Source organism: Pseudorasbora parva, chromosome 8 (genome assembly GCF_024679245.1).
Source record: "Pseudorasbora parva isolate DD20220531a chromosome 8, ASM2467924v1, whole genome shotgun sequence".
Classification (NCBI taxonomy): Eukaryota; Metazoa; Chordata; class Actinopteri; order Cypriniformes; family Gobionidae; genus Pseudorasbora; species Pseudorasbora parva.
In genome coordinates, this window is record NC_090179.1 from 10,126,903 (window position 1) to 10,271,081 (window position 144,179).

The following is a 144,179-nucleotide window of genomic DNA, read 5'->3' on the forward strand; positions in this document are numbered from 1 at the left end:
CATTCTAAAATGACTAAATATAGGCTACTACAGAGCATTTTACATCCAGTATTGGCGATATGATGTAGCATAATGACTGGGCTATCCAGGCTACTGACAAGGATATAATTGGCAAAGTGAAGGCACAAAACAATGCAAGAAAGGATGGCAGAGAGAATCACGAACAATCCAAGTCTGTTAAAAGCATGGTAGAGCTAAAGTGATTATCTGGCAATATTTGGGAATGTTACAAAATGGGTGTGTAGGTCAAACTCACGAAGGCAACGGCGAACTTGGAACAGGAAACACCACAGGAACATCCAGATACACCACTTTACATGAACGTCGGACCAACACTGAGGGAAAACTGAGAACTAAATACACAGGGTATTTAGCTAAACGAGGTATTTAACAGGACACAGGTGATAGATATAACTCATTAGGAAGACTGGGGAGAAACTAGGTCACGGGGGCTGAACTCAAAACACAAAGAACACAGCAGACAGGTTATACATGTAACATTACGCCCCCTCCGAATAGGTGCGTCCTCGCGCCGTAACAGTTACATCAGAGGAGGGTGGGAGGGGGCTCAGGAGGAGGGTGTGATCACGAACGGGCAGACACAGAAAGTCCAAAACAAACACCAGTCTAACTGAACAGGAAAGTCCATGGGGGCATGGAAGGAGGGAGGAGCCAATGGGGAGCCTGGAGCAGGAGCCAGATGGTCCAGAGACCAGCCAAGATGAGGCCCCAGGGCGGAGGAGGAGGGACGAACCCTGGGGTCGACGACATGGTGGCAGATACCCTGGGGACGACTGACGAGGAAGCAGCCACTGACGGAGACCCCGGAGGAGCAGCTGGGTCAATGAGCCCACACGAGACCGGAGGCCCAGGAGACCGAGGTGGAGCCACGGCGACGAGCATCTGAGGTGGAGCCGGAAAACCGCAGGACAGAGGCTGAGCTGGTGGGACCGAGGATGAAGGCGGAGCAGAAGGGAAGGAGGAGCCAGATGAAGCTGAAGGTGGAGGAAGGACAACGACTGACCAAGGCGGAGCTGGAGAGACGAGGGAGCCTGGAGAAGCAGTTTGGCTGAGGGTGTCCGGTGGAGCCGAGGGAGGGAGGAGCCAGGGCGTAGCCAATGTGTCGACGGGCCACAGTGGAGTGTAGGGGGAAGAGACCAGCATTAACGACAGGGGATCCTCTGGGCGAGACGGTACTCCTGGACAGACATCTCGAGGCGACTCCACGCTGCTTGTGGGAGGAGCAGAGGGGATGACAGACAGCAGTGTGGTCAAGGCAGAGGGGCTGGTAGACAGTGACGGAGGAAGAGGGAGGGTGGGTGGGAACTCTGAGTGCACAGGAGAACCTTTGCACACTGGAGAAACAGGGGTTACTGGAGAGATAGGGGTTGTGAGAGAAATGTCTGAGTACCAGTCAATTAAGTCCGCCTCGAAGATGTTACACAGTTCCTTGAGATGGCCGCCAGAGGTCCTCATCACATCCACCGCGGCGGGCTGATGGGTGGGGCTCCTGTCCGTTTAAAGGGGGGGGGGGGTGAAACACTCAGTTTCAGTCAATCTCATGTCAATCTTGAGTACCTATAGAGTAGTATTGTATCCTTCATATCTCCGAAAAGTCTTTAGTTTTATTATATTTATAAAAGAAATATGGGCTGTACCGAGTCTTTCCGGAAAAAAATATGTGGGCGGAGCTAAAGAATGACGAGCGCGCAAAGCAGTGACGTCCTCAAGCGTGGACAAACCCATGGCTATCCATCTCAGCTAATAGATATATGATCCAGAATCATTCGGAGGCTGAAATAAATTGAACAGGAGAAACAGCAACAGCAGGACGTCCTCTGTGGTATGTACTGTATTTAGTAGCCTGTCAACATTTGTGTGTCTTTACTCGCAGTTTATGAGGACATGATTCGGTTTATGGACTATTGTATGCGATAAACCTTAGCAGTAGCAAGCAAAACGGTTTTGCACGTCAGACTAGTGTAACGTTATACATAGAACAACAATGGAGTAACGTTAGCGCATTTGAATGACAAAGCACGCGATCGTGTCGTTTACTGATGTTTACTCACGTGACGGTAGCCAACAGCACAGACATTTGAAGCAGTTTTACTCACCGGCTGCTTCCAAAGCAGGACCGAACCTTTATTGCTGTGACCGCTGCGTCAAAAACACACTTCTTTGGTATGATTTGCTGAAGTCCTGTAACAGCAGTGACCGTGGAAATCCGCGATGTTGTGAAGCTTCCCGTCATTTCTGCGTTCAAATCCGTTCAAGTCGCTAGAAGTCGTTGAAGTCACTTGATGTCACCCATAGGAATAAAGTGGAGCGTGGCGCGTCATAAGTGTTCACGGACGACTGGATCTGCAGCTGAGCGAGTGTTTATGGGGCGTGCATTTCCTCTCTCGCTCTAGTCACGCGCGCACACCCTTCAGGGAGAAGAGCCCGTACGGCCCATACAAGGACCTTCCGCTCTAGTAACTTCAAGCCGACCCATACTCGAAAAAAACTCTCCAAAACTTGTGAGAAACCGAAAGGAGTATTTTTGACAAAGAAATACTCCATCAAACGCCCAACATTAGTTTTTGAAACTTTGTCTATGTTTAGGATGGGAATCCAAGTCTTTAACAGTGTAAAAAGCTCAGTATGCATGAAACAGCATTTCACCCCCCCTTTAAATAAATCGCTATACAAATATATCAGAAGCTGTAATTTACAAACTTGGACAACAAACTTGGCTTTTGACTGACCACGAACAGGTAACTTATTTGCATTTTTCATTTGTTAATGTCTTGTGGTCTTACTGTTTTTTTGTTTTATTTTACAATTATATTTTGGGCTAAATGTGTTGTAACGCAAGCATTACTGAAAATGTACAGAGGAAAATATTACTGAAAATTGATTAGTAATGCCTTACACTACTGGGTTACAGCAAAAAGTAATACGTTACTGTAATGCAGGTGGCCCTCACCAGTACCAGCATCTTCAAATATAAATATTAACTTTAGGGTCGACAAGCACTCTGCAATAAATGAATTATACAGTAAGGAAATCCGGATGTTATGTGTCGGCATTTGGGGTTGTACAGTATGTGATCTGTGCATGCATTTTATTAACAGCTGTTTGCTAACCCCTCAGGTCTGCACATGTGTGTGTTTTCAGCACATGTACCTGATTTTTGTACGGGGCAGCTGTTGGACAAACTCTTCTTCTCACCAGTCCCCTTCCTCCTCAAACTCTTATAAAACACTAAAGAATTATCTATTATAGCATTTACTTTTTATTATAGTTTTCACTCTTACAAAATATTGATGACCAATAGTAGCTAATAGTTTAACAATATACACACAGATGCCCTCATTGGCAACATAAATAATGTTGTATAAACACACAGTATAAACTCACTGTGTTGTTGCTGGTGGATGTGTGGCAGTATATATTTGCCAGAAGATGGAACAGGCTGTCCAGCAGGTGCAGTGTCAAAACACAGGTCCTGTTCCTCATTCATTGTGGGATCAAGAGAAATGCTGCACACAGAGAAAACACCTTACTAAATACACCAGACTTGTATGACTGATAGCTAAAAATCTTTTTTTGTTGGTGTTGTTGTTGTAAAAATTGTTGTGCAGCAAGTACCCAAGATGTTCCACTCATCACAACCTTGTTTTTGTTCTGTGTGAGCTTCAGTCCTTTGCCTTGTCCTGCCTGAGGTTTTTCCTGCATGCTGGTGTAGCTCACCTTCAGCCTGGTGCTTTTGGCACCTTCTGTTGGCCTTTGCCTATAGTCTCTTAAAGGGTTAGTTCACCCAAGAATGAAAATTATGTCATAATGACTCACCCTAATTAGTTAAAATCTCTTGAAGCATCGAAAATAAAATTTGGTCCAAAATAGCAAAAACTACGACTTTATTCAGCATTGTCTTCTCTTCTGTGTTTGTTTTCAATCCTCAAATAAAGATTCAAACGGTTATGGATCAGTGAATTGATTCATGATTCGGATCACGTGTCGAACTGCCAAACTGCTGAAATCATGTGACAATAGCTGTGTCTCATTTCAGAAGGCTGCGTCCTCCGGAGGTCGCATTCGAAGGGTGCATACGTCATAAGGCCGTCTCATTTCAAAAAAGTGAGTAGAACTCTCCAAATGCGACCTTCGAATGCGTCCTTGTTTCACAGGAATTCGGACTGTGCACGAGGAGTATCCTTCACGGCTGGAGATAACCCACAATTATTTGCGTCTCTGTTAACAACTGTCATATTTTTTTTATATTATATTAAAAAACACCACCGCCAGATATACATGTGAGCGTAGGTGTGGTGTTTAAATTAAGTAGTTCAAGCTTTTTTGTTGTTTTTTTAAGCTCTATTACCTAAAACAGATAGTTGTGGTAAACAGGATTACTGTTTAGTGCATTTTAAACGTTTAGAACAGTACATTGCTGTCAAGAAAAGAAACATTTCATAGTCATTTTCAAGTTATAAATAATTTTCATTCATATAAACTGGCGTGAAAGCGCAACGAGGCTGAACTTGTTGGCATAGCAACGTGATACTTCCTGCCTGTGTATCCTACGAAGGACGTCTCGTTTAATTCTGATTGAGGACACTCCGTATACTGCATCCTACACATGATGGGTCCTCCGGAGGACGCAGCCTTCGAAATTTAACGAAATGAGACACAGCTATAGGCGATCCGAATCATTGATCAATCCGCTGATTCACAACCATTTGAATCTTTATTTGAGGATTGAAAACAAACACGGAGTCGTATTTTTTGCTATTTTTGGACCAAAATGTATTTTCGACGCTTCAAGAAATTCTTATTAACCAACTGATGTTACATATGGACTACTTTGATGATGTTTTTATTCCCTTTCTGGACATGGACAGTATAGTGTTCATACACTTGCATTCGGCTAAATCTAAAATATCTTAAACTGTGTTCTGAAGATGAACAGAGGTCTTACGGGTGTGGAACGACATTAGGGTGACCCTAATGTCCCTAACTAACCCTTTGAGCTCCTTGATTCTGGATGCTGGCCCAAACTGACTCCTGGTTTCTGACCTTCTGCCTGGCTCTGACTTTCCTTTGTAGTTGCCCTCCTGACTGTCTGCTTCCTTGATCTGACCATCTGGCTCTGACCCTCCCCCTGCTTGACTCTGACTTTGCCCTTGTGTTTGCCCTCCAGTCTGTGTTCTGACTAGCTGGCTCTGATCTCTGGTTGGAGTTCGTCCTGGGATTATGTGACCATTCAGCTATTTATCTTAATTTGTCTTAAGTTTCTGTTCTGCAGATTAGCACTCAGTCCTCAGTACCTTAGTGTGTGAGTAGGATAAAAAGTGCATTTACAACACCCCTAGGTCTATATAAATTCAACCAGCATCCATAGAGGTTATGAAATATAGCCAAGAATCTTCTGACAGTTTGGATGTATATATTTGGTCACCAAACTGTAGTTGTAGCTCCAAATTAACCGAAGAGGATGGATCAGGTATATTTTGCAGGTTGCGTGTCCATGGTCTGACAGCAGCTCAAAAATAGTGACCATTCCTGGGGTGGTAACCAATCCTGACAAAATGAAGGCTGTCACCACCATTACGGAAGAGTTCATGCCGGTCATTTGTTATCAGTGATTTATCCCAAACTGTTCTAGTAATGTCAAATGCTTTTCACATTGACTGCTGTGGGAAGGAGCTGATCAAGAGGTGGTGCTGTGTTCCAGAAACCTAGAGCCAATGTCTGGACAGATATATGCTGAATCTCGTTTACTCTGTGTTTGTGTTTGCTTGAGTTGGACACTGAGTTGGTTTTCACTGTTTCTAGATCAGTTTCCTTTGTATGTGTTCATTGGTTATCAATCGTCATTCTCATTAGTTCATTGGTTAAGTCACACCTGTCCTGCTTTACCCCTCATTAGTTTGTGTATGTAGCTGTGCTTGAGTTTTTTCTGATATTGTCATTGGTAATGCTGTTGTTCTGCTCGTGTTTCCTAAAATTGCTGAGTAGCCTGTGAGTTTTTATTTTATTTTATTATTATTGTTTTTTTTTTAGTTTAGTTACAATTAAAAACTGCTGCACCTAGATCCTTCCTTTTTCATCCCTGCTGCAGCTAATGCTTTGACAGAATGACAGAATAGCTGTGATAGTCCCCACGGGACTTCAGCGCGAGATACAGCTAGCCGGCTTAAATAGGTGAATTTAAACAATGGCTAAGTGACTAACGCATCTCCTTGTCATATAAGGGACCTGTTCATGTTGGACAGACATTGTAATTGCATTTTGTGTCTGTTAAGAGGCACAAAGACACCCTTTACATCTATGACCCCAAAGCTGCCGTTTTAGCTGAGGGGGGCTCTGGGCATTAACTGTAATAACTCCGTGTTGCAAGCACCAATCCGGTTTTCGTTTTTTTTCTTCTATAGACTGTACTCACAAATATATAACGATCAAGATAAACTTATAAATTCACCAGAGTTGTCCTTTAAGAGGGCTGTTCCTGAGATATTTGCCTGTCCTATATCAGCCAACGAGGCCCCTTTTAGACTTTTTTGTGTGTCCAGACAATTTTGTAACCCTCTACTCACACTGTATGGTCATCCAGCCTCGCCCTCACTGTCTCACATCAGCCCTTTGTATACACTTTGGCTACGCTGCCTGTTTAACACATTGTGGATTCGCTTTTGACTGATAGTTTGCCAGCTTAACCCTGGACTGTTTACTCATTTGCTCCACCTATAACCTTCAAGCTCATAACTCCTCTTCAGCCCTGTCGACCTGACGGCTTCACTGTGGCTCCTCTACCCCTCAGCTCCACCGGGCTTCCTCGTCCCTCCGGCTTTGTCTTGGCTAGTCATTGCTCTGCATTTGCCATGGACTTATGGGTTTGTTTGTGACTCATTCCTCCACCCCTTTGGCTCTGTCAAGCTTCCATTCGGCTTCACCTCTGTCCTCAGGTTCACCTACTTTGCCTCAATCCTCTGACACCTTGGCTGCTTGTCCCCATGGCTCTGCCTTTGTTTCCAAATCCCCCTGTATCCACACCACTATCAGTTCCATCTCAGTAAGTTGTCCACCTGGTGCTTGCTTGCTTATTTGAACCCTTGCCACCAGCCTCGCTCCGTTCCCACAGCTTTCGGCCCACCTAGATCCAGCCTTTTTTCATTCCTGCTGCAACCGAAGCTGTGACAACACATATAGTCTGTAATTTTTGGCACCCACTAAAGAAGTTATCCAGTAATGGTGCAAATTTGCCCATGCATTTAGTGCTAAAATCAACCTGCATCCCTCCTTCCTTGGATATACCATCATTAAGTATTATGAGGAAACTTCTAAAAAAAAAAGACAAATGACGGTCTATTTTGCTTCAGATCTAAAGATTTTCATACAATGTGACAGTCACACTATATCACTAATTATTGGGAAAAGTAGCCTGCCACTGAAAAAAAAACCCTGTTTTGGAGACAACTGAAATACTTTCACATTATTGAAAGACGAAGTCAAGTTAGCAACGTCTTAATATGCTATAAGTTGACATGTCAGTCTGTTCAAACAAACAGAGCAATGTTTGGAAAGAACCACAGAGCCAATGTGTTTATGCTCTTCAGGAGGTCAGCCTATAAATAGTTTACTTAAACTGGGATAGAAGAAAATTTTCTACCATAAAAATTGCACTCTTTACCTTCCATGTGATCCAAATGATGAGTCTACTGTAAACACTGAGAATAAAAAGAGACAGCTTAGCTGTACAAAAGATGCATTTCTCTCTTGCGACCTGATTATAAATGCAGTCAGGATACATTGCTGCAAACTTTAAATGAACAGCAATAAATGTCAGAGTCTGATGTCTGTCGTCATGGAAAGTTTTCTCTTAAGGCTTGTCACCAAATTAGTTCAACAATAAATCTGTACATAGATAACTCTGGAATATTTCAACGGTGCAATAAGATGATAATCATAACAACAGATGAAGTTTAAAACCACTAGTTTGGCTTTATGGATGAATACTTTGTGTGCATGTTGTGTGTCATGTAATTATTATTTCTGTCCAATATAGGTATTACACGTTTTTGTTATATTCGTATTAAAATCGAATTAAATCTAAAGTTGAGCTTTTGCAATTGATTGCAGATCACACAACATTAATTTGTGAACAAAATGTAAATCTACAGTCAAACTAGATTTACATATTGTGAGGAAAATCTGAGTAGTGCTCTCCTGTACAAATCTCACTGCTACAATGCTATTGTGTTGATGGTGGGCCAATGCCATGCACTGCTATGGTTTGCGTGGATGCTAGGGTGTTGCAAGGATGTCTTGGACATTTCTAGGTGGTATTCCTAATTTCTAGGTGGTACCTAATTATGGCTTCCTCGTTTTTTTGTTGTTGTTGTTGTTGTTGTTTTCTTTACAATACTCCAGGTAAAAATACCCCAAATGCTTGAGGAAATTTTGACACTATACAACAGTACAAAATAGCTGTTTAAACAAAAAAGTCCTGTTCGCTGTAGCTTTGTGTCAGTGTTCATTGGATAGATTTCCAAGTATGAATGATGTGACAGGTGAACAGAAAAGCTCCTGGGCTATGCTCACATAGGACATGTTGCCCTTGTCTCGACTGTTGTCAGTCCTCCTGACAGAATGACTTCAATGGGAAAGGATTACAGCTGACGGTCAACATATGGTGGGTCACTCTGAGTTAAATACAGTCAAGGCCATGCATCATCTCTTACATAAAGATTTTTTTTTATAAAGACAAGATAATTTTTTTATTCAGCCATCAAGTATTAGACAGTATTATTACGTGCAGAGGTTTTTGGTCCAATAATCAGAATATAGTTTTGTTATTTTTTTCTTTTCTTTTTTTACTAGTTTCTTTTTAAAATTACTAGTCATCCATTTTTATATCAACTATGCATTCTGTTAATTCTGTGAATTTGGTGAGTTTAGTCAAGGCGAGTATTATCAGCCTAACAGTAAAAAGCTAAAGCCACGCTTCCTAATGATATCTACTAGTGGTAGCATGTACAGGGTGAAAAGCAATTATGGTCCTAGTACTGAACCTTGAAGTACTCCATACTGAACTTGTGATCAAAATATCTCTTAATTTACTGCTACAAAAACTAATGCCGGTGGAATGAGTGTCAGCTGGCGGCGATTAATACTCTGGTGATTGAGATCGTTTTGGCAGTGGAGGCTCTCCATGGACCACTCCTGAGGCCCTGCGACTACAACGATGATAAGATGGATGATCCTTGTTGCGCGAAGCAGGTCTTTCTGAATGGATACTGTGAAAAGCAGTGAGTAATTCAGGGTCCAGTATGTCACTGCTGGGAACCCAAAATCGTTCCTCTGGGCCGTAGCCCTCCCAGTCCACCAAATATTCTGCATGTTGTTTCTGTCTCCGTATGGCTCCTTGAAGATGATGATGAGCTGAGTCCCAGACCCCTCCAGATCCCAGTCACTCTCCTGTAACCAGTGATTGACCGATGGTACATCCAATGGTTCACCGACCAGGGGAACATGGGTGGTTGGCAGCTGAGTGCGCACTGAAATGGACTAAGACCTGTGGCTCATTGACGAAGACAGATTTGTACGTAACTGGCCAAAGATAAATTCTGACTCCAGGAGTTCTGGTGGTTATGGCAGAAGGTTCGGAGGAAATGGACAACCTCTTGCACCTTCCATTCTGTTTGCCCATTGGTTTGGGGGTGTTTTCCAGAGGATAGGCTTACAGTCACATCTAGGCATGTCATGAATGCCCTCCACACTCAGGTAATGAACTGAGGTCCCCTGTTGGACACGATGTCTTCAGGAATCCCAAAGTATCTGAAGATATGGTTGAAAATGAGCTCTGCAGTCTCCATAGAAGTGTGTAGTGGGCAGCACATTCCAGGACCCATGGCCGCGCCCCTCTCTGCCCATAACAGTGGACAAAGGTTTGCTACATTTTTATTGGATTGAAAGAATTGAAAATAATCAAACATGTTAATCAAGACATTTGCTGTACAGTTTTCAACCCCCTCTCTCTTATCAGTAGGGCCATTTGGAATTCCTAAAGACAATGAGATTCTGAAGGCCAAATGTGTGCCACACCTTTAATACAGTGGGTAAGTTTTGTCTGATTGGTCAGTTTGAATGGTCTCACATTAGGGTTTCAGTCACATGGTCAAGGTCTCCTTTTCTCTTTGTCTTTTTGTCTCTCTACCTCTCCCTCTCTTTCTATCTCTCAGGTAAACTAAACATGCTGTCGCCTTTGGCTTGTCTTGCTCAGTTGGGGACACTAATTATGATCAAAGTTATTCAACCAAATATACAAATTAAATGTATTAATTAGGTCATATTTAATTCTTTTGTTGCAATATTGTCCTGTTTAACACTGTGAAGCTGCTTTGAAACCATCATCATTGTAAAAGCGCTATATAAATAAAGTTGATTGATTGATTGATTGATTGATTGATTGATTGATTGATTGATTGATTGATTGATTGATTGATTGACATGCTGGGTATGATTAATGGTATAAGTTTTTATCATCTCATACATCTGTTTTGTAACAATTTTAAGTGTAACCATAACCAGGTTTTGTCATTAAATTATTTTTAATTACAAATGATTTGCTAACTAGTTTTGATTTTGTATTGACTTTGAATATATTGTTACCTACTGCAATACAATATAGTCACATTAAAGCTCAGCTCTCCCACATATTTTGCAATTGTAGCTGCGCTTATCTCCGTCGTTGGTATAAGTATCAGTGGGTGATAAAGACGAGAAATGTACAGTTTTCTACAATCTTGCTGATAACGTTTCTTTAGTCTTTCGGCAACCCTGCAGCATGAACCACAATAGGCGATCCAACCTTACAGGATCTTATGGACTAACACAAATAAACTGTAAAGCTCCATCAGATAAAGATGCTAGGACAACAGCCAGACACATCTTAGAGGGCAAGAAGAAGACCTGGTACCTTCTCATTGGTCAACATCCAGTTTCTACAGCGTCCTGTTTGAAGTGTTCTCATACAGCCAAGGTAAAAGACCTTGACTAGTGTCCCATACTAAGAGAGGGGGAAGGTGGCCATCTGATGTACTCATAACCACACATGAAGTGACGGGTGATCCAAAAATCACAACGTCAGCAGTGAGATGAATACCAATGAAAGTAAAATCACTACAAGTGGGCAATCACTTGAGGGGAACAAGGCAATATGATTTAGAAAAATGATCCACAATTTCCAGGATGCAATTGTTATCGTGGGATGAAGGGACAATAGTGATGAAATCCACCCCTATGTGACCAAGGGCGATTTGAAACGGGCAGAATAAAGAGCTTGCAAGATGGGAGATGGCGAGGAGTCTTCGACAATGTAAGTAAATACTGTCAGAAGAACACAGAATACTGAACCAAGCCAGGAGTCAAGACCGGCTTAAAAAGTGCAGGCTGCATGTGGCAGGATTACATAACTGTGTGTGTGTGTGTGTGTTAGACTGGGAGGGATACACTTGTCAGAAGAGCCTGTGTGTCCTCTCTGCTACGGCTGTCACTGTGACTATATTGAGGGCTCAGGGCTTTGCTTTGTAGATTGTGACGTGGATGTGACCCAGGTCTTGGCGTGCCCACTGCACACTGTGGTCCGCTCTGCATGTGTGGGCAGGGTTGCAGGCCAAACATGGCCATAGCGCAGTGTCGTGTGACAGTGTAGCTGCCAAGCTGCCAGAGTCGGGGGCGTGTTTGTGTGTGTGTGTGTGTGTGTATGAGGCACGGGTGGCACGATACACTATTGTTTGATTGGCTTGTGTGGTACCAGTTTACTAGTGCTTTTTTTCACTAATTTCCCTTAGAATTTGAAGGTATTACAGCTGTAATCTTAACAGGAGAACTGCTCCAAAAAGTTCAAAGGAACATTGTTGTGGCCAACTAGTGGCAGCTCACTAGTTTTATAACAGAAACAAAATAAGTCATAAGCAAAAACTATGACACAGGTACGTTTTTCCAATGAGACGGCTGAAGTTTTCTGCAATATCTTCTAGTTTTGAAGTTTTTTCCTTTTAAATTAATTTCTCTCTCAGCGTCTTTCTAAATGTCTTAGAATCTTATTGTTTATACCATCTTATCACTGTTTATAATTCCCTTCTAATGAGACATTGTCTGCCCTCAAACGTCATTTTACTAAAGACTGCTTCTGAAATCTCAGAGTTCAACACAGGATTCGCAACATGCTTGCTCATGAAACATGGGTCATTTCCCAGATTATTTGGGCCAGCTTACTCCTCAGAATTACAGCCTAGGTATGAATAATTACTGATGTATATACACTCACCTAAAGGATTATTAGGAACACCATACTAACACTGTGTTTGACCTAGGGATGGCGAAAACTAAACATTTTCTTGACCGACCACCGAGCCTCATTAGGCGGTTGAAACCGTTTACCCGCTTAGTTTAAAATATGCTGCGCTTTTTGAAATAATAGCCACAAGCCGCAGCTGCAATTTTGCAACTCTGTCGCATCTCTCTATGATCTCTCTGCTGCTCTTTCTCCCGCTCTCACACACACACTGTCCCGGCGCCGCCGCCTCCCTTCCACTCACATCACTTTTTTAAAATCCCCTACAGCGCGAAACATGAGTCTCGTAAACGTGCCGCAGAGGAGCTTGTTTGTAATCGACAAACAAATGGCTCCTTACTTTTGAAATCGTTTGGGTACAAGGTGATCGCGTCGAAAATAAAGGCATTTGTCTAGCGTAAGAAGCTCATTTGAAACATTGGCTCATTTAAGAAAATGACAGCTCTGAAGAGACGGCGCTTCAGTTCGAGGTAGTGCTAACAATAATAAAGAAAGACGATCAACACCTTATGTGTCACCACTGAAATGTAGATGTAATATATTTCCAAATGTAAGCCCATCTTATGCGGAATGCACGCTTCATACTGTCATCTGCCCCGGCTCTAACCTCGAGTGTTTTTGCCTGTTTACTTTTTGCAAACCTTGTGGGGGCGCTAGAGGATGGATACCCGACCCGAGCCCGACGGGTTCCGACGGGTCGGGCCGGGTTCGGACAGATATTTAGAAATGACGTTCGGGTTCGGGTCGGGCTCGGTCACGTCAGCGCGATAAGGCATTGAACCTTTTAAATTTAAAACTGCTTATTATGCAAGTAGCCAATGGGCCTGTTTAACTTTATGCAATGGTTTGTTTTTGTGATTAAAATACATGCATAATATTACCCTAACATCCGTCTTCCTGCATGCAGAAATTTGTTTATGTCGCCGTGACAACAACGCGCAACACGTGCGTGCATATTGCCCGCGGCATCCTTGTCTTTCCAGTGAGCGCAACTTCAGCGCTGCTGGCAGCAGGACAGCCTTGAAGCCATCCACAGTTGATGCAATTATTTTTCTGCATAAAACCTCGATTAGCCTAAACTTTGATGGATAGATTTTGTAAATAGATCCCATGTTGCAGTTTAGGAAACATACAGTTTGAGAAAATTGGTAAGATGACTTTCATTTCAATAAGCATTTCAATTGTTACGTTATTGTTCTGCTCTGTTAGCTTGGGCCATTTTAGCAGACCTTTGTTCATTTAATTTCAGTTGGCTATTTGATTGGGCTCTGTGTAACGTTTGATGCCCCATGTGCGTGCTGATGCGCTCGTCTGTAAACATTTCAGAATGCCTTCCTACAGTTGCTTAATAAAAGCGGGCTTTCCACACAAACAAATGTACGTGTCATTAGTATATGAGGAAAAAAATAGATTTTAACTGTCGGGCTCGGGTCGGGCTCGGACATAATATTTGAATGCCTGTCGGGCTCGGGTCGGGTTCGGTTACTGCTCTGTCGGACGCGGGCCGGGCTCGGACAGAAAAATGCGGCCCGATCTGCACTCTAGGGGGCGCAAACCCAAATGCTGTGACCTCATGCCAGATGTTTTTATTGGTTTATTAAGTACAAACAGGTGAGTTATGAAAAATTTAATGTGAGGGATTTGTTCACTTCACACAAAAAGATTTTGGAATGAGATGGCTAACTGTAGTAGCGTTTAGTCCACTGTCTATAGTAGCCTAATTTAGAGATCACTTATTTTTTAACAACTTTGATCGGTTAATCGGTAGTTTGACCCCCTTTTGCGTCAGAACTGCCTTAATTCTGCGTGGCATTGATTCAACTAGGTGCTGAAAGCGTTCTATTGAAATGTTGGCCCATATTGATAGGATAGCATCTTGCATCTTGATGGAGATTTGTGGGATGCACATCCAGGGCATGAAGCTCCCGGTTCACCACATCCCAAAGATGCTCTATTGGGTTGAGATCTTTGAAATTATTCCAGCTTTGTGACATGGTGCATTATCCTGCTGGAAGTAGCTATCAGAGGATGGATACATGGTGGTCATAAAGGGATGGACATGGTCAGAAACAATGCTCAGGTAGGCCATGACATTTAAACGATGCCCAATTGGCACTAAGCGGCCTAAAGCGTGCCAAGAAAACATCCCCCACACCATTACACCACCACCACCAGCCCTCATAGTGGTAACAAAGCATGATGGATCCATGTTCTCATTCTGTTTACGCCAAATTCTGACTCTACCATCTGAATGACTCAACAGAAATCGAGACTCATCAGACCAGGCAACATTTTTCCAGTCTTCAAATGTCCAATTTTGGTGAGCTTGTGCAAATTGTAGCCTCTTGTTCCTATTTGTAGTGGAGATGAGTGGTACCTGGGGGGGTCTTCTGCTGTTGTAGCCCATCCGCCTCAAAGGTTGTGCGTGTTGTGGCTTCACAAATGCTTTGCTGCATACCTCGGTTGTAACGAGTTGTTATTTCAGTCAAAGTTGCTCTTCTATCAGCTTGAGTCGTCCAATTCTCCTCTGACCTCTAGCATCAACAAGGCATTTTCGCCCACAGGAATGCCGCATACTGGATGTTTTTCCCTTTTCACACCATTCTTTGTAAACCCTTGAAATGGTTGTGCGTGTAAATCCCAGTAACTGAGCAGATTGTGAAATTCTCAGACCGGCCCGTCTGGCACCAACAACCATGCCACGCTCAAAATTGCTTAAATCACCTTTCTTTCCCATTCTGACATTCAATTTAGAGTTCAGGAGATTGTCTTGACCAGGACCACACCCCTAAATGCATTGAAGCAACTGCCATGTGATTGGTTGATTAGATAATTGCATTAATGAGAAATTGAACAGGTGTTCCTAATAAGTGTATGAATGGCAATTCAAAGTGCTTTACATATAAATTAATTAAAATAGTGATAACATGCATAAGAAATAAGTGTGTAAGAATTAAAATAGAAACAACGACAATTAAAATAGTTGTAAAGATAAATTTATATATATATATATATATATATATATATATATATATCAGACAGGTCCACTTGAGTCAATAAAAACCATAGACAACACTGCATGAAAAGTGGGATTTTCGTCCCCGTAAACGGCCGGAAATCTCCCTGATTTTCGACAATTAACGTCAGTTTACAGCCTGTGAACGTCGCGTTCGTCTGTGCCACATATTGACGGAAAAGAACCATGACGTATGTGGAGCTTGCGGAGGCATGCTGTCGCCGGCGCTAATGGCTCTAATTAGCATATGAATAGCAGCTCTGGGCGGCGCCTTGCCGGAATGGCTTGAATTTCCTCACTCAGTATTGGTTGAAACTACTACATTGAAACAAGAAATATCACTCGTGATTGGTTGGCAGATCTGTTACTATTGGTCAACCTGGGTAATAAATTAAAACCCCCAAATTATAATAATTTTACAGACATATATATATAAAATTATGATTTGCAATTTTGCATATTAATTTTTTATTGTATATATTCATATTCATGTGATATGCTATTATGTTTTATATTCATGTCATTGTTATCCTATGGACTACGCTATTATAACCATCAAGGACATTCATTTATTGAGGAAAGGAAAATATGCCAGGGACGTGCAGTTTATTCAAAGAAAGAGCTTTATTAGAACAAACACAAACACACAACCAAATGCAAAACGTGTGAGATCTGCCCACACAACAATAGGAAGCTCACGAGAAGCCCAAAATCCTACAGCACCATGAAGTCTCTGTTTTCCGCTTCAGAGCTGTAGGTAACTAGCGCCATTCTGTCTGATTTCAGTCCATTTTTTAGACGTCTGTCGTGCGTTGCCCTGTTCTTTGGAATCGCCTCTAATCTCGATTGCAGCGTGGCACAGAGCTCGGCGAGCTCCTGGCTGGTCAAACAGTCCATCCAGACACCGCGCGAACGATGCCGTCTTCCTCATCAGACATCAGGTCTATGGTAGCGCACTTCCAAAGGCCCACCTCATATCCTCAGCTAACACACTCTTTCTTGCTTGTAGCAGCTGTAAAAACAAACAATAAAGACAATCAGTATTGCGCGATGTACTGCGTAAAATGCACCTGAAAAATAGTCACACTGACCAAAAACGGATCTAATCTAATAAATCTTACCCTCTTTCTTCTCAATCGACTCCGAGCTGAACTCTTCACAGCTTCTGCGTGCGATGCAAGAACTGGATGTTTGTACCTCCTGCGTACTGTCTCTATACTTACATGCAGCTGGAAAACAATTAAATGAGTGTTATGACGAAGTTGTGAAGACGGCGTACTGCTTTCTGTAAAATGACCAGAAAAAGAAAACACTTTTATAAAGCAACTTACATTTGTTCTTTTACAAGGCTAATTTCAGCTTGTGCTACTTAAAAAGCTTTGCTTTAGGTTACTTTAGCTTAGATAACAGTCTTACCGCAATCTTAGGACTGGTCTTCTCTTAGGCACTCGTCTTCTCTTCTTAAAGTTAGTATCTTCCACACAGTTTTTCGACTCCAAAGCAAGCAACCTATCGTCTATGGACAGCAACCTGGAGATTACTAAAGTTAACTGCTCGTTAAAATCGGCAGCAAACTGAGCAAGCTGACGAGATAGCCCACTGATTGCATTCAGCTGTTTCTTCCCGCCGGTGTTACGGATCAACTGGGGATCATGTTATCTGGGGACGGGCGCGTGCACGCAGCTAGTTTTACCTAGATTTACAGCAGATGTTAGACGAGGACAGATTCGTCACAGCGGATTTTCCACTGAACAGATTTAAAACGCTTTCCACATTATTGGTAAATGTTTGCATAATATCAGGCTCTGTGTTTTCCTCTGTCGCTGCTTTGCTGTATGTTTCAAACGCAGTTTAAGGGAATTTTTTAATGTGGTTTCATTTCACAACACAGACCACGCCCACATTTTGTTACATTCTTTTCGATGAAAGTCGTATCCAATGACAATTACATTCAATAAATTACATTGTGTCGTATTAGTATCGGAATTTTTATTTTATTTTTAATAACTATTGTTTTTGTAATTTGCTTAGGGTATTTTTTAAATTATATATATATATATATATATATATATATATATATATATATATATATATATATATATATATATATATATATATATATATATATATATATATCCTAACTAAAATAACTCATAGCCTGTCATATTACCTTTCTCATATTAGCCTATTATATTCTATTATAATCTATTATATTGCCCACCCCTTGCCCACCTGCACATCCCAGCTGATATACAAGATTTGGGGGGTCATTCTGCATTTGAAAGTTTGAAAGGGTTTTAAATCTTGTAAATAAAGTAAAAGGATTCAAAATCAAGTAATTTATATATGCCAAAGTCAACTTTAAACATATACAATGTAATTTCCAAACAGCAAAATTGTGGCCAGTGAAAATGCTGAGTGGCTAGTAACTTTGGAAAACCACTAGCCACGGTGGCCGGTGAGCAAAAAAGTCAATGTCAACCCCTGTATGTATATATATATATATATATATATATATATATATATATATATATATATATATATATATATATATATATATATATATATATATATATATATATATATATATAATATACACACACACACACACACACACACACACACACACACATACATACATACATATATATATATATATATATATATATATATATATATATATATATATATATATATATATATATATATATATAGTGCCGTTAAAATTAATTTGCGTTAACACGTTAATTTTGACAGGCAATGATATATGATATATAAAGTTTGCTGATGTATGACGCCGCTTATTAGCAGGAGACCGCAATGATTGGTAAAAGTTGCGGTGATTGGTCAAAATTGCGAGTCGCACTGAATTCACGGGGACTGATTGCAAATGACACACAATAAATAATCTAGAATACTTTCATCAAATATATAAATTCAAGCTTAAGTTTAAGATTTTACAATTAGGCTATACTGAGCCTGATCTATCTAAGAGATTTTCTTAGAAGGAAGTTAATACCTTTTAAATGTCACATGGGTTAAAACTCCTGCTACCCTGATTTGCATTTGTATAGCTCACAGCATGTTCATTTACATGTTAAAGCCTCCCCTGGAGTTAAGGGAAGGGGGGTCTTGGGGGGGACAACTGCCAAGCAAGGCCCACGTCAATTTCTGACAATTCACGGCAGTTTTCGGTGTCGCCTGCAAACTGCCGTGTACAGTCGTAAACCTGATCTTCCACGACAATCTACAGGATTTTACTGACGAAAATCCCACTTTTCATGCAGTGCAAACTTTTATTTAACTTTTTATTGCGTATTTTGCATAAATTTGGCTCTGTTCTAAATTCCCCATCCTTTTCATGAGCTACATGAAAAGCCAAGACAGGGAACTGCAGCTTCTGGGGACAACCTCCCAAATTTCCAAACTAGGAAGGCATCTAAAATCCTTAGCTTGACTACATGGCCTGCCTGAACTAATGCAGATGCTTGATATAATGGTGAGAAATAGATCACTATCTGCCTGATTATAAATTCGGGTACCCCAATCTTAGATGGGAGAGATGGAGCAGGTTCGCATTGTCTCCTGGATCTTACAAGCGGGCTCCTGTAGGGGACGTTACCTTTGACCTGCAGGACCTCCCCTTTTCTTAGTCTGCTTCTTTACCCTGTCTGCTACACAAGCAGAATGAAGCGACGCACACTGCTCTCCTTTTTTCAATCTCTTCCAGTCACAGCCCTAACCAAAAATAATAATCAACAGATGCATACAAAATAGAAATATACAGTTGTAAAGAGAATTTAAAAAAGAATGAAATGATGATATATAGATAAAATAACAATAACCAAAGATAAGAACAAATGTAAACTAAAACAGTTATAAAAATAATTAAAAGATGATGCATAGACAAGATAAGGTGTACTCAGTCGGACGTACAGGGGCACAGTGCTCATTCAGTAAATGCACAGCTAAACAGAATCTACTTACAGTTTCAGTCAATCAATCAACTTTATTTATACAGCGCTTTAACAATCACGATCGTGTCAAAGCAGCTTCACAGTGTCAAACAGGATAATATTGCAACAAAATTAGATTTGGCTGTACAGTCGTTCTGGAGAAAACAGTGATGTTATCAGCTTATTTTAATTTAATTTAATTTTAATTTTAACTTTCTAAATTATTTAATGAACCAATGACAACTTCTAATTAACTGGTTTATAAATAATGTAATACATAATCTAGAAAAGATAAATGTATCAATACAGTATAAAATACAATTATTAAGCACATTATGGCTATTGCTATAAATCAAGAATAAAGCATTTATGCTGTATTTATAAACTGCTTATTAGTGTCTATTAATGCTTTATAAATTATTAATAAACTATGTACTAATGCTTAACTAAAACTTCATTGCATACAGTTATTATAAAGTGTTACCCATTATTGAGATATCCCAGCAAGCAATTTTGCATTTAAAAGACGTCTAATAGCGGTCCAAACAGAGCCCTGATGCCTATAGGCTAAAACAAGTCAAAATCTGGGCTGTCACTGAAAATATAATATAGATGTCTACCCAATGCCCAAGCATAGACTAGTCATCTAGAACATGAACATGTCAAAGAAATGAAACCAAACACCTTGTAATCACTGTTGACTTTGCTTACATGATGGAATTTCATGCGTCTCTCAAGTTATTTTGGCAAAAACGACATGTAACCAAATTCAACATTATTTTGGCTAGATGTGGTTTACTCATAGCCGGACTATATCGAGTCTATAGTAAACCGAGGTGGAGAAATGATGGCTATTGCTTGCTAGGATGGAGTGACAACGGATATTTATATACATTTTATGTAAATAATCTGTTGGACTTTTGTAAAGATCTCACTGATTTCTATTATTGGCTAAATAAATATCAGTAACTGTACCAAATAGCATTTTTTTGCCTCTTCAAGCATGGGCTCCATATTCTCATATATCATATTATGAGCCTGATAAATATAATAAATAAATAAATAAAAAACATGTAAACATTTAAAAATATATATTTTGTCTAAAGTAAAAAGAAAATCCTGTTATTGGTTCACTGACTATTATTTCATATGTAAGGCTCTTTATGGTTAAAATGACTGCATTTAAAACTGGGATAAGAGAAAGTACTGTAACATTGAACAAAATACACACATCATGCACTTCTTATGCATTAAGCAGTTTAGCATTGTTTTTTTTCAGTCTTGAGTAGAGTGCAAACCCCTCTTCTCTTCATCTGTTAGTCCTGAAGACAGGAGCAGTCAGGCAGATCAGTCCACCTCGACCCCAACACGAGAGCTGAGATGAACGGATTGAAGCCATTTCCCCTGCTCGCGGGTTTGTCAAAGAGAGGTCATTAATATCTGAAGGCAGAGTGCATGTACATGCCATTACTGAACTTATAATAATTTAACTGCTCCCCATGCACCATTTATTGATTGCTGTGTCATGCTATTAATGAAAAAGAGGAGCATGCATTAAATAGCAAATCAGTGCTAATGCTGCCTATTATCTGAATCTCTAGTGGCGCATGGATATGTTACCAGAACGAGTCTGCTTTTGCAGTATTTTAAATGTATGATTACGTTGATCAAAGGTGATTATAGTGACATTTACTTTCACTGTGGGAGATCAGTCATGTAACTGCAGGTGGTGATGCTAACGATTATGACATATAGCGTCTGGGCGGAGCCTGCCGTGATCTCTGCTCGTCTCTTAGGAAGTGACGCTCTCTCACCCATCTGTCCGCACAATAATCCCTGTAGCGCTTAGTGATATTACTGCCTGGCTTATTGCCGTGGCAACAGGCCCTCAATCCCAACTCGCAACCACGTGACTGCGGGCAGTAGAAGGGGGTTGACATGACACACACACACACACACACACACACACACACACACACACACACACACACACACACACACACACACACACACACACACACACACAGATGTGTACAATAAAAGAAAATAGACAAGCTATCTAATGTCACATATGTACAAATCCATGACTCAAACAAAGTGCTGCATGATGCTTCAGATAAAAGACTATATTTAGAAGGAAATGTTCCTGTAGTGTTAATACTTAGTTCATGACAGTTCATTAGTCTTTCCATTATAATTACCATATTCCTGCTATGACCACCACTATTTAGAAGCTGTTGTGTGTTTTGTTGATCTAGGAACTGCATGAACTCATTATTGCAGCCATTAAGCACTTGGAAACGACGTCTTTCCAGCTAATTCAGTAGTTAGAATTACTAATATATGATCAGGTTACTGTGCAATTTAGCGCAGGGCTGTTTGTGTATGAACAACACAAAGTCTGATTCAAAAGTCTGAAAAAACTAGTGAAAATCCTTCTATTTTGCATTTTATTTAGTGTGTTGCGCTTTTATGAGAGCAGCACTGGAACTGGCATGGACTTTACACATTTGTGCTAAACCCACTGTTGAAAAATCAGCATATGCTGGTATGTCTTGAATCAGGCAGCTGGTTTGAGCTGGTTTAAGCTAGTCCTCAGCTGGAGCTAGTTTCTTAGGACCAGCACTTGACTAGCTTAAGCCAGCTCAAACCAGCTGCCATGCTTAAAGACAGACCTAACCTGCATATGCTGTTTTTTTTTTCTTTCTTTTAACAGGGCCTTAATAATAATCCGTAATCCAAATATGATTTAAGGATATTTCAAAGGGCATCTTCTGTGAAATATGACCCTTTTGTACAAACAGTTTAAAAAACAAAACAAAAAACAAACAAAAATGAGCTTATTTGATTAGTGACCTGGAATGGGTCCAGAAAGTCTTCAGAGTGTGCAGCTATGCTGTGTGTGTGGGCACTGGGCAGCACACACATCGGCGGCAGATATAGATTTAGTTTCTGTTGCAACATCGAGTTTCTCTAGGCTATCTGGGATCCTGAGGAGATGAAACTGATGAGGAAGATTATTTACAAAGCAATCTTTAGTCACAGCGGTGATAGTCCTGCGTTATTTGAAGCGAGGGGATGGCTTTGCAGCCTTGGCTTAATTAAGTATACATAGTGCTGGGCGGTATGAACAAAAATATTCCTGTATTTTTCTCAATTATATTGGTTTCACGGTATACGACTGTTTTTTTTCCCACAGTCGTATTCCCACTTTTTTTTTTAACCACATTTTCTACTGATTGAGAGAGGAAATCCTGCTGTAGATTGACTAGAATGCCCTATTTTACTGTCATGATGGGTGAATATTGTAGAAAAATTCCAAACTAGAGTTAATACAAGTTTGCAAAGCCCCACAAAATGATACTGTGGGGAGACAACCACCAATAAAACACTAATTTCAGACACATGAAAATATGTATTTTAAAATATGACCACACATTTAAGCATTTTTAAAAATATTACCCTATATAACAAAAAACTGCCAAAGCAAGGGAGAAACATTGAAAAAATCTAAGGATATTTTCAATACATTTAAGAACACTACAGTCTTCAAACAAACGACATACAAGCTTAACTGAAATATAGCAGTTACTTTTTTGCCCAATCTACTTTGAATAATTAGTCTATTTATTAACCAACTGCCTTCCCTGTGTAGCAGAATAATCTATGCTTTCATAGCTGTCATGATCAGACAGTTGTGTCGTACATATTTTTTTGAAGATGTGATGAAATATGTGCTCATACACGCAGCTAGTTCATGTATAGAACACTGGAGTATATGAAATATGTCCATAAAAACTTACACGCACTAACTCCGCTTTGAATCTGATCTATATGGCCCATGCGGTAAGCATTGTTAATCTCATCACGGCGCTCCGCGCTGAAACCGCTCTCATGCGTGAGACGCATGAAGTTTGAATTCTCTGCTGTAATCAAGGGCTGAATCCGAAATCGCCCCCTATAACCATTATTTGAAGAGACAGCCCTTAGTGGTGTCCAAACCCATAGTGGATACTATTGAGTGCACTCATTCAATCCCATATTGCACCGCAATAACGAGTGTACAGCCGATGGACACAAAACGACTGTCCGACGTCACTCGTTTTCACTCACTCCTTCAAGTGAACAATGTAAGTGGAAAACAGAGAATAGTGAATGATGGTTCAGTGGGCGATTTCAGGTTTAGCCTTGCGATCTTAGCTGTGGTTTTGCTGTATCATCAAAATTCATATCATAGCAAAACTAAATACTAGTATTCGGTGTGAATCAATTAGTATACTGCCCAGCACTAAGTATTCGTGATACTAGATAATGATCTGAGATGTCATCGCTCTGCTGCAGAATTTCAACAGCATCAACATTTATTCCATGTGACAGTGTTAGGTCTAAAGTATGATTACGGCGATGAGTGGGTCCTGATGTGTGTTGTCTAACTCCAATAGAGTTCTAAATGCCAATCCCAATGTGTCTTTTTCATTGTCTACATGTATATTAAAATCACCAACAATTAGTACTGTCAAACACATGGGAAAGTGATCAAATATTCAGCAACCCGAGCTTTATCATTTGTTCATCTGTATTATATCTGTTGTTTATTTGTTGGACATCAGTAAAAATTTTACAGTTGAATGATTTAGATTTTTTGTGTTAGATGATTTAATAATTCGGGAAACGGAAACAGTCTCTGTGTGATAATATCTAGGTGAAAGAGTCTCTATGTGCTGGGATTTAGCTGACTTCCATGACGTGAGACAGCTAGCAGGTGGTTGGTTAAGCCGGTCTGTCTGCTTCCAGACCTAGGACCTAGTTAGTCAAGGTTTACCTCTAAGACTATGTGCCAAATTACAAGAGAGAAGAGCGGCACCCAAGAGGGATGGATACCATCCCTTTTCATTTGGTCAGGTCTGCCCTAACAGCTTTTTCAATCATCTATGAACCCTATGTTATTTTGCGGACACCAGACAACCAGCCATTGAGTGATGATAGTCTGCTAAGTATCTCATCCCTGCTTTTTACAGGGAGGGGACCAGAACAAAAAACTTTAAGTGACATTGTACTTGCGAGTTGAGCAATTCTGACTCTAATTCTGAAATCTTCTCCGTCAGCCTGAGTATGTGAAGCCCTGTGAAGCCAATGGAGAAGGATAAAGAATAAAGATGGCCACCTTAGGTGTGGTGGCCATCTTGGCTGAGGGCTCTGGACTGGCATTCCTGACAGTTGGGGATTCTGATGTGGCGGCCATATGATGTCTGGAGATTCTGCCGTGGCGGCCAGAGACTGGACAAGACTATGGAATGGCAGCCATGTTGTTAAGAGGCTGAGGCGTGGCGGTCATGTCATGAAAAAGCTCTTGTGTGGCTGGTACAGCAAGAGTGTCATGTTCCTCTTCTGCGACCGGCCGCCACAGTATATGCAGAGCCGCTCAGTTGCAGTGCCAGTATAAAATTCTGAAGTCCAAGAAGGACCGTGCAGTGGTATAACTGACCTGAGTGGCTCAGATATCCCTCCTCTAAAAAAAATATTAGACATACTGTGTTCAACATAGAGAGATGTGCCAGCTCAGTAAAGTCTCAAACATAGTCCTCGATTGGGTGGTCTCCCTAACAGAGAGCATTATTTGTGCTACTGGATTCATGAGGCAGAGTGAGAATCCAAATGCAAGAACAAACATCAATTAAAAACATAAAAACAGATCCAAGAACCAGAGGATCCACAGAGAACAAGCAGAAGAGCAACAACCAACCAACAACAACTGAAGCACAGAGGTTTAAATAGACAGGTTAACAAGGGTGTTGGTGATTTGATGTAATGGGAACTAATGAGGGGTATCTATTGTGACATACAAGGTACGAGGCAAAACAGAAACCAACCACAGGAAGTGAACACAGAAACAATGGAAACAAAGACTACACTTCAACATAAAAGTCCTTACAAAACACAAGACAGTACAGGGACCTTGACACCCACAGTGTATGGGCCCATTGAATTCCCTAGTATTTTTTTCCTAGTGTATTTTTAGTGTAAATCAATGGAGGCCATCAACTGTTTATTTACCCATATTTAAATATCTTCTTTTGTGTTCCTCAGAAAATATATACAAGTTTGGAACAACTTAAGGGTGAGTAAATGAGGACAAAATTTAAGTTTTTGGGTTAACTATTCCTTTAAGCTTGCAATTCTTTTCTGGGAATACTGGAGATATTTTCCACATTCCACAAGACTAATTCTCTTTAACGAATCAATACATTTTTAATTCCATGTCGGTAACAATCCTACTGTTTAAACAAGCAATATTTAATCTGCATCAAATATCCATGAAAAAAATCTGCATTTAGTATACAGTATACACAAACGCACATACACACAAAATTTAGTTCATTCAAGGTGTTTAATTAAGTCATTGTACACAATCCACAATTCAGAAACATATAGAAAGAAAACCTTCAAATAAGGTCAATTACAAAACTGAAATCTGTGTTCCAAACAACAGATTTCCTTGTGTAAATTAGAAACAAGTAAGAATTGTTCATTTGGATTACTTTCAGCAACAACTATGAACGAGATTAAAACAGGGCTGAGAGATATGGTGCAAATTGTAGACTTTTTGTAGCAATTGATGCAGATGTCAGTAATATTACTTTTTAGCAGCACCCATTTGATATTTCAGGAGCATCACATTTTGCACATTGAGTTGAACACAATTGTGCGTTGACCTATCATTTCCACACACAAAAGAAAAAAAAACGTATTTAATGAAAGATAAATTAATAAATCCTTTTCAGTGCACACAATCTAAGCCTATTTTAATTAGATAAAGTAATCAGACTGTTTATTTCATGGTGGATTAAAGGGTTGCACGTTGTAATCTCTGAAGGACGTTCAGCTACAGGTAGCTGTTATGCTTTACCATATGGCGTGGGGTATTACAAGTCTAACATCTGCATTTCTGAATCTTTTAATAACTGAAAACAATATTTTTTTTAGGAGTTAGGATAATACCTCTGAATTAATGAGCAACTGTTGCCATCCCACATATCAGACAAGCATTCACTCTTATAAGTCTAAAGAAGTAATTTGTTTTAATATTTTACAGAAATTATAGAGCAAAATATTGTTGATGGGGGAATTATTATAGTGACACAATTGTAATCACTATGTAATTAAGCTTTTCTCGTTTCGTTTGACATAATCGCTTGATTGTGATTCACTTATTCTACAGTTTTTAATCATATGTATAAATTCATTCAGTATTCAAAATAAGTAATGGGATGCGCTGTAAGCTTGTCTAACCAAGCAACAGCTTAGCAAACAACCGTCGAAAAATGTTAATTTGTCAACTATTGAATCAACATAACATTTGCACCCTCAATGTGTACTTTTTTTTCATTCAAAATCACTTGTAATGGCACTGAATCAATGTTGCAATGTGATGTTGGTTTAACATCATGCTTGCACTCTCAGAAAATGAAACACAACAACTACAACTGACAAACCACACAGCCTGAAATCTACTTAAGAAAAAAGACGACAATACATCTATCAATAATTCAGCTGAAGTTACTTGTGAAAATTAACCGAGGTTTAGATGTTGATACTTAAATTATTATTAAAAATGTTTGGTCACCATTATGGTGATCAGTGTTTTCTTTTGTTGGGCAGTTTGACTCTTGGCTTGTTATGTGAGCTTGTGGTCTTTATAACAGTGTTATAAACACATAATTTGTTGCACAGAAAGTCAGAAACCAAGAACATTGTAACATTGGTTCAATGTCATTACCCTTGATTTTTGGATGAAATGTAAAAAAAAAAGTAATTAATTAATTGCGGGTGCATACATGATGTTGATTCAATGCACACACTAACATTGATGTAACATTGTTTTGATGGTGGCTTGGTATCTGAGAAGTCACTTGTCTACCCGTCACTTGTTTCATATGGCTAATTACATCGATGGAACTGAAAAGTTGTCCTGTAATGTTTTCCTGGTTAGCAGAACAGGCCCTGATTTTCTCTGTTGCTCTCTTTTCTCGTTGTTGTTTTTTAGGACTGGCGCCTTTGCACAGATCCTGAGTAATAGCGACATGTGTTGATGTGATTCGTCCTGTGATGGTGCAGGTACGAGGGATAGATGACTCGCTTGCCCTTTTGCCTTTGCCAAATGCTAATCGTGTATTTATACGACCATGTAAGCAGCTAGCAGTGATTAGGAGCAGCGACTCTTCTTATTCCTGAGAGATTAGTACGGTTTGTGCGGCGGGTGTCAAACAGTCCTGGCACCACACGTGGAGTTGTAATAGGTTGAAGCTTCCCTTAACTATCATCCTAGTCAAGTTGTGTACTTAAAGAGAAAGGAAAAGCTAATACTATATGAGGGTTAAAACTAAAGGATGGCTTTTTGGATCTACAGTGATTATTAGGAGAAGGACAACAGATTAAAAATACATAATCTCATTTAACGGTCTATGCCGAAATGAGGGATTCATCATGAGCCAGAGATTTAGAGCAAAACCTAGGTTGGTAAAAATGTGGTTAGGACACGGGCTCTGGTGACTGTAGATGGCGTGATTTCTGGCAGACACTCAGAGAGCATTCTGGGACATGTGATGATCATTCAAAAGGGATTAGAATGAGATTAGAATTATTCTTTTTTCCTGAGCTAAGCAGGAATGAACTTCACTCTGTTGTATATGTTTATCTTGGAAGGGTGGATATTATTTCACCAAGTACAACATCAGATTGGATGGACACGTTTACAGTTTATGTCAAGTTTAGGCCTACAACCAGGCTTAGGTTCGTTCATCGTGATCTTGCCAAGCAAGACATGTTCCTGGATCAGCATATTATATCATGATCAGCATATTATCAGGATCCTGGAACAGCATTTCTGTCTGAAAATGTAATCCTACCCCTAAAGCTAACCCTCCACATAACTTATCCCTAAAATCAGAGGGAAATGATAAGTGAATAACACTGATGTAGAAGCACCTAACCCTGGTTGTAAACCTAAACTTGACATAAACTGTAAAAACTTGCTTGTCCCCTTAAATCTGCTTGGTTGATTTCATTATTGTTCCAGAAACATGTTGTACTTGGTGAAATAATGTTAAAACTAAATTTACAGACAGGAATGTTGTTCCAGGAACAACAAAATATGTCTGTTACAAACTAAATAAATATGCCTATATCTTGGCCAAATCACAGTGGCCACCTGGGTAGCCTGATTGCTGTAAAAATGGTTCTGCGCTGCCAGGACAGACCAGACTAGATATTTGAGCATAACTCTGATTTTCCTGAAAAACATGTTCATAAAAGATTCACTGGTATCAAATAATTCACAATTTATCAATAGTGTTTGTTTTAGAAGTCTGTAAAACATGGGCAAACTTTCAACTGGCTTTTGCAAAGACACTGTACACCAAACAATACTTGTAGAAACACTTAAAACGTCATTTGAAAAAAATCTGACACCTGAGACCTTTTTCCCCCACATGCACTGGTCCACTATGTTTTCTGGGTGTTTAATTGCCATTATGACTGTATGACTGAAATATCAGCAGTTAATATCTTCATCTCACATTAGAGATGACGAGCAGTGGCAGTAGATTAACGTCATATTGTCAATTCAACAGCAGGCTGGTTTCTTACACCTCAATTATGTCTCCACTTTTTGTAGGTGAAAACGGTTATTTTCAACAAAATCATCTGGCAGTGACTACAGTATGCATGTAACCGTAAAAATACTTCCCTCATGTCAAAGGTTTGTGCTGAAAATTAAGTGTTGCATACGTTTGTAACAAGATTGCAGTGTAAAAACCTGCTACAGTCTTACAATTCAATTTGGGCCCATTAAAGCCTCAAGAATTTGCCACTTTACCCAGTTTTAAATCTAACCATGTTTTTTTTTACATGTCCCTGCTTTTATGTTTCAGTAAAAAAGAGAGGGAAAAGAAGCACAAAAACATGCTTTCCATATCAGTCACACATGCTTTACAGTAAACAACCCATTCACTGAAACCCAGTTAGTTATGAAGTTGCATATAACTTTGGCAAGTAAAGCCACATTTTTACTTCATATCCTAATTCTGGTCTTTAAATACCCCTTGCGGATAACCCTCATATTACATCAAGGTATAAAAGAGTAACACACAAACATAATTCACAAGCTGGAATAAATAAAAAGAAGAAACAAAATTTGACATTGTTCTTTTTTGTCTAGTATTTAAACCTTGATATAGGATTTATATTAAAAAAAGACTGAGGAGAAGAGTGGATTAATGCAAGCACATGAAGAAGTTCTCACTTGGGGAATCAATCTTCATAACTGTTTCTGAACTGCTCTTGAAAATAATACGCTTGTAAAAGATGCTCTTTAACGCTGCATAGTGACAGAGGTTATGATTTTGCTAGGGTAACTATTTTCTTAGATCAGAATAAAAGAGCGGGAATTCTCAGGAGAAGGTACAGTGTACAAAAAGAGACAGATATTGGCTATGCTTGGTCCCAAGCGAAGGGGCGCATTTCCTTTTTACCCCACACAATAATGGCTATAGTCCCTTATAATGTACATGTTAAACTGGTCCCGATTACTAGATACAACCGAACATAGCACAGTGTTATTTTGTTTGTTCTGATTAAACTGAGTTGCTTCCTAGATAAATGCACTACAAAAATAATTTATTTAAATAGTATTTTTGTCTTGTTTTCCATCCTAGCCTCTTTAAAACAAGATTAATTTACCTGTGGACCAAATCTGGTTACAACAAACAGACTTTCTTTAGTTAAGACTTCAGAGAATACATCTTTTTTATATTCCATTGGCTTTTTTTATTTTATTTTTTCAAACCTCCTAAATTCATGTTAGATAGTTGTATGCTACAAAAATACTGTTTAATAAAAAAAAATTTAAGAGTGCATGTACAGCATCCAAAATTAACTTTTCGTCATGCTGGCAAATGGAGGGTGAAAAAGGTACAAGTCCTAAATATTTGGTAATGGCCATGGAACTGTGTGTGTGTGTGTGTGTGTGTGTGTGTGTGTGTGTGTGTGTGTGTGTGTGTGTGTGTGTGTGTGTGTGTGTGTGTGTGTGTGTGTGTGTGTGTGTGTGTGTGTGTGTGTGTGTGTGTGTGTGTGTGTGTGTGCGTGCGTGTGGTTTTGTTTATGTCTTTAAATTGCATCACTTCATCAAGGTTCAGATTATTGCAGTCAGTTGCAGTTCTTAATAAACTGGCAAGAGGCTTCATTTATGTACTTGCCAATTGCATTTGCCGCTTGATGAAAGATAATTTTGGACCCTGGGTGTAAATGTGAGCATAGAAATCCTGGTTCTCATCTCGGAGGCAACATGGTTGTACAGAAAAGTTTGCTTCTAAAAGTTTTACGGATCATTTACGAGCTGTTTACATTTGCAGTGAAACAAATGTGAGGCCTCACAAACGTGACTTATTTTATACCTCTCGTTCGATTTACATGTGGACGACAATATCCATCCTCACACTGACTTCTGGCCTGAATCAGATTTGTGGCTGAACTACATTTCATGTCCAGCTAAACATAAACACACGCTTTCCTGTGAAAGACTTTTCTATAAGACATGCCTAAGTCAGGACACATTGTGTTGCTATTAAAGGTCCTCTGTAGTTTCCTCTCTTTCTCTCTGCATCTTCTCCGTCAGCGTTTTCTGCCTCTGCCGTATGTCAGTGATCTGGCCCGTGTTAGTTGCACTGTGTTCTGTCTGCACTGGGTTGTTTCATGTGCACGTGCAGAGGTCAGTCAGGGTAGGCACAAGTACTCTCTTAAGTGGGCCTAAGCTAGAGCTAATATTGGCTGAATGACAACTCAATGTAATTTGTGTGTCTTTGTTATAGACTTTACACCCTGCTTTATCCCACGCTGTGTAAACAAAGGCACACAGGGGATCACAGCTACATACACGCACATACGCCTATACTCGTCATTGATCTTATTAAGGATGGACCAATTCAAAAGGCTCACTTTGCCTCCGCTAATGTCCTTCCCAGAGTGAGTTTCTCCTTTTATCCACTCTTCCCATCCCACAAAGTGCAATGCAAACATATTTTTTTTCTAAGTGTCTTCTTTTCTTAGTAATAAAGGCATGCCGATAAACACATGACAAGAAGAAAAAGCTAATAAAAACACTGTAAATTGTTCCTTTTTCCTATAATAACACACACTGAACATCAATTTTCATTTCAAAAGTCATTTGACGGATAAAGCTTTGTAAACATGCCTTTAAAAGATACCTTTCTGCAAAAAAATGTTGATAATAAATTCATCTGATAGAAACATCTGGAAACATTTTAGCATCTACATGATCATAACAAACAAGATTTTCTTTGTTAATCACATTCACCAGAAAGACCCTGCTGGTTACCTTACATATTTTTTTCTGGTGCGTCTGAAATCGCATACTGTATGTAGGTAATGTGTTTTAATTAGAATTTACTTTGCGACCGTTAAAAAGTACGTACTATATAGTATGAATGTGGGTAGTATGAATGAAATTTTGCATCCACCATATTCTTACTGTCACGTGACCTATAGTCACTTCACTGCCATTCACAAATCCTCTCCTGTGGCCTCATGGGATAGTAAAGTGTCCATCGTATGCACACTTCAGAATCTCATCAGAAGTAGTTGGTCATCCAGGAAATTGCCTACTTTTTTTCCAAAATACTATGTATTCTGACATACTAGTCAGACAGCAACATAGTATCGCCCATATCTGGCAAACCAATCCATATGTACTAGATTTGGCCCGGATCTGGCCCAACACAATGTTGCTGTCTGGGTTTTGGCGTACTGTTATTCACATACTATATAGTAGGGAAGTATTCGGTTTCAGACACAGATCTATGTCCAGCAGCTAAACCAGCAAGAATCAACATAAACCAGCCTTGGGCCAGCATTCAAATTCTTTTCAGCAGGATTGGCTCCTTTTCCCAATAAAGATAAATAATCTAACTTTGTAATAATCTTTTAACTATACGTTTTAAATAAAAATCTGAATGAAAAAAACAGTCATTTAGTTGATGGCACCAACCTTTTCAAAAGAACATAAATGCACAAAAAGGAATCTGCAGTCTCTAAATTCTTTCAACTTTGGTCACAAACATACATATAAACACACATTCATGCACCACAAGAGGGAGGAATACTTGACTGGAACACGTAAGAGTGGGTGTCGTTGTGGAAGGGCACAGTTTGCGCGGAGGTAATAATCATCTCCCAGTCTTGTACGACAACCAGAGAGAGATTACAAAAACGATGCTAATGTTTGTTCAATCATACGTCAAAGTGGAGGTGCCACTGCTGTAACAATGTTTACATCTCACCCGTTGTTTGTTTTAGGCCGATTCACTGCCAGGAGTGCAAACCTAAACAGTATTTCTCTTCTGGCACCATCTCAGAGACAACGGTTGAGAAAAGTGGGAGGTTATAGATGTGCTACGCTGTCCTGCTAAATATTCTTCTTCATTCTTCCTCTATCCTCAAGATCTAAGAGTGAGAAAAGTGAGAGAAAAAAAACAATCCCAGATTCTTTTGTTTCCATTGCACTGATGTCCATCAGCTCCCAGCAGAATACCTCACGCTCTTCACCCTTACAACGATGCTTGTGCACAGTTTGAGACTTCCCAAAAATTCCTCCTCCATGCCTAGTCTTCACGTGCTGTTCCAGAAGCCTTACATTGTGCAAACTTCCTCAAACATTGTCATATGCATTAAAGAGGGAGGGAGTGGCTTGTGGGAAAGAGACAGAGCCACTCCCTCTTCGCCCTTATAAACATTTGCACAAGTAATTTCTGAATCCCACTCCCCGCTCCTTGTGACACCATATTTGGATGAATGGAGATTAGACATAAGCAGACTCACTGGACTGGGTCCTGCCCAGGTTTGGCGGTTGTGACAGGTGGGCCATGTCCTTTTTACGGATCTCACAGATGGACTTCCTGCGGGCTTGCACACCTCGAATGGCAGCCTTAATTTTCCTCCAGCCCAGGTGGTTGAGCTCTGCAAGGTTGAGCACGACGCAGATGCCACTCACTGCGAACATGAACACCAGGAAGACCGTCTTCTCAGTGGGCCGTGATACGTAGCACTCCACCTCCTTCAGGCAGGGGTAGCGGTCACACTCGAAGATGCCGGGAACACTGAAGCCATATAAAAAGTACTGCCCCGCCAAGAAGCCTATCTCCAGTGCATTGCGAAACACTACCTGGATTATGTAAAAGCGAGAGATGCCCTCTTGTCGCCGTACCTTGAGTTCCTGCCATGCAGGAGGCCTCTTGGAGCATTTGGGATCTCCTTTACCTCTAAGCAATCAGGTTCGTCCTTTCCGCCACCACTGTCAGAATGCTGCACCAAAATACCGTTAATGTTGCGTAGTTTGCGGGCACCTTCACGACTGTAGTCCTTCTCCATAATTGGGTAGAGGAAGGAGTAGCGACGGTCACGCTGTTTGGCCGACTGGTGTACTGAATAGGTGATGAAGCACAGGCTGGGTGTGCAAACAAGGATGATCTGGAAGACCCAGTATCGGATGTGGGAGATGGGGAAGGCCTTGTCGTAGCAGGCCTGGTTGCACCCAGGTTGGAGGGTGTTGCAGATGAACATGGTCTGCTCATCCTCATACACGGTTTCACCAACAATGGCCACAATCAGGATACGGAATATCACCACAACTGTCAGTAGAATCCTGGAGGAGAGAAAAAGAGGGAAAATGTCATGTGTGACGTGAAAAGGGCACACAAAAAAACCTTCCACTGACGTAATTTGTGCCTTATTTAGGCTACCAGCTAATTAGCATTGCAGATGTTCGCATTTGCTATTCAAATGTGTGTTTTTCACTTTCAAGAGCAAACTTTGCACATTTAATCAAGAGCTCTAAATTTGAAACAATTCTGCTCTCTCAAGCTCTAATTATAGCTCCTTCTGTGCTATTAAATTCTGTTAACATGGTAACCTGTACCGCTGATACAGTAACCTGTGGCAATGCTAGTCTCTGTAATGCTCATTAATTTGCTAGCATGATGGCAGTAAAACCTGTTCTCTTCTCTTTTCCATAGCAACAGTTTAGATTTTACACCTCAATTGTCACTACCGTTAGGGCTATTTCTGTACCAGTGTTTGATTGAGGGGGGGAGAGAGAGAGAGAGAGAGAGAGAGAGAGAGAGAGAGAGAGAGAGAGAGAGAGAGAGAGAGAGAGAGAGAGAGAGAGAGAGAGAGAGAGAGAGAGAGAGAGAGAGAGAGAGAGAGAGAGAGAGAGAGATTACATATGTTTGTAAGAGGAGGCAAGAGTAAAACAGTGCATTTGTGGATCACTGGGTTTGGACACATTATATGCAAGATGGTTGGCTCTTTAATATTGGGTAGCTCTTTTATATTTGCATATTCCTTTTTAGCTTCTGTAATATAGCACCTTTGGATAGTTTTGTAAAAAGTGGAAGGTGGATATGGTGTGCTTTATTTAGATCCATCCTCTTTAACCACAAATGTAAAGGCAGACACACACTATATTCAATGTAAGTCCTGGTTTTGCCAAGAAATCTTCCTGGGTCAATATATTTTGTTGATGCTGGAATAACATTCCTGTCCGAACAATAAAATCCTCTCCTACCCCTAAACCCTTACTCTAACCATAAGTTAAATCCTAAAATCAAAGGGACATGACAGGTGAATAGCACAAATGTAGAGGCACCTAAACCCTGGTTGTAAGCCTAAACTTACATAAACTGTTAACTCTTTGTCTACCAACATTTGCTAGCCACATGGTTTAAAAAAATTTTTTTTGAAAAAATTCACAAAAGTTCATGGACCCCTATTATCATATTGTTGTATGAATATCGGAACATGCAATATATCATATAATGACCTTTTTATTTTTATTTTTTATTTTTTATTCTTATTATTGTCTTTACAACTGTTTTTAACTATGCTTGTTTTAAATTTCTATTCGTCCATATGGTACTCTTTTTTTCTCATGCATTTGTTACCACTGTTTTAATTAATTTCTATTAAAGCACTTTGAATTGCCATTGGGTATGAAATGTGCTATACAAATAAACTTGCCTTGCCTATATCAGAAGAAAGAACAGATCCTCTGCTTTTAAACAAACAAACAAATCAGTTTTATTCTAGCTTTATGAATTGCTTTTTTAAAATCAACACTTGAATGTGGTTGTTTCATAAAAAAGCAACATTTTGAACAAAAAGCTGAGAAAAATGCATTTTGTCATCAAAGACAATGATCAAAACATAGATAAAGCAGATCAAGTTCATCAACACCCCCAAAGTTTGCACTATATCTTTTTGGTCGACATTTGATTCAGCAATCTTAGACAGTTTTGATTTATATGCTGTTTAATGTTGGCGATCACATTATTTTGCATCTGCTATATGATATGGCTTGCCTGCATCCCAATGTGCAATACTATCCATCCTAAAATGTATGTCACATTTTCAATATTATTTAGGGAGGATAGGGTGGATAGTGTGCACATTGGGATGCAGGGCTTGTTTCTGCTTCTTCTTCGTCTGTGTTTTAATCAGGAGATTCAGTATTCTTTAAGATGTCACATAAAATGTCATATAACAGTGAAAACACAGAAAGCCAGAAAATTCCATCAATGACGAGGAAACAGCTAACTTGTCCCTCAAATCTGATTGGGTGATAGGGATGTTGCTCCAGGATCAACAACAGGATTGATTCAGGAACATGTTGCATTTGGTGAAATCCGGTTCTTTAATAATGATTTGGTTTTCAAGCCTGATCCACTCTGTCCTTCTAACTAATCAAATCAGGGGTGCGTTCGCAGATCAGCTGTTTAGAGAGAATATCTCAATATCCCGTATATATAAAAATATTATCATAGCAATGATTTAAGCATCAACACAACCTCCAAAGTAGATAAAAGAGCAGCTGTCAGTGTGAACAGAAGAAATAAACTGGAAATTTTGACATCTTGCCACTGTGCTAAACTCATGACGCACATCAGACACCAGAGGCATTACTGTATTATTCACATATGTCTAAATCCCCAAAATTATCCCCATTTATTTCAGACAAAAATGAAAATAACCCCAAGATTTATTCGCCCTCAAGCCATCCTAGGTGTCTATGACTTTCTTCTTTCAGACAAATACAATCTTCCAAGCTTTATAATGGCAGTGAATAGAGGATTTGATTTTGAAGCCCAAAAAAGTGCACCCATCCATCATAAAAGATACCCACACAGCTCTGGGGGGTTAATAAAAGACTTCTGAAGCAAAGTCATGCGTTTTTGTGAGAAAAATACTGTTTTGGATGGCTTAAGGGGGAGTAAATCATGGGGTAATTTTCATTTTTGGGTTAACTATCCCTTTGACGGTCATGCCGTGTCCTGAAAGACGGAAAAAAAAAAAGCTTGCAATAAAATCTGAGTGACCGAAACACATTTCCCAAACTCTATTAGGCATTTTGTTCTGATTGCAAACTACATAGATCAAGTTTGTGGAAAGTGTACCTTTTTGCTTTCCAGACTTCAGAAAACCAGAAGTTGTATGCCTCCCTGAACAAAGCTACAAAACTACAGTAACAGTAGGCACAAAGCAGTAACAACATTTATATAAAATAAAATACATGTTTGTTTACAGTTCCAGAACTCATGGCAGCATTACTTCATCAAATAATTGTACATCAGTTTAATGTAGCCTACATCTTGATGACATACTGTACTTTCTGCTTTGCTGTAAATGTCGTCATTTCCTTATTCTTACTCACAGTAGGCTTGTGTAATGCCTGTCACCTTAGTTAGGCATTACATAATCATATAAAATATCAGAACTTTGCATTTTATGCTTTTTTAATCCCTTTTTTTAAACCCCTTCAGACAATTGTTTCTGTCCCCTTCGGGTTTTCTTTCTACCCATATTATCAGTAATTTGCCAACTCTAAAGAGCTTGACAGCTCATAACTTTGGCAAATGACAGACAAGAACAACCTGCAAAGTGTGGCCTCCAGCCAAACATATGACAATGATGTGTGACAGTCAGCTGTAGTTCCGTTCATACAGCACATTTCAACCTCAAACTCACACAAACTCAATTCATTTGTGATTCCAGAAAATTTAAAGGAATCACACAAACAATGTTGTTGTCATTCTTTTTATAAATGAATGAATGAACACTACACTAAAAAACAACCCAATATTGGGTCAAATAAGGACTAACCCAGCAGTTGGGTTGTTTTAACCCAGCGATTGGGTTGTCTTAAGCAAATATTTAACCCAACCGGAGGACTAAAACAACCCAATTGCTGGGTTAGTCCATATTTGACCCAACATTGGGTTAAAACAACCCAGCATTTTTTAGAGTGTACCATATGTAGCCTTCTGACTACCCTTTTTTGCTACTGTATAGGCTAAATCGAGTCAAATTCACTTGTATAGTGTTCAAAGGCAATCAAGATATATATACACTCTAAAAAAATGCTGGGTTGTTTTAACACAATGTTGGGTCAAATATGGACTAACCCAGCGATTGGTTTGTTTTAATCCTGCGGTTGGGTTAAATATTTGCTTAAGACAACCCAACTGCTGGGTTAGTCCACATTTGACCCAACACTGGGTTGTTTTTTACTCAGAATTTTTTAGAGTGTATATAAATCTTTTTTTTTTTTTCAAAGCAAGAGTAATACATTCTCAAAGAGTATTATTGAAAATATTATAAAATGTTGCAGATGAAATGTCTGTTGGCCAGTCAACTGGTGGGAGAAAGTAACAAAGGGATTTAGATAATGGCTGTTATTGTTGTAAGCAAGAGTAAACAATTTTCAGAGAAAAAAAAATAGCCATTTGCCAAAGAGTCTGATGTGATTTCACATTTTCCAGATGTAATTAGCAGTCATTTAAGCAACAATGTTGAGAAAGCTAGGGTATGGCTTAATCAGCATCTCTAATTTCAGCCAGAATTACTTTAAAGTGATGGTGTTCCTTACTGCGCATGAATTATAAGGATTGTATGTCATATTGCCAACCTCTGAGAAATTTGATTAAAACAAATTATATTGTTCTTAATCCTGTATGTGCATAAAGCCAGCTAGTGGCACTGGTTCATTGTTGTTATGGCATGCCCCATGACTTGGAAATACATCACTTTTTCAAATGAAATGAGGTTGTGAATCCTCTTTCATATATTAAACGGTAATTTGAAACATGTTCTTCAAAAAGGCTTTTATATATATGCCTTGATCTCTTCATCTCATTCATTTTTAAATCAGAGTCAGCACTTGAGCATGCCAGACCTCAGCAGACACAGACACGCCATCCGAAAGACTCCAAACGCTTGTTTAGACAAAAGTGCTATAGTGCATGAACTGCAATGAACTGCATGTTTAACGTAGGAACACATAATCAACCATCTGTAGACAGCATATGCTTATCTATCTATTCAAGCAAGTGATATAATGATACATCATATGTCATATGAAATATACAGTATGTCTTAAAGGGATAGTTCACCCAAAAATGAACATTTTGTCATCATTTCCAAACAGTTTCTTTGTTCTGCTGAACACAAAAGAAGATATTTTGAAGAATGTCTGTAACAAAGCAGATAGAGCAACCATTGGCTAGCATAGTAGGGAAAAATACTATAGCCAATGGTTGCTCTATCTGCTTTGTTACAGACATTCTTCAAAATATCTTCTTTTGTGTTCAGCAGAACAAAGAAACCGTTTGGAAATGATGACAAAATGTTTATTTTTGGGTGAACTATCCCTTTAAGGCCCATTCACACCAATAACTATAACTATAACGATAACTATTAGTGCCCACACCAGTAGAGAACATCAGTCTGTTTATAACCATAACTATAACGATAACTATATTAATGTCCATAACAGTGGAAAATATACTTCTGCTTATTATAAGTTTTGTCATCTGCTGCTTTAAATGCTCGAGCGCTCAAACAGAATGGACTCTGAGGCTACGTCTTGTTACATTCTGCCTATATGCCAGGCTATGTAAACCGAGAGGGAAGACCACGCGGAGTGTTCATTTAAAGAAATATATTTATTAAAGATAAATAATGAACAACGCAAGTTAAATTAAGTCAGTGTATATGTTAGGTTGAGAAATAAAACATGTATGCAATAAGTGATATGAAGTGTCATGCACACAACACACCACGCCTGTGCTCCATCACCTGTGGGGGAGACGTAATGAACAGGAAAGAGCAAAGAGGACGAGCCCAGCAGATCCGTGACAGTCTACACTAATCCGGATAAATTTCGTCTAAAAACTATCATTTTCAATCGTTTTCCAAAAAATGTTCATCTACACTGAAACGTCTGAAAACGCTTACATCCCCATACTGCGCATGAGCAAATCCAAGACGCTTCGTCTTGCGTCATTTCCGCTACTCGTTTATTTACTGTTTGAAATTTTGCGGCGATGTCAAGAAAAGGCACTAAGTTTTTAAAATGGGCCGACAGTGAGGTGGAGTTGTTGCTGCGAGTAACATGAATATAAAGTGTGAATTGGTCATATGACTGCATCACATGGCTAAAAATGCGTCATCATATTAAAAAGCCTCCGTTTTCACAGTCCACACTACGACACGAAGACGACGTTTTCAGATTTATCCGCTTTGGAGAGCGTTTTCAAAACAATACGTTTTCATTGACTTAAAACGCTGTCTCAGTGTGGACGGAAGGCCAAAACGGAGAGAGAAATATACGTTTTCAAATGAAAACGTATTAGTGTGGACATGGCCTGATTGACTGTCAATCTTTTTATTGTTCATCATCAGCTGGAAAAAAAAATCTATATTGTTTCTCTATGCCGTCATTGTTATAGTTGAGGTGTGAATTCTGTTGTTCTTTTATATTTTGAATGATTTTTATCATCAACTTATCATTGTAGTTATCATCCTTAAATGTGTCTTTGTCTGGGGTTGAATTAAAGCTGGACTGATTAATCAAGCCAATTTTAGTATGTGTCAAATAAACATATGTATTTGTCAGATGTGTCTCAAGACTCTACATTAAATCCTAGTCTGACGAAGGCTGACCTTAAAAACATTTTCTCGGACATTATTTCCACTAATCATTCCAGAAATATATGTCCCATATTTTCTGTCAACCAGAACCAGCAATGCCAGATTCATGAATATCTCGCTCTCGTTTTTTTTAAACAAATCAGTCAAACTGGCTGGAAAAATGGTTTGAATCATTCAGATTTCATTCATATAATGATACATGATGCAATTACCATTATATACATTAGAACAGAGAAAACAAGCACTGAAGTAGGGGGTCTTTATATTTGAAATCATTTCATTATACCTGCATGTGGAGTGTCTCTAATGAACTATCAGAAGACTAACAGTACACAATAAAAGCCAAAAAAATCATTGACTCCAAATCTGAAAGGAGGTTATCGCTCCATAGAAAGTAAACAATATGTTCAGAATACTCCCTCTGTAGTATTATTTTAGGTTTTAAATCTATGAATGCTTTACTTCTAAATTTGACTTTATGTTTTTGCATTTTTCGTTTCTTTATACACTGTAAAAAAATGTGTTGGTTTTTGTTGTTTAACTTAAAAAAGTAAGTAACCTGGTTGCCTTAAAATTTTTAGTTTATTGAAATTAAAAATTTGAGTTGATACAATGAAGGAAATTTGTTTAATAAATAGAAACTCAAAATATTATTGTATCTGAACCACATAAAACATATGATAAATCATGTTTCACTGCGTCATCAGAAATAAATCACACACAATTACCCAATACAGGGAGTGCAGAATTATTAGGCAAATGAGTATTTTGACCACATCATCCTCGTTATGCATGTTGTCTTACTCCAAGCTGTATAGGCTGGAAAGCCTACTACCAATTAAGCATATTAGGTGATGTGCATCTCTGTAATGAGAAGGGGTGTGGTCTAATGACATCAACACCCTATATCAGGTGTGCATAATTATTAGGCAACTTCCTTTCCTTTGGCAAAATGGGTCAAAAGAAGGACTTGACAGGCTCAGAAAAGTCAAAAATAGTGAGATATATTGCAGAGGGATGCAGCAGTCTTAAAATAGCCAAGCTTCTGAAGCGTGATCATCGAACAATCAAGCGTTTCATTCAAAATAGTCAACAGGGTCGCAAGAAGCGTGTGGAAAAACCAAGGCGCAAAATAACTGCCCGTGAACTGAGAAAAGTCAAGCGTGCAGCTGCCAAGATGCCACTTGCCACCAGTTTGGCCATATTTCAGAGCGGCAACATCACTGGAGTGCCCAAAAGCACAAGGTGTGCAATACTCAGAGACATGGCCAAGGTAAGAAAGGCAGAAAGTCGACCACCACTGAACAAGACACACAAGCTGAAACGTCAAGACTGGGCCAAGAAATATCTCAAGACTGATTTTTCTAAGGTTTTATGGACTGATGAAATGAGAGTGAGTCTTGATGGGCCAGATGGATGGGCCCGTGGCTGGATTGGTAAAGGGCAGAGAGCTCCAGTCCGACTCAGACGCCAGCAAGGTGGAGGTGGAGTACTGGTTTGGACTGGTATCATCAAAGATGAGCTTGTGGGGCCTTTTTGGGTTGAGGATGGAGTCAAGCTCAACTCCCAGTCCTACTGCCAGTTTCTGGAAGACACCTTCTTCAAGCAGTGGTACAGGAAGAAGTCTGCATCCTTCAAGAAAAACATGATTTTCATGCAGGACAATGCTCCATCACACGCGTCCAAGTACTCCACAGCGTGGCTGGCAAGAAAGGGTATAAAAGAAGAAAATCTGATGATATGGCCTCCTTGTTCACCTGATCTGAACCCCATTGAGAACCTGTGGTCCATCATCAAATGTGTGATTTACGAGGAGGGAAAACAGTACACCTCTCTGAACAGTGTCTGGGAGGCTGTGGTTGCTGCTGCACGCAATGTTGATGGTGAACAGATCAAAACACTGACAGAATCCATGGATGGCAGGCTTTTGAGTGTCCTTGCAAAGAAAGGTGGCTATATTGGTCACTGATTTGTTTTTGTTTGGTTTTTGAATGTCAGAAATGTATATTTGTGAATGTTGAGATGTTATATTGGTTTCACTGGTAAAAATAAATAATTGAAATGGGTATAAATTTGTTTTTTGTTAAGTTGCCTAATAATTATGCACAGTAATAGTCACCTGCACACACAGATATCCCCCTAAAATAGCTCAAACTAAAACTTCCAAAAATATTCAGCTTTGATATTAATGAGTTTTTTGTGTTCATTGAGAACATGGTTGTTGTTCAATAATAAAATTAATCCTCAAAAATACAACTTGCCTAATAATTCTGCACTCCCTGTATGCTTACAAAATCTTTTAATAATATTTTAATAAAGGTTGTCGAATCTCAAAAAAATGTTCATTGTATTAACTCAAAATTTTAATTTCAATGAACTCAAAATTTTAAGGCAACCAGGTAACTTTTTTTCTAAATATTTTTTTACAGAGTAGGTGTTTTCTATCTCTGTAGAAGGTGTCACATCAGGTAAGTGAACTGTGTGATTGGAGGCCTCCATTATGGTGGCGTTATGCTCTGTGTTCCTGTTGTCCAGCTGTGAGGTCAGAGAGGCAGCTTTAATCGGCAGCAGCGTCTCTGTTTCTCCAGCTCAGTCTGAGGTCAGGGCTGGACAACAGCCGGCACCCAGTTCAAAGAGGTGAGATTATCAACAAGGGATTGCTCATACAATTGATTTTAATTCTGTCATATTTTACTCATCTTGTGTCTTTCCAAACTTGTATGTATTTAATATTATTTTAAAAGTTTCCTATTATGTTTCTCTCCCCCCCCCCCCAGATATTTTATGTAGTGTAAAAGGTCTGCAAAGTTTCAAAGATCAAAGTGCAGATAAATGGAGTTATTATCTCCCAGAAAAAAACGGACTGAAATAAGTCGTCAGTAATTCCAGTCTCACTTCCTGCTCCAACGCAAAAAGACTGGGCCATCTGACCAATCGGAGCAGAGTAGACCAATCACAACAGACTGGGCCATCTGACCAATCGGAGCAGAGTAGACCAATCACAACAGACTGGGCCATCTGACCAATCGGAGCAGAGTAGACCAATCACAACAGACTGGGCCATCTGACCAATCAGAGCAGAGTAGACCAATCACAACAGACTGGGCCATCTGACCAATTAGAGCAGAGTAGACCAATCACAACAGACTGGGCCAGCTGACCAATCAGAGCAGAGTAGACCAATCACAACAGACTGGGCCATCTGACCAATCAGAGCAGAGTAGACCAATCACAACAGACTGGGCCATCTGACCAATCAGAGCAGAGTAGACCAATCACAACAGACTGGGCCATCTGACCAATCAGAGCAGAGTAGACCAATCACAACAGACTGGGCCATCTGACCAATCATCTGACCAAGTAACCTTTAAAATAGCATTATATGGGCCTTAAGAAATTTCTGTCCCTCCATTGAAAGTTAATTCCCAAAACTTTCACACTTCCAAAAATGTATGAAGACATTAAGAAAGCAATCAAAATACGTCAATCGAGTGGTTTAATCAAGGAAGTCTGACGAGATCAATCGCTTCATGAGAAAGGATTTTCATTGGACAGCAATCTCTGATCTCTTATCAGAAGCTCCCATCAAAAATATCATCATTCGTGTCCAAGATGAACAAAATATGGGCTCAAGGCTGCAATAGAGGCCAGGAGAGGTTTACCTGCGCTCATAGTGTTTTTAAAGTCCTCCTCTTCAAAGCACCACACCAGTCATCCGTCCCGACCCTCTCTAACATTCATGACTAATACCTGGAGGTTTTTAGCACATTAAACTGGGATATTTTAACTTTGAAAACATAATGACACTTCTTTAAAACTTCTTTTAAAAAAAACATGTTGCTGGCAGTTCTTCATTGCAGGTTTCCCTTTATCATTTCATCACATGGACATCCAAATCCAAACCCACCAAAGATTAAAGTTGATTTCTGAGGTGACTTTGCCAAGGTGTGTAATGAGAACGTATCCTTTGTTTTAGGCATTTGCAACTCATTGCAAGCACTGTGCACTTTGTAGGAGTGTTTCCTTTGTGTGGTTAACGGTGTAGGCAGCAAGACTGATCAGAAGAATAATGCTGGGAAAGGGAGAAAGGAAAAACTGCAGGGAATTGCACATGTACACAGACACGCAACACTGACAAAATGAGATTTTTGAGAAAAAAAGAGAAAAAAAAATTACCAATGTGGTAAAAATTTAATCAGAGGATGAATTATATAATAGCTTCCACGCGCCAAACTAACAACCTTTAATCTGCACTGTCGCCAATAGAGGGATTCTTGCATTACGAGTCCTTTAATGCCATCCAATAGCTTTAGATTATCTATTCCCCAACCCCCACCAAGTCTCTCTCTCTCTCTCTCTCTCTCTCTCTCTCTCTCTCTCTCTCTCTCTCTCTCTCTCTCTCTCTCTCTCTCTCTCTCTCTCTCTCTCTCTCTCTCTCTTATCTCTTTTCATTTTCCTCCTGTCTGGCTTACCTGCTGTCTCTCTCATTAGTTTCCTGTCACTTCAAAAATACATTTTAGGGCTATTTTAAATCCTGCTAAATTCAGAAAAAAACAAGCTAATTTGTTACAACCAGAACCCAATGTTTATTCTGAGTTCATATTTTCTGTTATAATAATAATAATAATAATAATAGTTTCACCACAACATTCAAGTGAAAATACTATTTAAAAAATTGTTTCAAATGAGGAATGTATTTTGCTTTTACAAACTAAACAAGACCGGAGACCATGACTTAATTTTAATTTTAATTTTATAAAAAGGACAGTTGTTTCTCTTTTTTTTTTTTCGTGTAAAAAGAGTTGACATTAAAACCTTAATGTACATTAATTACATTATGACGGCTGGGTTGGGTTTGGGAACCAGGGGTAAAAACTACTAGCCTAATCAGCTGAATCAGCCCCGCCCACAACATTTTTAGGTCGGGCGGTTCGGTCTGGCCTCGATCCATAGAGGAGTAATTAACCCCGAAACAGAAACTGTTTGGACCAATGAAATCATCAGGGCGGGCTTTAGACGATGACGGACAGCTGATCAACAGTACCGTAATCATCACGTCATCAAAGGGGCTTGGATTATATTTACTCGAATCCTAAATGGAGAGCTTGTTTGTATCTGCATTCACCTTCACTATTTCTCTCAGAAATGATGATCATGTTGGGTAAGTACTCTGTGTATCATTAAATTCTTTTATTTTATTACAATACCGGCAAAGATCGTGTATTTCAGCGCGTGTGCAGACAGGGTTGCCAAGTTTTTACAACAAAACGCGCCAACTACTAGCCCTGAACAATAGCTTCTCGGGGGGTTCTCCGGGGGAAAAATAGCATTTGGGGATAAAATGTGTGTTATTTTGGCAAGATTGCCTGCTAAAATTCGCACTCATGGATCTATATATCACATAATAGTCGCTTCAACCCGCGGACATAGAAAACAAACCGCGAAAAAACGCGGACTTGGCAACACAGTGCAGTTGAGCTCTGTTGACATTTGACAATGCGTCGCTTCGTTGCTCTGATTGGTTGTCGGTCTATCCAATTGATTTCTTTCCTGGTTCGGTTGAAACACGCCCCATAATCACAGCCCAATGGAGCAGTTTCAGACTCATATTCTGACTAGAATTGAGTATGACCACGTCAGGCTAAAAAAAAAAACCAATTATTAAATAAAATTAATAATTTTCAGACACTTCATACAGGCTGAGTCTTAATCAGTTCTATTTATGGAAATCAAATTGCACAAGGAACAACAAGATTTGATCCAAAAGTTCAAGCTCAATTCAAAACGAGAGAGAGAAAAAAAGGCCTAGGAACAACAATACAACAATAAATGAGAGACAAATAAATCAGCAAATAACTGAATTCAAACAACTAGATTTAATTAAATAAATCGTACGCAGGAAAACAAAACAAAAAAAGACTAGGATGACAAGATGACCAGGATCAAAGCGCACACCTGTCGACAAAGGCTAGAGAGCGAGAGAGAGACACTTATGCACTTTCGATGTTGTAAACTTACAATGGCTGCCGCATGCGCATGACCGTTTAGTTGATGGGCTGTAGGATGTCCCATGCAGTCATTTTAGAAGACCGTTGCATTCCCTTTATGGTCGATGTGCCACTTTTGGCACACTATGCACACTTTTGCCGAGCCCATACTGGTGCGAGCTCTGCAGCAGATTTCTACCCAAAAGTACCTGGTTCCCCATATATATGATCAACAGCGCAACCTCCCATTCAGCAAAAGAAAAAAAGAATCACTGACGTCACATTCTTCCCTCATGGAGAAAGAAACCATAATGTTCTGCAATATTATAAACTGTACATGCTAGTTTTTCTACAATTCGATAAGGGCCAATCCTGTTTTTCTGCAAATTGTTGAGAGGCCTTGGAGAGGGGATGTGCTTTCATCCAAACCTTATCATTCCTGGAAATATTCTGACGACAGGCATCATCAAAGCGTTTCTGTTTTTCCTTAGCTTGGGACAAGTTATTTTTTCACCAACTCCTGCAAATCTTTAAGAACCCCGAGACTGGTTTGATGAGGCTCTAGAACATGTTGAAACGGTCCTTTCAACCTTCTTTGCAGTTATTCTGCTGGGCCATCTGCAGTACTTTCTTTAACAGCAGAATTGATAACATACCTCTTCTTCCTAGCGATTTTCCCCCATCGGTGCAGGGTCCACTGTTCTGCACGCCTGTCTCCATTTGGCTCAATCCAGGGCATCCTCTGGGCCAATGTTGACATGCCAAATATTGTTGATTCAAGCGGTGAAGTTTTTTGGTAGCTGGCAATGCGGGCTTAGTCGGAGCACCATTCTCGCTATCGATCCTTCGTCGCTTTTTATCACCTGGCCGTACCACCGGAGTCGTCCTTCTCACATCTTCTCCATGATCGGGGCGATGCCTATATATTTTCTGATGTCTTCATTCATCATGTGGTCCCATCGCGTCACAGCATTTCCATCTCATGGAGGGCCTGCTTCAACTTGGATGTTCCGATCCGTAAAGGGCCACTGGGTGTACTACGGTCTTATAAATTGTGGCCTTCATTTTAATGGCATTTGTTGATGACTTGGTGCCATTTCACCAAGACAGCACTGACTCGGGTGCGAGTGTCCGGGGTACTTGAAATTGGTCGCCTTCTTCAGATCTTTGCCATCAACGCTGATGACTCCGCTTGTCTGAGGCCCGCACTCCATACACTCGGTCTTGATGTTGAGCCACATTTTGTACTCATCCATCCGGGTCTTCTATTGTTAAGTTGGTCGTGAAGCTGCTGAAACTCTTTGCTCCCTTTAATTGATTACATACCTCAACTCTGGCAACTAATGATCCTAATGATTATGCTCACTAAACACTTCGGGAATGGTAGGTTGTTGTCAGTTTTGGGACCTCTGTCCGATAGCAAGAATTTCCGAACAACTCACCATATTAATTTTGATATACATTTTCATAGCAGTAGCTTTTCAAAGAGGAAATAACTCCACACAATGGCTATAAGGATAAAAAATAGACCACTAGCTATAGAAAACCTCTGCAACTATACTTACCTCATTTATTCCCCAAACAAATCATTAAAGATTAAAATACTATGCAGAAAATGCAGTGTGGCGATGAAAAATGTTGTATAATGTCCAACAATATTTGAGTTTGTGAAGTTTGGGGCTGTTTAAAAACAAATAGCCAACTTGCTATCTCATTCCCATATTTATTACCGCAGTGCTATTTTAATATCCAAATAAAATTAACTGTATCAATATTACTGTTTTCTCCAGAACGACTGTACAGCCAAATCAAACTTTGTTGCAATATTGTCCTAGCCTAGAAATCTAGACGCACCCTAGCGGCAGCAAATCTAATCTGCCGCGAGTGTCGTCTAGCAACTCTCAATACCCTTCTGAGCTGTAATCGCCTAACTTTTGCCAGTTCAATCACATCGTGTATAGAGTCGGTGGGTGGGGCCATAATGACGGCAGAGTTGCGCTTGCGTGCTTCTAGTAAACACAGAAGCTGGCGAACGGCGGTCTTTCGAATCAGCTCTGAATGCGACTCTGGAAGACTTGGAGTTGAGATTTTCTCTGAGAAAAGAACAAAGAACGTTTGTTCATTCTTAAAAAACGGAAGATGTGTTCAGAGTTTTGCCGACCGGATACGGCGAATGTTTAATCTGTCAACAAGCTCTGCTTCACCTTTGTTGCTCTGGTTGGTGTAGCGCTATCCTATCACGTGCAGAGGGAGTTTGAAAGACAACCGTTTATCCCGCCCCTCGGATTGAGCCCTGTCAATGATGAGTTTCCAGACCAAACATCTTGATGTGGGTCTGGCTTGTCAGGCTAATATTGTCCTGTTTGACACAGTGAAGCTGCTTTGAAACAATCGTCATTGTAAAAGCGCTATATAAATAAAGTTGACTTGACTTCTCTCTATGGCCTAATTTGTTTCAACAAACGAATTAGACTTGAATTGTAATGATTTATGACAGCTCTGTCTAATAACGAGAATGCTTTTTAATGAATGAAGGTGAACAATAAATATACGATTTTAATAAATAAATGTATGTATTCTTTCCATGGCTTCTAGATTTCAAAAATTACAATTGCATTTTAGTGACTAGGATCACTGCTATGTCTACCCCAATAAGCCATTTTTTAATGATCAAATCTAATCTTAAATGTGGTTTTATGTGCACTAGTGACCAGTAATCTGCATCTACCGCTCGCTAAAGCACATTACACAAACATTGCACTCCTACTTTACGATATAACACCAAATATAGAAAATTTCTTCACAAGACGACCGCGCTAATCCACAAGAAACTGAGTGTAATGTAAACTGTAACTCCCTGACTGTGGGCTGAACGCTGGCCACTGACGTCACTGACATTATGATAGGCTGAGGTGCATCATGGGATCCAAGCTAGCCGCTTTTTCCAAAAGGTATGACATCACTTTGTAGGCCAAAATGACTGAAGCGAGTTAGCATTTTAGCACTTTTCTGATTCCATCAGGCTAAAGTCAATGTTTGTTTTTTTAAATGTGATTTTGGTTAAGCAGTTTTTTAAAGCAAATTAAGCTGTTACAGGTCTCAAAAAAGGCGGTTGCTAACATTACAGAGGCAGTCTGGGAGATTTAACATCATCACACAGTAAACTCAGTCTGCTTTTACAGCCTCGTTATGCTCATAAGTGTGCTCTTATGAACTAGTCTAACTCAAACGTTCTGGGAAAATGTTTTGAGATAAAACTGAAGGAGTTGTAGGAAGCTTATAGTGATGGTGACGCTGAAGTCGAGCGACTGTGGTGTAGTTTGCATATAGTCTACCTTTAGTTTTTGACTTCTGGCGACTGCATTAGGCTTCAAAATTCATAAAAGTTGTGTTCATCTGTGATAATTAACTTGATTAACCTACCGTGTAAGTATAATAAACTTTTGTTGATCACAGAGCTTATTTTTTATATAATCAATATAAAACGTTTATCGATAATCCAAAAGCCTATGGGAAAATCCTGTTGGGTTTTCGAGGGAACCAGTGGGAACTGGCCGACAAAGTGACGTCATTCCTGCACCAGTCTATAGTAAGAGCCACAGACCTCTGCCTCGCATCACCCAATGATAAGACAATCTCTGCGGTAATAACCAGCACGCCGACAACAAGGGTCAGAGAGAGAGAGAGAGAGAGAGAGAGAGAGAGAGAGAGAGAGAGAGAGAGAGAGAGAGAGAGAGAGAGAGAGAGAGAGAGAGAGAGAGAGAGAGAGAGAGAGAGAGAGAAACACAATCTCACTTCTTCAACCAAAATGAAAATTACCCCATGATTTACTCACCCTTTCATGACTTTCTTCTTTCAGATGAATAGGCTACAATCAGAGTTATATTTAAAAATGTCCTGGCTCTTCCAAGCTTTATAATGGCAGTGAATGGCAGCCCAAAATTTTAAAGGCCCACTGAAATCAAAATTTAAGTTTTTTAGCTTTTAGTATGATTATGTTAGCCTTAAATGTATGAATAAGCTGTTGTTGTTTTTTTCAAAACAATGACAAAACTCGCATTTAAGAGATATAAGCATTTAAAACTTAGTATCTCACTTCCGTTAAAACGAATCACAGATTTTGATGACATCATCGCAGACTTCACCTTCTCATCAAATCTTCTGTCCAATCAAATGCTCTCTAGAATCTAAAGCCCGCCCCCTACACTGCTGAAGCTGAAATCGGTCAGTTGTTCACACATTTACTCATTTCTACATGGTGAAAGGCACATAGCACACTATATATGCGATTCAGTGTAAATATACTTTCAGTTGAGGCAAATGAAGTCTGGTTTCATGTTAGTTTCACGCACCGCAGCAGCGCACACACACACACAAACACACACACACACGCCAACGGCTCTGGTCTAAAGTTAGACTACAGACACGAAAGCGGAACGCGGATCAAATGCTCGGGTTTTTTATTATTCTGATCATGCGATAATAAGTTATACCACAGATAGGTATACATTATGTATGTTACCGACTGTTGTAATCTACTCACATCAAATTCAAAATACATTTTTATGGACGTATTGGATATTAATTGGCCCTACGAAGAATGTTAAGGAGCAGCGACTGCACAATGAGTTGTGTTGACAGAGTTTAGTCATTTGGAGAAGAGAAAACTTCAGAATAATGTCACATTGTTCATTCATGGAGCAAACGCGCACTGTGGTCAGAGCGGCAATATTGCGATTAAGGTGTTAAGGTTCCTGTTTAATGCAATTAAATTCTGCGGACATATGTTATTGCGATTGTTATTGCGATTATGAGCTTAATTGCATTATTTTAATCAAATTATTGTGTTTACACAAGGTTTTACAAGTTTAATTGAAATATCGCCAAAATCCAATTTTAATCACATTATGAGGGTGCATGAAAACGCACTGGCCTACATCAGAAGTAGCGTAAGCGTCTTAAACTGTGAGAGACATTACAATTTTTCTGTGCGTTGAATACGGAAGGTGGTCTGACAGAAGCTATATGTTGCTTTATAAAGCTTTAAATATGGATATTTTTCCTACACAAATCCACTGATTCACACCAGAAGGCCTTTATTAAAGGTCCTGTTCTTCGCGATTCCATCTTTCAAACTTTAGTTAGTGTGTAATGTTGCTGTTAGAGCATAAATAATACCTGTAAAATTATAAAGCTCAAAGTTCAATGCCAAGCGAGACATTTTATTTAACAGAAGTTCCCTTTCGAAGCCTACAGCGAACGGCCGGTTTGGACTACACCCCTGCACTTCCTGGCAGGAATGACGTCACTAGAACCGTTTGTTGACTAACCCTCCGCCCACAAGAACACGCAAAATAGGGTCTTGTTGCTCTCCAACGTGGAGAAGAGCGCACATTCAGCGCTTGCATCTCCCCGTTATGGTAAGAGGCGGGACCTTTTCGGGCAAAGTGCGCTAAGCTGCTGTCCAATCACAACACGGGAAGCGCCGGCCCAATCAGAACTCGTTACGTGTTTCTGAAGGAGGGACTTCATAGAACAAGGAAATCATCAGGCCGTTTTTAGGACAGAGGAAACAGCGGTGTACAGATAAGTAAATTGTGTGAAAAATACTGTTTTTTTTTTACACGCGAAACATGAACTCATGTTATATTGCACACTGTAAACATAATCAAAGCTTCGAAAACACGTGAAGAATGGGACCTTTAACACCCCATAGCCGTGTGGAGTACTTTTATAATGGGTGGATGCGCAAATTTTGGGCTGCCATTCACTGCCATTATAAAGCTTGAAGCCAGGACACGTTTTAATATATCTCAGATTTTATTCGTCTGAAAGAACAATCTCATGTAGGATGGCTTGAGGGTGAGGAAATCATGGGGTCATTTTCATTTTTGGGTGAACTATCCCTTTAAATTACTTCCTACCTGGTTTCCCGTATATACGCTCAACAGCGCCACCCCAGTACTAAATAGGAAAAGAAAGAAAGATTCATTGACGAATGTCACAACATTAAAGGGGGGGTGAAATGCTGTTTCATGCATACTGATCTTTTTACACTGTTAAAGACTTGGAATCCCATACTAAACATGGACAAAGTTTCAAAAGTTAAGGTGGACGTTTGATGGGAGTATTTCTTTGTCAAAAATACTACTTCCGGTTAGTCATAAGTTTCGGCAAGTTTTTTGCGATCATGCGTCCCCTTTGACGTTAATGGGGGCGGAATTTCCTTGTATGGGCCGTACGGACAATTCTACCGGAAGCGTGTGAGAGAGAGAGAGAGGGAGAGAGAGAGAGGGAGAGAGTGAAAGCAACAGGCTATGCCAATCAAAGCGCTCGTAGGCTGCGCTGCACAGGTAATGTGCACAATTAACAATGACATCAAAAAGTGCGTTTTTGGTTGCCAGACCAAGACAGTCCTGCACAGATTCCCCCAAAACCCCGCGGTAAGGCAACAGTGGATGTAATTTGCTTTTCCGGATCAGCAACTGAGTTGCGCGAATGTTTATATCTGTTCGCTGCATTTCGGTGCCGACTGTTTCATAAACAAGGCCCAGCTTGACGCCGGATTTTCCAATCGCCTAATGCTGAATGAATGAGCAGTCCCAACGATAAAGGTCCCAACGTTAGAACCGCGGGCGGTGAGTTAGACTGCTTCAAATGTCTGTGTCTATGCTCATCAAGTAGCCCAAACATGATCACGTATAGTTACTATATATATTACTATATATAGAAATTGATCAATGGAGCATGCGATGTGTAGTGCGTGTACATTTGTTTAGCTGGCCACTATATGTGTAACTTTATGTTTGTGTATTGTAAAAGCACTCAACAATACACAAAGAGGGGGGAAATATGTTGAACTAAATAAGCACGCTTCTTCATTCAAATGCGCTACTATTCCGTGTCTATCTATGTAAACACTAACTTAACCTGTCTACACAAACCACGCGTGAACACACAAACACACGTGCACAACTGCACTTCCCACATGTACACCTTCAAAGACAAAAATACGACGATATAATTCAAGTATAAATATGTAAATAACACAAGCCGCTAAGCATATTATATAGTTAGTGTATAACTTGTACCACATAGAGACGTCCTGCTCTAGTCGTTTTTGCTGCTGCTCCTGTTCAACTGCAGCCTCTGGGTCTGATTCCGGATCATAGATGTATGGCTGTATCTGATTAAAAGCCATATTTTTATTTTGAATAAAGTTTTTTTCCCGCTGTTAGGGATGACAGCTTTACGACGCACTCGACTCAACTCAACACAATAGCAGCGCGCTGCTGCACACGTCATTATTTAGCTCCGCTCACACGACACGCCCCCACCCGCTCGGCTTTTTTCGGAAAGACTCGGAACAGCGCATCTTTCTTATATAATTATAAAAAAAATAAAGACTTTTCGGAGATATGCAGGATGCAATGCTACTCTATAGGTACTCAAGATTGACATGACACTGACTGAAACTGAGTGTTTCACCCCCCCCTTTAAATCAAAATGAAACGTCAAATTGTGTGGACATAATTTTTGGCTGGGCTGTCATACAAAGAAATTATGACCACATGCAAAAATAAGAGAGAACCAATGAAACACTAATAACGGATTTGTTGAAGTCAGTGTTTGCTTTTCCCACAGAGATTTTTGCTGTGCAATTTTTTTGCATAGTAAAATAAAACCTCTAGCTTTAGTGTGGCTTTTTTGTCCAATATTGTTTTGTACATTTTCCGTCATATGTAAAACTTAAAATTCATCATATTTTGATGGTTTAATCACACTTTTTTGCCGCTACTGTATATTGTACTCCTAAATGTTGACAAAATAATTTTTAGCAGATGCATGCAAGACAGTCAATCGGGTTGCTCTTAGAGAAACACTGGCTCTAGCAAGCCAAAGGCATTAAATCTGCTGCACATTCTGGCCGAGGACCATCCATTCAGACATGAAGAGCTAGCCATTTCAAACCACGACTTGTTTTTATTACATCAGAGGTGATGTTTAACAAGCATATGGTTCACTTGTAAATCTGCCTTAAACAGTCAAACATCATTTTTAAGTATCGTTCAAGCCCCTCCATTTGAGGTAACATTCATGTCTGTACCACAAACCGTGCAGGGCAACATACAAAACTAATCTTGTACTTATAGACGGGAGTTTGTTGGGTAACACTTTATTTTGATAGTCCACTTTAGATCTTCTAGTAACTACATGTCAACTAGCAGTCAGTAGAGTATTAGTAGACTGTCTGCTTAATATCTGCTAACACTTTATTTGGATGCCCCCTTAACAGATATCATACTGACCATACTGTAATTAACTTTGCCACCGTCAACTAACCCGAACTGTCTACTAATACTCTTATGAGAGTTAGTTAACATGCTGTTGCAAAGTTACTGAAAAGAAAATACATTTGAAATAAAGTGTAACCGTTTGTTGAAATCCTTAAAGATTAAAACCTTTAAAGCATTTTTCAGCTGATCCCCCCAGATAAAAAACATCTTGGCCAAACTGGGAGACCACTTTACACCAGCTACCAGAAAACCAGATTAGACTGGGATTTTAGCAGGGTAAAAATGGGCAAAAATGTAACTTAGCAAGCATCACAAATTTCAACCTCTTGTCCACAAAGCGAAAAAGACAAGTTTAAGTGGAAAAGATGCAGTCACATTAGTGAAACGACTAAAATGATCCATTAACAAGTTAAACATGTTGCGAAAAATGAACCCCTTTGGCCCTCATGCAAAATTCCAGATAGTGGATTTCTGAAATTAAATGAAATAACTGGATTTCACCAATAGTAGCCTAAATTTGACCACACCTTTTTATCATACTCCATGTATTATACTCAATGACATCAGTGTTTTCTCCAAAGCTGCTTTATAGCCACAGCCTGATATATAGCTTTATTCATATTAAACTCATTCCATATTTGATTTATTGGAGCCGAAATTGAATCTACACCAGGGCTCGATAATAAGTTGACCAATTGATGGGACTGTCCCCTGCTGCATCTACACGGAAGTTGATCATTTGCATTTGTTTTTAAGCTAAGTACCCGTGTCTCTCAGTTTGGTACTCGAGCACTGTATGATAACTTTGGGTGTGTGACAAACATCCAAAGCACGTGCCCAGAACACAAACAGCATCTTCCTGAGATAGAATGGGCATATTAACAAAAAAGTACGTCAAAATGCTCATCATGTTGAGTATCATCGTAAACATAGGGGTGCTTCTCTGTTCTTATTTTTTTCATGTTCGGTTAAATTAAGTTTTATTTAACAAAGTTCGGAAGGAGCACGTTCAGGTTATCAGCGTAAGAGGAAGCCGGTATATATAGCCGTCTCTCACCTCTGTCCCACGACAGTTTTCAGAGCATCCCTCCACCACCCCATCGCCTCACTCTTGGCTGTTCCTGTCCCAATCAAGGAGGGGAGTACTCTGGGTTCGGGTCAGATTCAGAGCTCATAGTCTTCCCCAGGACAGCACGCCAAATACACATAAATTACTATATTTGATTTCATGTACGTGTAAACTGGTGAATTTCCTTACTTTCTTTCCTCGTGTCTTAGCAGAGATTGGCTTATTATAGGGAGATGAGAGAGTCTGTATCTATTGGGTAAAGTGGAATGGCTACCTTGGATCACGTGAAGCACCTCCACCTGTTGTGTAATGGCAGTGACGTCAGTGTTCAAAGTTTTATGACAGTAAGTTACAGTTTACGTTAATCAGTTTCTTGTGGATGGTCCCAATCGACAACCTCCCCCAGTTTCTGTTGAAGCCAATATGAAAGTGACTCAAACTGCAATTCATCGACCGGCCTCTAGGGACAGGCTCCAAAAGGGAGCAGAATGTTACCCCATCTTAAAACCATGTTAAAATGCTTTACAGCATTTTACAGCATAAAAAAAAAAACATTTTTACAGTCTGATACAAATAATGGTTTTGGTCTATATAGTTCATTTCTGTGAGGTGGTGAATTTCGTTTGCATTATATAAAGCCTTAAAGTTCTGCATAATTAAGGGCGTGGTGACTTTGAGTGACAAGTGCATAGCCACTATGGTCGAGTGAGATGGGCGGGGCTTCAGCAACCAGGCACCTTGGCTCCGCCCAGCGCCCACGTCCCGCCTCTTTGACATTTTCTCATTTTCTGCTATCCAGGAGTGATGCGCAGTTATGGCAACGGCCGACTTTGAGGCTTCAAAAACTTTCTTCAGAAACCTACAGCATGGGCACAGCATCCATTTTTTAACATTTTATTACAGTCTATGGGATTAGACACTGGTCTTGCCAATAAAAGTTCCCTATTGGTGTTATATCGATAGTAAAAGTACAGTAGGACTGCACTGATTTTGCGATAGTGCTTCTGAGCAGAAAAAAGAGCGCAAATATCTCTATTAGCTGCAAAGTTCACTGCAGGTCACATTAAAACACATTTAAGAGTACACTAAAAACGTCATTGTAATACTCATACATCATTAAAATAATATGAATAATAAAATAATATTTTCTTTATTTAATCATTCATTAAAATGTGTAATATCATCACCAGGCAGTGAAAGAACAGTTCATTTTTTATTTTCATTAAACAACATACAATATAATTAAATGATTAATTCTCATTAATTAAAATGCATAATATCAGTGTCATATGCATACATGCAGTTTTAACAGTCATATCGTAACTGGTAAAATCTGAAAGGCAGATGAAGAACACATTGGTATTTTTCCTTTCTTTAGACAATATACAATATCACTCAATATTACGATGAAATACTATGCTTTTTAGAGCTGCTTTACAGTCATTATTTTCCTATTATTGCCGTAAAGCTGCTTTCAAACTATTTGTATTGTATGAAAGGTGCAGTGTGTAATATTTATGAGGATCTATTGACAGAAATGCAATATAATACACATAACTATGTTTTCAGTGGTGTATAAACCCCTTACATTATGAACCGTTATGTTTTTATTACCTTAGAATGAGCCATTTCTATCTCCATACACCACGGGTCCCCTTACAGGGGATGGGTCCCCGCCATGTTTCTACTGTAGCCCTAAATTAAACTTCTCAAAGCGCTAGTCACTCTCTGCGGTCTCAGATGACGACATATTTGTCCTGTGTTGGCCACCGTAGCTTCTCTATGTGCTTTAAAAGGGAGGGGTGAGCGGTGGGCAGTTGCAATTCACAACCTCACCACTAGATGCCACTAAAATTTACAGTCCACCTTTAGCAACTATATGTAAATAAAGGTGCCGACTACTTTTTTTTAAAAAAAAGAATGTCATTAATACACTGCAGTACAGTATGAAATTCTGCAACATTATCAATCAACATGCTAATACAACGGGCCTTATTTCCCAGATTAATATTTCTGATTAATACATTGAAAGCATTGAGAAAAGGGCACGTGACTATAGGTATCAAGTGTATCTAGTGTACCACTAGCCTGTAATGCCTCAGACTGTGTGTAGTTAGGAGGTGTGAAGGCGTTCAGTCCGTGAGGGCGACAATCCCCCAAAACTCCCCCCGTCAATGGTACCCACAGCATCACTCTGCCTCCCTCTGCCTGTTACCATGGCAACAACACAGGGCAGAAAGCTGGAGAGAACAAGGGAAAGGAGAGCGAGAGAGTGATTTTTCCCTCAGTTATGTGATAAGGACCTGCTATATTGAGACGCCGCGGTCTATTCAGCCTCTATTTGAGCTCAAGCAGTGTGCTATTTCACTGCCTCTGATAGCAGCAATTACACCGGCGCGCTGATGACTCTGATTAAGAAAACACAAAGGAGCTGAGAGGCACGAAGAAACGGCTTGTTTTGAAAAGCATTCTTCCTAATGCAATAAAACAATATGCAGTTCAGTTTCACCCAGGGCTTTCTCTTCCTTCTGCTTCTGGAAATAAGGAGAAAAGATCAATATTAATCAATGAAACCTGAAGGCAGATGTTCCAGTGCAGTTTTAGCCTGTGACAGGTTCAGTGGACTGGGAACTGTGACTGGGATTTGCTTCTAGTTTTTTACACGCATATATCTTACCATCGCTTATATTACTGCAGTAATTAATTATGTTAACTATTTAATATTCCATTTTGATTTCCCAACGTGCTCGCACTTCTCTTAGGCCATAATATTATAATGCATGAACAGATGTCTGTATGCATAATGTATGGACATATTACTGCATTTTATACATGGTTGGGAGGGATGGGAACTGTTTTTTATTTCAAATATATATTTCAGTCTACAAATGGCTAACTGCTTACTAAAATGTAAGTTATGTTATTGAGTTATGTTATTGATTTTATGTACTAAAATTAATAACATAATGCAAAAAGACAGTATGAATTGGATATGGAAATGAGGAAACTAGAAAATCAATATCAACAACAGTAAATGGCAGTTTTATCATAGAAATAAAAAATCTATCTAATAAATCTATCTATCTATCTATCTATCTATCTATCTATCTATCTATCTATCTATCTATCTATCTATCTATCTATCTATCTATCTATCTATCTATCTATCTATCTATCTATCTATCTATCTATCTATCATCTACCTATCCATCCATCCTATGGATCCACTGTATTGACATCAAAACTGTTAAATTTCAAACTACTTCAAACTGAAAACCTTCAAACTTTAAGATTTTAAAACTAATTCAAACTTTCTGGTCTGGTTTTTTCAAGCGAACTTAAAGTTTGTCTCGATACACTTTTTTTGATCATAAATTATATTTGAGTATATTAAACTAGCTATGTAAGACTATAATTTGAATCAATCCCGTGTATTTGCATGACACATTGATATTACAGTACAGAACGGCTCTTTCGGCATTATCCTGAACATTGTACAACATCGTTAGTTTCATGTGTCATTGATCGGAAGAGAGGCTTTTGGGAGCGCGTGTAAACATCATGTCCTTTTGTAGCCTAGAAATCTAGACGCATACATTCATACATTGAACTAAAAAAGCGATTACTAAATGAAAAATCTTACATTTTAATGGTAAAAGACTTTAAAAATGCTACGGTAAAAAAAGTTAATTGGCTAAAAGAAAGTTTCTGCACTATATACGGTGAATAACTGTAATATCTAACCTTATATTTAAAGTAATTTTACAGTAAAATACAGTTAAATTTACTATTTTTGGAAGTGTGAGTCATTGTGTAACTGATAGTAAAAAATAGACTTATTAAATAGAAATAGCCAGAATTCCCTGCGTGGCTCTTCACAATTGATGTATTTTCATTGCAATAACTGTTTCTTCTAAGATTTTTTCTAATCAGTTATGTACGTTAGGGTTTTATGTTACATCTAATGTTGTTAAATTAATGTTTATTGCATTTTTTTTTATTTCAACCAATGAATGTGTTTAGTGTTTGTGTGAATGACACTGTGCACCTTCTATAGTAGTGTCCTCTTAAAAACTGCTTGTGATGAGCTTTGATTCATCATGTGACTCTCAGTATACTGTTCACAATTGTTTGGTATTTAATATTATTTCAGTTAATGAAAGAAGTTTTTTTAACCATAAATGTAACTGATTTTTTGTATGTACACATATAATTATTACAATATAAACCTTTAAATTATACAGTTTTGAACTGTAAAATAAACAGAAGTTTACTGTTTATTTTACAGTTCAAAAATGTATAATTTAAAGGTGCTGTGCTGTGAAACCTAAAATGTTGCTACCGTTTTTTTTTACGGTAAAGTTCTGGCAACCACAGCTGCCATTTTTTACCGTATTTTTTTTTTTTTTTTACAGTGTGGAAATCCAGGAATTAGTCTATTTTAAAATTTCACGGTCTACTGTTACCAGAAATATGCTCTGAATATAACTTGAAATTGTTAGCTAAAATTTTTGTCAAAATAGTCTTCAGAGATGTTAATAAAGTTAAAAATCCCTATGAATTTTATATGAATTTGATTTAATTTTATATTCATTTGTACATAAATTGTAATTGAAACCTGGTAATTAAAAACAAACATTTGCATTGCTTTTTTAGTGTAAAAAATAAATATATGAAAATGAATTTGTATTGGAAATGAAGGAATGCATTTTTACATTGCTTATCTCACACCATCCCAATTTCAATGAATTCAGCAAAACTTCTTGGTTGACAAACACATTAACTTTTGTAATGTACTTGAGTTCTGTGATGAAAAACATCTCAAGATATTGCCTCCGTCTTATCCTCTGTATTCGGCATCACTAAACTGGAATTCTCCAAAAATGTGATGAAAATATTACCAGAGTGACGTTTCAACGCCTCATGGGTAGAGCACTGTTTCGTATGTGAGACTGGACTGGTGATATTTAAGTAGCATGGTACTATTGTCAGAGTTTTTTTGTAAGGTACTTTGTTCCACAAACCCGGCAGACCCACATGTCCTTATATAGAGACAGAGGATGGCTCACTCCTCTTTTAGCAGAAGGACAGAGGAGAGGAAGGTCCCCACGCACGGTTTTGTGCCAGGACAACCATCCGTTTACCCGCACTGACTTCCAGAATCCTGTGAGACACATATGCACACACACAGCCACAAGTCATCAAAAGGAAGTGACCATTATTGTACTCGATATGAATTGTGTTTGACTTTAACAGAGCAGAAGGCGTTTAAAGGTCTTTACATGTATTTGTATGAAGTGTCAGTAGATCTTTAAGAGTGAATTTGGAGCTGATGTATATATACGCATTGCATAACTTTCTGATTCTGCCAAGGTTTGGAGTACTTTTCTCTCTTAACCTTTATTTTTTTAAATCCGTTTCTCTATAAAAACTGCATCCCTTTAGGATTACACTGCTGTGCCAATGTGTGCTTCATTTGTGTGTCACTGACGTGGAATTATACAGGGTTTACGCACATCTTACGCAATCATGTCTCACTGTGAAGTAACAAAATTCAGAGATGTGGGATATTCTTAAATTATATCTCTGACTTCCAACTAAATGACTAAATAAATAACTGTGAAGCTGCTTTGAAACAATCTGTATTGTATTAAGCGCTATACAAATAAAGGTTGACTTGACTCGGTTGTGAGGATGACGGTATCAGCCACATGAAGTAATCAATGCCTTATCATGTAGTTACAATAGGACATTATTTACAGATTCTTCCACCCGTAGTTAGGAAACTTTAATCCACATTATTTATAACCTAGACTCAACTCACCAACTCACCCAGAAAGCTTTCACTTTTTTAAAAATCTGTGTAAACATATTAAACCAAGATGACCAAGTCCAGTCAGTTAAAGGGTTAGTTCACCCAAAAATGAAAATTAGATGTTTATCTGCTTGACCTCATTGCATCAACACGTATGTGTGTTTGTTTCTTCAGTAGAACACAAATGAAGATTTTTAACTTTCAACCGTTGCAGTCTGCCAGTCATAATGTATGTGTCACGCCCTCACAGCCATCAGTCACTGCCACGCCCACTCGTTCACCATCACCAGAATTCTAATCACCTGGGCACCATCACCAGCCACCCTATATCAACCCGGCTCACCCTCACATTCACTGTCTGGTCTTGCACCGATCCAACCTCGACTACCTGTCCTTCTTCGAAGCCCTCACCTGCCATCCTCTTCGTCTCCTTCATCATCGTCGCCATCCACTTCCCCTTTATCATCGTCTTCACCATCATTGTCCTTCGTCTGAGTGTCACCACCCTTCTAAGTATCACCTGTGTCCGTTACCTCTGTTAACAAATTTTGCACTAACACTTATCCATCTGTGTCCTCGTCTGTGTCTGACAGAAGACCAGACCGAATGCAGAGTTCTCCGGACAGCGGCAGCGACCACTTCACCACGCTGGTTCACGCTGTACGGTCCTCACTGGTTCACGACACTCCCTCCACCGCTACTCAAGCTAGCGTGTCATCACCTGCACTACCGGCACCCGTTACTTCGTCAGCTGCCTGCATAAGTCCCATGGCCTGACCAGCGACCTACAGCGGCGCGGCGGCGGATTGCAGCGGGTTTCTCTTGCAATGTTCCTTGTATATGGAAGCGAACTCCCATCTGTTCCACAGCGAGAGAGGCGTTCATCATTTCATTACTCTCGGGCCGAGCCCTGCAGTGGGCACAGTTGTTATGGGAAGCAAATGCCCCCGTCATCGGCTCAACAACCGCCTTCTGCACTCATCTTAAAGAGGTATTTGGTCAACAAACTGCTGAATTATCTGTCCATGATCAACTGATTTCTATTCGCCAAGGCAAACGAGAAACCACAAGTTCCTATGCATTGCGCTTCCTTACGCAGGCCTGTATGAGTGGATGGAATGAATTAGCCATTTCTCCCCCACACTTACACTACGAGTTGGTCATCTGCATGAGGAAACCATCACGTTTATGGTGCTGGAGGAGTCAACTGCAGACATCATCCTGGGACGCCCCTGGTTAATATTACACCAGCCGCATATCCACTGGTCCACCGGAGAGATCCTGCAATGGGGTGAGAACTGCTTTTATCGTTGTATTCATCGTCCTCACCGAAAAGATCCATCATCATCGTCAGTTCCTTCATCATTGCCTGTGCAATCCACCTCAGTAGAGAGTCCCGATACTCAAGTCGACGTGGCCATTCCTCCTGCTTACAGGGCATTCCAGGATGTCTTCAGTAAGTGGTTGGCTACCAAACTTCCCCCTCATCGGCCATGCGACTGAGCCATCAACCTCCTGCCTGGGGCTACTTTACCTAAGGGCCACGTCTATCCTCTGTCCATCCCGGAACAGAAGGCCATGGAGGAGTACGTGCACGAAGCGTTCCAACAAGGATTCATCCTACCATCGACCTCCCCTACCACTTCGAACTTTTTCTTTGTGGCCAAGAAGGACGGAGGCTTGCGGCTGTGTATCGACTACCGTCACCTAAATTCTCAGACCGTCAAATTTAGTTATCCCCTTCCTCTGGTCCCCCAGACCTGGAACAGCTCCGTGGGGCCACTATCTTCTCCAAGCTCGATCTCAGAAGTGCCTACAACCTCATTCGCATTCGCAAGGGAGACGAGTGGAAGACAGCCTTCATCACTCCCTCAGGTCACTATGAATTTTGGGTGATGCCGTATGGGCTGTCCAACTCACCCTCCGCCTTCCAAAATTACATGAGGTATTTCGTGAATGCTTAAACATCATTCGTCATTGTCTATATCGATGATATCCTCATCTATTTTAGTGAACTGAGGGAGCATGAGGAGCATGTCTGTCTAGTCCTGCAGAAGCTCCGAGACCTTTACCTCAAGCTCAAGAAGTGCGAGTTCCATGTCTCTACTATCCAGTTTCTTGGGTACATCATAGACAACCATGGAGTCAAGATGGACCAGAGGAAGGTGGACACCATCACCCATTGGGCACAGCCCAATATCATCAAGGAGCTGCAGAGCTTCCTGGGATTCGCCAACTTCAACTGTCGCTTCATAAAGAATTACAGCCTTCTCAGCTCCTCACTCACCTCTCTGCTCCAGAACCGGCCCAAGTCTCTGTCCTGGACTCCATCGGCCACGGAGGCCTTCCATCAGCTGAAGAACGTCTTCTCTTTCTCTTGAGAAAAGACCCCAATAAACCCACAAATCAAATGTCTTTGTTCCAGTTTAAAAAAAAAGTCTCAAATTGTTAAACTGTGCTCAGAACTGCCAAGACAAACACCTTCCTAACCCTCACACAGAAAGAGGTTTCAATATAAAGACTACCACATTAATTTCAAAGCTGTATGTCAAATTTCTCATTTGCTTCTATTTTTAAATCCTCCAAGGAAATTTTGTAGAAATGTCTGAATGAAGTTGTAAGTAGTGTTGGGTGCATGTGATTGTTGCTAAGCAGAAATATTTATACCAGCCCTCCTACATGTTTGCCACATATGTGAATGTGTGTGTGAAATACGCATATAGCAGCAGGGGGTTGACGTGCCCCTGAAAGAACGCTTGTCTTGCTAATATGATGTGTTATGGTGACATACTGTTCATATAGACGCCTCTGGTGGTGTGCATGTGTGTGTGTGTGTGTGTGTGTGTGTGTGTGTGTGTGTGTGTGTGTGTGTGTGTGAGAGCCTGTTTATGAGGACACAAATTTGTATAACTACATGGGTATTACACTGGTATGACACTATAAATGTGGTTACATTTTAAATGTCCTCATATTTCAAATAGCTTTAAAACATACTAAATTAGGTTTTTTTGAGAAAGTAAAAATGCAGAATGTTTCCTGTGATGGGTAGATTTAGGGGCAGGGGCAGTGTAAGGGGATAGAAAATACGGTTTGTACAATATAAAAACCATTACGCCTATGGAGAGTCTCTGTAAACCACATAGACCAACATGTGTGTGTGTGTATGTTTGATCTACTATTTGTTTTCATTTTGTACAGATCAGTTAGTAACGGTTAGTGGTCAGTAAAGTATGTTTTAACAGATTTTTCTTCTTCTCAGAGTCGTTGTTTAGCCTCAGTCTTGAGGGACGTACTGTAGACATACACACAATCGCACAGTATTAGCCCTAAACCTCATTTTGTGGTATATTGGTACTGACAACCATCGTGTGCATCCTCACAGGACCCTTTTACCCTTCTCATCTTGTCTTTCATTGAGAAGCGTGAGGTTTTGATGCAGTTCACAGCGGAAAGACAGTGATTTATGCTTTATTTGCACAGGAGAGAGGCAGTTAAATGTCATCCCACAATCCTCTGTGGTAAACTGCAACAAATCTACACATAACTTCAAAATCTGACGGTGAAACTGCATGGCCTTCTTTATTATGAGTGTGTCTGCATAAAAGCTGTGATTTAATTCCCTTGAAAACATTTGGTGATGTGGTACAATTCAACATAAACCTGTTTTTACACTTTAAACACAGCACAGAAGCAACTTTTGGACGTGTATGCTTAATAATAAAGAGTGCTGTAAGCAACAACAATTTAAAGTTTGCGGATTTCATTTACACAGAACTAAAGTCGCATTAAATCCTCCTTTACTGAGGTGGGTCAGCAGTGACGTGTTTATGTCTTTTATTTAACTATGCAAAGAGTCTGTAAAGATGCCACATTAACATGTTATTATGTATTAAAGACAGTATTCAACTCTCATTTGCACAAATTCAACGTTAGAATTTGGTTTTGAGATACACTATATTGCCAAAAGTTTTGGGACGCCTGCCTTTACATGCACATGAACTGTCTGGAGTTAGGTTTCTCAGTTGACTATAAAACCTGTTAGATCTCTATATAAACAAACGCTAAAAAATATTGAACACATTTTTTTTAGATGGCATCATTGTAATATTTTACAAAAATATAGTTTTCTTAGCTTTGTGAATGTAATAAATTTGACTCTTTTTTTAAAATGTATAAACAATCTTGCTCCAGATATCATATGTCAATTAATAACAAAAGAACAGTCTTTTTGACAGCCTGCCAGTTGAACTAAAGATGCAAACAGTTAAACGATATAAAAAAATAAATTAAAAAAAAGTGGTTCAAACTAAATCAGGTTTGTGAACATTGATGGCCATACACAGTCTTAGCTTTCTTTTATTAAGCACCGAAGGTAAAGGTGAAACCATTAGTGTTCCTATTCTTCTTCTTCTTCTTCTTCTTCTTCTTCTTCTTCTTCTTCTTCTTCTTCCGCCATGGGAGTCTATGGCAGCCCATAGAACCGTATGGTAAAAAGTTGTGAAATTTGGCACACTCATAGAGGCCAGTCTGAGCTGTCACTATAGCAAATTTGGTGTCTCTAACTCAATCCCTCTAGCGCCACCACGTGTCCAAAGTTTCACTCATGTTTATGCTGATTAGAGTGTGGATCGGGCCGCATTTTTCTGTCCGAGCCCGGCCCGCGTCCGACAGAGCAGTAACCGAACTCGACCCGAGCCCGACAGGCATTAAAATATTTATGTCCAAGCCCGACCCGAACCCGACAGTTAAAATCTATTTTTTTCCTCATATACTAATGACAGGTACGTTTGTTTGTGTGGAAAGCCCGCTTTTATTAAGCAACTGTAGGAAGGCATTCTGAAATGTTTACAGACGAGCGCATCAGCACGCACATGGGGCATCAAACGTTACACAGAGCCCAATCAAATAGCCAACTGAAATTAAATGAACAAAGGTCTGCTAAAATGGCCCAAGCTAACAGAGCAGAACATTAACGTAACACAATTGAAATGCTTATTGAAATGAAACTCATTTTACCAATTTTCTCAAACTGTATGCTTCCTAAACAGCAAATGGGATCTATTTACATAATCTATCCATCAAAGTTTAGGCTAATCGAGGTTTTATGCAGAAAAAGGATTGCATCAACTGTGGATGGCTTCAAGGCTGTCCTGCTGCCAGCAGCGCTGAAGTTGCGCTCACTGGAATGACAAGGATGCCGCGGGCAATATGCACGCACGTGTTGCGCGTTGTTGTCACGGCGACATAAACAAATTTCCGCATGCAGGAAGACGGATGTTAGGGTAATATTTTACATTTATTTTAATCACAAAAACAAACCATTGGATCAAGTTAAACAGGCCCATTGGCTACTTGCATAATAAGCAGTTTTAGATTTAAAAGGTTTAATGCCTTATCGCGCTGACGTGACCGAGCCCGACCCGAACCAGAACATCTTTTTTAAATATCTGTCTGAACCCGGCCCAACCCATCGGGTACCGTCGGAACCCGTCGGGCTTGGGTCGGGTATCCAACCTATAATGCTGATAACGTTTGGCCCATAAGTGCTAGAAACAAAATTATTTTTTCCTCTGATTCCTTGGCTCAAGCCAATTCGATTATGATGTCATTTTCCGGTATGCAAATTTTCCCGCCATTTTCAATTAACCGAAAAAACTACTTTTGCAAATCGTGTTGATTCATCAAATCGTTTTCGATAGACGTGCAAAAACACACTTAAGGCAATATCTCCACAACGCGTTATCGTATTCAAACCAAACTTGGTACATGTCATCAAAAACATGACCTGAGGCAACATGCAGCATTTTGGCGCAGCGCCACCTACTGGTCAGAAGATACGAAAAATGCCTATTTTTGCTTATAACTTCTGAACCGTTTATCCAAAAATCATACAATTGGTCTCTGTAGATTTCAGGCATCATGGCGAGTCAATTGATATCCAATATTATCATGTCGGCCATTTTGGCTGTCGGCCATTTTGAATTATGTGCTAAAATGCTTTATTTTATGAACGCATGAACGGATTGTTACGAAACTTTGTATGGGTCATCACCACGATGCCCTGAAGTAGCCTGAGAAGTTTTTAAACAGCGCCATCTAGTGGAGAATTTTTTTTTTCAAACGCTTATAACTTTGGGTGTGGTTGACATATTTTGATGGGAGTATGTTTGGTCTCCTGAATCCTTGCCGAGTCCAACGATACCAGACTTGCCAGGTTTCGGCATATGGTTTGCGCAGCATTGTAATTTAGCGCTTAAAAAACATTTGCTGATATCTTCGAAACCGCTAGTCCGATCGAAACGAAACCAGCCTCAGAAGTTCGGAAACATAGGTCGATAGCTACACGCTAATGCCCAAATCTCAAAATATTGATAGTAAGGGGTAGTAAAATCCAATCAAAGTCAGGTGTCAGTCCTTTTTTACATTTTTCATATAAATGTCTATAGCTCCGAAACAAAATGAGATATTTTCACCAAACTTGACACACATATGTATGAGGACACTATGAGGACACATAAAAAAAATAATTAAAAATAATAATAATAATAAAAATTGGTGGGATTGTGCCTCTTGGTGGCGCTATAATAAAACATAACATAAAATTCCCATTGACTTCAATGCAGTATTCTGGTTTAAAATGCTAATGCTATCATTTGAATGCATTAGCGTATCATTACAAAACCCGGTGTGTGTCTTCCGCTCTATGTCCTGAAGATACTCAAAAAGTTTTGGGGCAGCGCCACCTTGTGGTCAAAAGTTGTAATAAAATGTACAGAAATGCAAATAACTTTTGATTGAATTAACCCATTGTAATGAAATACAATGGTCATAGTACATTCATTGGCTCATGCCGAGAACATGGATTCCAATTTTGACATATTTTGCAAACCTATCTGTCCTCCATCTTGTTATTTGTTAAAAACCTACTTTTTCAAACTCATCCCAGACCGTTTGTCTGATTTTCACCAAAATTTAACCGTATCGTCTTCAAACCATGCCGACAAAAAGTTATGGATTTCGTGTTGATAGACAAAACAGTATTCATATACCACTGCAACAGAGTTGAGCCATGATGCAAAAATGACTCTTGAGGCTGTATCTCTGCATTGCTTTGACATATTGACACCAAACTTTGCATGTCATTGTCTCCTCAATCTGACTACACCACATCAGTTTCGTAACAGTGCCACCTATTGGTCGAAAGTGATAAACCATTAAATCATTATTATTGACTGTATTTAAAATTGTAGTGCTATTTTGCCTAAAATCAACTTAAGTCTTTAATGGCTCATTGTTGCAGTTGATTTGACACTTCCAGCCATGCTGGGATGTTTTCTCTTCTTTGTTGTGCTTGTTCACTGTATTTAGAAATTCAGAAATATAGCTTTTGGAGAGATGAAAAATAACACAAAATCATTTTTTTCAAGGTGGATTTTTTTCCTGTGTCTTGGCGCTTTTAGTCCCACTAAATAAATACTATACAAGATGAACAAAAGTCATCAGGTTTGAAACAAACAAGGACATTTTCTTTTTTGAGTAAACTCTTTTAACAGCCTCAGCTTTAGTTTCTATCTAGTGATGTCTTTCGCTTTTTCTTTATGGTAAATGCCTCTCGTTCTACTTTATCCCTTCTTTGAACTCCTAATCGCAGTTTGCCATAACGTCTGTGTATAATCTTGTCGTAACAGAGATTGAAGACGATTGTGTCTACAAAAATACATTTGTGGTCTCTAATCTGGATGAAATGCATTTTGATGTTGAGTGGCAAACGGATTGATGATTTGAAATGTGTGTCATAACACATCTCCTCTGAGGCTTCATGTTATTTCCCTGCACAGAATCTAATGCATAACCGATATAATCCAAGGGCTAAAACCGGCGAAGAGATGAAAACATGGCTGGAGGGCAGAGAGAGGGACTGGAAAAGCAGGACGGACAACAGCCAACAGCCTGTGGTTCAGGAACTCACAGTGTGACTCGAGTCACGCATGAGTGTATGTGAGTGAACAGAGCTGTAATGAATCTGTAAATGGGTGTTTAAATATATATATATATATAGAAATGACATTGCATGAATGAATGATGAAGAGTAAAATATGACCGGATGGTATGATAGACATGTGGAATGGAAAGTCAAATCCTGTGATTAAGGTGTGTCTCTCTAAAAATACACACGGATGCACGCCGAGAAGCACACATGATACCGTAAAACTGAGCAGCTATAAATACCCCTAAAGTGAGCATCCCTCATGCCCTACTCACTCTGTATGCCGAACAATTGAAGTGAGCACTCTCGGGGGATGCTCGGCATGACTTGCTCATTTTGTGATCCCTTCCCTTTCTGAAGGGATTAGTTGCTTTCGGCTCTACAGTATGTGTAGCGTCTCCTTCAAGAATGCAGCAATGCCATGAAATTTGCCCTGCACTCTTAAAAATGAAGGTTCTTTGCAAAATGGCTCCATAAAAAGCTTTTAACATCTATGGAAGCTTTCTATTGGGCAAAAGGCTCTTTATAATGGAAAACGGTTCTTCAAATTATTAAAATATTCTTCAAACAAAAACAAAAATGGTTCTTTTAAGATCTGTTCACTGAAAGGTTCTTTAGGAAACCAAACATGGATCTTCTATGTAATCATTGTGATAAACCTCTTCTTGGAATCTTTATTTTCTGGAGTCTATGTAAGGAATAATTGACCACGGCCGCATTCACGTTTGTGATCGCATTACCATTTTGGGTGGTATTTCAGTGGTCCAGAGTCAATTATTCCGCTTATACCACGGTTACAACACCTCAAAACATTGTTCAGATTATGTATTTCGAGACATTTGTCAGGTTTTGTCCTTTAATATGCTCTTGTGTGCAGGAATAATTTTGTTGCTAATCTCAAAACGTAATTTTAGAGCTAGTAATGGAGGCTTAATGCAGTTAGTGCAGAGAGAGAGAGAGAGAGAGAGAGAGAGAGAGAGAGAGAGAGAGAGAGAGAGAGAGAGAGAGAGAGAGAGAGAGAGAGAGAGAGAGAGAGAGAGAGAGAGAGATTAAATGTATATGATTACCTCAGTCTGTGTAACTCTCAACAGTGTTCGGCAGCAGCGTCTACTAATACGAAACTATAAGAACAGCACAGTTATTTCTTCACTATGTCATGTAGCTTTTAAGTTGTTAAACTATTTCACTGATAAAATTGTCAGAGCTGCGCTGACAACACGTTTCTGTGCGAGTGTGTGTCCATGGTGCATGTGTGTTTGAGTGTAAGAGAGAGAGAGAGTGGGAGAAAGAGTATATGCTTTCCATATAATACAACTTGATTTATGGGCAAAAACATGGAAATAATTTTTGTTTTTATCCTATTTTTTACTATATTTCTTTGCTTGGTCAGTGTCTATGTGGGTTTTGGTTATTTTGGCTGTAGGACCTTTGAAATTACTGAAATAATTTGGTGAAGTGATATGGAACTGTAATGCGGTCCTGCCTGAAAATACTTTAGCCATGCGTTTACCTGAAAATAATTGCACACCTTCTGAATGTTCATCAACCAGTCAGATTCAAGCATTCAGTAGAATAAGCATATTTAATCCCCTTTCTAATATGACTCTTAAAAATCACTTTTATTGGTGCAACCTAACGTAGCCATGAGTCAATCATATTAAATAATATTGCTCACTTGAGTCAAGTCAAGTCACCTTTATTTATACAGCGCTTTATACAATACAATTACTGGCATTACTAAGGGGATGGGGGTAGTTTTCTTTTTTTTTCTGGTGCAAACTGTTTTGACAAGATTAACTAATTTGTGTAATTATACAGGGCATTGCCAAAGAACGGTAAATAAATTACAATGTACATTTACCATATCATAAATATTCTCTGTGAGCTTTATAACAGCACAGCCACCTGTCTGCTGCACATCTTGCGTTGTCTATTTCAAGATGTCCTTTTCTGAATAATAGTTTGTAAATGATACAGCTGTTTAGTAACAAGCAGCAGTCAGTCGCCCACATTCCTCCACCCCCTTCCCTACATGGGAATTTAATTGAAAAATGCCTCCCATAAACCTCGGAGTGCAGCAAAAATAAATCATCTATTAATTATGGAAGGTTTTATTAGGTGATTATATTGGCTCAATGGCTATAAACCTATCTGGAGCATTTGGAAGTATGGATGTTGCTGGATGTTGCCTAGGGTTTTGTTTTATGATTACCAGTAATGTTTTCATGTGGTTACCAAGGCATTTTTTCATCATTTCACCGTGTTCTGAGCGGTTGCTAGAGAATTGCTATGTGGTTGCTAGGAAGTTATAGGTAATTGCTTGATGGCAAGCATTAATGCAAACAAAACCCAGGTATCATCCTGCTGTGTGTGATATTTTCCTGCGATGTGAAGACACGTGCATCAGTGCCTGTTATCCATCATGCCCCTCTAATGTGTGTAACACAAGCTGAATTGTCTTTTGTTGCACGAAACTCTCGTCTTCTACAAGAATAACCAGCGTCTAGACTCGGTTTTAAGCCTATTGCCCTTTTCAAGACAATATTTGATGTCATAGAATAAACCATGAACATATCTTGTGCTTATACACCTGGTCACTTCATGTGTCTTCTCTGATTGATATATATCCGATCGTGACCAGGTGTAAAATCTCCCTCTGAAGCGCTTTAAAAGAAGCATTTCCAGTGTAAATGCATCTGGTTTATGAAAAATTATATAAGATATGTTCATTTTACTCCTTCCAAAATGTTAAAAAATGAAATGTACAAGAGCGTAGTATAGGCTGTATGACATGTTATGGCCAGATATGACAGCGCTACTGCAACACGCAACGCCGCAGATCAGCAAACTGCGGCAAATTAAACTGAAAGTAAGTCACTTAAAACACGATCACCTTCATTAAAAGTCTCTCCTATCATCCTATCTTGAAAAAAGCAGATGATAAATAAAATGCGGTTCATATCTGTTGCTTTCAAGTGTAAATGGAATCGTTTTAATGCAACCCAGGGATAACCCTCCAAGTTAACAGGGACTATTTAAAAACACTTTCTAACAATGTTTCTTTATACTAAATTCATAATAGGCCCTACTTACATTGTCATTCTGTAGTAATGTTTGATTGTAATTTAAATATGGAAAATGTGTTTTTTTTACGAACAAGTTAGAGTTAATCCTTTATTCATTGGTGTATAATTTCACATGTCCAATACCTAGATAGAGGTTATGTATAAAGGGTATGCATTGATGTCACTTTTCCGCCGGAACAGGCCTCCTCAGCCAGGACTGAGTGGCAGAAGAGATGCTGCATGACTAATTGGGCAAAACTGCGAAAAAGTGAGTAAAACAAACGATTATCAGTTAAAGCAAAAGTTTGGACTCCATAAAGTGTTCCTTCCAATTTACCAATGATCCAGTGATCCATTAGCCTGACAAGCCAGACCCACATCAAGATGTTTGGTCTGGAAACTCACCATTGACAGCTCAATCCGAGGGGCGGGATAAACGGTTGTCTTTCAAACTCCCTCTGCACGCGATAGGATAGCAGAGCTCGTTGATAGATTAAACATTCGTCGTATCCGGTCGGCTAAACTCAGAACACATCTTCCCTTTTTTAAGAATGACTTCAGTGCCGTTCTTTGCTCTTTTCTCAGAGAAAAGCTTAACTCCAAGTCTTCCAGAGTCGCGGTCAAAGCTGATTCGAAAGACCGCCGTTCGCCAGTTTCTGTGTTTACTAGAAGCACGCAAACACAACTCGGCCGTCGGCATTATGGCCCCGCCCACTGACTCTATACACGATGTGATTGGCCTGGCAATAGTTAGGGGAATACAGCTCAGAAGGGTATTGAGAGTTGCTAGACGACACTCGCGGGCAGATTAAATTTGCCGCCGCTAGGGTGCGTCTAGATTTCTAGGCTAGTGATCCATGGCTATTAACATTACAGGTACAGTAGGTCTTAATCCAGGTGATCACTTATATCAATGTTTTATATTTGTAATTTCATCCAGCCCTAAAGCTTGCATAGTTTTTGTCTGTGTTTATTTAAAAACATCCTATTATGCAGAACATAAGATGGTAAATATTTAATTGATGAGTTGACAGCAATAGGTGCGTTTACATGGAGCATTTTAATCGGTTTAAAAGTCCGATCCGAATGAAAATGCTCCATATAAACACCTCAATCGGAATAGAAATGACCAACCCGAATGAAATTGTAATCGGTTTGAGAGGGGTTGGATAAACCTTTTCATGAACCGATCTAATGAAAAATGTAACCATGTAAACGACCTGACCCGATTACTTTGCAGTGTGCGTCCTTATGTGACGTGATACAACTTGCGCCTTCACCACTGACCGCGCCGTGCGCTCACACACAGGCTACAATGTTGAGAGGAAAGTTCATTTTTCTGAGGGGTAAACTTTTTATTTCGTTAGAAGTTATGAAGATAATGTTGGCATAATGATCTTTTTTATGTGTATTGTTATTGGATAATTTCTATCTATCTATCTATCTATCTATCTATCTATCTATCTATCTATCTATCTATCTATAATATATTATATATATATATATATATATATATATATATATATATATATATATATATATATATATATATATAGCCTAACTTTACAAAGCTGCTGTTTTTCTTTACCTGATCACCTGCTCATCTCCCTCTGCTGACTTTTCTACCCTGCTGGTATATTTACCTCGAATCTGTTATAAAAACTTGTTAAGAGATTATATACCTCGTAATCATAATTGTGTAATGAATACCCGTAATGAAAATTGTGTATAAGCACTCATATTCTAACATAGTAGAGATTATAGAAAGAAAGAGATTAGGCTAAGTATTAAAACCGCCAGTAGGCAGCAGCGAATCAGTGAGCCACTAAAATCGTTCATTCATCCAATTCGTTCAAAAGTCGGATTGATTTAGGAAGAAAACAAACACCGATGTGAATACTTTTGCCAGTGATAATTACAGACACTATTGAAAAATGAACTAGAAAAACAGACAGCTGTTTTGGTAACTTTTACTGATAGTTATAGCTAAATACATTGAAATGGATGAGCTAGCTAAATATGATGTCATGTGTACTTAGATATTACACAATATTCTCATACCTCATTCTCAGTAGGCTACAAGCATAATTTTTTTGCATCCCTCTCTGACCAGCAATTATAGTTCGCTGTGCAGCGCTTCTCTTCACTTTTGGTGCTAACGTTACCCGTGTCTCTCATTCAAACGCCACTCGCGTTGTTTTGGTGAAAGTGCGACTCGCTGGTTGGGCGTTACCAATCGGCTCAATGGAGGGGGAGTATGTTTGTCTGATTTATTATGACAAAGTCATATTTGATTAAGAACAAAATTATTGTTACAAAATAAATTAATTCTACATATTTTTCATTTGATCTACTGTGATTTTCATGTTGAAATATGGGGGGGGGTTGTAACTGATGGACTTGAATATTGGGGGGGTTACCCCCCATCCCCCCCATAAACTACGCCTCTGCCCCACTTTTTACTTCAACTGCGCCTGACAGAAGAATTAATTTTTTTCCTAAGATGATTACACTTTCCAAAAAATAAATAGCTTTTATAAAACCGTATTAGTCCTGCTGGCCGTTGAGAGTTGCTATGGCATCCGTGAACACATTTCAGCTGCTGGAGAGGACAGAGTCGACATTTCTGATGCGGCAGACAAAATGCTCTGTGATGATTGCGATTGAAAGTCAGCTCATGTAAACCCCAGATCGGTTTAGATAACGTCTCATGTAAACTAACTAAATCTTTCAATCAGAATTATTTTAATCAGAATGACAAAAAAGTGTGCTTGGCTAATATAATGCTAATGCTGCCACTCAGTCTTTTTGCCACTTAATGGGCGTAACCAGCAGACGGTGATATCACAGCATACCCTTCAATATCTTATCAGTTTGGTGGAGGGGCGAAGGGAGAGAGAGTATATGCGGAAAGGTGGAAGTGTGGAAGTGTCCCACTGTTATGTGTCAAAGTGTTTTAAAAGGTAAAATACAAGAGATTTCTGAACCAGCAACGTTGTTCTCGGAGCTCTGCACTGTGTTTACTACATGAACAGCGTATGAGACTGGCGTGGAAGAGAGGATATTGTTGAATAAAGCTGTTATTTTTGTTTGTTTTATGGGCACAACAAGTATTCTTGTCGATTCATAACATTAAGGTTGAACCACTGTAGTAACACTGATCTAGTTTATGATCTCTGGGCCTTGAAAGTGTTAATTCAATTGCTGTCTATGGAGGGTCAGAAAGCTCTCGGATTTCATCAAAAATATCTTAATTTGTGGTCCGAAGATGAACGAAGGTCTTACGGATTTGGAACGACATGAGGGTGAGGAATTAATGACAGAATGCTTTTAAATGAACCCTTTAAGAGAGGTCCTTTATAATTAGTCGAGAGAGTGTAAAGTTCGATCCCGAGTACCCGTATGTATGGGATATGGGAGTATGGGATTTTAGGACACCTGCTTTATCATCTTTGGGTAAAAATTGGAATATATGGAAATATTTTTTAAGCCTGGGACACACCAAGCCTGACTGTGAATGTTGCCTCTTGTCGGCTGTATCAAAAAGCTGCGCTTGAACACACCAAAAGGACTAAAGGCGACTGTCAATGAGCACAAACGTTCTGCGCCTGTGTGTAAGGGAATAACTCTTTATCAACAGGTATCAATAGTCTATTTTCGTCATTCATAAAAACTAGGACTGCAGGTATACAAAAAGTAAACAAAGCAGGGCGATGTTACCATTGTGAACATCAATCACGCTGATCACTTTCAACATTATGAATCGGCCCAAAAACCCTGACACCGTCCGACTAGAACCAATGGAAAAACTAAGCCAACCGTCACTCAAAAATGGCCCGACATGGCTTGGTGTGTCTCAGCCTTTTAAAAAAAAGCCTTTTTCTCTCCTTAACATGTTGCACGATTCAAGGTATCATGTCAGTAGCACAAAAGAAAGAGCCCTGCGTCAAAGAACATTCTTTGGCAACGGCTACCATAATTACACAAATTCATTAACCTCCTCGTAACAGCTCACATCAGAAAAATACAGAAAACTACCCACATCCCCTCAGTAATGCCAAACATAATGAATGAAAGCGTCCCTTGAGACTGAGGCATACCCTGTCAGGCGTAGTGTAATTCACCATTGGCTGCCAGTAGCCTGCGCTCACTGAAGTGTGAGTGTGGGGGCAGTGACTGGTGAATGAGATTTGATCGGGGTAATCGTTCATATTCAGCACATCGTCACCTCTATGAAAGTGTCGCTCAATGTCTGACCAGCCAAATCGATGCCAGAGCTGACAATGGCAGGAGAAAAACCTGGCAACCTTCAATCATTTTATCTTGTGAACGGGACAAGGAAAGATAAATGCAAGCATCTGCTGCCATGGAATCGATGTGTATTCTGGGTTTGAGCGTGATGAACTGCATATTCAACAAAATTTGAGTCGATTATTATGAGCCAGACCCTGCTGGATGAGGCGGAGTCATCATTACATCATACACTCTAAAAAATGCTGGACTAAAAACAACCCAAGTTGGGTTGAAAATGGACTAACCCAGCAATTGGGTTGTCCTTAGCAACATTTATACAAACCGCTGGGTTAAGACAACCCAATTGCAGGGTTAAACAACTCAACCGTTGGGTTAAAACAACCCAATTGCTGGGTTAGTCCATTTTCAACCCAACTTGGGTTGTTTTTAACTATGCATTTTTTAGAGTGTAGCTTTAGATGGTTGTTTAATAAATGACACACTGTCAGTAGGTGACTCGCCAATAACCTGAATGCTAAGCATTGGTAGATGGCTGTTTGGATGTCTAAATCATTTCACACCCCATGTCTTCTGGCTGACTGCCTTAATGTACACCGCTTGAAAGTGATTGCCTTTCATATGAATTCAGATGACAGGCTAAGACAAATTAGTGTGTTTCTGAGAAAACGGCATCAGAGATTGTACAGGGCACAGCAAAGCGCTGCACACAGAAAAATGACAAGCTAAAACCACATGTAGCCTAGCTTAAACAAGCATCAAGCAATATGTATTTTTACAAAATATGCAATGCTTGTTCGAGCTAAACCTAGCAGGACATTTATGTTCCAATTACAAACGAAGAAGAGAATGTGAGGGGCTAAACTGGAAGAGAAAATAGCATCACCCAAGCAGGCGATGTCACTTGAGGTCTCGCAAGCTTCAGTGGTTCAAACACTGGATCTACTGAAGCTTGAGATTGACCAATAGGAGCTTGCGGTGCCCACAGGATTAGTTGAAAGCTCAGCAGGGAGGTCATTTTCTCTTCACCATAAGCCACCGTTATGGACCGATAACACCATACAGTAGAGCTTCTTAATCTGGGTCCTGGGGACCCACAGGACTGCACATGGTGTATGTCTCCCTTATTTAATGCACCTGAATCAAATTGGCCGAGAGCTTCATGAACAAAACTGGGTGCGTCAGATAAGAAAGACAAAATGTTCAGTGCAGTGGTTCCTGGGAACAGGATTAAGAACCACTGCACAATAATTCTCATAATCCACCAATTTATGCCATAAATATATATAATACAAACAAAAAATGTAATGATAATTTTATGCCAGTACATTATCCAGTAATTTTATGGAAATATCCGTTGACCCTTAAAACACAAACTAATGCAATGTGTAATTGAAAATACAGGTAAAACACCTGTAAAGAACCAAGACTTTTTTTTACAGTGTATATATATGTATATATATATATATATATATATATATATATATATATATATATATATATATATATATATATATATACAACATTTATTATCTTGGCACGATCTGTGCTTTTGTTTTGCAATTAAATCAAGTAGTCTCTGTAAAGCCATGCCTCAGATATTGCCAGTTGTATCATTTGCCAGATGAAAATCATTTAGAAAAATAACAGCACATCTTATTACTACTTAATAAGCCACATGGTTCATTCATGATATGGGACGAGTCACTCTGCACTCTGTATATAAGGTTAGGGATTTAAGACAATCTGATCTCATTGGAAAATATATTTTACGAGGTGGTGATTTTGTATTATGCAAAAAAATGAATGTCCACTCCTAAAAGCACCCCTGGATATAACCGTCACAGGGCAAGCAGATCGCACAAACTCGTACAAATGATTCATACGAATTAGCCACCAACTTGTCAAAACATAAAATAGTTACGCAGTGCAATGAGATTGTGTTGGGCTGAGAACAGTCAATTCTGCCCAAAACTAATATAGACAGAAGTTGACATGTTGTTCAGCTTGAATAGAGTAACAAGGTTTATCCACTTCAGAAATCCAGCCCATCAATGGCTTTCTCGCAGTTGCCCCAGCATGTCAAACCATGAGAGGAGAATGCAGCATTTTAAACATTTAAAAGCAATCCTTAAGATCCGTACCAAAGGTCACAGTTAATAATCATTTCTGCGAGACGACTGAAGCCAATCATTGCATTGATTTTGCATTTCTTACCTTCCGATCATTGTGGAGTGTTGTTGCACAGCGGCCTCCAGGAGGCGCTCTAGTATGGTCCACTCTCCCATGGCTGAAAGCTGAAGACATCCAGGGATCACTGGACACTATACCGGACCCCCACCGATCCCTCACGTTCCCCTCCGAAGAAACCCTGCAGTCTCCTTTTCTTCTCTTTGAGGTAGTCGACAGCAACAGAGATGCTTTGGTCCTACAAATAGTTCCACCGATGGCTCGAGAAGACATGTGCGCCCATGGTTTCTCCTCATCTGCCTTCAACAGCCTCTGTTTATTGGTTTGCTTTCTTTCCCTTGTTGGGTTTGAAGTAGTCAGACAGCAGTTACAGTAAGAGTGCAGAATCGGAGAGCTGTGCTTGTCCCTGAATGCCCTGGCGTCCTCAAGTGCTTCAACTATCTGCACTATCTTTCCCCGTTCCTCAAGCAACTCTCCAGCTGCATCTAAACACGCACACTCGCGGACAAGCTGCACCTAGCCCTTTTGTTCACCATTAAACACACACACTCTGACACACACACACAATCGTCCTCTTCTTGATCTCTCATAATCCACCAAGCACGTTTTCCTGGCAGTATTGGTAGCACAGACAATCCAGACCCGCTCACACAAACACACTCCACGCTCCGATTAAAGCACCGCCAGTTGCACATCACACACACATTTCAACAAATCACTCAATTTCCACACTTTCTCTCTGCTTCCTCACTGTTGCTTCCTAATGTTTCTACCTAAGCCTTGGCAAGCAGTCTGCATTCTCCTGATTTCTCCTCCACCATCCCCGCTTCAGTGTCTTTCCTGCATTTTCCCCCCACTGTCAGTTTTCTCTTCCCCTGCTTGCTCTCTCGCTCTGCCTCTCTCTGCCCCTGCTGTCACTATGAGCCTCTGCCTTGCCACACTCTCGTTTTTTTGCTCTCCCTCCCTCCTCTCTGTTCGCCTGACGTTCTCTCTGTCACTCTTGATAAGCGTGCCGCCTCTCTCTCTCTCTCTCTCTCTCTCTCTCTCTCTCTCTCTCTCTCTCTCTCTCTCTCTCTCTCTCTCTCTCTCTCTCTCTCACACACACACACACACACACACACACAATAGTCAGCGCTCTTGATCTGTTGCACACGTCTCTTCAAGAGGTGATGCTAACTGATGGCACTCTTTATTTCTTTTGAATGAACCCTGTTCATTCACCTTTCACTCTACGAGCCTCTTTCTGTCCCTCTTGTGGGCATCCGGCTTGTGCGTGTGTCCGGAGGATTAGTGGGAGAAATCATCATGCTACCCCTCCTTTCCTTTCCTCTCATCCACAAACCTATCCAACCAAACTCCTCCTTTCAGATCCAAATTGCAATCCTGCTTTATCTCTTTTGCAATGGCGGTAACAGAGTTGAACAAAAATCATGAATTTTTTTTTACAAAAATGTTTAAACACATTTTGAAGGCTGATGATCTAAAGACAGAAACGATTAAATATAAAAACAATAATGAAAATTACAAAAAACAGCAGCTTTACACAATAGAGCAGCTTTACGCAACAGTTCAAATTTTACAGCTCTACACAACAGAATAACTTTACACCAGATTTTTTGTAACATTAGGTTTACACAACTAAATGTTACACCACCATTACAAGACAGAGCACCTTAACACAACAGTTACACCACCTTTAAACAGATGTTTTACAAAACAGCACCTAGGACACCTTTACACAACTTTACACCTCATTGTAGTAGAGCAAGTTTACACAGCAGATAAGCTTTACAGAGCACTGCAGATTTACAACACCTTTACAAAACAGAGCAACTTTACACCACATTTAAGTTGAGGAGCAAGTTTACACAGCAGATAAGCTTTACAGAGCAATGCAGATTTACAACACCTTTACAAAACAGAGCAACTTTACACCACATTTAAGTTGAGGAGCAAGTTTAGACAACGGATAAGCTTTACAGAGCACTGCAGATTTACAAAACCCTTTACAAAACAGAGCAACTTTACACCACATTTATGTTGAAGAGCAAGTTTACACAGCAGATGAGCTTTACAGAGCACTGCAGATTTACAACACCTTTACAAAACAGAGCAACTTTACACCACATTTATGTTGAAGAGCAAGTTTAGACAACGGATAAGCTTTACAGAGCACTGCAGATTTACAACACCTTTACAAAACAGAGCAACTTTACACCACATTTATGTTGAAGAGCAAGTTTAGACAACGGATAAGCTTTACAGAGCACTGCAGATTTACAACACCTTTACAAAACAGAGCAACTTTACACCACATTTATGTTGAAGAGCAAGTTTACACAGCAGATGAGCTTTACAGAGCACTGCAGATTTACAACACCTTTACAAAACAGAGCAACTTTACACCACATTTATGTTGAAGAGCAAGTTTACACAGCAGATAAGCTTTACAGAGCACTGCAGATTTACAACACCTTTACAAAACAGAGCAACTTTACACCACATTTATGTTGAAGAGCAAGTTTACACAGCAGATAAGCTTTACAGAGCACTGCAGATTTACAACCCCTTTACAAAACAGAGCAACTTTACACCACATTTATGTTGAAGAGCAAGATTACACAGCAGATGAGCTTTACAGAGCACTGCAGATTTACAACACCTTTACAAAACAGAGCAACTTTACACCACATTTATGTTGAAGAGCAAGTTTACACAGCAGATGAGCTTTACAGAGCACTGCAGATTTACAACACCTTTACAAAACAGAGCAACTTTACACCACATTTATGTTGAAGAGCAAGTTTACACAGCAGATGAGCTTTACAGAGCACTGCAGATTTACAACACCTTTACAAAACAGAGCAACTTTACACCACATTTATGTTGAAGAGCAAGTTTAGACAACGGATAAGCTTTACAGAGCACTGCAGATTTACAACACCTTTACAAAACAGAGCAACTTTACACCACATTTATGTTGAAGAGCAAGTTTAGACAACGGATAAGCTTTACAGAGCACTGCAGATTTACAACACCTTTACAAAACAGAGCAACTTTACACCACATTTATGTTGAAGAGCAAGTTTACACAGCAGATGAGCTTTACAGAGCACTGCAGATTTACAACACCTTTACAAAACAGAGCAACTTTACACCACATTTATGTTGAAGAGCAAGTTTACACAGCAGATGAGCTTTACAGAGCACTGCAGATTTACAACACCTTTACAGAACAGAGCAACTTTACACCACATTTATGTTGAAGAGCAAGTTTACACAGCAGATAAGCTTTACAGAGCACTGCAGATTTACAACCCCTTTACAAAACAGAGCAACTTTACACCACATTTATGTTGAAGAGCAAGATTACACAGCAGATGAGCTTTACAGAGCACTGCAGATTTACAACACCTTTACAAAACAGAGCAACTTTACACCACATTTATGTTGAAGAGCAAGTTTACACAGCAGATGAGCTTTACAGAGCACTGCAGATTTACAACACCTTTACAAAACAGAGCAACTTTACACCACATTTATGTTGAAGAGCAAGTTTACACAGCAGATGAGCTTTACAGAGCACTGCAGATTTACAACACCTTTACAGAACAGAGCAACTTTACACCACATTTATGTTGAAGAGCAAGTTTAGACAACGGATAAGCTTTACAGAGCACTGCAGATTTACAACACCTTTAGAGAGCAAGATCACTTTAAATGACTTTTACTTAACAGAGCAATTTTACAAAACAAAGTAGCACCACTTTTACATGACGGAACAGGGTATTCCAGAAAGCAAGGTTAACTTACGATCATATAAATTGACCTCTCGGTTGATTAACCCAAACCGTGCTTACTCAAGGTATGCTAGTGTCAAGGTTCTGTCACTTCAGTCTAGGTTACTCTTGGTTTTGTGACAGAGCCCTGATGCTCCTGTATTGTTTGTCTTGTGTCCTGTCCTCTGAGTTGTTTTGTGTTCACAGGGTGGTGTTCAGAACCCGGCACTTCGGTCTAGTCTGTTTTCGGTTTTGGACATTCATGCTCCGAGTGTTTGTCTTCTGTTGTGAGCGCACAGGATGAGCATTCGCTCGTTCTTGTGCGCTTTGTCTTGTGTGACACTCTTCTGTCTGTGCTTTCATGTTGCCATGTTTTGTGAAAACATGCAGCTTATGAGTTCTCATTTGCTGCATGTTCTTCGCATTTGTTGTGAGCACATGGCTTGTCAAGTGTTTCTTTGTGCCATGTGCACATGACTATTGTTTAACCCCGCCCACCTTGTTTCCTGATTATTGGTTTATTTTCCCTCGTTACCCTCGTTCTTTTGTTTGCTCCCTATTTATTCTCCTTGTGTTTGCAGTACTGTGCTGGATCATGTCGAACGTGCCTCATGTTTCCCTGCTCACCAAGCCAAGCCAAGCCAAAGTTTTTCCCCCTCTGGGGAGTTTTTGCTTATCTTGTTTTATTTTATTAAATAAAGCCTTTTCCTCCTGCAAAATGAGTCCTCGCTCCTTCCCCTTTATCCAACCCTGACAGCTGGTTCCTAAAATGAGTCCAGGAGTAAGTTCCGAAGACTTGGAGTATGTTCGTGGATGGTTAACTCACAAGACATTCTCAACAGAGTGGCGAATCGATAACTCACCATTGAAACAGACGCTAAGAAAAAAACGCGGCATTCTACTTCCTTCTTCTTCTTTTGTCTAATGGCGAATTACATAACCTACTTAGTGCACATCACCACCTATTTGTTGGTTATACAATAATTTTTTCACGCTTTCCGTTTATCTTTATTCATTGAGAATAAGGATTATATTGTTTGATGCTATTTAACTGAAATAAATTTACAACACCTTTACATAACAAAACAGCTTTACACCCCCTTTATGTAGAAGAGGAAGTTTACAAAACAGCTTTACACCACATTTCTTTGTTGGACTGTTATGTCTATGTCTCCCAGGTCCCTGTGATTCCCACACATTGGTATGGTTTGAGTTTTTATTTGTGGTTTCTGATTATGTGTTTTGCCCCTATTGTGGGTTTTGTGTTATGTATCTTTTGTTAAAATAAATTTCACTTTACCCTGCATATGAGTCCTCGCCCCTAATTCACAAGAACACCCGTGACAACAACTTTACATCATCTTTATGTAACAAAGTATCTTTAAATCACATTTACACAACAGATACGTTTGACAAAACGGAGCAGATCAACAATACCTTTACACAGCAGGACAACATTTACATCACATTTATGTAACAGAGCAGTTTTATGCAGCAGACTAGCCTAGCACCACATTTACATGACCGATCAGCTTTACACAAGTTACACCACCTTAACACAACAGTTTTACAAAACAGACTTAGCTTTACATTGCATTTATATATCGGAACACACTCAACAGTTACTCCTTTATGCAACACAGCGAATTTACAACACCTTTACACATCAGGACAACTAAACAGTATGGAACAAAACTGTTTTACACAGAGAAGTACCTTTACATCTCACTTAAATGACAGAGCAGCTTTACAACACCATTATGTGACAAGAAGGGCAGAACCACGAGACAGCGACGCGAATCCTTTCACGGAGAAGCTCGGATGCAGAAAAAGGAGAAGAGACAACATTGAAGGACGAGAGAGGACCCAGCCTGGACTTTTAGTTTGTGTTTTATGTTTTATGTAGGTGCAGAAGTCATCAATGAGGAAGCTGCCGTTTTTACTTGTACTTTTTAATTTTGTGTTTATTTATTCATTAAAGTATTTGATTGTTCGCTGGTTCCCATCTCCTTCCCAGGACAACAAATTTATTACACTGGTGCCGAAACAAAGAAGTAAGGAGGGACATGCTGTCAGAGAGCCTTCGGCTCGGTGCTGAGGAGGTCTGGCAGCGCGGAAGAGGGAAGGAGTAGCAGTGTTGCCAAGTCTTGTGTTTTCCCGAGGAATTGGACTACTTTAACACTGTTGCCGCGGGCTGTTTTTCCCATGTCCTCTGGTTAAAGTGATATTTACCAATTATGTGATATTTAGCCCCAGAAATGCTCGTTTTTAGCAGAAGACCCTGCCAAAAAAACACATATTTTACCCCTCAGAATGCTTTTTTTTTACCAGGGAATGTGATTGGGCTTGTTTTGGGCTAGCTTTGAATTGTAATTGGGCAGGTTTTGTTGCAAAAACCTGGCAACTCTGAGGAGGCAGTGGGAACCGACGAAAGATTAAAGATTTTAATAAATAAACACCAAATGAAAGTAATGCAGAAAGCCCTTAATGGACGGCTGCCACGGACCCATATAATACAACATAAACAAAACACAACATAAAATCCAGGCCTGGACCTCTCTCCTCTTTCACTGTTGTCGCTCCTCCTTTTCTGCTTCCGAGTCCGAGTGACATGTGATGCAGGTTAAGCTCATCTGCAATCACGCCACGAGCTTAACATGCAGCAGGGTAACTTTACATCAACTTTACACAGCAGGGCAACTTTACATCAACATTACACAGCAGGGCAACTTTACATAAACTTTACACAGCAGGGCAACTTTACATCAACATTACACAGCAGGGCAACTTTACATAAACTTTACACAGCAGGGCAACTTTACATCAACTTTACACAGCAGGGCAACTTTACACCAACTTTACACAGCAGGGCAACTTTACAGCATCTTTACACAGCAGGGCAACTTTACAGCATCTTTACACATCAGGGCAACTTTACATCAACTTTACACAGCAGGGCAACTTTACACCAACTTTACACAGCAGGGCAACTTTACATCAACTTTACACAGCAGGGCAACTTTACAGCATCTTTACACAGCAGGGCAACTTTACATCAACTTTACACAGCAGGGCCACTTTACATCAACTTTACACAGCAGGGCCACTTTACATCAACATTACACAGCAGGGCAACTTTACATCAACTTTACACAGCAGGGCAACTTTACATCAACTTTATTTAACCGAGCAGTTTGACACAACATTTACACAACAGAACAGCTTTACACAGCGATTACACCACTTTTACACAATAGACCTCCACAATACAACACCTCCACAAAGCAGAGCAACATTGCAAACCTCTACACAATAAAATTACTTCACACCACATTAATATATAAGAGCAGGTTTACACAACAGATCAGTTTTACAACACCTTTACAAAACAGATTACTTTTACACGTTAGAGCCGTTTTACTCACAGTATCTTTCACAACATTAGTTTGTTGGCTTGTTATCCTGTTGTTTCAGTTCAATCCTCTTGTGACCATATTCCCTAATCCTGTTTTAACTATTCACACTGATGTTTTTGAGCTTTGAAGTTCTCTCAGTCATGCCATCAACACTGATTTATGGGTAGATGTAGTTTGTCGGACATAAGGGTGCTTACAGTACTGCAAGAAGTCTGATTAAAACAAAAAGCAGTAAAGGCGCTTAAATCTAAAACTAGAAAGCTAACATTACTTAATACTTGAGAGACTTTAATGAATTATAACACCTATACAAATGTGTTATTACAACCCTACAACACAAGATTCAATTGCTGTCCTTAACAACCTTCACAGATGTGAAAATATGAATAGGAATTCGCTGAGGTGAATCTGGCGTGTGCAACAGAGCAGGATTACTGACGTTCCTCCGGACAGCAAGGATCAGAGATGATGACCACGGTGGGCGTCTCTTTAGGTAAGATTACATCCCATGACTGCATGATAATCAGCTTTGCCTGCGCACCGCTACCAGAGGAGAAGCAATGGGGAAAAGCCCTCGTTTCCCTGGAAGGGGCTTTAATTAAAGATTAAGATAATTGGACTGAAAAAATCCTGCCTCCACCCGAGTCAAAAGTGAGACAGTGGTTATATTAGAGATGCAATATAAAGTGCACTTCTTCTTACTGTACTTAATATTAGAAAAACTCAAAATATACAGGATAAATATTTTCTACATTATAGTGTGCTATTATGCTGTTGTCACATGACCTCATTATGTTGCAAGTTTAATGCAGTGAGCACTGTAGTTATCACAGAAATAAACATTCAACCTTTTTTATTATATTAAAACAGAATTATGAGTCAAGAAATGTATTTTAAAGTATTTTACCTCAATGGGGACAACAGTACAGCTTAGAATACAAAGACAAAGAGTAAAATAAATCATTCTTACACCCCTTTAAAATTAATTTGTGAAACTCTGCACAAACTGCATATTACAAAGATCAGAACAAGTATGGAAGTGTGCAAGCATGCCCATTCTCTGAAGTTCTTTATAACATTTTAGCAGAGATCCACATGAGATGTTTTAATGGCATCACATTGCTTTAGAAATATTGTTCATCCAAAAATGAACAGCGTCATCATTTGCTCACCTTCTTGTCTTTCCAAAATTGACTTTCTTCTATTTAACAATAAAAAGGTATTTTGAGATCCGTTTTAGTTTTGTTTCCCCATCCACACAATGGAAGTCAATAGTCAACAAAATGGTTTGGTTTTCAACTTCAAAACATCTCCGTGATCCACAAAAGAAATGCATACAGGTTTGGAACGACAAGAATAATTTTTCATTTTGAGGTAAACTATACCCTTTAAGACTGAAAATATTATGGTTAGTTTCCATAACACCACAGAAAGTCTCTAAAATGTAAATGGTCGAGTCGAATGCATTGATTTGAGATTCTCAATTCCACACATGATCAGCTGCAATGGAGAAATTGCTACTTTAATATTACAAAATGATCTTAATGATTTGAACATCCACAAATAGGCCACAATAGCTAAGTTACAGTCACAATTGAATACTAGGCATTCCTGGTCTTAATTTGAGCCTGTTTGGCAGGCAGTAGACCTGGATTAGGCAACGCCGAGAGCAACGACCACAATCTGCAGCTGTTCATGCATGAGTGTAGCCTACCGTTTAGTTTTAACTGAGCGCATTCAGCAGAACTACAATGAACAAAAACACATTACAACACAACAATCAATACAATAATGATAAGTCCAAAAATTATTCAATTAACATACTAGTATTGCACATACTATGTAACTATTTTGAAAATATTTGGCATATGCAGTACATCTATTGCAACGTGTGTTCTTTTTAGAGGGGGGTGGGCTCCCCTAGCTGAGTCTGGAGCTTGTCAAGGGTTTTTTTCCCCCTACAATCCTCACATCTTATGGATTTTTCTCCCCTTGCCAGTCACATTTGGCTTGAAAAAAGCACACATAAAAAAAAGGCAAGAGGTTGTTGGAATATAACGGCTTTATTTTTTATAGCAATATGGAGGACTGCACGATCACTGTATCTCCCTGAAGGCTCTCTTCTCTGAATACTTCACCTTGTGTTTCCTCTTAAACCTGAAAAGGAATAGGAACAATTAACACAAAATTTCACAATTGATGATACACGCAATTAAACAGTCAAAACAATGATTTATAAGATGTCCAAAAATTATTCAAGTTCCAGTTTTAGTTAATTGCTTTAACCTGCAATTCCACATGAACACCTCTTCCATTTTATACAAATAAAGCAGTAAAACATTGAACTTACTTGGCTCTTTCTCTGGGTTCAATAAGGTTTCTCTTCTGTAAGCTCTTAAATCGATCTTTTAGGATGCTGCCCTCTGGCTGCATGACAAGAAACACACGTTAATAACATGCAACTGCAAGTCAATGAGAGCTCAGCGCAGACGGAGTTAAACACATACCTTCAGACTGCGAAGAGAGCCGGCAAGCTCATTGCTGAGCTGAACATCTAGATCAGGCTCCTGAAACCTGCGGTAAATACAACACCGTTTAATTACAATCAAAAAACAAAGTATCTAACACGTCAGGAAATAGCTCATATGGATTAGGCTAATTAATTCAATTTAATCTCATTGATTTTTTCAGTCAATGTGTGAAAACTTGTAGAATATTATTTGTAAAATGAGAAAAATTTGTCCTGCAAATTTTAGATCCAACTAGGGGTGTGCACGAATAGTCGAATATTCGATCTGTAATTAACATTTGAAAACTAAAAATACTATTCATATTTTATTTTGTTAATTGGCTGGCTGTAAATGCAGTGAATCCATGAGAAATCCCTCTAAATCTCGCAGTTATAACAATCCACTGGGTGGCGTTGTGGAGCAGGTTAATAAGTTAAGTGCATTTTATCACAATGTCGTCGTCTGCCTTTGCGATGTTTGGAATTACTTTTGATGAAATCAACTACTGAAACTGAGTAATAATAATATTACCACAACAAACGAGAATCATATGAAATCCCAACACCAGTGGAATGAGCGATCACTGCTCAGGAGTGCAGGTAAGCTCATCTGTACCACGAGTGAGAGTGAGATAACTTATGATAGCAAAATGATCTCGAGACAAATGCTTCCTTTAAAGTTCTTTGAGGGTTTATGAACAGAAAACACAAAGTTCTTCACTCAAACTTCACTTAACCGTTATCTTTGTCTCCGCAACGCCTGTCAGTGGCGCATTTTCTCACCCGAGAATAATATCATAATCCAATAATATTATAGTTTCTCTCTACATGAAAATGTGAAACAATACAAAGTAAACACATCAGCCATATCAAACACACACACACAGGTCGGTAGGCTATATAGCATATTGACGTGTGTGTTTGTGCGTTCTGCACGCTAACTGACGCGCTCTGCTTTATAAGTGTTTCTTCCGCTCGTGCTCCTTGAGCTTATAATGCTTTTGTTCTTTAGGCATTTTTTTACACACTGTTTAATGTTTTAAAAACCTTAAGATATAACGTAAGCGTGTTGTGTACATTGCCTAATCATAAGCTTGTTCAGAAATGGTGACAACATGTTGAGAGAAAAAAAGAAAGCAACATCTCTCTCATTTTCTCAAAATACCTAATTTAAATAAACGAATATTCGATTTTTATGAGCCCAAATATTCAAACACAATATTTTGGGAAAATGCCCATCCCTAGTTCCAACCCTAATTAAACACACATGAACCAGCCAAAACATTGAAGCTGGAAAAACATAAAAAACAATAACAACAAAAAAAACAAGCTTAAACAGAGCTATTATTGGATATGAACAGGGCAGCGGGTCTCCATCCTTTATACCAAATCTCAGCTGCATGATTGTTTATATCATAACTATGTAAAATGCAATATTGCACAGCTTACATGTATAAATCTGGATATATGAATAACTATCCACATACATGCACATAATCCAATATATACCAAAAAAATATCAACTTTTCCACCATGATTTCACAGAAGACACAGCTGGAGAACAAAGACACAAAGTTAAAGAAACTGACTTGAGTCTGCCTAGTCTGCGAGGCATGCTCTTCTGTGCCTCTTGATTGGCCTTGCGTTGAGCCTGCCTCTTCTTGGTCCTCTGTTCCTGCTCCTTTAGTTTGGTACGGATGGATCGCAATTGGAACAACTGCTGCTGCTTGTCAACCATCTGACGCTCTGCCTTCCTCCGCAACTCCTGTTTAATAAATTAAAGGTTTGAGTGTGAATCAAGAGATTCATGCACGACTTGCTTAAGAGGCCGCTTCCTTACCTTGATCCTTTGAGCCTTCTCTTTCTTCCTCTGTTTCTCGGTTTTCTTTTCCTGTGTTGCAGTCGGCCCAATGACTGTGTCTTCAGTGCCCCCTTCTGGCTCTTCTGGTTCAATATCTCCTTCTTCAATCAACCCCTCCACCTGCTCTTTAAAGCTGCTCTCCTGCATAAACACAAACAACTCTAGATTTAGAAAACAGCATGTGGACACATTCCCATCTAAACCTGGAGTGAAAACAATGTAGAGACAACAGCACTGATTGTTCAGACAGCAGCACTAATAAGTACTATTTTAAAAAACACACAAAAATTTAAAGGGGGGGTGAAATGCTGTTTCATGCATACTGACAACACGATCGCGTGCTTCGTCATTCAAATGCGATAACGTTACTCTATTGTTGTTCTATGTATAACGTTACACTAGTCTGACGTGCAAAACCGTTTTGCTTGCTACCTCTAAGGTCTAGTCGCATACAATAGTCCATAAACCGAATCATGTCCTCATAAACTGCGATTAAAGACACACAAAGGCCACTAAATACAGAACATACCACAGAGACGGACGTCCTGATGTTGCCGTTTTTCCTGTTCAATTCATTTCAGCCTCAGATTTGATTGTGGATCATTATCTGTATTAGCTGAGATAGCCATGGGTTTCTCCACGCTTGAGGACGTCACCGCTTTGATATCGTCATTCTTTAGCTCCGCCCACACGATACGCCTCCAGGCGCTCGTTTTTTTTCCGGAAAGACTCGGTACAGTCCATATTTCTTTTATAAATATAATAAAACTAAAGACTTTTTGGAGATATGAAGGATGCAATACTACTCTATAGGTACTCAAGATTGACATGAGATTGACTGAAACAGTGTTTCACCCCCCCCTAATGAGTCTGAAATAAGTTAAATTGCATTACACAGTTTAATATACAGTATTCATTGTTGCAAACTCTAAGCCTTTCAGTAAAGACTAACAAATAACTGTTCTTTTCATGGGCAATACCCAGTCATTTAATTGGGAATTTGGCTAGAGGAGCGCAATATTTTGTCCTGCAGATTTCACATTGGGTTCATGCAATTTTTGTCGCTAGTCTCATATTAAAAACAACAAAGACTGCTGTGAAGGAGCGTGGAATCATAAGAGTTGTCATCTTCGACTCACAAATCATGTTCATGGATAAGCTAATGTACTAAAGTTTTAAAGCGGTTATGTTTAATCACATGATTTTATTTCACTTTAATGAATTAGCCGCAGTGATGGGAATAACGGCTTTAATATTTTCAGTAACGACTAATCAAACGAATGACCGTTTCCCCCGTTACAACGCCGTTACCGTTACTAAGAATAAAATGCGGCATTACTATAATTGAGCACACTGAAGCGGTTTTCATCTGAACAGGCGCGAGCTCTGTCAGTGGACCTCCAGCTGTGTGTGTGGCACGCACGCACGCATGCGACCAGTTACCAGGACTCAGAGCGATGGCATGTCCAATGACTTCAAAGATAGCTTTTACAAATTGGAAGTATAAGCGCTACTTTTCCCTCATTGATATAAGCGCTTCTGTTCCCTCATGTAGCCCAGTTTTGAAACCACGTGTTAGCATAAAGTTTGAGGTTGTACCTTAGTGGCGATGTCCTCGTTCACAGCCAGCTGACGAGCCAACTTTTTTTCTGCTTTCAGCTTCTTGACTTCCACTTCATGGGCTTCACGAAGCAGGTCCTAGAAAAACACACATTGAGTTCCAAACAAACCAATGTGACAAAATGAGCAAATCAATGTTTTTGTGATGCAAAGTTTGTGTAGCTGAAACAGGCTGCGTTTTACCTGGTGAGAAAAGAAGTCTGGGTTGTATGAGCCTCCTGGAGCTACGACCTCAATCGCAGGAAGAACTGAGGGTTTCTCATTCAGTCTATCTGGTCTCTAAAAGAGAGAAATGAATGAATTCTGAACTCATGAACAACAATGGCTAAACCTAGAAATGTAAACGTCGGCATTTAGATTTAAAAGGCCTTTTTAGAGTCCCTTTAAAGGTAAGCCTGTTCACTCTGTGGCCATATAAGCTAATATTGATGCCTGAAGTATGGCCACAGAGTGAACATGACTTGAAAAGGACTTTGATAACATCAAAGATGCCTTTTAAAACTAAAAGTTTATAACTCACAATTGTATTTATCAAAATTCAAAGAAAACATAAATCTCCTTGTACATTTGTGCTCATGGAGGTCAACATTACAACATGTATCGATCAAACTGAAAAACTTACCGGATGATGCCAATAATTAAAATATGCCAAATATTGCCTGATATATTGGTTGACCAATAGCCACATCCAAATTACTGTGAATATGTTTCAGAAGACAATTTTGATGATAAAACAAAAGACCACAAATGAACACAGTGCTCTCACCTTGACAAGCTTTTTCTTAGTCTGTTCGAGGTAGAAGGGATCAGCTGTCTCTGGTGCTGTTGGACAAGACATTGAGCAACATTACGGCACTTGTATACATTCCTGACATACAAGAGAAAGTGTAAAGATACTTACTGCCTGCACTCCACAGGTCATAAAACCCTCTTTCTGGATTATTATTGGCGACTGGATTTTCTTTAACGGAGACCCCAGCAGCAGCTGCAGCCATTCGGAGTTGAAGAAGCTTTTCTCTTCGCGGCAACACTCCCATGGCCGCCAACTTAGCTGCTTTCTCTGCCATGCGCCGCTGCTTTTTAGCATTGGGCTGCTGGAACACCAATACACTAAAAGAACATCAGGAGAATTAGGGTCAGGAAAATTTGAGGATAAAAAAGGTTTGGAACAGATCAGATTAACCTAGCATTTACCTTAATACTTAACGCCACTATATAGCAAATCTCGGCAGCATGATAGTTTATCGTCTAAAAATGTAAAATATATATTTTGATATATAAACAAATATTGTGTTGGTCCCCCTTTTTGCTACCAAAACTGCCGTGACCCGTCAAAGCATGGACTCCACTACACCCCTAAATGTGTGTTGTGGTATCTGCCAAGATGTTAGCAGCAGGTCCTTTAAGTCCTGTGTGGCAAGGTGAGGCCTCCATGGACCAGACTTGTTTGTTCAGCACATCCCACAGATGCTCGATTGGATCGAGATCTGGGGAATTTGGAGGCCAAATCAGCACCTAAACCTCCTCGAACCATTCCTGAACAATTTTTGCTTTGTGGCAGGACACATTATCCTGCTGGAAGAGCCACAGCTGCCAGGGAAGAGCCACAGGGTTTCCATGAAAGGGTGTACATGGTGTGCAAAAATGCTTAGATAGGTGCTCCGTGTCAAAGTAACACCAACATGGACTCAAGTCACCATTTATATAGCACCTACAACACAAATGGCTTTAAAGCAGCTTTACAGTGATAATAGGACATTCATTTTGTTTCAGAAGAAAAGCTAAAGTAAGTTTTTGACTGATTAATTTCTGTTGTAAAAACTGATTAGTTATTTAATTTGGCGCCACTTAAACAAAACCATCCTCAGCTAAAACAGAAAAACCCCAACGTGCTCCGGACCCCATCTGCACGGTAACAGCACTTGGTGGCCTGAGAATACAAACCATGAAATAGGTTTGAAATAAGTGCATCCTGGTGCCATGTGTTCCCCAAGTAAGTGACACACGCCCCCAGCCATCCACGTGATGTAAAGAAAACATGATTCATCAGACCAGGCCACCTTCTTCAATTGCTCCAAGGTCAAGTTCTGATGCTCACGTGCCACTGTTGCTGCTTTTGGTGGTGGACAGGGGTCAGCATGGACACCCTGTGGCTGTGCAGCCTCATACACAACGAACTGTGATGCACTGTGTATTCTGACAGCTTTCTATCAGAACCAGCAATAACTTCTTGAGCAATTTGAGCTACCGTAGCTTGTCTGTTTTATCGGACCACACAGGCCACCGTTCCCTCCCCACGTGCATCAATATGCCTTTGCAGCCCATGAACCATGATGCCGGTTCTCCACTGTTCCTTCCTTGGAGCACTTTTGACAAACACTGACCACTGCAGACCGGGAACAGCCCACAAGAGCTGCAGTTTTGGAGATGCTGTGACCCAATCGTCTAGCCCTCACAATTTGGCTCTTGTCAAACTCACTCAAATCCTTACACTTGCCCATTTTTCCTGCTTCTAACACATCAAGTTTGAGGACAAAATGTTCACTTGCTGCCTAATATATCCCACCCACTAACAGTGCCGTGATGAAGAGATTATCAGTGTTATTCACTTCACTTATCCGTGGTCATATAAAGCTGGATATATATATATATATATATATATTTCAAGCAATATAATTGATTTCAAAGAGTATAGTGTGAATTCAGGTTGATTGGGAGTTTTGGTTTATTTACAATGCTGTTTTACCACTGAGCAGCTCAGGAGTGAAGCGCGTCTGCATGGAGCGGATTATTGAGCGTCCGTCACACCGCTCAGCTCCTCTCCTTACAGGCTCGTTCTCGTTGGTCGTCAGATTCAGAACCCAAAAACAGAATGTAGCTTTTGGTCGCGCTACTCTGCTTCTCACGCTTCACTCCTTGCTGTATAAAGTAGTTAGCTACTGGAAAAGCTACACTGTTTTAAAAGTAACTGAGCTACTGACAAAGTACTGAAAAATGTAGTTAAGCTAGTAGCATAGCTACTTGTAGCTCGCTACTGCCGAACACTGGAAAAGCGCTATTAAATATAATACTGACTTGACATTTAAACCCACAAGCTAAATATAAATCGTCAAATCAGCATAACATATTTAGCCACTCAGATCATACTTTTTTATCTGTTATGTTTTATGGCCAAATTTGAAACCTGTTTAACAGTGCCGCATTTGATTTGAGCTGCAGCATTAGTGACTTCAAAAGACTAACTACTAACAAAAATTGTCTGAGCCACTTTTAGGGTGAATTTAAGTATATTATATATATATATATTTAAAAAAAATCTAACATTTAATCTGATATAATATAGTAAAATTATATCATTTATCATTTAACTATTATATCATTACGCTGTTCTCTATATATAATGACATTGGGCATAAGAGAGAGAAAAAAAGAAAGAAGATAAAACAAACATAAGAGCTCAATAACTGAATCCTCACAATATGCCCTCAGATCCTGGAAGGCCGTTCACACAACAGCCCTCCAAGTTCCATTGTGTTGTCTTCACATTCCCAAAGAAATACTGGGAGCGCAAGGATGAGATCATCAGTGGGCAGAAGAGGATGCAGATTACGGGTCATTTTGAAAGCAAAGCTTACAGTCGTTCTGTACTCACTTTTTGGGGGCAGGTATGCGGGAATCCGGCTGAAGAATTAGATCTATCCGCAAAGGTTTCGATCGTTTACCTTTCTTGATTGTTGTCTCTAATAACAAGAAAAACGTTGTTTTGGATTGCGCTGGAAAAATAATGATGACAGTATATAAAGAGAGGACTATTATACTCACGTAATTGTGTATCTTTGTCTTTTTCCCCAGTGTCCACAAAGAAGAGACTGTCATCAGGTTTTTCAGCTATCAAACCACTATGAATGAAGAAAGGAGAAGATTCATCAGTGTTTGGTCAGAATATCTTGCATCATATTAGCAATGGAAGCTTATTTTCCTCCCATTATGGAACAAAACAATTTAAAAGATAATTATGACTTTTTTAAACTAAATAAACAAATAATAAACAAGTAAGAGTGGACAGTTACGTTACACAGAAGAATGAATACACACACACACAAAAAAAACAACAACAACAAATGAGACAATATGCAGCAACATAACCACAGGGCAATTCGTACATAAAAAGTATGCGAATACTAGCCTAGAAATCTATGCGAATACATAAATGGGAATATAAAAAACATACGGACATGAGCTTAAGTTATATCAATGGTAACGTAACGTTACAAACACGTAACAGCCACGTGACGCTTAACTCTTTATAACGCATAGTCACATTCATGTTTTGTATATAGTCTACTAGAATAAAGTAGACTATAGATATAAATATAGAAGGCTAATCTTTTCCATAAATTATTATTTTTTAAATAATAACCCATATTTACCCGACTGCTTTCTCCTGAAGCCGCACATCATCCAGAAACTCCTCCACATCCTGAATATCACTGAATTTGTTCCAGTTCTTTTTCTTATTTTTGTTTACGCGCTTTCGCCTTTTGACATCTGAATTGCTACCATCCAGACCCGATTTCAAAGTCACAAACCCCGGCTGAGACGCCGCCACGCGCTTGTTCTTTCTGGCGGCCGCCATGATGAAGAAGGAGGAGGGCATGAGGGAGGGGAACGATACGTTTGTGCGTTTCACTCATGAATATTAAATTAGGTCACGTAACGTGAGCTCTAAAAAGTGGAAATCCAAAATGTGCCTAGCTAAAATGTGCCCATATCCATTGGGTAATATCTCATTATATAACAAAAATGTTAATTTACCTTAGATATTCCTTACAAAGTTGGAGTAAATGGATTCTTTTGAAAGGTTATTTTTCCTGTTTTTGTTTTTTGACCTTTGGAATATGGCAACTTTTGGAAACTGCTGTAATTAATAGCTCACAATGTTCTGTTGTATATAGTTACTGTTAAGAAGAGGAAACATGAAGCACATTGCCCCATTTTCCCCATATATAAAATTGAAAGTTAATGTAGTACAATTTATATAAACTTGATTTCACAAAGTTAAATGCACAGTATTTATTTGTTTCTGTCAGGAAATATTCTATTTACCATTTCTAAACCCTGTTACAGCCATTTACAGATTAATATACATTTATTTCATTTATTAAATATAAATAAATGTAAAAAAAAATTGTATTTGTATTATTCTTTTTTAATTTGTTATTTTGTTTTCTAATAAATAAGCTTATCATTACAGTAAAATTATGCATACAAATTCACAATGAGCTCACTGTAAAAAAGGTTGGCCAAATTGAATTTGAATTAGGCTAATGCAATTTAATTAACAGAAATTCAATTTGGCCAACTGAAAAATTAAATGCTGAAGCATTAGCACAAACAAATCAGGTTTTAGGGGCTGGATTCATGAAAATCTGCAAGAAAGAAGTTTAGAAAATCTTAAAGATAAATTCTAAAACAACTTACCAAAGATCCAATGATCCAAGGCTATTTACATGCAGCCTGGAATCATGTTTCCTGGCATTTATATGTGCCCGATTTTGATGTCCAAGAAATACATAAAGCAATTTGCCTGTGAACGCTTTACAATATATGTAGTTCTATATCCGGGTGATCTAGACTAGAGAAAACTGTAAGAACTGTAAGAGATGGCAACTCTCTGAGAAAACAAAGGAAATTAACATCTCTGAACTCTAACTTGTAAAATTACCATCCCCATTCAAAACTAAATCCCACTGAGTTGATCACAAGGGTTGCCTATAATTTACATTTCACTCCCCTCACTCTCACCTCTCCTCTCCATATGTTGAAATTCCCCCAAAATATATAAGTTAATGTGAACTCTACAGTATTATACATTTTTGGAATCATGTGAAAAGTCTCAGTGCGTCTGGTACAAAGGTCTCATTCTCACAGAAGAAATGCAAAAAGTAATGAAGGTTTGAAGAGTTTAGAGGTATTTTGCTTATTGTGTGGATGTTTCCTCTGCCATTTGGTCTTTACCTCCTGTCCTCAATAATGTGTAAACTACAGGCCTGGAGACTTGATTAATGCAAATTTCCAGCATTGTGAACTCATATATACATTTGAAAGAGGTATATGGAGATGTTTCAGGGCGACAGTCCTTTACACAGATCAGCCCGTAACGCTGAGTGTCTTCTAGAATTTTTCAGGCATCTTTTACCATTTACTTCAGAGAATTTGATGTTATATTGATTATCTTTCAATTGATTAATTGTGCATTGATTATGCATGATACATTTACTTGACTAATAATAAATTGTTACATTTCATTTCATTCTGACTTACTCTGGAATTATTAACTCTATTAAGTTATGTCCATAACACCACATATGCTCAGGTTAGTAGTGAACTAAAAAATGGTTTTGGTTAAGCATAAGGGCACACCATATGTTTTAGCTCAGACTAACACATTAGCATTACGTATACTTAGACTGTAAAAGCTAGTAGATCTAATGGGTCTTCCTTCCATTTAGAGCTACAAAAAGTTGTTAGACCATCTAAATAGGTTGAGCCTCAATTCCTGGTTTTTGTAATATTATTCTAATTATGTGTACATGGGAAACCATGCACGATTAGGCAAAGTTACCATTAGAGGAAGTTGGTCACTTGGTTCTATGGTAATGGTCATGGCCTCTGATTAGAAATAGTCCTGCATTAATTGAGTTCAGATCTAAAATTATTAACGTTGAGCACGGGCATAGGATAACAGTTAATCGCCCCTGCCTAATGACCAAGACTGAGTAGTTTGTGATAAAGAGATCGTAAACCCAGCCTCAAAGGGCTCAAAGTTATCGGCGTCTGGATGAAAGCCTATAATTGCAACAAAGTGTTAAACAGAATCATCAAATATGTAGTTAAATTATTATACAAATGACCAACTAACCAATTGACATTCTAACCTAAATTCAAGGTCATGATACAAATAATTGAAAGATTATTTGTTATTAACTAACATCAGTTATCTTACCTCTAATATGAATAAGAAAATCATACTGATAATATGTTTATATTATATAATATATATATAATAGAGGTTTGGTTAAGTGATATTTACTTTCCACATGGTTGATAAGCATGGTGGTGACTTCTGAAGATCTGAGTTGCTGATCTCCTGGAGCACCAAAGGGTCCTAAAATCTGGAACCCTCAGATGAGGCCCTGAAGTAGGTGCAGAAGGTCCTTAATCTGGAACACACTAACGAAGGAACCTTGAAGTTAAGGTTTGCTCTCCTGAGCTTAACCTTGTTGCATATGTCTTGTGTGTCTTCTGCCTCTCTGGGCCAGATACATAGAACTTGGTCAATCCACTTTGGTCTCTCTGGCATGGAGATTAGGGACATACCATAGTTGTCAGTGTCTCACTGGACTAAAACTCTGAACGTAGTGGTTGTTAATGTCTCTTTCCTGACAGGCTGAAGGCTCAGAACGTGCCTTACAAGCAGAAGACTCAGACCCTCTGATCTTTTGTTGTCGCTCTGGATGAACCATGGAGGCTCAGAATGTTACTGTGTAGCCTTATGTCTCATCGTTGGTGGACTCAGAACTTGTTGAACTGTTTGTCTCTCTCGAGGGAAGTGTCTTTTGGGTACCTGTATCCCCTTCTGATGAGGAGATTTGCATATTATGCACTCATGTGCATGTTGTACACAGTTAGAAGTCTTCAAAGTTTACCAATAGATTTTTCACTTTCCAAACAACCACCAGAATATCCTTGGCAATATTCTAAACAAATAGACACCAAAAATGATGGAAAAAGATTGAATTGTCATGTGTTCATTCATTTGTTCATTAACAGCTGAATCTATGTAAGATGTTACATTACAAGTTATTTCTCTGAATAAGTATGAAATGGATGTGTGCAGTTTACACCAGTCTAACTCTAAAGGTTTCCAATAGTTATGAATGAATTTTGATGGGTAATTGTGTTTTTCTTTGTTTCACTCACTACTGCTGAGGTCCTGAGGAATTTTTTATGGCAGTTACAGGCCAGGACATTATGGATTAGTCTAGATGGGTGAGGGACAGAAACCCTTGTGCTGTCCACTACACAGGAACAGACTGGAGATAAATGGGTCCTCCTGCGATTTGACGTTTAATCTCCTTGACAGCCTCTGTGGTCCCATTTAGTTACTTGTTTGCCACATAGCCTACCGTATTTCAGTATTTCAGTAATTTAAGCAAAACCCTATTAAAAAAAATCATACCCGTATCATGGTCTACTATTTCAGGTCAGAATTCAAAGTGCAGATCGACGCGCAATATCGCTGATATTGCCCACAACCAATTGCAAATTGGACTAGGATTAGATTAGAACTAAAAACGAGATTTAGATTAAGGGCCTTGAGTGATCAATTATGAGTATTTAACCAGACTGAAAGATATTTATTCAATGTTATCCACATTATATTATGTCACCTGCACCAGAACTTTTATGAGTTTTTTTTACAGTTGGCCATTATACCTTAAATGCATCATTATATTTAAATGGCAAATACACGAGGAGAGTCTGCATTAAAGACCCACACATGGCAGATCAACGTGCTACTACATTTCTCTCTGAAACTGTAGGAAATTTAATTGAATCTCAAATCAAACATAATCTAGGTTTGACGTTTCATAAGGAGGACTAGCAGTCAGAAAACTTAGTCTCAGAAGAATATTACTAAGTTTAGCATGTCTGTATGCGGGCTTTCTCTATCCAACATAACTAGGTCTACAAGTTGCAAAAGTCAGCACGATGATATTCATGAGCTAATAAGTTATACTTTCTCCATCCCTCAGATGGCAGTAGCGACTCTTAGGCAGCGGGATTGAAGAAGAAGAGCTGAAAGGCGGTACTAATTTTGAGACGCATGGAAAAGAGGACTTGAAAGTTGAAAAAGAGTGATTAATAAAGTACTGGAAGCAGACTTATAACAGTGAAGCAAGCTTTGTGTATTATATTGAATAGATTAAATCTGTACGCCGGATTACTGCGTGATGTGATGGCGCTCCCATGAGCAGATATCAGCAGGATGCAAAGTAATATAGGCTATTAGACACTTGTCCCACTGTACATAGGCTACTTCAAAATACATCCGATGAGTTTCATCTGAAAGACAATGAGTCTGGCGCTGCACGAGCTGTTAGTCTGCTGCCGAGGACTTGAAAATGAGAAAGCCACAGAGAGGAAGGTGTGTGAAACATCTTTTCTTATGCATAAATCAATGACCTGATGACTGACATTCACCTCAACTTCAGCAAGGCTAAATCATTTTATTATCAGTCAGTAAAACATCAGCGAGAAATTTAAATCGAGAAATTCAATTTCTGAATATGAGTTGATGAGGGAATTTGAATGCCGCGAGGCAGATTTAAACGGACTATCGTTATAAAATATTAATATTAATAATAATACATTTATTTTGTAAGCATGATACATGTTATGAAGATACATATGAGGTAACGTTACTTTCACAAACCCTGGATGATGATCAATATTTGACAATACCTATGGAAATTTAGATTTTACTTTGTGTATATTTACTTTATATTTAGTAAATATACTATATAAATAAGTCACTTCATATCTCAGAATACTGTATTTTACCTCACATTTTATGTTAAATATTTAATTTTGTAGGTACTGATATTGTTTGTGCTCTATCATAATGACTTTTGATGTCTATGCTACATTATTGCTTGTTTTGGCAATGTTGAAATCAAATTAAAAATATATCCTGCTTATTAGTGACTAGACTAAATTATTCAAACCATTTTCTTGGAGACTATTTGCATTTCATTGTCATTTAGATTTGATGCAAAAATGTATGTAAGATTTTTGGATTCAAGTATTTTTTTTGTTGACTTGTGTACTTACATTATCCCAAATGTTTCTGAGAATGTTTAAATTCAGAAACATAAGCAATTTTTACCAGGATACAGACCGTGTCCATGCGTCGCCTATCAATGATATCATACCCACGTTACACTTGATTTCCGTTTTCATTTTGTAGAAACCGAACACCAAAGACGCTTTAATATATGATGTGTTTCATTAGCCATGTGAGCAAATGTTTGGAGACATTCATCGACAGAAAACGAATCATTGTTATACAGCGCAACACAGTTAGTCTCATTGTTTAAATCTGGTTTTCTTGATTTACTGCGAGTAACAGGTTTTACCATGCCTAATGTCTATCCAGCTCACTGCAGTGGGAAAAAGTATACCACTAGAATAGAAAGTATACCAGACCCAAATGTTTCTAATATGATTAAACAGCGCTGTGTTACCCCAAATACACGAGCGGAAGAAGAGGAATCACTGGTATAATAAAAGCTCTGCAAAATCAAGCCTTCATCAAGCTCCGCCTTTGTTTTTATTACGTATATCTAGTGGCGAAAAATTACATATTGTAGCTTTAAATAAATTGAGTTGAATAATGCCACAATTACCTTCCGTAGAGCTGTTTTATTTGAATCGAATTAGTTTCCTAATTAATGAACTTTGCAACATAAAACAGCACTGAGCTGAATAAAAAACTTCAGCTGAAATTGAATTCATTTAGTAATAGGTGAATTTTGCAAACCTCAGACTGAGGTTGCTTTGAAACAATCTGTATTTTATAAATGGATATAGAAATAAAACTTGACTGATGTTTTTGCTTTGCTTTTTCCAGAAAGAGTTGGATCGCTTTAGGAGACTTATCCGTTCGCCAGACACGGTGGAAGAACTCGATCGTACGTCAGGATGCAAAGGCTCCAAAGGCTCCAAGCAGCTCACCTGGGATGCTGTTTTCCGGTCTATTTCTAATCTTCTTTTTCCATTCTGTCCATTGCCATTCTATGACGCTAGCTGACAGTGCGCTCATACTGATTTTTCCTTACAGATTTTTACAAAAGTTTCTTCAGAAAGAGACAGAACTTCTACAGTCAGGAAAAGCTAACGTTTCCGCCACCACACAAGCAAACCGGCAGAAAAAGATGCAGGAAATTAGCAGCCTAATGAAGTTTTTCATCAGATGTGCCAACCAACGTAACGTCTGAGCTACTAATCTTACAGTTGCTGTTTGTGTGCTTTCTGTCCGTTGTTGAGATCTATGTGGTTGTTTATTACTGTACATTAGATACAGTGCCTTGCGAAAGTATTCGGCCCCCTTGACCTTTACGACCTTTTGCCACATTTCAGGCTTCAAACATAATGATATGAAACTGTAATTTTTTGTGAAGAATCAACAACAAGTGGGACACAATCATGAAGTGGAACGAAATTTATTGGATATTTCAAACTTTTTTAACAAATCAAAAACTGAAAAATTGGGCGTGCAAAATTATTCGGCCCCCTTAAGTTAATACTTTGTAGCGCCACCTTTTGCTGCGATTACAGTTGTAAGTCACTTGGGGTATGTCTTTATCAGTTTTGCACATCGAGAGACTGAAATTTTTGCCCATTCCTCCTTGCAGAACAGCTGGAGCTCAGTGAGGTTGGTCAATTTTGATTTCATCTGACCAGAGCACCATCTTCCACATGTTTGGTGTGTCTCCCAGGTGGCTTGTGGCAAACTTTAAACAACACTTTTTTCTTCTTGCCACTCTTCCATAAAGGCCAGATTTGTGCAGTATACGACTGATTGTTGTCCTATGGACAGAGTCTCCCATCTCAGCTGTAGATCTCTGCAGTTGATCATGGGCCTCATGGCTACAGCTCCCACCAGTCTTCTCCTTTGTTTGAGCTGAAAGTTTAGAGGGACTGCCAGGTCTTGGTAGATTTGCAGTGGTCTGATACTCCTTCCATTTCAATATTTTTGCTAGCTCAGTGCTCCTTGGGATGTTTAAATCTTGGGAAATCTTTTTGTCTCCAAAAGAAGTTTAAAGTTCAGCTTTAAACTTCTCTACAACAGTATCTCGGACCTGCCTGGTGTGTTCCTTGTTCTTCATGATGCTCTCTGCGCTTTAAACGGACCTCTGAGGCTATCACAGTGCAGGAGCATTTATACGGAGACTTGATTACACACAGGTGGATTGTATTTATCATCATTAGTCATTTAGGTCAACATTGGATCATTCAGAGATCCTCACTGAACTTCTGGAGAGAGTTTGCTGCACTGAAAGTAAAGGGGCTGAATAATTTTGCACGCCCAATTTTTGATTTGTTAAAAAAGTTTGAAATATCCAATAAATTTCCTTCCACTTCTTGATTGTGTCCCTCTTGTTGTTGATTCTTCACAAAAATTACAGTTTCATATCATTATGTTTGAAGCCTGAAATGTGGCAAAAGGTCGCAAAGTTCAAGGGGGCCGAATACATTTGCAAGGCACTGTACATGTAATAAATCCATTACGGGAAATCACACTTCTGTTTTGCAGGCGGTCCAAAGTTAAAATGTGCTGAGCTGCTGTCTCATGTGGTGGAGGTCTTACAGAGTCCGTTCAGCTGTGCGGCCTACGGCGAGGACTACAGTAGCATTCTGCTTAAAAACATCCTGTCTGTCCGTAAATACTGGTGTGAGATGAGCCAGCAGCAGTGGCACAGTGAGTGCAAGACCAGTGTACCATCTCCATTTGTGTGTGTTTTTTTTCTTCCCTTTAACATTTTTCCTGAGTTTCTTGTTTTGAACTTTGAAACATTAAAGGCTACATACACAGTTTCTTTGTCTGGCTATCACCAGACCAAGCTCAATTTAATTAATTGAACATCGATCTGGGAAGTATGCTCTGTATTTTCTACTGCACAAGAGGTGTGATCAACGGGCAACGAACGACCCATCGCTTCTCTATCTATCATCGTGTTAAACCCGCCAATAGGTGGATAAGCCAGTCTGTGATTGGTTCCTGCAAAAATGTAACAGAAGCAGTAGAAATGAATACAGGTTTCCAGACTGAGTTGCAGGTTAAAATCAAATCGCCAGCAGATCAGGTTGGGTTTACCCAGTCTGACAGTTTCTGCTAATCCTATGTTAATCTATAACGTGGGATATATAACATATCTACCTATAGAGTTGTATTGCATCTCCGAAAAGTCTTTAGTTTTATCATATTTATAAAAGACAGATACGCTGTACAGATTCTTTCCGAAGACAGTTGAACTCGTGGAGGTGGGCAGAGCTATCTTAACCAAGGTTATTATAGTTTTGCTTTTTGAAATTAGTTTTTATTTTAGTATCGTTTTCAATTTTGCTACAAATTTCAGTTTAGTTTTAGTTAGTTTTACAAATGGTTTTGCTAGTTTTAGTTTAGTTTTTATTTTGCAAATACATTTCTATTTAGTTTTTATTTATTTAGTTTCAGTTTTAGTAATTATAGTTTAGCACAGTGGTTCCCAACCACATTCCTGGAGCCCCCCTAACACTACACATTTTGCATATCTCCTTTGACTGACACACCCATTTCAGGTCTTTGAGTCACTACTAATGAGCTGATGACCTGAATCAGGTGTGTTTGATTGAGGAGACATGCAAAATGTGCAGTGTTAGGGGGGCTTCAGGAATGTGGTTGGGAACCAATGGTTTAGCAGAGTTACCATAATGAAGTGTAGAGACCAAATCAAGGTTTTTAATTTCAGCAAAGTTTAATGTTTGCACAGATTAGAGTTTAATCTTACTTCCTTAAGTGAAATAACTTGATAAACAAGCATTATTGTTTAAACCCAGGAAGGTCTTACAAAACATGCATAAAGTTGGGTCTTCACCTTTGAGCAAAAAAGCTTGAGTCAAACTATGACCTATACAAACAACGATCTGGAGATTAAAAATGAAATAAATTATATTTTGATATTTAAAAAATTATGTTTGATATTTTTGACATAGGCTAATACTCAGAGGATCTATCTTAAAGAACAACATAAATGCAACATAAATATAAAAGTAAAAATTATAAATTCCAGACAAACTCATTCCTAACAAAGATGAAATATTATTAAACAATTAAAACTTATTTAAATTTCTTCAGAAGTACAATGTAGGCTAGCAGTGTAAGACCACAGCTAAAGTCATCTGAATACAGCCAAACACACACTGTTGTGCTGTGTGTGTGTGTTGTGCTATAATTGTAAAGGGGACCAATGTCCTCATTTATCTAGTAAAATATTATGATAACTTTATTATTATTTATAAGCCTTTTAACTAGTGAGGACCAGTCAAATGTCCTCACTAGTTAAAAAGGCTTATAAATCGGACAAAAAAAAAAACTGTTTTTCTATCTGTTTTTATTTAAATCTATTGTTTTGCACGTTCTTGGGATGGGTAGGTTTAGGGATTGGGTTAGGGGATATAAAATATCATTAACCTGATATAAAATCAATGGAAGTCCATGCAATGTCCTCACTTATATAGTGAAACGTGTGTGTGTGTGTGTGTGTGTGTGTGTGTGTGTTCTGGTATTCCCTACTTTGTGGGGAAATGTCTCCATACAGATAATAATATTATTAGTAGTAAATGATTATGATAACACCTTTGAGCCTGTCAATATTATGCAAACATGAAATCTCAAACGCACAGTAGGCTAGTACTTGCTACTAGTTGCTGACTTTTGCGCCTGCGTCTCTCGTCGCGTAAGAAACGGCATTCTAAAACAGTGAGCTTAAGTTAAAAGAAGTTCTACGTGCATCTCATTACCTTGTGTTATTTTCCCTTTCACTGCCACGGACGCATTGATTCTTTGTGAACTGCCGTTTAGGACCAGCGATGTGTTGACTGTCTGCACGCGTCCGTCACAGGACAGCGGTAAATCTCCTCCTCAGATCACTTCACGCGCAGTTGCGCAATATACAGACACTCGCTCAACCGCCACAGTCAGATTTTCCACCACATTAAAGAGAGCTTATTAATAACGAAAACGAATATTTATTTTTGCTAATTATTATTTTATTTCAGTTAGTTTTTTAGTAAGAGTAGTTAGTTTCGTTTAGTTTTAGTTTTTTATTTATTCAAATTTTATTTCAGTTTACGAAAATGTTTTTTGACCAATAGTTTTAGTCTTAGTTTCAGTTTTCGTTTACGAAAATAACCTTGATCTTAACCCGAACGAAGCTTGTTTTTGGGCGCGGTCTTGCTCTCGCTCTAGTTGATGTGGGTGCACTCATCTGGGAGAAATGCCCATACAAGCAGTTCCGCCCTTTATGACTTCATACAGGCCCATACTCGAATATAACTTGTTAGAATCCTGAAGGAGTGTATTTGGCACAGAAATACTCCATCATACGTCCAACAATTTCTTTTTGTGTGGCCATGTTTTAGCATGATAATCCAAGTCTTTAATAGTGTAAATAAGTCAGAATGCATGACATAGCCCAGTGTTTATTGTGGAATAATGATATGCATTATCCATACTTTTTAGTTTTTTTTTGCTAATAATGTTCCATTTCACTTTGTTAAAAATTGTAATGAGCACTGCTTTTGTTGTTTTTTTTGTTGTGCAGGTCTGTTGGATCTGTACTGTGGGCTGTTCAACAGGGGATCCAAGTCAATCAACAGAGTCCAAGTGAGTCGCATCATCTACACTGTGGTTTGGGGCTGTTGTGTCCAAACGGAGGGATTATCCCACACTCTATTCCACTTCTTCCTGAAGGCTCTGAGCAACACCAGGTATTGTTTAATCCATGCCAAATGTTTTTTTTTTCCTAATAAAAAAAAAAAATCATATCTGTTTAACTTGTGTTGTGATGCTTTTCCTCAGGGCAGAAAGACAGCTGATGGTTCTGGAGAACCTGGTATCTGCAGTGAACGTGTTTCTGCGCTCAGTGCTTCTGTCCTGCAGGAAGAGGGTGTGTGTTCTGGGGGAGGAGGTTCTGTCCGCTATGCTGTATGTTTATACTCAGATGAGACCCAGCTCCGTGCTGAAAGAGGAGCTTGTGAAGTTTTTCCACCTCCAACTTTGCGTTCATCATCCCAAAGGGGCAAAAACTTTAGAGACAGGTAAATATAAAACAATTGTTTAAAATGCATTATATTTGAGGATTTTTGCTCTTGCATTTGTAATCAAACACACACTTTTTTTACATAGTGTAAAACATTTTCTAAACACTATATGATAAACAGGTATTTAAATAATGATCACAACAATCATATATTTATGTACAACGATTTTTTAAGTAATTAAAAGGGTTATGAAATGGACAATCAAAATGTTCTTGATATTTAAGATGTTTCTCTATAATAAAAACATACTGCAACTTTAGAACTCAAAACGAATTCCACAGTTAAAAATATTACTTATCCTTTTCCATCCTTCTGAAAGGCCAGATATAAAATTGGGTTTGACACTCCCCTTAAAGGGTTAGTTCACCCAAAAATGAAAATTAACCCATGATTTACTCACTCTCAAGCCAACCTAGGTGTATATGACATTCAAGCTCTTGGAGTATATCAGAAATGTTGGGAATGATGAAATTGAGTGTGCAGAGGATGGAAAATGGAAAAACTTTGAAAACTAATCTTGAGAAACATAATATAAAAATCTTAAGTGGCTTTTCATGACCCCTTTAATACTTTCGTTCAGCATTAAATTCTAAAGCACAGCGTTCATGGTTCGATTCGTCAAGACTGTTTTCCAATATGGCGCCTGTCCGTGAACGCTTATTGTACTGTGTTTATAAAGTATCTTCTTATTAAACTGTTTGTACACTTACAAAGTTCTCAATGCTTCGGTTTGCATGTAGGGACCCTCATTATGCTACCGTGTTAGTGTGAGGCTATTTTAAGCCTTTAAGCCTTGCTAGTGGTATTGAATCGAGATCTGGGGATTTTGGAGGCCAAGTCAACACCTCAAACTTGTTGTTGTGCTCCTTAAACCGTTTTTGCTTTGTGGCAGGACGCATTATCCTACTGACAGAGGCATAGCCTAGCCTTCTGACCTGTATTCCCCTAACTCTTGCCGGGCCAATCACATCGTGTATAGAGTCGTTGGGCGGGGCCATAATGACGACGGCTGAGTTGTGTTTGCGTGCTTCTAGTAAACACAGAAACTGGCGAACGGCGGTCTTTCGAATCAGCTTTGACTGCGACTCTGGAAGACTTGGAGTTGAGCTTGGGTCTGGCTTGTCAGGCTAGGCACAGCCATCAGGGAATACTGTTTCCATGAAAGGGTGTACATGGTCTACAAAAATGCTTAGGTAGGTGGTACGTGTCAAAGTAGCATCCACATGGATGGCAGGACCCAAGGTTTCCCAGCAGAGCATTGCCCAAAGCATCACTGCCTCTGCTGGCTTGCCTTCTTCCCATAGTGCATCCTGGTGCCATGTGTCCCCAGGTAAGCAACGCACATGCCCCCGCCCATGCACATGATGGAAAAGTAAATGTAATTCATCAGACTAGGTCACCTTCTTCCATTGCTCCGCGGTCCAGTTCTGATGCTCACATGCCACTGTTTGTGCTTTTGGTGGTGGACAGGGGTCAGCAAGGGCACCCTGACTGGTCTGAGGCTATGCAGCCCCACACACAACAAACTGAGATGAACCAGCATTAACTTCTTGAGAAATTTGAGCTCCAGTAGCTTGTCTGTTTGATCGGACCACACGGGCCAGCCTTCGATCCCCACGTGCATCATTGAGCCTTGGCCGCACATGACCCTGTCGCCGGTTCTCCACTGTTCCTTCCTTGGAGCACTTTTGACAGACACTGACCACTGCAGACCGGGAACACCCCACAAGAGCTGCAGTTTTGGAGATGCTCTGACCCAGTCGTCTAGCCATCACAATTTGGCTCTTGTCAAACTCACCCAAATCCTTACGCTTGCCCTTTTTTCCTGCTTCTAACACATCAACTTTGAGTAAAAAATGTTGACTTGCTGCCTAATATATCCCACCCATTAACCGGTGCTGTGATGAAGAGATAATCAGTGTTATTCACTTCACCTGTCAGTGGTCAATGTTAATGTTATGCCTGATCAGTGTATATTTATATATCAGTGTAAAAGTCTTTACAATGACACCTTGCTTGTACAGGTGCCTATGCAGGAGACTGGGTCAGATGGCAGGGTGAGCTCTGCACCCTCTATGATGCCCTCGTCAGTGAGATCAGTCAGATCGGCAGCAGAGGGAAATATGCCACTGGCTCTCGTCCTATTGCTGTGAAAGAAAATCTCATTGAACTGACAGCTGACGTCTGCCACCAGGTGAATAATGGATGTTTTAATTCTGTTACTGCTCAATTATCATTATTCCCCTTGTTGATATTAATCAGGTGCTTTAAAGTACTAGGCAAATACTATGAAATAAGAATGTGTGGGTTCATAGTATTACCATCATCACTGTACCATGATACGTACCAATGTTTGTTTTTCTTGAATAACAAAGAACATTGTTGATTTCTAATTGCTTACAGTATTCACGAATGTGCCGTGTTTCTCTAGTTGTTCAGTCAAAGCACTCATGTTCAGGAAGTGACGTCATCAGTCTGTCGGGATACACAGCGGGACAGTCCGCAGAGCTGCAAACGCAGACGAATCGAGCAACCGCTGACAAATTGGGAAGTGATACGGTCTAAACTTCAGCCCCACCACAGCGACTTCGACATTATACCCTGGTACAGTTTTATTTAAGAATTAAAGCACAAATAATCCTTAATTAAAAAACATTTTTTTTAAAATCCTTTCAGCATTGATTGAAGGGAGGTCGTTTTGCCAGTATTACCATTTGTTATTGACTGTATCCAGTTTAAATCATATAAAAATGTGGTAACACTTTAGTATGGGGAACTACACATACTCACTATTAACTATGACTTTTGCCTCAATAAACTCCTAATTTACTGCTTATTAATAGTTAGTAAGGTAGTTTTTGTAGCATTTAAGTTTATTGGGTAGGATTAAGGGATGTAGAATAAGGTCATGCAGAATTAGGCATTAATATGTGCTTTATAAGTACTAATAAACAGACAATATCCTAGTAATAGGCATGCTAATAAGCAACTAGTTAATAGTTAATAACTGAACCTTAAAATAAAGTTACCAAGAATGTAATAATTTTGACGTACCGGTAAACTGTTAAATATACATTAAATTATTGAATAACCAGCTTTGTCCACTAAACTCAACTAAAACCAACTTGTAACCTTGTTTTTTAATTATTATTTGCAAATATAACTTTTATTTGTTAATACATTTTATTAAAGTTGTTTGCTACATCAGTATTTTAAGCCTTATTCAGGTATCCCAATTTTTAATTAACCTGAATAGAAATGAACTGAAAATAAAATGGTTGATAAAAAAACAAAAACATTTTATATATGTTTTCTCAAAGTTTCAAGCTTTTATTTGTACACTTTCGTGGAAAGTGTTGAAGTACTGTATTTTACAGGGTTGTCTCTGTACCAACATTTCAGTAGTCGGTACAAGAGCTGCACGATTAATCGGTAAAAGATTGTGATCTCAAGTCAGTCATGGACATCATTTTATTCCTAAATGACTACGATTCGCCTCTATTCACATCTATTAAACCTTTGACAAGTATAATCACGGCAAACATTCAGATCTGTTTGTGCTGATGCTGATCCAGAGAGAGCAGTTGTCATCTTTAGATAAGTCTTTTCAGCCACACTGTATAATTATTTATTTTACAATAATTCAGGTGATCTCAGAAGTACTGGGATAAAAGTTCATTGTTGGGATAGAAACACTGCTCTCAAAGGTAGCAATTAAAATAGACCATCACCTTTTGAAAGTAACTTGATGCGTTACATTGTTTCTCCAGTGAGTGGCCAAAAAAAGGTATTTGTTATTGAATCATTCATTAAAAAACATTGATTCATCCAGTAATGAAACAAATGAAGTCTTTGAGTGAATCATTCATTCAAACTGATTAAAAATATATTAAATATTCTCTAAATAGAGTGCAGCAATTATCATTTTGTCGACCCGTTTATTCCATGTTATTTTGTTTACTTGTCTATTAAAAATCGTGGGATTATAGAGATCATTATTTTAAACAATTCTCCATTTTTCCAGAATCTCTAGTCGGTAACAATACCAATACAATTTTGCTGTTCTCGGTACCAGAGCACAAAACTGTTCAATGGAGTACTTTAAAAATGTTGTCCCATTTTGTCTTGTCTGTTGGTTATCAATCATCACAGTTTGTACAATAAACCTCTTATTTACATCATGTTTACACTGCTGATTAAAATAAAAGGATTCACAAGCATGCGGAGCATTGAAGAAAACAAAACCTTGTACGTTTTCAGCGGATTCTGACTAACTTACTGATTAGCACCTCTGATTAGCACCTCTTTAAAAACGCTGTAAATAGAAAACTTTGCGCTCAAATAAACAAGAGTGAGTGTTTGAAAGCGGCGTCTATCAGAGGGTACCGAATATACATGGTACTCTGTACTACTGGTATGGCAGAAAGGCTGGTACTGCCAATTTATTTTAGTACCGACTGGTAACTGGAAGTACCGGTACGTTTGACAACCCTTGGGCCAGGATTTACTGAAAGGTTGTGTGAGTGCAAACCCTCTTATGGCTTTAAAAATTTTTTATTTAGACTTACTAGAGACTTACGCAGGGAAAAATTTGTGCTGAAAAGGCGTGGACGGAGTTATTTTTGCATATGCATTTTTTGGAGTTTCTCTTTCAGACTCAAAATTTATGAGAGTTGAGTATAGGGTTAAGTTCACCCAAAAATGAAATTTCTTTGATTAATGACTCACCCCAATGTCGTTCCACACCCGTAAGACCTCCGTTCATCTTCAGAAACAGTTTAAGATATTTTAGATTTTGTCTGAGGGCTTTTTTGTCCTTTGAATGTAATTGGATGCCCACTTGCTGTCCACATCCAGAAAAGTAATGAAAACATCATCAAAGTAGTCCATATGTGACATCAGTTAGTTAGTTAGACTCTTTTGAAGCATCGACAATACATTTTGGTCCAAAAATAACAAAAACTATGACTTTATTCAGCATTGTCTTCTATTCCGTGTTCCTCAAATAAAGATTCAAACAGTCATGAATCGGTGAATTGATTCATGATTTGGATCCCGTGTCAAACTGGCAAACTGCTGAAATCACGTGACATTGGCAATCCGAATCATGAATCAATCCACCGATTCATGACTCTTTGAATCTTTATTTGAGGAACACGGAAGAGAAGACAATGCTGATGACAGTGACAGTGACAGCCAGACAGTGATGCAACTCCATCACTGTCTGGTTTGGTTCAGCTACCAAATCAGACATCAGGAGACTGCAACGTACCATCCGGACTGCAGAGAGGATTATTGGTGCCCACCTGCCAACCCTCCAGGACCTGTACTCTTCCAGAGTGAGGAAGAGAGCGGGTAAAAATCATCACAGACTCCACTCACCCAGGACACCTCCTGTTTGAACTGTTACCGTCAGGACGGCGACTCCGATCACTGGCCACTAGAACATCTAGGCATAGGAACAGTTTCTTCCCACAGGCCATTTCCCTCTTGAACAGTTACCCCCCCCCCCCCCCCCAATGCCCCCCCCCCACATACACACACACACAGGCAAATGCCTGTAAGTGCAATTACTCCCACTTTTTAGTACAATATTTCCTAAACTCAGGTGATTACTTATGTTATTTATTATTTATATTTATTCTGAAATCACCAGACATTGGCGATCTGAATCAATCCGCTGATTCATAACCGTTAAAATCTTTATTTGAGGATTGAAAACAAACTCGGAAGAGAAGACAATGCTGAATAAAGTCATATTTTTTGTTATTTTTGGACCAAAATGTATTTTCGATGCTTCAAAAGAGTCTAACTAACCAACTGATGTCACATATGGACTACTTTGATGATGTTTTCGTTACCTTCTGGATGTGGACAGCAAAGTGTGCCTACACTTACATTCAAAGGACAGAAAGACCTCGGACTAAATCTAAAATATCTTAAACTGTGTTCAGAGGATGAACGGAGGTCTTACGGGTGTGGAACGACATTGTGGTGAGTCATTAATCAAAGAAATTTCATTTTTGGGTGAACTAACCCTTTAAATGAATCATGACAGGTGATTTTCTAAGGTTTGTGCTCGTCAATTTACTGTTTTTTGCTGCGATATTTAATGCCCAGAAAAAGCATATCTTAAACCAGATGCTAATTTGATTGTGTTGGTCATTATGAAAATGATCCGGCTGTGTCTTTAATTTGCACACAGTCAGTAGATCACACCCTGATCTTTCCACTCCCATCTGCATTTTTTTGGAATTGCGCTCACGCAAATTTGCCCTCTTTAGTAAATCTAGCCCCTAGTATCTTAATGTTGTTTGTTTTGCAGTGTAGCAACTCTTTATGTCCATCGACAGGTTACAGGTCACAGCCGCTCTGATATCCAAATACCCCTCCATCCTGCCGGCTGATGATCTTGTTCCTCTGCTGGGGCTGCTGTGCCAGCTTCAGGGGGGACAACAGCGCCGGGGCGAGAGGGGGCCTTACGTCCTGCGCTGTCTGAGGGAGGTGGCGCTCTGCCAATGCAAGAGCTCAGTCAACTCCTCGGCTCACACAGCTGAGCTGGGCCGCCTGTGGGCCAGAGTTTGGGCTCTGGCTCTGCGTGGAGTCAGCTCAGACCAGACCGGGAGTTTGTGTCTGGAACTGTTGCGCACAATAATGCAGCAGTCTCTGGTGCCTGTTGATAGAGAGTTCTGGAAAGTCTTCTCTGGTGCTGTTTGCAAGCCCTCTCTGTGAGTTTATTTGAATTACAAGCTTAGCTTGAGTTCCTTTTTCCATGATTTTAAATGCACCTTAATCTCTTATGTGGAAAATAATTTGCACTCATCTCTCAGTTTATAAAAAAAGAAATAATTTCCAATAATATACTGAAGGATATAGCATTTTTTGGCAGTCATTTTTTGTTTATAAATAATGGATCATTACATTGAGTCAGTAAAAATACCAGGTTTTTGATTATAAATTATATTCCATAGGAATAGGTTTATAAATGTATAATTTTTAACCCATGTTCAATGTTTCCAAATTGATCACAAATCATTTGAAAAATTTTGACAATTAAAGGGTTAGTTCACCCAAAAATGTCATTAATGACTCACCCTAATGTCGTTCGACACCCGTAAGACCTCCGTTCATCTTCAGACACAGTTTAAGATATTTTATATTTAGTCCGACAGCGTATGCAGACTATACTGTCCATGTCCAGAAAGGGAATAAAAACATCATCAGAGTAGTTCATATGAGGCATCAGTGGGTTAGTTAGAATCTCTTGTAGCATCCAAAATACATTTTGGTCCAAAAATAACAAAATCTACGACTTTATTCAGCATTGTCTTCTCTTCCGTGTTTATGTTCAAACCTCAAATAAAGATTCAAACGGTTATGAATCGTCGTATTGATCATGATTCGGATCGCCAATGTCACGTGATTTCATATGACACAGATGTCAGATGGACTACTTTGATGATGTTTTTATTACCTTTCTGGAAAGGGACAGTATAATGTACATACATTCAATGGAGGAACAGAAAAGCTTTCAGATTAAATATAAAATATCTTAAACCGTGTTTTGAAGATGAACGGAGGTTTTACGGGTGTCGAACGACATTAGTGTAAGTAATTAATGACAGAATTTGCATTTTTGGGTGAACAAATTAACATTGGCAAAAAGTTTAAATGAGCAGAAATTTCGAAAAACAATTCAATACATTACTGCTTTTAAACCTTCTGCTACATTTGCCCCAAAGACTTGTCCCATCGTATGTCCATTACTGTCAGTCAAGGATGCTAAAATTTTCTCCAGGAGTAACATGCCATACATGTTGATAGAGCTTATATTTGCATTTAACTTGGAATATTTATATAATATTTCAAAACTCTCAGTAATGTTCTCTTCTTATTGTTTCTCCTTTAGCGATAGCGCCCTAAGCTTGGCCCAGGCCTTGTTGAAGTGCTCCGTCCCTAAAAGTGTTCACAGTCTTGATGCCATCAGTGGAGTGCTGATGGAGACGGGTGGAGAGCCGCCCACTCTGAGAGACTCCATCATCAGCTGGATGATCATGAATGAACACAATGAGGAGAAGGAGGAAAACTGCAAACCTCACCTCATTATTACCAGGTCCAGCATCTCTAGATCACCTGTTAGCATAGTGGCGAGTTTCGCATGGGAAAGCACCCCTCTGGTTTTCTTCAAAAATGTACTTTAGTGATTAGTCATTTTAGTATATTTCTCTAATTCTAGTTGGATGCCGCTAGTGGTGCACAAAGTTCACATTTCACCTTTGAATTTCAATCTTTTTAAAAAATGTTTTTTTTTGGTCTTTTGTAGTGATTTTCCATTGAACCTCATTCCTAGAATTCTAGTGTCTTTGACACTGAAAGACAGCAGGGCCGGACTCACGTTTCTAATGGGCAGCCTGAAGCCAGAGAGGTGAGTGTGTTGCACTCACAGACCCGCTGTAACAAAAGTGGCTAACATACTACTCATACTATTCTACAAAATCTTCACTTCCTGGAAAACTGGCACAAAATATCTGTAAAAAAAACAAAAAAACAAGGGAAGTTGCTGTAATCAGGGAAGCCTTTCCTGTCTTGTCTTGTGTTGGGATGTTGGTGTTCGTGAACTCAATCGCATGAGACGCTTCTGGGAGGGAATTAAACCAAATCATTTTGATTACAGACTTTGGCTCAGGCATTTCAGATTGACAGAACCAACGTTTGAGATGCTGTGCGATGTGATTGATTATTTTCCGATTATTTTTGCGAGTACAAACATCTTTCGTAAACATTTTAAAATATTTTTTAAAGACTTGGTAACACTTTAGTATGAAGAACACATTAACTAATAACTATGACTTTTGCCTCAATAAACTCCTAATTTACTGCTTATAAATAGTTAATACGGTAGTTTTTGTAGCATTTAAGTTTAGGTATTGGGTAGGATTAAGGGATGTATAAGGTCATGAAGAATAAGGCATTAATATGTGCTTTATAAGTACTAATAAACAAACAATATCCTAGTAATATGCATGCTAATAAGAAACTAGTAAAGTAAAGGATAATGTACACTCAGCCGGTTGTTATCACAGAATATACCCCGACAGAGTGATCAGGACCCTGACGCGAAGTGGAGGTACATTATCCCGCTTATTACACGGCCACTAGTCTCAAATAAATTAGACACAAAATATTGTCTTGAGATTAAATATTTTATTAGCTCTTACACAAAGCTTCCGCGAACAAAAACAGTTCCAACCTGCTTTAAGCCTTTATCTATTGCTGAAGATTTGCCATATGCCCTTGCTGAATGTTGAAAATGAATGCTGAAAGGGTTAGTTCACCCAAAAATGAAACCAAGCTCATGATTTACTCACCCTCAAGTCATCATAGGTGTATATGAGATTCTTCTTTCAGACAAATACAATCGGAGTTATATTTAAAAAGTCCAGGCTAACGTTAATCCAAGCAGTAGTTGTAGATGTGTTGTCCATAAAAATGCAGCTGTCCGTCAAATAACGTGCTCCACATGACTCCGATGGGTTAATAGAGCCTTCTGATTCGAATCGATGCGTTTGTGTAAGAAAAATATCCATATTTAAAACGTTATAAAGGAAACCTGCCTTGAAGTCTTCCATTGTAACCCACGCCTGTTTAAGCCACAAGATGGCGCCAGCGTTAAGCATAGAAGTAGTACCGGTCAAGATAACTCGTAGTACCCGGATGAGCGGTCGTTACCAAAAACTTTTAAATATACTTATAGTATATACTTAAAGCTGCAGTCCGTAATTTTTTTGCACTCTAGTGGTTAATAAACAGAACTGCATACATCTTGCGGAAGAACATTGCAGCCGAAGCTACTTCTCTCTGTTTATGTCTGTGCTCCTCCGCAGCGGTACCTACCAGTCTGGCCTGAAATAGTCCCAATATAAATACTTATTAGTGTACCATAATGATTCAGGGTAAGACAAAAACATGGTTTGGAAAATGGATTCATGTTGTACATTCTCATTATATAGTTTTTGTAAATCTTGAACACAAAAAAAGTTACGGACAGCAGCTTTAACTTTTAAAACTGTAGGTAAATAGTTAGTAAAAATAGTAAAAACTGTAAGTTTTATTAGTTAACAGAGTTAATTACTTTAGTTACCATGAAATAAGAATGAACAATACTTCTACAGCATTCAAATTTCAGCATTTACTAATACATTATTAAAATCAGAAGTTGTATTTGTTAACATTAATGCACGGTGATCTAACATTAACAATGAACAACTCTATTTTTATTAACTAACATGACATTAATTGATAACATTAATAAAACATGAATTAATACTGTAAAACATGTATTGTTCATTCATTGTTACTAGTTTATGCTAGTTACAGATGTAACAAATGAGACCTTATTGTAAAGTGTTACCAAATAATGTTTTACAAATCATGTATTGTTAATTCTTATATAACATTAAAGGCTACATAACACTAGGGGTGGGCGATATAGCCTAAAAATTGTGTCACGATATTTCAAGAATAATGCAATAACGATATTTATGACGATATAGAAAAAATATATGTAACAAAGATGTATTTGTTATTGCAGCTGGTAGACAGCAGCATTTATTAGTGCAAACAAAATTAAAGGGCATTGTCCATCCTTTTCCAATGAGCTAATGTCATTGATGAGAGAATGTTTAAAGGTGCACTATGCAACTTTTCGTCCACTGGAGGGCGCCTATTCTAAATGGCTCGCGAGTTGCGGGACTTTTATTATGACGGGACGGGACACAGTCGCCGGGCGCCCGCACTTCTGCTTTTTCCGGTCAGGTAAAAACAGCTATTTTTATCATATCAGATACATTTAAGGAGCCAAGGGCTTCGGCCATCCGTCCACTCTCTTGAAATGAAGTAGTGGGCTGTACTTTCCACACGATTGACATCAGGTTCAAGTACGCCAGGTTGGCTGGTGGTTATGTTGCCCGCATACCGCCTCCCATGGCCGAGACTGGTATTACGACACCTGTCGGGCCGGGGCTAGTAATGCTACTGCTACTTAAGGTTGATATCTCTGCAGCACTATAACTTGCCCTTATTTCTTCTCATTCTTTTGATGCGTGTAGGTCATTTTTTGGATATTATTACCTCAATTTTTACACATGGCACCTTTAATTCAAAGTGTAAATCTATTGTCATAAGGTGGTAGCAGCAGTTATTAGTGTTTTCAATGGAAATCTCTAGTAAAACTATATATAACATAACATAACACATAACATAACATAACATATAACATAACATAACATATAACATAACATAACATAACAACATAACATAACATAACATAACATAACATAACATAACATAACAACATAACTGTGGTTCGGATCGAGGATGTAAGGAAGAAGGCGGGGTCGGCGTTACTGGGACTCGTAGCTTTTATTGTTCTTTTAACTTCAAACAACACACGTGCTCGAGGGCACATCAACTCATTCAATTCTCACAATTCGTTCTCAATATTCTCTATGGCAATCTCTTCCCAGGCAGGCTGCACACCGAGTCCCAGTCCAAAACTCTCTCTCCCTCGTCTCTCTCTGCTGTGGCTTTTAAGCCGTCTCTCCACGCCAACTACTGCAATCAGAGACAGGTGTTATTCATTTGCACTTAACCCACTTACGCCCCGCTCGGCTCCGCCTCCTCTCTCCCTCTGCCGATCCCGCAAAACCACGCCTCCCCTGCCACATACCCCCACCGCCCGACTCAGGCCGGGGAGCCGTAGTATGCTGCATATGGCGCTGCCAGTCCGTACTGTAGATGATAATGTCATCTAGATAGGCAGCGGCATATGCAGCGTGCGGCCGGAGAATCCTGTCCATCAGTCGCTGGAAGGTTGCGGGGGCCCCGGACAACCCGAACGGAAACGTGACAAATTGGTGCAATCCGAACGGCGTGGTAAAAGCGGTCTTTTCTTTAGACATTGGAGACAAGGGGATCTGCCAATATCCCTTCGTTAAGTCCAGCGTCGAATAAAAACGAGCGGTCCCTAGCCGATCAAGCAATTCGTCCACCCTTGGCATTGGATACGCATCGAACTTTGACACCGCGTTGACTTTTCGATAATCTACACAGAATCGCACGGAGCCGTCCGTTTTGGGCACCAAAACTATCGGGCTCGCCCAATCACTGTTAGATTCTTCTATTACCCCCATGTCCAGCATCGCCTCTAATTCGTCCTGCACTACCTTCTTTTTATGCTCCGGTAGTCTATACGGCCGACTGCGAACCACCACGCCCGGCTCCGTCTCAACGTGGTGTTGGATGAGGTCGGTCCGCCCCGGTAGGGGCGAGAGCACGTCGGCAAACTCGGCCTGTAGCTGTTTCACATCAGCGAGCTGCGAGGGTGAGAGGTGATCCCCCCCCGAGGCCAGAGCGAGAGAATGAGGCTTTTGGACCGCCTCCGGCCCGAGATCCTCCTCCCCGCCCACTACCGTCGCTAGCATCACTGACTCCGCCTCTGACCATTTTTTTAAGAGGTTGAGGTGGTATATTTGACATGCCCCGTCCCTATCCGACCGACTCACCTCATAGTTGAGTTCTCCGACTCGCCGCGTGACCACAAAGGGTCCTTGCCACTTCGCGAGTAATTTCGAGCTGGACGTGGGCAGCAATACAAGCACTTTATCTCCCTGTGAAAATTGTTGCAGCTTCGCACTTCTGTTGTAGAGCTGTTTCTGTCTGTCCTGAGCCTGGAGCAAATTCTCCATGGATAGCCGCCCCAAAGTGTGGAGTTTTGCTCTTAGGTCCAGGACATACTGAATTTCGTTCTTACTCGCTGAAGGCCCGTCCTCCCAAGCCTCCCTAAGGACGTCCAGCACCCCCCGCGGCTGGCGCCCATAGAGCAGCTCGAAGGGGGAAAACCCCGTGGAGGCTTGGGGGACCTCGCGAATAGCGAACAACAGAGGCTCAAGCCATCTATCCCAATTCTTGGCGTCTTCGTGAACGAACTTACGAATCATGGTTTTTAACGTGCGATTAAAACGTTCCACCAGACCATCTGTCTGTGGGTGATAGACGCTGGTACGGATCGCCTTAATGCCCAATAATTCGTATAGTTTGCGGATCGTCCGTGACATAAACGCCGTGCCTTGATCGGTGAGAATCTCTTTCGGGATTCCCACCCGGGAGATTAATGAAAACAGAGCGCTCACCACACTTTTCGCCGAAATCGTGCGGAGAGGAACTGCTTCGGGATATCGTGTTGCGTAGTCCACAAGCACCAACGCAAAGCGATGTCCCCATGCGGACCGTTCCAATGGCCCGATGAGGTCCATACCAATTCTTTCGAAGGGGGCCTGCATTAATGGGAGGGGGCACAACGGTGCTTTTGGGGTGGCCGGTGGGTTCACCAGCTGACATTCCCGACAAGACGCACACCACCGGCGTACATTCTCGTGAATGCCCGGCCAAAAGAATCGGGCCATGAGACGGTTTAATGTGGCCGTTTGACCTAAATGTCCCGCCATTGGATTGGAATGAGCCGTCTGGAAAAGCATTTCCCGGCGGCTTTTTGGTACTAACAATTGCGTTGTATCTTGCTTTGACTGGGTGTCTTGGACCACCCGATACAAGCGGTTATTTATTACTGAGAAGTACGGATAGGAGAGTGGTTGTTCAGGGTGGACGCGGTGGCCGTCGATGGAACGGACCTGAGCAAACGCATTTTTGAGCGTCTCGTCCTGGGATTGTTCCAAGGGAAAGTCATCGCGCTCTGAGAAGATGGGCAGACCCATTGCGCTCGGTTCCCTGGAACTGCCCCCGGCGGTCCCGAATCCACCTCGCCCGCCTGCGCAACCGCTATCCCTCCACCTCCGTTCTTCCCCCAAGAGGCATCCACACATAAGTGCCCTAATAATTTATTAAACACTGGCCAATTCGTCCCCAGAATTATGTGATGCCGGAGGCGCGGATTAGCTGCAACCTCAACACTATGCGTTTGTCCCCTAAATTGGATATCCACGGGCACCAACGGATAGTTCACCACTTCCCCGTGCACACACCTCACCTTAACCATGCGGCTGTTACCCAATGCCCTAGGTGAAATCAGGCTTTGATGGATGGAGGTTTGGTTACACCCCGAATCCACCAAAGCCTGATAGGTACCCCCCTTGATACTCACGGGTATCTGGTACAGGCCAGCTTGATCGGGGGCGGCTTGTGGCGCGTCGGGGACCCGGACCAGCGTCCCCACATCCATCATCGGACACCGATCAATAAAGTGTCCCGGGTCCCCACAGCGCCAACAAGCCGGCCCAGGCCTCCCCGCCGCCCTAGTGGCTGGAAGTGGGCCCAGCCCTTGGCGTGGAGAGAGGGACTCCCTCCTCCCCGGGCCGCTGGGCGGGGAGTCGCCGCTGTCTCGGCCGCGGCCCCCGTTCTCCACCTCGGCGCTGGCCGGGGCGGCACTCCAGCTCTGGACCTGGGAGGTTTAGAGAGAGACGGGGCGGGGTTAGGAGGAGAGAGAGAGAGAGAAGAGAGAGAGAGAGAGAAGCCGCTGGCAAGGGCTCGCCGACCCCGTGGCACGCCACCATCTGGTCTTCCGCCAACTGGATGGCCTGGTCCAGCGACGCCGGGCGGTGGCACTGGACCCACGACGAACTGCTCCAGCACCACGCGATCGATGATCCCCTCGGCGTCGCATTCTCCGGCCATCAGCCACTTGCGGCACGAGTCCCGGAGCTGGTGCGCGAAGATGAAGGGCCGGCCGGACTCTTCGAGCGCCAGGGTCCGGAACCGCTGGCGGTGCTGTTCCGGTGTCCGGCCGACCCGCTGCAGGATGGCGTGCTTGAGGTCGTCGTAGACCAGGAGGTTCTTGACTGGCAGTTGGTGGGCGGCTACCTGCGCTTCTCCCGATAGCAGGGGCAGGAGCCGCATTGGCCAGTCATCCTTGGGCCAGTCCCGAGCGGCGGCGGACCTCTCGAAGAGGTCGATGAACGCCTCCGGGTCGTCCATCGGTCCCATCTTCGAGAGCGCGATGGTGGCTGAGTCGCTGGCGGGTTTGGGACTTGCCTGAACCTCCCGGTCCATCCAGCTCCGGAACAGCTCGCGGTCCTCATGCTGGGCCTGGAGGAGCGCCTCAAATCTTTTTTGCTGCTCCTCCCTGACGGCCCGCAGATCTTGATGGGTTTCCTGGTGGAGGCCCGCGAGCGATTGCACCAGGTCCGCAAGTGGGTGGCGGGATGGAGTTTCCATGGCGGCGTGCACACTTCTTCCTCCCGGGTTTCGGCACCAGTGTGGTTCGGATCGAGGATGTAAGGAAGAAGGCGGGGTCGGCGTTACTGGGACTCGTAGCTTTTATTGTTCTTTTAACTTCAAACAACACACGTGCTCGAGGGCACATCAACTCATTCAATTCTCACAATTCGTTCTCAATATTCTCTATGGCAATCTCTTCCCAGGCAGGCTGCACACCGAGTCCCAGTCCAAAACTCTCTCTCCCTCGTCTCTCTCTGCTGTGGCTTTTAAGCCGTCTCTCCACGCCAACTACTGCAATCATCAAATGTTATTCATTTGCACTTAACCCACTTACGCCCCGCTCGGCTCCACCTCCTCTCTCCCTCTGCCGATCCCGCAAAACCACGCCTCCCCTGCCACAATAACATTTTAGTTTAAAGGGATTGTTCAACCAAAAATTAAAATTTGACATTTATCTGCTTACCCCCAGGCCATCCAATGTGTAGGAGTCTTTGTTTCTTCAGTAGAACACAAATGGAGATTTTTAACTCCAAACGTTGCTGTGTGTCAATCATATACTGTAAACATGTCAACGGGGTCTAATTCTTTTAGGGTAAAAAAAACATGCAAAGGCAACTTCAAATTAAACCCTGCGGCTCGTGACGACACATTGATGTCTTAAGACATGAAACGATCGGTTTGTGCGATAAACTGAACAGTATTTATATAATTTTTTACCTTAAATACAACACCATGCCCAACAGCCCTGAAAGCGCATCACTTCCTGAAAGGAAGGTAAATTTATCTAGTGTAGAGACATCACTTCCTGGGTGTAAGGTCTCTAGATGATCTGGCGTAGTTTACGCGAACGGCATAAGTGATCTCGCTCTCGTATATCAAGTTCAAGTTCAAGAGTTTTATTTGTCACATACACAGTTATACAGAATACAACCGGCAGTGAAATGTAAACAGGTCCGCTCCATGGACAGCAAATAACAATTAACAAAAAAAGCACAATAAATTATAAAATAGGAATAGGATAAGGTGCTATATATATATACATATGTAGAATTATGAATAAATCAAGTAAAAGAAATAAGAGATGTGGAATAAAATAAGTGAGATAAAGTAAACTGGAGACTATAAAAATAAATACGTGGATAACAGAAGTGCAGGAGTGTAATGTGCAAACAGCATTATAATGAGTAGTTACATGGAACACAAGAGGTCTGCCAGTGAGGAAATCTTCAATCCAGTGACAGAGAGAAGAGTTCAGTCCGAGATCCAGGAGTTTGTTAGTTAGCTTAATGGGAACTATGGTGTTAAAGGCTGAACTATACTCAATAAATAGCAGTCTTACATAGTTCCCATTCTTGCTGTCGATGTGTGTGAGGGAGGAGTGGAGGACGTGAGAGATGGCATCTTCAGTCGATCTATTGGGACGATAGGCGAACTGAAGAGGGTCCAAGGTGTCAGGGATGGAGGAGCAGATGTTGTTTTTGATGAGTCTCTCAAAGACCTTCATGACTAAAGACGTGAGAGCCACTGGGCGGTAGTCATTTAGGCAAGAGGGTTTACTGTTCTTAGGGACAGGGATGATGGTGGATTTTTTGAATGAGGTTGGGAACACAGATGTAGCAAGGGACTCATTGAAGATGGATGTGAGGAGTCCAGCGAGCTGATCAGCACAGGACCGCAGGACACGACCTGAAACGCCATCCGGACCAGCAGCTTTCCTAACATCCACACATATGTCACTCATTGTTTACACAGTGCACAGTAATTGCATAAACTATGCCACATCATGTAGAGACCTCACTTCATTGTCTAATAAAATGAATTATATCTGATATTATGTCTTTGTGTCCTATACAGTTTCTCTTCCCAGAGTTCATCCTTCACTGAGGGAAAAGACACTTTTGGGCAGGTTGAGAGTCTCTTCCTGCAGTTCAGTTTTGATGACACTCCTCCCAGTTCTGAAGTTACAGTTGATAGAGAGAGTGTTTACTCAGAGAAACCACAGTTCACCGTGATTCAAGCTCTCAGAAGCAAACTAGACCACAGTCTCCTGTCTGTCGCTGAGCAGCTCTTTAACTGCTACTCTCCTGATGTAAGTGTAACGGGCTGAGTTATCAAATATGAATGTCAAAAGCTCTAGTACTTTGGTAGCATGCCAATAACAACATTGACAAAAAAGTAAAAATATATATTTTTAAGTACCGTTATGCTATAATAGACTAATGCGTCACAAATGACAAAACTGAGGGCTGAAAGTAATCAATAAAGATTTGATTCACACTGTAAAATATGAAATCTTTATTGCAGTTCGATCTGATTTGTGTTTTCATGTTTGTCATGGAAAATGTTTCCTTCACTCCACAGAGTTCAAACACTCCTCACCAGTGTGTGCTGCGCTGCGTTTCGCTGCTCACTGGAGTTCTGGCTGCTTACGTGTGTATCGGACTCCTCACAGAAGAACAGGCCTGTCACTCGCCCCTCTTCCTAAAAGCCAAGGTGATATTTTTCATCCATGACTTATTTTCATCAATATTGTTTTAAAGAGGTCATGACATGAGAAATCATATTTGCCTTGTTTTTTTTGACATATGAGAGGTCTTTGTACCCTGTAATCAAGCTCCAAAAATGGTTTTAATATTGCGTGATCTGTGACGTCAGACGAAACATTTGCATATGCCTGCCTCCAGAGCAAGACATCAACGAATAGTTTAACATCATCGCATCATAGGCCCTGCCCACTGCCGTTCAGACGCTTAACGGCAGACATTAAAACAAACAGAATTATCATTATCAAAATTATCAAAAAGCAGCCATTATAATCAGTGACGCTGTCTACACTGATACATCAAAAACTGAACACACATCTCTATACTTTATCCACAAGCTTCAGTCTGTCAACAGCAGGACAAATGAAGAGTTAAAGAATGCTTTTGACCTGTTCATTTTATTTGAATGGCTTCCTGAATCGTGATGGATGTTTGTTCGGGGCATTTGACTGCAGATTGTTTTGTAAATGATGCACAATGGAGAGTTCGTAAATAAATTTTTGTTTAAAGGTGAAGGAGCCTTGGCTCTGATAGCAGCTATTGAAAACCTATACGTAAACAATTTGATAATGTAAATTACAGTTTATGTATATATATATATATAAATATATACAGGGCTTGACATTAACACCCGCCAACCCGCCAAATGCGGGTAGATTTCAGCTGTGGCGGGTACGGCAGCCACTCCCACTAGCCACTTTGGCGGGTTGAATATAACTTACAGCTAAATGAAATGCCAAGACCGTCGTATCACAAAATTGGCTACAATTCCACTACAATTCTTTATACTTAGTGATGGCGAGATAGGCGGAATCACGCTGAATGACACACAACAAAAGCGCTCTCTTGCGTGCGCTCTCTGTCGCACGCGTGATCAGTTCTCCCTGCTCCTGAATAGTCAAATACACGCACACACTGATGTCAAAATGTCCATCGCATGAACACTGTTGGTTATGGCTTAAGTGTACGTGGTGGGTAATAACTATATGTGTCACAAATATTACATCCATGCATTCAGGAGCCCAATTAAATACCTGTCTGTCATTAATGTTAATCAAACAACTACATATGTTAAATAAATGCATACATATTAAATAAATATGTATTAGTACCTGAATTTTTATTTTATTTTGTATTTACTATTGTTTTTGTAATTTGCTTAGGGTATTATTATTTTATTTTATATATATATATATATATATATATATATATATATATATATAGCCTAACTAAAATAACTCATAGCCTATCATATTACATTTTTCATATTTATTATTATATTGCCCACTCCTTGCCCACCTGCACATCCCAGCTGATATACAATGTAGTCTTGATTTTGGGGGGTCACTCTGCATTTGAAAGTTTGAAAGGGTTTTAAATCTTCTAAATCAAGTAAAATGACTCAAAATCAAGTAATTTATGCATGCCAAAGTCAACTTTAAACATATACAATGTAATTTCCAAACAGCAAAATTGTGCCCAGTGAAAATGCTGAGTGGCTAGTAACTTTGGAAAACCACTAGCCACCGTGGCTGGTGAGCAAAAAAGTTAATGTCAAGCCCTGTATATATATATATATATAATGTGTTCAAAACTTGTGCAATAGCGAGCAACAATTATAACAGTGGTTGTTTACTGATAAGCCTTAAAGGAGCTGCCCATTAAAAACTGATAATTTCAGGCAAAGGTTCAGAATGAAGGCTGAATATTTTTTGTTTTTCTGTACATATATTGATTTGTGCTAGAAACTTTAACATTATAACTGAACCTCAAGGAACATATAAAAATAATAAAAAATCCATGTCATGACCCCTTTAAATGTACTTAATTTAAAGACATAATTGCTACAATTACTCATTTTATTCCCAGATATGTCAAATAATAAATAAATAAATACAATCCATTTAATGAGATGGTTCATATAAAAATGAAAATTGTCATCATTTACTCTCCCTCAGGTTGTTCCCAACCTGTATGAATTTCTTTATCGTGTTGAACACAAAATAAGATATTTTGAGGAATGTGGGTAACCAAAGAGTTTATGGGCCCCATTTTCTTCCATATTTTGAAGAAAAAAAAAATACTACGGTAGTAAATGGGGCACATAAACTCTTTGGTTACCCACATTCCACAAAATATCTTCTTTTGTGTTCATACAGGTTTAGAAACAATTCGAGGGAGAGTAAATGATGACAGAATTTTCATTTTTCGGTGAACTATCCCTTTAATAGAAGTATCAGTAGCAGTAATGGCCTTCATTCATAGTACTAGTAAACCCTGGTTAGACCCTGGTAATGAATTTTTCCATCCTTTGTAGGCATTGGTTCAGGAATTTAGTCATTACTTATCAACGGCAAAGAGCAGATTGGCTGAGAATGGTACCATCACATCAGTCCAGTCAGTGATGCTGTTGTGCTCTGATAGTATTAGTAGAAGAGAAAAGGTAAGCTGTAGTATATCACCAAATACAAGGTATGACTGTTATTTATAATAAATATGTTCTTGTTCAATGTTAATAGTTTTGTATTTTACAAATACTGTATTATCAAATTATGCATAACATTTTATTTAAAGTGCCCCTATTATGGATTTTTGAAAATGACCTTTCATGTTTGTGTGTGTGTAACAGTTCTATGTGAAGGAAAACATTCTGCAAAGTTTTAAATCTGAAAGTGCACCGTATATAAAGTTATTGTCTCTCAAAAGTAAGAGTTGAGTCAATTAAATGAATCATTTTTTAAAAAAGTCCTAAGCTGTTTGTGATGTCAAGAAGAAATATTTGCATAATGCCCGTCCACTTATTACGTAGTGGCGCAGGGTTACATCAGTCATTCACATTAGTGCTCAGCTAACACATGCACTTTTATGGATACTGCATGTGCACCGCAATAAATTAGACACACACACACACACACACACACACACACACACACACACACACACACACACACACACACACACACACACACACACACACACACACACACACACACACACACACACACACATGTTGGTCTATGTGGTTTACAGGGACTCTCCATAGGCGTAATGGTTTTTATACTGTACAAACCGTATTTTCTATCCCCTACACTGCCTCTGCCCCTAAACCTACCCATCACAGGAAACATTCTGCATTTTTACTTTCTCAAAAAAACATAATTTAGTATGTTTTTAAGGCCATTTGAATTATGAGGACATTTGATATGTCCTCATAAACCACATTTATAGTGTAATACCAGTGTAATACCCATGTAGTTATACAAATTTGTGTCCTCATAAACCACATAAACAGGCACACACACACACACACACACACACACACACACACACACACACACACACACACACACACACACACACACACACACACACACACACACACACACACACACACAGACAGAGCCCCAGCCCCTAAACCTACCCATCACAGCATTCTACATTTTTACTTTCTCAAAAAAACTCATCCTGTATGATTTATAAGCATTTTGAAAAGTGGGCACATGGCCAATGTCCTCATATTTCACACTCTGCTTATAATACCTGTCATACCCATGTCATTATACATATTTGTATCTTGATATTACACACAAACACATACACACACACACACGTCTGGTTTACTATCTTTGTGGGGACTCTCCATAGGTGTAATGGTTTTTATACCATACAAACCGTATTTCCTATCCCCTTACACTGCCCCTGCCCCTAAACCTACCCATCACAGGAAACATTCTGCATTTTTACTTTATCAAAAAAACTCATCCTGTATGATTTATAAGCATTTTGAGAAGTGGGGACTGCTGACTGGTCCCCACAATGTAGGTGAGCTCAGGTTTTACTATCCTTATGGGTCCCCACAATGTAATATAAACAAGGGCACACACACACACACGCTCATGATGCTACCTCAACCTGAGTAGCATCACTGAGAAACGTCCTGTTCAAGATTTGGCTTCAATAACTAGTTCTTCCAGTGTTTCATCGATTCGAAAATCGACATCCTCGTTACTGTCTTTACAGTGTGTACTATTGCCTCAGCTGGAGTTCAGTTATGGTAATGGACGTTTGTTTCCAAAATACACGCGCTATGCGGCCAAGTCTAGTCACCTTTATTTATATAGCACTTTTTACAATGCTGATTGTTTCAAAGCAGCTTCACAGTGTTAACAGGAAAATAATGCAACTGAATTTGATTCAGCTGTACAGATGATAGACCAATCATAAGAGACTGGGCCATCTGACCAATCAGAGCAGAGTCGCTCGTGGAAAGGAGGGATTTAGAAACACTGAATCGTCCATCGAGTCGTTTGAGAATCATTGAACATTGTGGTGATGTGCAATGCATATTATGAGAATATGAAACTCTTTTTTGACCTTAGATGCATGTAAAACTGTTGTAGTAGACCCCCACAACGAAATTAGGAAACTTTAAAATAGCATAGTAGGGGCACTTTAAATATATTTTCACTTTAATGAAAAAACAAATGTTTCTTGAAGGGATAGCTCCCCCAAAAATGTAAATTCTGTCATAAATTTACTTTTCCCTCAAGGTTTTCCAAATCTGGTTGACTTTTATTCTTCTGCAGAATTTTTATTTTCTTTTGAAGAATTTTGGAAACTGAACATTGGAGACCATTAACTTCTGTTGTTGTGTAGACAAAAAACACCTTACAAAGTTTTTGTTTATGGGTGGACTTTCATTTATGCATTTGGCATTTTGTCTAAAGCAGCGTTTCTCAAAGTGTGGGGCGCGCCCCACTGGTGGGGAATAGAGACATGACAAGTGGGGCGCGACAAACAGGAGGAAATGTGTTAATTTTTTGTGCCCATCTCTATTAACCTTTTGAGCGGTCCCACATGGGATTTTTATGTCTATGCCCCTGAGAGTACGGACCCACATAAGGGATTTAGAATGTTCAATGACGTGACATCACTGCCAGAATTAAACGGTGGGACGCGCTTCGGCTGGCACTGAGCCAAATGCGGACGCGCTCAGCTCTTGACATACATCATGCAGTTTTCAACCACTTACTGTTTATTTTAGGTTTAATTTAATAGGTAACATTTAAATACACAAGTACAAGTAAAACAATACATTTAATGTTAGAGTTTGTAATACACACTAGTGGCTATGGAAGCAGCAATAACAATCCATTCAAATATAATTGGCTGACATGTTTTATTCATATCAGATACACATAGTGTAAGTAACTATAAAGTTTGCTCGATTCTTCTCCCAGTTCACCGGTCACTTATTCCAGGAGATGCTGATGAATATATGTGCTGTAAATCCAATTGACAGGACTCTGAACTGCAGTGCATTTGTTCAAACGGTTCAATAACGTAATAAAAGCGATACATCTGTCATACAGCGTTTTTTTGGTTGTGGTAAGTCACGTGATAAACATGACGCATTGCCATAGAAACATTAAGGTGAAACGTTCTAAAATAACGTTGCCTTAAAATAAAACTCACACTCTAGTCAGCTGACACTTTTAGTCAGCTAAAATATTTTGACTGTACGCATGAAAGGTTTAAATGTGATGTTAATAAAATAAATGTTAACAGGCAAACTTAAAAGCCTAGATAATTACCATTTTGTTGGGGTGATTGGGGACAGGTGGGGCTCGGAGCCCTTCCCTACCTCCAAAGTGGGGAATGGCAGAAAAAGTTTGAGAAACACTGGTCTAAAGAGACTTATGTTGCATTCAAAATACATATTTTTATCAAACTATGGCACTAGCAATCTTCATTTTATTCCTGAAGATTGCTAGTGCCATGCTCTGTTGTTTGAGCTAAGGAATTGCACTGTAAATGCACATATTTTTCTGCTTTAAAATATGCCATTGACTCTTGTGTTGAGTAAAACTTGATTCAAATTGTTCTTTTAAGTCAGTTCTTTTCAATGTTTTGGTCAAACAGGTTCATAGATTAGGTTGAGTGATAACTTTTTTTAAATCATTATCCAGTAACCTCAAAATAATTTCACAGATTTTTTTTTCTTCTTTTCTAGGATGACAAAGTTTCGACCATCTCTCGCATTTTATTCATGAAGACACTGCCTGTGAGGTTGCTGAATGACCTGTGCGACATATCTAAGCAATTGGTGAGACTTACGGTCGGGCACCCCGACACTTCAGATGACTCCATGTCACCTGAATGAGTCTACAGGAAGTTATGGGAGACAAAGTATCCTTGATGAAAATTAATGAATAAGTTATTCTGAAAGTTAATGAATAAGTATCAAAAAAGTACATTTAATCCCCTTTTTTTAAACCTTTTTGAAAAGACATAAATTATACATTTCACCTTATTACCCATGTTTATAATAAAGTTCAGTTATAAGTAACTTAAAGTAATTAGTTAATGATGAAATAATCATCTACAAAACACGACTATATGTTAATAAAATAAGTGATAAGCTAACATTTTATAAATGTTTTAATTCAGTCATAAGTCATTTATAAATTATAAGTTGATGATAAACTAATCATTACAAAACATGACTATATTTTTATAGCTTGTTAATAAATGGTATGCTAACGATTTACAAATGTGCTGTAAGTCGTCTAAAAAAATTGTAAATCATGAAATAAATAAAAAACGATTAATAGTAGTTGTTTGAGTTATTAGTTGATACACTAAAGTATTTATGGCAAAATTGAATTAAGTTGTTTACACTTTACAATAAGGTTAATTAGTTAACATAAGTTAACTACATTAGTTAACATGAACTAATATTGAGCTGCAATAATAAAGTATTTATTTATCTTTGTTAATACTTTATTAAAATCTTGTAAAGGGCCAAACCTGCATGAATAAGTAAACAAATAAATATATAAAAATATACAAATATGTAAATTAATAAACAGATAAAAAGACAAATAAATGTGATGATAAGAAAATAATAACAGAATAAACGACTTAATAAAAAATACAATCAAATATAATTTTGTATTATCTTTAAATAAAAAAAGTCTGCGTTTATACATTTAAAAAATGTATTTAATTAATTTTAATATATTTTTTAATATTTATTTTTACATTTATTTATTTATGCATTCATTTATTTTTACATTTATTAATTCCCACATGTATTTATTTTTACATTTATTTATTTATTGAATCATTTATTTTTACTTTTCCGTGTGATAAAGTAAATGGCCTCCAGATAGTTCTTACACAAACACCAAACAACTAATCAATGTTTCCAGCAGTTTGACCCATTGAGGGATAAGTTTCAATGGTACTTATCGGAAGCAAGTACGATGGACGTCACGTCTAACCTTAGTGCCACCTGACTTGCACATATTTTGAAAATGACAGGTTGTAGCTCTTGCATACTATGGCAGACGTTTCACAAAATAGCTAACTTTAGAGAGTTGCTTAATTTAGTGAATTAAGTCAAAAACAACGCATCCAATGACAGTTGTTTAGATTAGATGTATTAATCTATGTTTTAGGAGTGCTATGTAAGGGATAATGTACCAGTTGTTATCGCAGAATAAACCCAGACAGAGCGACCAGTCTTGCATCACTCTGAAGGGGTTTATTCTGCGATAACAACCGGCTGGGTGTACATTCTCCCGCTTATTACACGGCTACTAGTCTCAAATAAATAAGACACAAAATATTGTCTTTAGATTAAATATTTTATTAGCTCTTACGCAAAGCTTCGAAGAAAAACAGTTTCAAACTGCTTTAAGCCTTTATCTATTGCTGCTAAATGTTGAAAATTAATGCTGAAAGGGTTAGTTCACCCAAAAATGAAACCAAGCCTATGATTTACTCACCCTCAAGTCATTATAGGTGTATATGACATTCTTCTTTCAGACAAATACAATCAGAGTTATATTTAAAAAGTCCAGGCTAACGTTAATCCAAGCAGTAGTTGTAGATGTGTTTGAAGTCACACATTCAAAATCTGTGCGAGTCTAATGGTACGACGGTGGGACGACCATCGTACTTGCTTTCGATAAGTACCATTAAGACTCATCTCTCAAACTGCTGGAAACATTGCTAAGTTGTTTGGTGTCTGTGTAAAGGCTGCAACATACTCCGCAAGAACAGAGAAAAAAGTTCTCGCTCCCAGGGCTGCGAGAACAAAATGACGTCATTTTGTTCTCGCAGCCTTGGTTTGGGAGTTCTCGCAGCTTGTTCTCGACACATCGTCTGAGCAGAACTTTTTTCTTGCGGGTGTCCGAGAACTATTGTGTGATTGGTCAGAGATTTAAAGTGGGCGTGGTAAATGCGGAGAAACGCAGATGATCAGCACCTGCTTTTCTCGTGAAGTATGGAATGTACTGCCTGAACGAACTTTGTTCTTGTTCTTGCCACCTCGAGAAAATGAACAAATTTCTTTGTTCTTGCAGAGTATGTTTCAAGCTTAAGACTATCCGGCCGCCATTAACTTTCATTAACTCTCCTCAGCTGGTCTGACGATTCTGTGCTTGAGCTCTCAACCAATGATACGCTGAAGCTACACAAGGACCGCCCTCCTCATTTCCATGTTGCACACGGAAAAGTACAAATGAAAGAATCAATAAATAAATAAATGTAAAAATAAATGAATGCATAAACAAATTAATAAAAAAAAAAAAAAAAAAAAAAAAAATATATATATATATATATATATATATATATATATATACAGTCTTGTTCAAAATAATAGCAGTACAATGTGACTAACCAGAATAATCAAGGTTTTTCGTATATTTTTTATTGCTACGTGGCAAACAAGTTACCAGTAGGTTCAGTAGATTCTCAGAAAACAAACAAGACCCAGCATTCATGATATGCACGCTCTTAAGGCTGTGCAATTGGGCAATTAGTTGAATTAGTTGAAAGGGGTGTGTTCAAAAAAATAGCAGTGTGGCATTCAATCACTGAGGTCATCAATTTTGTGAAGAAACAGGTGTGAATCAGGTGGCCCCTATTTAAGGATGAAGCCAACACTTGTTGAACAAGCATTTGAAAGCTGAGGAAAATGGGTCGTTCAAGACATTGTTCAGAAGAACAGCGTACTTTGATTAAAAAGTTGATTAGAGAGGGGAAAACCTATAAAGAGGTGCAAAAAATGATAGGCTGTTCAGCTAAAATGATCTCCAATGCCTTAAAATGGAGAGCAAAACCAGAGAGACGTGGAAGAAAACGGAAGACAACCATCAAAATGGATAGAAGAATAACCAGAATGGCAAAGGCTCAGTCAATGATCACCTCCAGGATGATCAAAGACAGTCTGGAGTTACCTGTAAGTACTGTGACAGTTAGAAGACGTCTGTGCGAAGCTAATCTATTTTCAAGAATCCCCCGCAAAGTCCCTCTGTTAAAAAAAAGGCATGTGCAGAAGAGGTTACAATTTGCCAAAGAACACATCAACTGGCCTAAAGAGAAATGGAGGAACATTTTGTGGACTGATGAGAGTAAAATTGTTCTTTTTGGGTCCAAGGGCAGTTTGTGAGACGACCCCCAAACTCTGAATTCAAGCCACAGTACACAGTGAAGACAGTGAAGCATGGAGGTGCAAGCATCATGATATGGGCATGTTTCTCCTACTACGGTGTTGGGCCTATTTATCGCATACCAGGGATCATGGATCAGTTTGCATATGTTAAAATACTTGAAGAGGTCATGTTGCCCTATGCTGAAGAGGACATGCCCTTGAAACGGTTGTTTCAACAAGACAATGACCCAAAACACACTAGTAAACGGGCAAAGTCTTGGTTCCAAACCAACAAAATTAATGTTATGGAGTGGCCAGCCCAATCTCCAGACCTTAATCCAATTGAGAACTTGTGGGGTGATATCAAAAATGCTGTTTCTGAAGCAAAACCAAGAAATGTGAATGAATTGTGGAATGTTGTTAAAGAATCATGGAGTGGAATAACAGCTGAGAGGTGCCACAAGTTGGTTGACTCCATGCCACACAGATGTCAAGCAGTTTTAAAAAACTGTGGTCATACAACTACATATTAGTTTAGTGATTCACAGGATTGCTAAATCCCAGAAAAAAAAATGTTTGTACAAAATAGTTTTGAGTTTGTACAGTCAAAGGTAGACACTGCTATTTTTTTGAACACACCCCTTTCAACTAATTGCCCAATTGCACAGCCTTAAGAGCGTGCATATCATGAATGCTGGGTCTTGTTTGTTTTCTGAGAATCTACTGAACCTACTGGTAACTTGTTTGCCACGTAGCAATAAAAAATATACTAAAAACCTTGATTATTCTGGTTAGTCACATTGTACTGCTATTATTTTGAACAAGACTGTATATATATATATTAAAATAAATATTAAAATTAATTAACAAATACAAAAATCTATAAAAGCAGAAAATAATAAATTAAGGGAAAGATAAGACTAAATTTAATTTGATTAAAAATTAATCATTTGTTTAATCAAGTTGTTTATTTGATTTATTTTCCTTTTATCACATTTATCTATTTATCTACTTATTCATTTACATCTATCTATCTATCTATCTATCTATCTATCTATCTATCTATCTATCTATCTATCTATCTATCTATCTATCTATCTATCTATCTATCTATCTATCTATCTATCTATCTATCTATCTATCTATCTATCTATCTATCTATCTATCTATCTATCTATCTAAATCATTAACTAATAACTTATAAGTGACTTACAATTGAAAGTTATTATACATTGTTACTCACAGATATGTAAATGCACACATATACATTTCTATATTTTATAAATATTTGCATGTATATACTGTATATATATTTATATAATTTTATATAAATATAAGTTTTTGTGTATTTATATACATAATAATTATACACAGTACACACAGATATTATATGAGCACACACTTTTGATAGATGCAAATAATCGCTTGACAGCATTACTAAAAATATATTGATATAATGTAGAAACTCAATATACAACCCTAAGCACGATACTATAATCTTTCTTCAATTGCAGAGGCATTTAAAAGGAGACATTTTATCGTTTCATAATCTACAATCGTGATATTTTACACCCGTACAGCCTTCTGTTATTTATCTGTTCCAGAATGACACTCTAAAGTCCACCTTTTACATTTGCAGTTGAGCAACTCGAGTAAAAAAGACCACACAGTCATTGAGAACGACCCTATGGATGAAGATACGGATATGAGCAAAAACCAAACGGACAATCAAGAGGAGATTGATCTGTTTGAAGATGAAGATGGGACACAACAAAGCGCTTCCAGACCTCACCAGTCCAATGACGAAGCTGGCGATTCAAAATTCAGCACAGGTGCTCTGAGAGACTGCAGGACTCGAATATATAATCAGGGATGGGATTTAATATTTCACAGCTGTTAAGATGACAATTGATTTTTTCCCCCTTGATTTTCGATCGTAGGGACCAAGAGTGCCTTATCTGAGGAGCATTTATCTAGCCAAGACTTGGCCTTCCTGTCTGTGCTTGGATTCCTGTCGCTCTGTGCATCCTCAGAGCTCAACGGTGGATTCTCCTTCAAACCTCTGGACACACAACGCAAATTACTCAAACTACTGGACCTCACAGACTTCTCTCAGATGCTACACCTCCACATGGTGATTATGTTTTTCTAATGTACTGATACATGTATACTTGAAACACTGAATTATGTTAAAGATTGTTCAATGGGAAAGTAGCCTCATGTAGCCAGACCTTCAGACTGAAGCGCATCTTATACTAGCTCATCCATTGGTTCATTGGCCAAAGACCGCCCAGAGACTGACATGTAAAGCAATCAATCACATTTGTACCGTATCATGTTGAGGGGCCTGGAAATGTAAAGTCGATGTCCCTCAGATAACAGACTGGCGTGCACCTAATAGACTTTTTGTTAGTTTATTTTCCAAGTTTACTGCAACGTGCTGCTGTGAGCTTCACATACTTTTGAAAATCCAGCATTTAGTTGTTCCTGCTAAGCACTCATTTTCACAGTTGTTAACATGACAGCGTTTTTCTTCCATGAGGGAGTTTGGCATCAGCATCTTTGTTTCCAGACGGACAGTTAAAGAACGCAACACACACGTATCCTGTAGAATTCAATCAATCAGATGACGAAACTTGTAAAGTGTTTCCTATGTTGTGTGCCTTAAGCATCAGACGTTCAGCCAGTAGGTGTGGCGTCTGAGGCTGAGACTACATGTAGACAGATTCTTGACTATTGTCATGAAATATGGTCCACATCTTATACTAGCACATCTTGCATCTAACGCAAGTTTTTATCATCCATTACCTGTGTAGTATCTTTCCCTGCTGAAGAAACTCCCTGCTGAAGTCACATCTCTGGATCCTGAAGAATTTGATACTCTTCTCAGGCCTCTGGCGTAAGGATGCCTCTATTTCCCTTATCTTCATATCCTAATATCTTAAATTCGGTTGAAGTTCATTTTGATAAATGATCAAATAACTAATCTAATCTAAACTAATCTCAGTTCTTCTCAAGGGTATTTGAAACTGTAAGATTGAAACTAACGATACGATCTGGAATAACCTTTAGAATAATTAAGAATTTTTAATGTTTCTGTAAGAAGTTTTTTATGCTCACTTTGATCAAAATAAAAATAAAAATATTGCGAAATATTACAATTATTTATTTAGAAAATAATGTTTTTTTTATTTTAATAATTCTAATATTTTTATTAATATTTATATTTATTAGTTAATGCACTGTGAACTAACATGAACAAACCATGAACAGCTGTATTTTTATTAACTAATGTTAACAAAGATGAACAAATACAGTAACAAATGGACTGCTCATGGTTAGTTTATGTTAGTTAATACATTAACTAATGTTAACTAATGACCATTATTCTAAAGTTTTACCGTTATTTCAATGTTATTTTCAACATTTACTAATATATTATTAACATCAAAAGTTGTATTCGTTAGCATTAGTTAATGTGACTAACTGTGACTGTGAACTAACATAAACTAACACTGAACGGCTGTATTTTAAACTAACATTAACATGATAATACATTTATTAAATAATAAATTCAGTAACAATTGTATTGCTCATTGTTAGTTCATGTTAGTTAATACATTAACCTATGTTAACAAATTAGACCTTATTGTAAAAGTTTTACCAAAATCTTTTGTAACGTATATGTCTTTACTGTAACTTTTGATCAATTTAGTGCGGCATTGTTGGATAAAATATGTATCTCTTTTTTTTCCACAAATTTTGTTGTGGTGGTAGTAGGGCTGTCAAAGTTAATGCGTTAATAACACGTTGACGCAAATTCATTTTAACAGCACTAAATTTATTAACGCGCGTTAACGCAGCGCGCATTTTCTGTTTGATCCGTGGCATAAGCCCGTAGTTGGAAAAAGTGAGAGCAGTCAGACGCAAAGGATGCAGCAGCAAACATTAATAGGGAAAGACAGGGGTTGACATTAACATTAATATTCTAAACCGAAAGTGCAGTTATTGGCTACATAAGCTGCCATATTTTCTGTTTAAAGGGGGGGTGAAATGCTGTTTCATGCATACTGAGCTTTTTACACCTTTAAAGACTTGGATTCCCATCCTAAACATAGACAAAGTTTCAAAAACTAATGTTGGACGTTTGATGGAGTATTTCTGTGTTAAAAATACTCCTTCCGGTTTCTCACAAGTTTCGGCGAGTTTTTTTCGAGTATGGGTCTAATTGACGTTAAATAGAGCGGAAGGTCCTTGTATGGGCTGTACGGGCTCTTCTCCCGGAAGGGTGCGCGCGCGCGTAACTAGAGGGAGAGAGAGGAAATGCACGCTGTAAACAGTCTCTCAGGTGCAGATCCAGTCCTCCGTGAACACTTATGTCGCGCCCCGGGAAGGCAGCGCTGCATTTGAACCGATTTGAACGCAGAAATGACGGGAAGCTTCAAAACATCGCTTCAGTCGCGTCGCAAAGTGGATTTCCACGGTCACTGCTGTCACAGGACTTCACCAAATCATACCAAAGAAGTGTGTTTTTGACAGAGCGGTCCTGCTTTGGAAGATGCCGGTGAGTGAATCAACTTCAAATGTCTGTGCTGTTGGCTACCGCCGCATGAGTAAACATCAGTAAACGATACGATCGCGTGCTTCGTCATTCAAATGCGCTAACGGTTACTCCATTGTTGTTCTGTATAACGTTACACTAGTCTGACGTGCAAAACCGTTCTGCTTGCTACTTCTAAGGTCTAAGTTAGTCGCATACAATAGTCCATAAACCTAATCATGTCCTCATACACTGCGAGTAAAGACACAGAAATGTGGAGAGGCCATTAAATACAGTAACTTACATACCACAGAGACGGACGTCCTGATGTTGCCGTTTCTCCTGTTCAATTTATTTCTGCCCCAGATTTGATTGTGGATCATTATCTGTATTAGGGACGTCACCGCTTTGCGCGCTTGTGATTCTTTAGCTCCGCCCACACGATACGCCTCCAGGCGCTCGGTTTTTTCCGGAAAGACTCGGTACAGCCCATATTTCTTTTATAAATATGATAAAACTAAAGACTTTTCGGAGATATGAAGGATGCAATACTACTCTATAGGTACTCAAGATTGACATGAGATTGACTGAAACTGAGTGTTTCACCCCCCCTTTAACTTTTATTAGACTCCAGAAAGAAAAGTGATTTTTCACTGAGCACATTCTCAGCAGTCCGAGCGTGATGCCCTGTAGCTCACTCTCGCTCATGTCTGAGGTAAATCATTCTCCCGAGTCCGTGTTCTTCACAGCGTGAATCGCGGCCCAGTTCGGCGTGCACACACAAAATACCGGCAGTTCAACAGGGAACGCGGATCTCTTAAAGGGGCCACACTATATTCCTACTCCTGGAATATGGACCAGGTATGTTCTGGTGCGCTCTGGTCCGGTTCTGGTGCGCTCACTGGTACACATTACCAATTTTTCATACGAACTGTGCCCTGTTCTGAATTAAACTGCCAGTGTAAAAACTCCCTTTATATTCTTAAAATGAGAGAAATAACTACTTTTAATTTTTAATTTTAGGTTTAAGAGACATGAACAATTTCTTAGATAAACATCTATGACCTTTGATACGTCTAGTCTTCATGCTGTATTGATTATTATTGAATAAGTATGGTTTCACTAATAATAAATGTACATTTGCATAAAGCATGCATCTTTGTCCATACCCATGTTGATTAGAGTTTAAAAAATGTGATTTAAACTTAATTTAAGATACATTTACAATTGCTAAAAATGTGCGATTAAATTGCGATTAATCGCAAGTTAACTCATGGCAATAATGCGATTAATCGCGATTAAATATTTTAATCGATTGACAGCCCTAGGTGGTATATATATATATATATAAAAATATTAAGCAGCAAAATAGTTTTTAACATTGACAATATTAAGATATTTTTTGAGAACCAAATCATCATATTAGAATGATTTCTGAATTAAGATCATGTGACATTGAAGTTCTCCATCATGCCCTGATGGAGTTTTGGTTCCTTGCCACTGTCGCCTTTGGCTTGGCTTGCTCAGTTGGGGACACTAAAAATATGATTAAAGTTATTCAACTTATTATACAAATAAAATGTATGAATTAGGTCTTATTTAATTCTATAAACTATAATACTGATCTGCCAACATTGTCGCTATATGATAAATGAAAATAAGCTGATAACATCACTGTTTTCTCCAGTACGACTGTACAGCCAAATCTAATTTTGTCGCAATATTATCCTGTTTGACACTGTGAAGCTGCTTTGACACAATCGTGATTGTAAAAGCGCTATATACATAAAGTTGATTGATTGATTGATTGAAGTTCTTTTTAAATTGTAATGTTTCACAATATTATTGTCCCTACTATTTTGATTTAGATCATTTAAATCCAGGTGAGCAGAAGAGACTTAAAAAAACTTTCCAGACTTTAGCCAGTAGGGTATTCCAATAATATATTTTTTTTCTAATTCATTTTGTGTTTTTTTCATACAGAGATGTTTGTTCTCTATATCGGCAAGACCAGGAGGTGTGTGCTGCCGTCCTGTGCTCTCTTCTGCCATCCATCCGCTGCCTGGGCCGCCGCACTCCATCTGTGAGTGAGCAAGAAGATGAGATGGCACATATCAAAGGAGCCCTGCTTAAAGTCATGTCAGGATTCTGGTGAGCAGAAAACTGTGTGTGAGAGGCAAACAAGACCTCAATTGAACCAAATTATTCCCTTCGAAACACTTGTCAAGTCACCGACGAAGCGCAATAAACGCTCTCATGTTCTCTTGTAAATGATAAATGGACTGCATTTATAAAACGCTTTCAACAGATCCAATGGCCATCCAAAGCACTTTACATATTGCCTTACATTCACACATTCATACACCCATTCATACACCGACGGCGTATGAATGAGTGTATGAATGGGTGAATGTGAGGGGATGTGTATAAACTTGTGTTGGGATGTTGTTTGGGTCGTGTGAGTCGCTTCTGGGAGGGAATTAAACCAAATCATTTTGATGACAGACTTTGCTTCAGGCATTTCAGAACATATAAGTTGAGTGCACAAGTTTTGTATGCAAATTTTTTATGCATTATCCCAAAAATGTGCATAAAATAGGTGGATAGAAACAGCTAGTGATATAAATTTCAAAAAATATGAGGGAAGTTCAAATTCTGCTGTAAAGCAGTTGTAGCAAGATAATAGTGTCATTATTCAGCTCAGTTCAGTTCAGTAACTGTGTAAAGTTAATTCGTTATGAAACAATTTCAATTCAGCTATAAGCAGCTCTACTGAAGAAAATAGTGTTGTTATTAGGGCTGCACGATATTGGAAAAAAATTACATTGCAATATTTTTTTCCCCAACGATATATATTGCGATACTGAGAGCCATCAATCCAGGCTAAAGTTAAGCTTCATTACACGTGACAAAAAGAAATGTTGGAAAGTATGTGCAAACATGAAACTAAACCTCCAGTAGGTGGCAGCAGGGGACCGTCTTAATGAGTGAGTCACTGAGTCGTTCATTCAAACGATTCATTCAAACGTTGAATCGTTCACACTTGTTGTAATGAGTGAGACGTGTTACGGTTCTGCTGTGAACGATTTTCACTGCTGAAATAGAACAAAAACACTAAATATTGCATCTAAAATGTAAGTGACTAAGTGAATGTTAATTAGTTGTTTATGGAACTGTCATATGAAATCAGTGTCATTTTCAGTCATGATGGTATTCAGGAAAAAGCTCTAGTGTTGTGATTTCTCCTCGAGAGGCTGCACGAGCGTCAACAGCGCGACCTTATTATCATCAGTTCATTATATATTATTATCCACAATCGATCGCCACGTACAATAAATTAATGCACAATCATTCTTGCATTTTGGTGATTCGCTAGTTATTTTTTGTTTTAATCAGCTAGGCTCTTGTCCGTCAGTCAAGTAAAATTCTCTTTCACTTGTCCCTTCAAAACCCCCACATGTCCCGGACAAGCGTTAATGTCGAGCCCTGCTTTGTATTCGTCGTTAAGATCTTTGTGGTGCCCTTTTAAGTGATCAGACAAATTGGTGGTGTTTTGTTGTTTTGTGGCCACAAGACACTCCATGCAAAGTAGCTCTTTTTGTTCAACATCCTCCTTTGTGTATCCAGAATAGTCCCAAAATGATAATTTCTGGTTCAAACCTTTGAATTTGAATTTTTTCCGTCTTTGGATCCTCTTCGTCGCGCATTTTAGCAGTGAATGTTTGGCCGTGAGCGGCGAGCAGCGGCACAGCGAACCAATCACTGTGCAGGCATGAGGAACGTGCATGTGTGCTACCGTTCTATTAAAGGTCCCATTCTTTGCGATTCCATCTTTCAAACTTTAGTTAGTGTGTAATGTTGCTGTTAGAGCATAAATAATACCTGTAAAATTATAAAGCTCAAAGTTCAATGCCAAGCGAGATATGTTATTTAACAGAAGTTCCCTTTCAAAGCTTACAGCGAACGGCCGGTTTGGACTACACCCCTGCACTTCCTGCTGTAATGACGCAACTAAAACCGTTTGTTGACGAACCCTCCGCCCACAAGAACACGCAAATTCGGGGGCGTGGTCCCTTTGCTCTCGCAGGTCGAGAATAGGAAGCGTTGTTTTTGTAGAGTGTGTTTGTCCATGCCATTGAAACGCTGTTATTTTCATCCCGGAGTCAAATCACATTTGTTTGGCCTTCTCACGGACGCTGTATGAGATCAATGGCTACAGTTTATGGTTAACTCAGTTCCGGAAAATTATAATCACAATTTAAAACTGTGCAGCAC

At 39.3% G+C, this 144,179-nt stretch overlaps 4 protein-coding genes across 4 annotated transcripts in view; 1 reads left to right on the forward strand and 3 right to left on the reverse strand.

Moving 5' to 3' along the window:
* Positions 1 to 27,347: 27,347 nt before the first annotated feature.
* LOC137084112 (gap junction delta-2 protein) lies at positions 27,348 to 79,991 on the reverse strand. Its single transcript, XM_067450071.1, is given in 3 exon segments — positions 27,348 to 33,613; positions 33,616 to 34,031; positions 79,061 to 79,991. Coding segments are annotated over 3 exon segments (912 nt in total). The 5' UTR covers positions 79,132 to 79,991; the 3' UTR covers positions 27,348 to 33,188.
* Positions 79,992 to 88,272: 8,281 nt separating this feature from the next.
* Positions 88,273 to 96,872, reverse strand: nop53 (NOP53 ribosome biogenesis factor). Its single transcript, XM_067450072.1, has 12 exons — positions 96,649 to 96,872; positions 96,041 to 96,117; positions 95,871 to 95,958; positions 93,120 to 93,328; positions 92,985 to 93,040; positions 92,402 to 92,497; positions 92,198 to 92,296; positions 90,578 to 90,739; positions 90,327 to 90,502; positions 88,736 to 88,802; positions 88,579 to 88,655; positions 88,273 to 88,385 (listed from the first exon to the last, which is right to left on the reverse strand). Exons 1-12 carry the CDS (start codon positions 96,852 to 96,854, stop codon positions 88,325 to 88,327), a joined length of 1,374 nt encoding a protein of 457 aa, XP_067306173.1. The 5' UTR covers positions 96,855 to 96,872; the 3' UTR covers positions 88,273 to 88,324.
* Positions 96,873 to 101,075: 4,203 nt separating this feature from the next.
* The window catches only part of atm (ATM serine/threonine kinase), a 196,984-nt gene continuing 153,880 nt past the window's right edge, over positions 101,076 to 144,179 (forward strand). The window contains exons 1-19 of the mRNA XM_067450073.1: positions 101,076 to 101,429; positions 102,915 to 103,036; positions 103,125 to 103,270; positions 104,601 to 104,765; positions 107,650 to 107,815; positions 107,907 to 108,145; positions 110,173 to 110,342; positions 110,580 to 110,752; positions 114,502 to 114,876; positions 116,058 to 116,261; positions 116,472 to 116,573; positions 125,234 to 125,468; positions 125,741 to 125,872; positions 128,240 to 128,365; positions 131,936 to 132,028; positions 137,004 to 137,196; positions 137,305 to 137,498; positions 138,181 to 138,263; positions 141,888 to 142,055. Of these exons, the coding sequence (XP_067306174.1) occupies positions 101,358 to 101,429; positions 102,915 to 103,036; positions 103,125 to 103,270; positions 104,601 to 104,765; positions 107,650 to 107,815; positions 107,907 to 108,145; positions 110,173 to 110,342; positions 110,580 to 110,752; positions 114,502 to 114,876; positions 116,058 to 116,261; positions 116,472 to 116,573; positions 125,234 to 125,468; positions 125,741 to 125,872; positions 128,240 to 128,365; positions 131,936 to 132,028; positions 137,004 to 137,196; positions 137,305 to 137,498; positions 138,181 to 138,263; positions 141,888 to 142,055 (3,158 nt within the window). The 5' untranslated portion in view covers positions 101,076 to 101,357. The remainder of the gene's footprint in view (positions 101,430 to 102,914; positions 103,037 to 103,124; positions 103,271 to 104,600; positions 104,766 to 107,649; positions 107,816 to 107,906; positions 108,146 to 110,172; positions 110,343 to 110,579; positions 110,753 to 114,501; positions 114,877 to 116,057; positions 116,262 to 116,471; positions 116,574 to 125,233; positions 125,469 to 125,740; positions 125,873 to 128,239; positions 128,366 to 131,935; positions 132,029 to 137,003; positions 137,197 to 137,304; positions 137,499 to 138,180; positions 138,264 to 141,887; positions 142,056 to 144,179) is intronic.
* Positions 119,620 to 123,168, reverse strand: LOC137084116 (uncharacterized). The gene is made up of 2 exons (XM_067450074.1): positions 122,307 to 123,168; positions 119,620 to 119,761 (listed from the first exon to the last, which is right to left on the reverse strand). Exon 1 carries the CDS (start codon positions 123,143 to 123,145, stop codon positions 122,384 to 122,386), a length of 762 nt encoding a protein of 253 aa, XP_067306175.1. The 5' UTR covers positions 123,146 to 123,168; the 3' UTR covers positions 119,620 to 119,761; positions 122,307 to 122,383.

Coding starts and splice junctions, on each gene's coding strand:
- nop53 (XM_067450072.1), bottom strand. CDS start 96,854: ATGGCGGCCGCCAGAAAGAACAAGCGCGTGGCGGCGTCTCAGCCGGGG. Junction 96,118..96,648: donor CTTCAGGAGAAAGCAGTCGG/GTAAATATGGGT, acceptor CTTCATTCATAG/TGGTTTGATAGCTGAAAAAC. Junction 92,498..92,984: donor CTAAGAAAAAGCTTGTCAAG/GTGAGAGCACTG, acceptor TCTCTCTTTTAG/AGACCAGATAGACTGAATGA.
- LOC137084116 (XM_067450074.1), bottom strand. CDS start 123,145: ATGGGACCGATGGACGACCCGGAGGCGTTCATCGACCTCTTCGAGAGG.